The sequence below is a fragment of the Vigna umbellata genome, chromosome 11 (assembly GCF_029865625.1).
Source record: "Vigna umbellata cultivar VRB3 chromosome 11, Vumbellata_1.0, whole genome shotgun sequence".
NCBI classification, from domain to species: domain Eukaryota; kingdom Viridiplantae; phylum Streptophyta; class Magnoliopsida; order Fabales; family Fabaceae; genus Vigna; species Vigna umbellata.
This window is the reverse complement of record NC_142175.1, coordinates 22,822,553-22,966,731: the sequence shown is the minus strand read 5'-3', so window position 1 is coordinate 22,966,731 and position 144,179 is coordinate 22,822,553. Positions and strand designations below refer to the sequence as shown.

The following is a 144,179-nucleotide window of genomic DNA, read 5'->3' as shown; positions in this document are numbered from 1 at the left end:
CGCCGTAAGGATCCTCCGTGAAGCTCTCCACATAGCATCGCAAAACCCTCACCACAAGTCTCATACTCACCTATGGTTTGTACTTTACATTTTATTTAAGGATTTATTGTTTCTGATTTATCTCTACGACTTAACAACTTATCCACCTTTTTTAACACATAGATAAAGATGTTTTTATGCTCTACTTTGGTGGATTTGCCTTTGTTAATCCCATCATGATATGCAACATGTTATTTTTTTGGATGATTTTTAACGACGATTCAAGAACAATCGTCATCGTTTAAGACTTTTAACGACAATCATTATTTTAACCGTCATCGTTTTTTTTTCAGACTTTTAACGATGTTGACATCTACGACGGTTTGAAAATTATTGTTGGAGGGCTATTTTAACCATCATGGAAATCTCATTTTGTAGTAGTGTTTGCTTCCAAGAAGGTGTGCACGTGTTGTGGAAGAAGTGACCACACCATCGAGATATGCTATAAAAAGCATGGTTGCCTTCTCAGTCACAAACTACACAACAAGTCCTCTCAAGTTAACCAGGCTTTAACACAAGATGATGAAATTGATCAAACACATCACATTGATACTCATAAAGACATTCGGCTAACACCTTAACAATTCTAAATTTTATTTGCTTTTGTTCAATAACTTTACTTCAACAAATGTAAACCAAATATGATCCTCTTCTCAACTAATTCTTCATAAGGTAATATCAATTCATTCCTTAGTTTTGCCAATACATGAAAAGGTATTTAAAGAGAAAAATACAAAAACAAAATATAAACATAGATCAAACCAAACTCATGATAAAAAAAACAAAAGAAAACTTCATGCGAAAAAACTAAACAACCCTAAACATAGGAAGTTGATATCTAAAATGAAAATAAAATAATTTAGGAAGTTGATATCTAAAATGAAAATAAAAATAAAGTCGTTATAGAATCTTACCATAAATGTTATTGGATTTAATTTATTTTCCGTTCATATCTGTGCATTTATGTTCTTATATTTATATTCCATTTTTATATTGTTTTAAACAGTTATATATATCAATTATACTCTCTCCTTATATCATGGAATAATATACACAATTTTCATCCTTTCTTTTTTCGTAACAAATGTCAAATCTTATGTTCTAGACCATAAATTTCAACTTATCCACACAATGATTCTTGTCTATAAACATGAGAGTGTTCAAACCATACATATCTCTTTACAAAATTCTAAACACTTTCTCCATCTTCCTTTGAGAGACTAAGAAACAACTTATATAATAAGAAAATGCTCGACATAGAAGCACTAAATCACTCTCTAACCAAAGATACATATAACCAACCATCGGTGAGGGTTCAATATCCAAGAAAGAACCCATCAATTTTTTATTAATAGAATTATATTGTAAAGCCAACTATGACACCCGTTCTTGCCCTTCTTATTTACTTAAAGTTTCTTTGATTTCTCCTTTTTCTTATGCTTTTGTCATTAATATTGGTGGGACAATTAAGAAAAACGATTCTCTTAACTTGTTTAATGACATACTAAAATTTATTAATTTCTTTGGTAATCAAAACCTTAATAGCTAATTTTAGGAACTAATTTAGAGTTTAATTCACAAACCAATTACAACTTTTTATTCATAACAGTGACTATTTTAGATACGAATAATTTTTTAGTAGTTTATAAATTGATATCTAAATTATTCATTATAGCATTTAATTATTTTTTATTTCTAAAATTGATTGTTATTTAATAATTTTTTTTATAGTGATTGTTCTAACTCCCTAGATTTTGTAATGATCTTATTGTTCGTTTAGAAAATTGATTTGAAATTGAGCATTTTAAGTAAAGGAAGTTAGGTTAATTTTGATAGTACTTAGGTCAGTTATTTGGTTATAGAAGTGGTATGGCCAGTAAATATGTATTTTATGAAAGTTTGATGGGCTGAGTGAAATTAATATGTTTTGGCTTGTTTTGCTTTGTTAAGTATTGTAAATAGTTTAAATTTTGTTCTTTTAAGTCAAGTTCAACATGATGTTGTTTAAACTATATATGTGGATTTTGACATTAGAAATGAAGAAAAAAAGACTTAATATAAGTCAATTTTATAATCAAATATGTCCTTTTAATTTTTAAATTATATAAATTATATGGATTCATTGGACAACTCATTTACTTACTGAGCTAAACTATTATTATTTTTTTTTAAATCAAGAGAACTTAGATTTCGTTACTTGTTAGACGAACTAAAAGTTGAATGGATGAGGCTTTAAACTTGATTTATATAAGTTTAAGTTGTATTTGTATTAATATAAGTTTTGTACAAGTCATATAATGACTTGATACTGCAGTTGATAATTTTATTCTTTTTAGGTGTTATATCTGCAATCCCAAAAAACCAGAGAAACCTCTCACATATTCTTATTTTCTTTGAACACATATCACCTCATCTGCATTAACTTTGATTCGGCCTACCTCCATAAAAATCTAAAATAGGGACTTACAAGAAAAACATTTATGCTGATTATATATAAATTTAATTACTTACGTCAATTTTAATGGTACCATATTACCAAAATATTACCAGTTTTGATATATATGCAGCATTCAATTTTGAGTTTATTTTTCAAAATATGCATGAACTTGTGTTGTTTACGTCTAACCCTAGTTACATACGTGAAGAAAATGAAGTATTTTTCTCAAACCACTCACTATCCTATAACTATTTCACGACCAACATGTCAACTGCAATGATGTAAATGATTTAAGTGATCTGATGATTATGACACTCATCATGGTGAATGCGAATTTCAAAAAAAAAATTATTCATACATAATTTTATTAAAACTAATTCATGATTAATTTGATTATAAGAATCACAGTTTTTAAATTTAATGCTATTTTAAGATAAGATAAGATAAAGTAGTGTTTTTATTGTTCACGTATTATATTTTATTGATTAGAATCACACGGTGATTCTGAAACGTTTTTTTTATCACTGTCATGTAATATTGTAGAATATTTTATTCATCCACGAACTTAAATAATGATTTGATAGGTTTAGAGTGAGAGAATAGTAAAATTATTCGTTAATCTCTTTTCATTAACAAATATTAACTATTAAAAAAATCCTATAAAAAAACGATAGTTAATAGTTTTTATGTAAATTTTATTCCATTCTCAAGCTTATAAATTGGTAAATAATTACCCTCTTTTGACCCATTGTTAGGAATAACAATATAATCAAATTATTATGCTTCTTCAAATAATATAATATCTTAGGTATAATAATTAACTATGACAATATTATGATAACATAACGGATTTGAGACTAGCTAGAATAAATTTTAAATAGCTTTATACTTTACAAACGAATGCTTTTTTTTTAATCCATTGTATTTTTACTCTTTCAAAATAAGAACAAATTAAAAAATGTTAATGCAACTTTTGAAAAAAAAAACACTAAAAAATAACGTTTTATTATATGGAGTAAATTTGAAAAGATGTAAAAATTAAAATACATTATGGATATACGTGCGTGTTCCAACCCACAGCAAGTCATCTTCTTAACGAATGCAATCGTATAAATACAATTATTCTACACTGTATCTCCGTATATTATGTTCATTTGTCGTAGTTCAAATTCCGATCACATCTAACATAAAAGAAAAAAAAAAACACAAACAAACAAAAAACTAAACTTCGAATCCACAGCTAAGTCATCTTCTTCACGTATGCAATCATATAAATACAATCATTCTACATTGTATCTGCCGTATAATATTATAATTTCATTTGCCTTAGTTCAAATTCAAATCACATGTAACTTAAAACAAAATATAAAATGAAAATAAAACAAAACTTCCACCATCAATATGCCTTCAGCCCTCAAATTGCTCACCACAAAAAAAGAAATAATTAAAAAAAGGTTTAATAGGTTCGGAGGTCCCTATATTTGCGGGTTCGTTTCAGTTGGGTTCTCCAATTTTTAAAGTGATCAATTGGGTCCCTAATTTGGTAAATGTGATTCAATAATAGGATCTCCGTTAAATGTAGTTAACGTACGTTAACTTTGTTATGAAGTGGAAGCTGAGGCATCCAGGTGGCATCCTTCGTGGATTTTTATCATTTTTATTTTCCCTTCCATTGACACAGTTAACATCAAAGTAATGACCCTGCTGCTTCAAAATGTAGCTCTCAGAACGCCACTCCCACACCAGCAGCTGCCCCAATTTGGCGCAGCCAAATGTCAGCCAGTTCCCAAGCTCGTTAAACACAGCGGTGGTAATTTTCTCCTTTGAAATAGATAGCAAATGAATGCACACAAAATCTGGCATCTGATACAACCCAAACACACCATTAGAAAATCCAACAAACACCACATCTGATACAACCCCTATGATAATCACATGCTGTCACTTTTGCCCATCCCTGCATAAACCCATCCTTCCTCAATAACTCCCACTTTCCCTTACTCAGGTAACCCTCATCACCATCCTCAACATCAATTTTCTTCCTCTTCTTCACACCATCATTCTCAACAACCTCCAAATTCCTTTCCGCGTCCCTCTCCGGCGTCCCTGGCGAGGGCGGCTCCAAACCCTCAGCCTCACCACCACTATCAGAAGTAAAACCCCAGCTAAATAAGTAACAATCCCTAGTAATCGTATAAGCCTTACAAACTCTACTAGTTTTCGAATTGACACCGAAGAACAAACCTACAACCGAATCCCTGTGCCCTAGGAGCAAAAAGGGTTTTTTCTTTCCACCACTATTCAATTTCTTCAAGCACAAGATTCTCGCGGTTAAATCCTTGGACCCGACGATGAGGTACTTGGAGTCCGGGCTCCAATCGAGGGTGGTTACTTTCGCGTCGAACTCGGCGAAGGTGCGTACCAGCTCGAAGGGGAAGTACTCGCGGCGGAAGGCCGGAGAGCGCCAGATCTGGACAAGCTTTCCGGTGGCGACGGCGATGTTAACTTCATGGTTCTTGGTTGCTTCTCTTGAACATTATCTGTCACCAAAACCAGGAAATTCTTGAACACCGTAGGGTTCTTGGTTGCTTCTCTTGCCTTGGTGGTGATTCCCAGTTTCAGAACATTAATGAGAAACATTGTTAATAATTTCTAAAAATGATAAAAATCCACGAAGGATGCCACCTGGATGCCTCAGCTTCTACTTCATAACAAAGTTAACGTACGTTAACTACATTTAACGGAGATCCTATTATTGAATCACATTTACCAAATTAGGGACCCAATTGATCACTTTAAAAATTGGAGGACCCAACTGAAACGAACCCGCAAATATAGGGACCTCCGAACCTATTAAACCTTAAAAAAATTATCATTTTTCTAAAAAATCATAATACGCATAATTGTGGGTTCTTCAAAATATCATTGCAAAAAGAAAAAAGAAAAAAAAGAGAGGGGAAGAAATCAAATGATCCTGTTAAAGGTGCTTAATTTTAGAAGTATTTTCAGATTTTGTTAAATTAATTTAAAAAATGAAATTATTTTCTTTTGATTGTCCATACTTTTTCACATATTTTTAATTATTATATTTTCAATTAAATTTTTTAAACAAATCTTAAAGAGTAAAATTGTGAAAAAATATGGAGAACCAAAAAGAGAAAACCTCTTATATAATAATATAGATATTTATATTTATCAAAACATCGTACCAAATTTTTATGGTAGTTTTTTACTGTAAAATTAAGTACTTTAATTATGAATGCGAGACAAAATTATAATTATAAGTTTAACAACAATTATAAAATAAATTATAGCATTTTTTATTTGATATATTTTATTGTCAAATATTTAATAATTTATCTATACAAATATTTTATATTCTTTGGTAAGAAAGTGCTTAAGAATTTTATTATAATAAAAATTGGGAAACTAATATGAATCACAAAATATTAGTTTTATTTGAAATTTATATTATTTGGAAGCTAATAAAATAAACCAAAGTGTATTTTACTTTTATATTTTCTTCAGCTTCCCATCTTTAAAACAAATAAACTGAGTTTTATATATCTTAATATATTATTACTATTATCTTACTAACATGGAATTGTTTTTTTTTTAATTATTAGAAGAACGATTAAACTATATAACATACAAATTTACGGTATACTTGGTTTTAAGTAGAGAAATAAAAAATTAAAATATAGAAGAAATAAGTTGAAAAAAGAGGATAGAAAATAAAATTGATGTCAAATTATTTAACAAAATAAAAATAAAAAAAATAATTTTTTTTTAAATAATAAAACTTGAAAAAGAAAAAAAATAAATTATATAAATAATATATTATTATTATATTCTTAACTTTATACTTAACATCCAAATATAGAGGAAGCATTACATAGTTAATAAGATAGATCAGTTAACTCGTTGGAAAAAAAGAATAAAGTCATTTTTACAGTCATCTAAAGAAAACTATAAATCTAACTTTATATACAACATGTAATAGTATCAAAACTATGAATAACACTGATGTATCAAAAGTCCACCAAGAAACTATAAATACTATAAAAAAAATAGTCAAAAAACATTGCGCATCAGAAGCCCCTCCGCCTAATGCTTGCTCGACAGACACATCATCTTGCTCTGCTCACACCCACCAAATGATCATCGCCAAAGAAAAAAACACATAGAACAAATAACCAAGAAACATGCAAGAAGGGTAAGCTAGTTGAAAAATAATCATTCATATTAAAGTAAATACAATATACAAGTTCAAACACACCAAAAATTTCACATTTGTTACTCCTCACACATATTGTCTCAGGCTTGGCCAAACCCTTTACTATTTATTATAACTGTCGAGTCATGAATAGTTCTGCACTTGTGTGGTGAAACAGCTGACCCAGTCAAAGCTGTCACACAAGGTTAATGCTTAAAACGCCATTTGCTACCATGAATAAAGGCCCACAGGCTAGGACCTCCTGCTTCTATCACGACATAACTCATCACTCTCTAATTAAGCACATATGATCATTAGAGATTCAGAATAACCATCATATCGGCTTCTTACAATTTATACTAGTCTCCCATAAAATCACCAATAAGAGATTCCTCCTTGGAACTATTTCCACAACTTTGAAACCATATACTTTGCATATTTCATTATAATCGAAACATATTACATGGTATATAATAACATAAAACTTTTAAAACAATTCAAAGGGTCAAACATACCCAAGATCATCAAAGTCTTGTACTAAAAACTAAAATACAACCCAACCCTAAACTAGTCGCTCAATGACCATACTCGTTGGGCGACCAAAGAGTCTTCTCGCTCAACGACCCAACTCGTTGTGCGTATACACTAATAGTGGACCAGTGATGACATATCCCTAAAAAATAACTCTTGTGTTGGAATGGATAATCTTTCAAACTTATACATCTAACACAAGACAAATACAAACTTCAAAGATGCTCCTACTCTCCAAGACCTTGATCATTCATTTGATTTAAGGTGTATCATTGTTGGGAGCTATAAAATGGGTATTTGACCTTGGTGGAGAAGCACACAAAACTCCAAAGAAGATAAGGAAGTTTGCCTTGTTTCATGTTGAAGATTTGAGGGCAAATCCTTTTCAAGAGGGAGGAAATGATGGCATACCCCTTGCCATGACCTAGCACATTCATGAAGAGTTGGAGGCATCTATGGAAAATGGGCCTAGACTCTAATCTTGGGCCATCTTAAGTCATCATGAAGATTTAGTAGAGTAAGAATAATTTTGGGCCTTGTATTTTGGGCCAAGTAGTCTAGATTTTATCTGGGCTTTGTATTATGGGCCTAGTAGTGTAGGATTTCAATTGGGCCTTGTATTTTGGACCAAGTAGAATAAGATTTTGACCAAACAAGTCAACAAAGGGTCAAGGCCCAAAGTTGACTATGCTTGGACATCCAAAATGGGTGTGTTGACAAAGGAGTCAACATTTTGGCTAAGCTTGGAGGACAAAGGAGCAAGATTTCGTCCAAGGCATGTGGAGGCTTCCCATTAGAGAGTTTTCCTACTAGTTAGTGGCCATGTGGCACTCTAGGAATGGAGAGGTTTTCCATAGGTAGTGGTCACATGTCTCTCTCTCATTTGAGATGATTTTTGCCACTCCTTCTATTGGAGAGGATTTCTCCTTGCTCTCCAAGACAACCAAGGTGACTCTTTTAGGTTAAAGTTTCAGCCCATTTTGAGATACCTTAGCCTATAAATAGAGGTGCTCTCCATCATGTAATCACTTTTGATTTAGAGTAAAGTTATGTTGTCATTTTTGTGTCATACTACTCTTTTAAGGTCACCCTAGGTTAGAGCAACCTAAGTGGCCTCCTCTAGCCACCTTCTTCCAAGAGTTGGCCCAACCTCTCTTAGAGAACCCTTAAACATATCTTCCTTCACCATACAACTCACTAAAACCATGAGCTATCAACACCTTTCACCACCACAAAATTCCAAAATCTTCATCCATGAACTTATGGCTTGATTTGCTTCTATATTTGGCTTGTCCTACCTAGAGCATTGCCATCAACCAGACTCCTCAACCTCTCGCTCAACGACATGCTCGTTGTGTGAATAAACTAACATTAAACCTAGACCTCAACCTCTCACTCAACGACCCTACTCGTTGTGCGATTAAACAAACAGTGGTCCAGACCTCCCAACCTCTCGTTCAACGACCCATCTCGTCGTGCAAATCCAAAGACAATGGTTCAAATCCCTCAACCACTCGCTTAGCGACCCAACTCGCTAAGCAAATAAGAAAACAATGGTCCAGACCCCTCAACCACTCGCTCAACGACCCAACTCACAAGGCAAATAAAATGACAGTGATCCAGACCCTTAGCCTCTCGTTGAATGACTCCACTCGCTCAACGAGTCTGCATAATTCTGCACCACCAAAACTGCAGAATTTGCACCACTAACCATTCTTGACCAATTTGATATATTTTTCTCAACTTCTAACTCTCCTAGATCGTGTTATACCATCAATTTGACTTAAACAACTTCCTACAAACCATCCTCAAATCATTTTTAAGTGATTATTTACAAGATTCCACTATAACATTTCACAAATCTCAACCTATAGACCCAAAATGAATTATACCATTTTTAGCTCATACTTGTGCAACTTAGGGATCAGAACAAGTCACAATTGACTTTATTACTAACCCCAACCACTCAAATTTCTCTCAGAACATTCCCATCAAAATTTCACTACTGAAGACCCAAATTTGCATTTAAAACCATCCAAATCATCACCAAACTACTAATACCATCTTTCTAAACAAATTTCAACTAATTGACAACCCTAGCAAGTCACAATTCACATATAGACAAACTTTAAAACTGACTTTACCCTAACAATCTTAACTCAAAAACTCACCCACAAACCCCCCCCCCCCTTTTAACGTTAAAATACTAATAATTCATCATATATTTTGATTTCTCTCTGCTGTAAACATTTTATACTATCATCCTTCACCGTACCAATCACACATTCAAGCCAATAATCACCTTTAACTAGATTCATACAATCATTTTCATTCAATCACTCATGCATATCAAAACAACACACAAATCAAACATCCAAAGTTAACATACATTAAATTTCCATACTATTACATACCCACACATACTTTGCAATTGAAATGAAAAGAAAAACACTAGTTTCCCTTACCTCTAAATCGACCGCCCAATTTTTCAAACGCTCCATCGATTACTTATTACACAAGAAACTTCTAAAAACACTTACAAATCACTGATTGGTGATTGAAGACCAACTTTAGAACCTCAATTGAACTAATAATCAATGAAGAGAGATTCTAGACCCATGCAAAATCAGAATCACCTTGCATGATCATGAACCCTAAAATACCAAAGGGTAGGGATTATCAACTTACTTGCTCTAAACAGCGAATTAATTGGTTAGAGTTGTAGACCTTGACGCAATGATCGTCTAGGTTCCTCTTGATCGTCAAACAGATGATCAAAGAGTTAGAATGCTTAGAAAGATGGTAAAGAGGTTAAGAGAATAGTGTTTTAGAGAGATAGAATGTGTTTTAGATAATGAGACGAGTTTAGAAAATTCTATTTATATTATGATATTATTTTATAATAAAATACTCGGTCTCATTATTTTAACACACCTATCAACTCTAATACTCTATTTTCTAAGTTCTTACATTCTCCTTAACAACAAAAATTTTCGACCTCGAAAATTAGACTTACCAGATAACAGGTGAGGATACGACTTTCTCATGACCCCCTCTAACTATAAAGTAGAGTCACTTGTCCTACTAACCTAGACAACTCTGACTAGACCGATGGTCTTTCCTCTAAGTTGCGTGGTCTGACTCTCCACAATCTCTACAGGCTGAACATCCACTAAGAGATCATCTCTAACATGTACATCTTCTACTTCTAACATATGTGAGGGATCATGCACGTACTTCCAAAGCTGTGAGACATGAAACACATGATGTAGATTTGACAATTGAGGATGCATGGTTATCTCGTAGGCCATTGGCCCTACATGTCTCAGAATCTGATACGGGTTAATAAACCTCAGAGATAACTTTCTAGAACGAATGGTTCTGCCTACACCAGTAGTAGAAGTCACTCTAAGGAAAATGTGGTCCCCAACTGCAAACTCTAACGGTCTCCGTCTCTGATCAGCATAGAATTTCTGCCTATTCTGAGAAGCCTTCATCCTTTCCTGTATAAGCTTCACTTTCTCAGTAGTCTGCTGAATCAGCTCAGGTCCAACTAATACCGATTCTCCCTCCTGAAATCAACAAAGAGGCGTTTGACAACGTCTAACATACAATGATTCAAACAGTGTCATACCAATGTTGGTCTGACTATTGTTGTTGTTGATGAACTCCACCAATGACAACACTTCATCCCAGACTCCAAAATGATCCAATACACACGTCCTCAACAAATCCTCTAGTGATTGGATCGTCCTTTTTAACAGACCATTTGTTTGGGGATGATAAGCTGAACTCATCTGCAATCAGCTGCCCAACTTACTCTGTAAAGTCTGCCAAAACTTGGATGTAAATCGCGGATCTCTATCAGACACTATGCTCGATGGTACTCCATGCAGCCTTACTATTTCTCTGATATACAATTGAGCAAGCTTCGCCATATATATCCTCAAATTCACTGTCAAGAAATGAGCACTCTTAGTTAACCTGTCAACTATAACCCAAATAGTATCGTGACCTCTAACCGTCCGTGGTAAATGGGTAACAAAATCCATGGATATGCTATCCCACTTCCACTCAGAAATCTCCAACTGATGCAACAAACCTCTAGGTCGTTGATGCTCCACCTTTGCTCTCTGACAGGTCAAAGAAGCAGAAACAAACTGTGTTACATCTCTTTTCATCCCTGACCACCAAAAAGATTCTTTAAGATCCTGGTACATCTTATAGTCATGCCAAGATGCATGCTAAAATGACTTTGGTGTCCCTCCTCAAGAATCAATCTCTTTAGTTCAACGTCATTAGGAACACAAACTCTGCCTTTGATTCTCAAAATACAATCAGCTCCCAAAACAAACTCCTTACCCTGATCTATATCCAACAAACTCACTGATTTCTGTAGCTCGACGTCAGATAATTGTATCTCTTTGATACGACTCAGAAGACCACTCAAAACTACTATATTACTGCACTTGATAACATTTGACTCAAATTTCACTTATAGTCTCAGATCTCTGAATTTCTCCACTAACTACAACTCTCTGACCATCAATGTAGACATATGAATTGTCTTTCTACTTAATGCATCCGCTACAACATTAGTTGTCCCCGGATGATAAAGAAGATCAAATTCATATTCTTTTAAAAACTCCATCCATCTTCTCTGCCTCATATTAAGTTCCTTTTGATCAAAAAGATACTTTAGACTTTTATGATCACTGAACACCTAAAATTGTGCACCTTATAGATAGTGCCTCCAAATCTTCAAGGCAAAAATAATAGCCGCCAGTTCTAAGTCATGAGTAGGATAATTCTTCTCATGAATCTTAAGTTGTCTCGAAGCATAAGCAACTACCTTCTTTTCTTGCAACAACACACATCCTAGGCCTTAGTAGGAAGCATCACAGTAAACCTCAAAAGGTTTACCTGTGTCAGGGATCACCAACATCGGGGCACTCGTCAACCTTTGCTTTAACTTTTGAAAGTTAGACTCACACCTGTCCATCCAAGAAAAAGGTTGATATTTCCTTGTCAACGGTGACACTATCTTAGAAAATCCTTCTATGAACCTACGATAGTAGCCCATCAACCCAACAAAGCTCTTAATCTCCGTAGCAGACTTGGGTCTCTCCCAAAGCAACACTGCTTGTACCTTTGCAGGATCCACTAATATACCATCAACTGAAATCACATGTCCTAGAAACTGAGCTTCTTCCATCCAAAACTCGCACTTGGACAACTTGGCATACAACTTTTTCTCCCTCAACACCCCAAGCACCGTCCTAAGATGATCAACATGCTCCTTACGAGTCTTGGAGTAGATAATAATGTCGTTCATGAAGACGACAACAAACTTTACTAGGAACAACCGAAAGATTTTGTTCATATAGTCCATGAATATGGCTGGAGCGTTAGTCACACTAAAAGGCATTACCACATACTCGTAATGACCATATCTAGACCTAAAAGCAGTCTTCTGCACATCACCTACCTTAACCAGAATATGATGGTAACCCGACCTCAGAACATCGTAGCTCCATGCAGCTGATCCATTAAGTCATCAATTCTGGGCAAAGAATACTTGTTTTTGATAGTCAATTTATTCAACTGTCGGTAGTCCACACACAACCTGGAGCTACCATCCTTCTTTTTGACTAACAATACCGGTGCACCCCAAGGTGAGACATTCGGTGGGATAAACTCTGCAGGAGCCATCCTATAAGGGGAAATTGATACTGGCCCTACACTAGGCACTAGATTAATAGAGAAATCAACCTCTCTTTGAGGAGGTAATCCAGATACTTCCTCCGGGAATACATCTAAGAAATCACTCAGTGACCTAAGCTCTGTCCAGACTGATCAACCTCCACATGTGTTAAAATTAAGAAACAGCACGAACCTCCAATTACCTCATGTCGCACCTATCCTGCAGACAACAACTCAGACTCTATTGTATCAGAAAACAACAACTTCTTCTCACCACAGTCTATAAGAATGTGATTTGCAGATACCCAATCCATCCCTAAGACCACATCCAAACCCAACAGAGGCAAACATATAAGATTGACTATAAACGGTCGCCCCTCAACACTCAAAGGACATCTAGAACACATAGAAGATGTCTTAACCAACTCAGATGTTGGAGTAGACACTACAAGGTCATACTGTAACTCTCTAACTGGTAGCCCCAACTCTTGCACACAAGCCTCTGACACAAAGGAGTGTGTCGCTCTAGAATCAAACAATACATAGCAAACTGTACCAAGCAACACACTACTACTGACAATAAGATTACCTGATCTTACTACCTCTGCCCCAGACATGGCGTAAACTCTGCCTGTAGCTTGAGGTCTGCCACCTCCCCTCTGCTATGACTATATGGGTCTAGGTCTTGATCTCCCAATTGCTGGACAATCTCTCTCAAAATGTCCATCCCTGCCACACATATTGCATCTCCTAAAACCGACCAACTAAGGACAAACCCTCTTCACATGTGGCCTACCACATTGATAACATTGCACTCCATCCGCCTGCCCTAACTAACTGCTCTCATAGACCCATGAGATGGAGGCCTAGAATAAGGTTTTTAAGTGATTATTTACAAACCATCCTCAAATCATGTTTAAGTGATTATTTACAAGATTCCACTCTAACATTTCACAAATCTCAACTTATAGACTCAAAATGAATTATACCATTTTGAGCTCATACTTGTGCAACTTAGGTATCAGAACAAGTCACAATTGACTTCATTATAGACCCAACCACTCAAATTTGTCTCAGAACATTCCCATCAAAATTTCACTACTCAAAACCCCAAATTTGCACCTAACACCATCTAAATCATCACCAAACTACTAATACCATCTTTCTAAACAGATTTCAACTAATTAACAACCCTAGCAAGTCACAATTCACATCTAGACAAGCTTTAAAACTGACTTTACCCTAACAAACTCTTAACTCACCCACCAAACCCCCTTTTTAACGTTAAAATACTAATAGTTCATCGTATATTTTGATTCCTCTCTACTGTAAACATTTTATATTATCATCCTTCACCACACCAATCACACATACAAGCCAATAATCACCTTTAACCAAATTCATACAACCATTTTCATTCAATCACTCATGCATATCTAAACAACACACAAATCAAACATCAAAAGTTAACATACATTAAATTTTCTTACTATTACATACCAACACATACTTTGCAACTCAAATTAAAAGAAAAACACTAGCTTCCCTTACCTTTAACCCGATCGCCCAATTTCTCAAAACGCTCCACCGATTTCCTGCAACGCAAGGAACTTATAAAAACACCTACAAATCACCAATTGGTGATTAGAGACCAACTTTAGAACCTCAATTGAACCAAGAATCAAGGAAGAAAGATTCTGGAGCCATGCAAAATCAAAATCACCTTGCATGATCATGAGCCCTAAAATACAAAGGGAAGGGATTATCAGCTTACTTGCTCTAAATAACGAATTGATTGGTTGAAGTTGTAAACTTTGACGCAATGATCGTCTAGGTACCTCCTGATAGTCAGACAGATGATCAAGGAGTTAGAATGCTTAGAGAGATGGTAGAGAGGTTAAGAGAATAATGTTTTAGAGAGATAGAAGGTGTTTTAGATAATGAGATGAGTTTAGAAAATTCTATTTATATTATGATATTATTTTATAATAAAATACTCGGTCTTATTATTTTAATACACCTATCAACTCTAATATTTTATTTTCGAGGTTCTTACATTATACCAAACAATAAAATATATAACTCAGATCGTTAGATTCTCATTTAAGAGTTAGGGGAGTTTTTATCCTTATTAACAATGTCAATATTTAGATCTCAAAATTTGTTGAGTATTATTTGGTCAAATCCTCACATAAATTAAAATTTCATAATAATTTTGCCTTAAGGTGCTTCGGAAGGTCAAAAGAAAAATACGTAAAATTATTTAGTGTACTAAAACAAATTTTATATATTTTAAATTGATTTTTGGATATGATTTTTGTTTTATTAAAAAGATTATATTTTTTAATTGAGTATTTATATTTTATTCCATCCTTAATTAATGTTATATGACTTTTAAATTACATTGCTTTTTCTTATGTATCCATACATTAAAAAGAAGTGACATAATTATGTTTTAAGTATCTTATTAATAATATTTATATCTTTCAATTAAGTGTTTATTTTGTTTTTATCTAAAGTTGAATTAAATGACTATTTTATTTGGTAGTCTCAAATACAATCCCAGAAACTTCAATAGTAATAAAAGTCAATGAGATGAAATATCTCTTATTTATCTTTATGAAAAGTACATACCTTTTTTTTACACAAATTCGTACCAAGTCTGTAAAGACACAAAACAGTATCGATCGATAAAGATGAACTATCATATATTCTAATTGTAATTTGATTGAATTTGGATTTTCCGATAGTTGTTATTATCATTTTTTTTCTTGTCTTTAAAATACACTAATATATATTTAATATTTTAAAATTTATTAAAAAGTTTTCTAGTATAACAACATGAGTATAATTTAAAGACTAAGTAGAGGAATCTAGATACTTCTGATTAGTGAATCAAACTCAATTAATAATATATTTTAATTAAAATATATAAAATTTTACATACTTAATAAAATAATTTTTTAGTATAAACCAATTAAAAATACTAAAATTTATAAAATATTTAAAAATTCGAGCCCTTAGGTTGCTTCCATTCACGAAAAAAATTGGATGTAGAAATTAATTATAAAATATAAAATATCATCTTAAAAAAGTATTTTTCTAATAAAAACTTCATTAAAAATAAAGAATAATTCATTTAAGATTTTTATGCATCTATCAAACAAACAACTTTAATTCGTTCATGTATGTCCATTCATGGTCCCTACCATACATAAGATCTGAGATTGGTAACGATTTAAAAATGGTGCAAGCGAGTGACTTCAGCTGACAAACGAGTAATCCTTTGTACTGGATAAGAACCGTCCACCTCGTATTCAGATCATCCCAACTCGCACTTCGTGCTTCTTAAGATTTGCAGCCATCTGAGTTCAACTGATTACTCTGATCATTCCATGTCGTTTCCGTACGAGATCTCGTTTTCACGACACTTAGGACTCCCCGAACACGTGTTGTAAAAGTCTCGACCCTAAAGAATCCCCAAAAGAGACACCCAAGATCTCAATCTTGGCCTCTCAATTCTCTTCAAAATCTCATGAATTTGACTCCAATTTCTGCTCTCTTCACTTTTCCCTCGCTAGCCCTTTCTCAGAAGATCGACAAGTTCAGGTTCAAACTCAAGTTCTGAGGCCGATTCAGATTCTGGGTGTGTGCAATTGATAAATTCAGGTTCAAGATCAGGTTTTGAGTTCAATTCATTTTCTGGGTGTGTGAAATCGGAGAGAAAAAAAAAAGAGACATTTTGAAATTTGGGGTGCAAAAACACAGTGGTTTAATTTGGTTAGGTTTGTGTTAACATGGGTGGTAGTTTTTCCTCTTGTGTCTGTGATGGAGATGCTACCCCCTTGAGGCCAAGGCTTGGGGATTTACCCGAGAGCTGTGTGGCACTGATGTTGATGTATTTGGACCCACCAGATATTTGCAAGCTTGCACGACTGAACAGGGCGTTTCGTGATGCTTCGTTAGCTGATTTCATTTGGGAATCGAAGTTACCTTTGAATTATAAGTTCATCGTGGAGAAAGCTTTGAAGGATGCTTGCGTAGAAGAACTGGGGAAGAGGGATACTTATGCCAGACTATGCAGGCCTAATTTGGTAGACAACGGGACCAAGGTAAGTTTTTATATATTTTCTGTTTTAGATCAGACTCAGAGTTGAACTTTAATGCAAACCTTTTTTTCATGTGAATTATTTTTGGTAAAACTCCGATTGTAATGGGATTATGTGTACCCAAAATACTCATACAACTGCATATTATCTTTGTCCTTGTTTATACTCATCCTTTGTATTTACTCTTCAAGTTCTTGTTGTTTTCTTGTCAAAAAATGTGATGATGGTATAGGAAATTTGGCTAGACAAGAGGACGGGTGGATTGTGTTTGGCGATTTCTTCCAAAGCGTTGAGGATTACAGGGATAGATGATCGGAGATACTGGAGTCGCATTTCGACAGAAGAGTCAAGGTGAGATAATTGTAAGTAAAAATATGTTTATGTTACTCGGACTTTGTTTTGTTGTGTTTACATCTTAATGAGTTGAAAACAAAACATTGCTCTTGCTGGATTTTGTTTGTGTTCCCTTTTGAGGATTGCTGTCAAAGATTAATCACCTTCTGGCTTTGTTATTTAACTTGTTGACAAACTCGAAGATTGGATTTTTCTACTTCTCCAAAATCATTTTACAAGTATTCAAGGTTATCTAATACCAAATCTCTAATGTAAGGGTCTGAATGAGTTTAGTTGCCAGGTAATTAATCGAACCTGGTATGTTAAACGTTCGTCTGAGTTTGTTTTTTTAACTAAATGAATGGCTATAAATGAACTAAACTAAAAATTTGTACGTTTTACATTAATACTTTGCCAATAACTGCTTTATGTATGTATGCTTTGGACAATTGTAATTTCGTTTATTATATTTATTTAACATTGCAAACCTGTTTATTATCTTTTAACGTATACACAACTTACTAAATGTCAACTTTCAAGAGTCTTACTTTAAATAAATGGCAACTTTTTGTAACATTCATTTTTATCTTCTAAGGTTTCATCTCTAATCTGAAGTCATTTCAGGAATACAAAACTATACTTTATTACGATATCTCCTCTGCTTTCTAGCATGAAATCGATAATAGTTTAGTCATGGTTCTGTGAATGTTCTTAGAGCAGCTTTTCCTGTGGCTGCTCAATTTTGTAGATTTAGCTACCTTCTGCTGGAACACATGAAATTAATCATTTTAAAATTGCATGACCCCCTCTTACTTTTAAGTTATGACATATTTTCTATGCTCTAGATGATGAAACTTGATGTATTATACTATTTATTTCCATAACAGATTCCACACAGTTGCTTATCTTCAACAAATTTGGTGGCTTGAAGTGGAAGGAGAAGTTGATTTTCAATTTCCACCTGGGACTTACAGTGTGTTCTTCAGACTCCAGCTCGGCCGATCTTCGAAGAGGTTAGGTCGTCGAGTTTGTAAGACTGATCACGTTCATGGCTGGGATATAAAACCTGTAAAATTTCAGCTAACAACTTCTGATGGTCAACATGCTGTATCCAAAACTCATTTGGATAACCATGGAAATTGGGTTCTCTACCATGCAGGAAACTTTGTTTCTAAGAATCCTAATGATCTGATGAAGGTCAAATTTTCATTGGCTCAGATCGATTGTACGCATACCAAAGGTGGTTTGTGTGTAGATTCTGTTTTTATATGCAATAGTGATGTAAAACTAGAGGTGTAGGTTGTTTTTGTAGGAAGGGAATCTGTGTATATAGTGGAAATGAGTCAATTTTTGTCATTTGAGTTGCAGGGAAGTAAGTAGAAATCATTCTATCAAATATTGTTGGAAGTCTCACATCGACTGGAGATAAGATCAATTTATAGTTTATAAGCTGGTTTTGTGAGATTGAGTTAGGTTTAAAGTCTATTTCTAATAAATATGTCACACCGACACTTCCCTTTAGAGTTGTTTCTTTCATATTTATAGTTCCTTTAGATGTTTTGTTTTTTCAGCAGGAGAAGGTTTGCTTGCACAGATGCTTTACCCCCTTTTTGGCATAATATATGTGTGATTTGTGCATGTTTCCCCTTATGTAAACAATACCAAAAAATTAGTAGGGAATTTGGACTCTCTTTCCATACATACATGAATTATAAGCATTATTGTTTGTAATAAAGAGATGTACGTATTGTGTTGAATATTTTGGTGAATTTTTTCCTAAATTAAAGGCTTCTTATCTAAAACATTTAAAAGATCATTTTTGAACATTTGTAAATGTTGAATTTTTTTTTCATGAATTTGGCTCACTAACAGTTAACTTGCTAAGAAGATAAGAATGCTCTAATACAATACTGTTTATATCAATGATCGAACAAGTGCAGGGTAAGACCTGTTCAACCTTGAATATTACATGTTAATTAATTGTGTCTAAGTCTTTGATTTTTGAAATATTGATTCAAAAGTATGATGTGGTATGATTATCATTTAAAAGTATTTACTATATTTAAAAACAATCAATCGAAGTCAAATACAAGGTTAAGAATTCAAAGGGAATTCTTTTGATCAAAGTCTTTAGTCACAGCTGGGCCTAGAAAGAAGGAAATGACATAAATACTTTGTCAATTTAAGCCGAATCAAACAGTTGGCTTTTGAAAAAAAAAATTCAAATTAATTAATTTTATTTTTCGATTTTAATATGTTATTGATTTTTTATTGGGTTTCAGTTATTTTTTGGGTTTATTCGTTTCTGAATACCTCTAACTTGTGTGATCTTTAGTAATTAAGCCAGATACTACTTAATATGATTATTCACACTTCAAACAAAGAAAATTTGTGATAATTCACAATCAATCCATATTATTCAGGACTAATTTCAGTTTAGTGAAAAAAACGTGAAACAGAAGAATATATATATATATATATATATATATATATATATATATATACTCTTTTTAGGAATTTAAATAAATTTTGAAAGCCTTACATTCACCGAAAATAAGAAAGTTGAATGATATAAAAAAACTATAAATATTTAGATTTTGAGTTATAAATAATGTTATTTATGTAGTTTGGTCTTCATTAATTGCTAATGAATCACCTCAATATATCTATTATTAGAAAAATCCAACATTTTTCAAATCTAATAATGGGAAAAATAGTTCAAAATTTACTATAACTTAGTTTGATCTAGTGTATCATATTGATATTTTTATCACTTGCACATCAATCACACATGAAAAAAAAATGTATAAACTTTCCCCCTACGAATGAATGACCCTTATGAATGACTAGGGCTGAGGAAGAATGAGAGGGTCGATGGAAGGAATTCAGTCCAGAAACTTTGCAAATATTTTTATTTAAATGTCTCGGACTTACTAAAGATATTTTTAAATTTGAAAATACTTTTTTATAATTTAGATTAAGTGTTTCGAAACATATTTTTAAATCTGAAAATACTTTTCAGAATGCATAATCCAGAAAATTATATTTTGGATTGGGTATAGTTCAAGAGATATTTTCAAATCTAAAAATATCTCTCAAAATATTTAATCTGAAATATATAAAAAATAATATAACGCCCAGAGTATTCTATAGCATATTTCTAAATTTGGAAATACTTTTTAAAATGTCCAGTCCACAAAATATTAAAAAAAAAAGTTTAAGAATTTTTATTATAATTTTAGTGAGGAGTAATCGAGAGATTACATGTTTTATGGGGTGAAGGAAAAAAAGAGGAAGGTGCAGAAAGAAAAGCCCTTGTCAACCAGATACCATTGTTATTATAATTAGGAATTCTACTTATTTTCATCTTATACTCATATCATTAAGATCACACACAAATTTGATGATACAATCATCTTTCCATTCTTTCTTTAGTTTTGAAATAAGCCCATAAACTTAAATTGTCAAACATGTAACAAGAAAAATGCATGTATACATTTCTAACTATTTTCACAGGAAGAAGATGAAGATGGCTTCTGATGATGTTAAACAAATGGTGGTGCAACGTTGAACAGTGGTGGTGCAGTGGTCGAAGATGGCATTGTGGTGGTTGACAATAGATTCTGGTTCTGTTTGATGGTGAGAGGAGATATAAATTGAAGAGAAAAATCACATTTTTATATTCATTTAATACGATACAATGGTTATAAAAATATAATCTTTTGTATTTTTTTTAAAAAAAAAAGAATAATATTAAATGAACGTAAAATATTTAATATTTTTTAAATAAAGGTGGTAAGTTGAAAATATTTGATTGGTTTGGTTGCGTTAGGATCACGTTACAACGTGTGTGATTGGACATATATGTTTAAAATAAAGATTGACACATGATGTTAAATTAATTTTAAGTGTAGGTGGAGTGAAAATAAACAAATAGAAGATGTAATAGTAAAAGTTAATTATATAATCTATACTAAAAGTGTATATGTAAAATTTAAGAGTGTATTTAGCTAAGTTAATTATATAATCTATGCTAAAAATGTATATGTAAAAGTTAAGAGTGTATTTAGTTTCTTCTATATTTTTCTTTTAGAATATGTTAATTTTTGTTTTATTTTATAACTTGAAATAATTTATTTTCACATTTTTAATTATTAAATTTTACTTATCTAAAAATAATTTATGTAACTAAAAATAATTTTTTAAAATATTTTATTTTACAAACTTAATAAATCCAGTTATCAAAATTTTTATTTAAATTAATATTTTAAACACAAAAATTAAATTAAAAATTTAAAATTAACCTTCTGAACATAAATATATGCATTCATCACTAAACTTATCACTATCAAAACTGTTAAATGGAGAGATTATAGAACAATATCTCTCTTCTGACTTTTGCTGATTTTATAATTCTTTTACTAATTTATAGTTGTATATAACACCTTTCGTCATGGCATGCCATTGGTCTTTATAAATAAAATACAGTCTCATCTCATGCAAATAGACTTCAAAAAGATATGCATAAAGAATAATCTAAAAGCTAATGTTTAACTGAGTGCAACATGATTTATTATACACCAAAAGTCATTTCACACCTACATCACACTTAGTATATTTTAGTATTATTCCAATAAATATCAGAAAATATATAACAACCAAAATAAACAAAGATTATAAAAGTCAAATTCAACGCATTTGGAGGGTGCTACGAGACTGTAATTTAACATCAACACAGGTTGTATTTCGTATACATTAAAAGCATATTTCCTTTCAGTGAGTTCTCACAACTTCATTTTCATTGTGATCTCAATGTTTTTGAAGTGATTGAAGGAAGCTGGGATTCTTTATCTGTGTTGTTCATCAGAATTTCTGGCATGTTGTCTTCATTGTTGTCAGGTAAACTCTATAATGACTATCTCCTTCTTATTTGAAGTTTTGGTTTGTTTCATCCATGGAATAATGCATGTTTACTCTATCTATAATCTAAATCCTTAGTATTTTAAACTCCGTTCCTTTAACTTTCCTGCTACTAAAATTTTCACAGTTCAATTAATCAAATATTGAAAGTTCACAAAAAAAAAGTAAATTTACCCTACTGAAATCACTAGTCAAAACCTGTTAATTTTCTTTTTCAAATCACACGCAAAAAAGTTAGTTTCAAGATATCATTTTCTTGTCAGTATATGTCATTTTTCTCTATAAAAAACTTGACTAACTTAAGATCATGAGAGATAAGAAAATTGTTAACAATTAAAAAGCAACATAGAATCAACTTTTGATTTTAGCTGCCCATTTAAAATTAATAGGTAAATTTCCTGAGTTACTTGAGTATTCATAGAAATATTTCATTAGATGATGTATAATGAATTATTGGAAATTGCAGGGTTTGGAAATTTTACCTTTACTAGTTGTTTGATCTAAATTATGTTAAGTTATAGAGTAATACGTCATTAGCTTTTTTAGTCCGAAAAGTAGTCGAATGAGCTAATTTTTGGCTGGGTAGCGGTGGTCATACGTGCCAGCTTGTGGCCAGATAAAAGTAGTTAGATAGGCCGACTTGTGACCGAGTAGGAGCATTTAGAAAGGCTAGCTTGTGACCTTGTAGAAGTAGTCAGACAGGCTGGCTTGTGACCAAGTGGAAGCAGTCAAACAGGTCAACTTATGGTTGAGTAGTTTGCCATTAGCCTTGGTAGGTGGCACATAGCCTCGGTAGGCAACGCATAACTCTCAGTAGTCGACACATAGAACTAGTAGTCGACACTTGGTTCTTGTAGTTGACACTTGATAGGCAACACCTAACTCTCGGTAGACGACACTTGGTTCTGATAATCGACACTTGGTTTGGTAGTTGACAACTTTGGTAAACAGTACTTGACTCTAGTAATCGGCACTTGGTAGGCAGTACCTAGCTTTGGTAAGTAGTACTTGACTCTGGTAGTCGGCACGTAAGGTTTGTTATGACCTAATTTATCCAAGGATGAGATTAATGTTGATAAGGCCAAAGGGTAACCAACCTTGTACCAGACCCTCAATCTTCTCATGACTTGAAGGCATGTGAAAAAATTTAGTAAAATAGTTATAGATGGCCTTCAGTTGATTTATGAAACATGATATCAGCAGTAGGTACATGGAATCATGTTGTAGAGTTTTACAAATGCAAAGAAAAATTGTATCTTTAGCAATAACATTACAGGTATAGTAGCCCTAGCCTCGATGAGCATAGTGACAAAGATGTTTGAATGATTGGATGTAAAGTTTGACAAGATGTGAGTGATGAATAGTTGTCAGGCTGCACAAGAAATGAAGTGAGGAGGCAAAAATTTTTCTTTGTTTGGTAGTCATCTCTTCCCATGTCTTTTATAACTTGTATATTTGGGCCAATGTATAAATAGTCAAGCATAACCCTTTTTTTGTAAAATTCCTTCAATGACTACTGGAAAGAATTCTAAGTTACTTTTACTCATCCAAGGGTCGATAAGGTAAACAAAATACAAATATGAGAGTTGTTCAACCGAGATCGACAAGGAAGGTTGAGAGTTGTTAACTCGAGGTCAGCAAGGTAGGTGACACATGAGGGTTATTCAACCAAGGTCTGCAAGGGAGCTGATACATGCATCTCAAAGTTGGTTAAAGCAAGACTAGCAAGGTAGCCAACATGGAATTACTTGAAAGGTTCAACTAAGACCACCTAAGTAGGCCAAATAGAACTACATGAAGGTTGAACAAGGATTGCCTAAGTATGCAACGAGAACTTGGTTTAATTCCTTAAAACAAGTTCTAAAGATATATGTTAAATTATTAATTCCTTAAGTAACCTACATATCCTTTGCATTAAAGTTTGATGTTTATAAGTGACCAGAAGAATTGAAACTATTCCTAGCATCGTTCCTTTTAGTTGCTTTTCTTACGTTCATATTCAAAGTTACTTCCCAGTACACATGAATATTTAAATTATATCATACTTCCTTATAATGACAAGTAAATCAAGAAAAACATGAGTACAAAGATATATTGAATAGGAAAATTACATCAATGAAAAGTCATTACATCAATTCCAACAAAAGAAAAGTTTAACTACTCCTAGTCATCTAGAACGTACACATTTGAGCAATTCCTTGCATAAATTAGTGTCTTGATGCCTTGAAGTAGTCTTCTAAAGTCCTGCAATATTATTTGTTCTTTGCTCTATCAAAAGTTACCATCTTTCTGTCTATCTCAAACTTTGAAAGCCAATTCAATTTAAGTAATTCGCTCAACGCACAATATGAAAACATGTATTTTTCATACTTATCAACTTCCCCAAACTTGAATTATTTCATGTTCTCATGACATCACAATACAAACAATACCATAGACATATGACATTTTGACTAAATGACTTTGCACATAAGAAAAGTCACATGCATTCCCAAAGATTTCAAACAAGTATGACATGGTGCATTCATCACCCAAAAGTTCACCTGTGCAGAGAATATGAACGACCAGATCAAAATTCAACATTACTCACCAATTTAGTGTTTGTCCTCACATGTTTATCAATAGATTTGTCACATAACTTCACCAACTTTTGCACATCTTCTAATTCACACACTTCACACACCATTAGTTAAGTCAAAAGGTCTTTTCAAGTTAAAGCTTGACTTGGTTAGAAAAATAATCATGGTTTTTCCTAGATTGAAAGTCACCTCTTAAGAAGAGAACACCAGTACATGCTTTTATTCTCAATTTAGTCATCAAAAACCAATATATATCCCTCATTCCATACCATATTCTTTAAAAATTCAACCTTTTTTTTTTCAGTTTAAACACCTTTTTGAACAATTTTTTTTATTGAACATCTTTTTTTTCCCCAAAGCATAGTACATGTTCTGTTATAAGGTGTAAGGTAAGATATCATCTAATAGGATCAAGGTGGAAGAAAAAATTTTCAAGGCTCAAAAGGGTTCACAATGTATCATGATGTATCAAGGTTGACTATTTGGCCAAGTAGCTGTACAATCAATAACAACATTGTATTTCTCATCCTTAACCAAAAAATGTGTGTAGGTATGTAGAATCACAATCATGCAAAAGTCAATTCCATATCTAGACAACTCATCATATCTCTAAATGTCATCACATGCTCTCAACACTTAACAGATCTGGTCATTATTCATACTTACACACAAGATCAATTATGAATCATATCGCAACCACAATCACACATATCATCATCTTCTAGAATCACATAAACTTAATCAAATATGCATCACATTAAATTAAAAAAGTTAGATGTTTATGCAACCACACAACTTAAAAACATAATTCAAGTAAACATAGTTCATAAACAATTGCAAAAAAATAACTAAAATAAATCATACAAACACTAAAATGTCTCCATCTACATCATCAATCACCAAGACCTATCTGGTCTAGATCTCCACTAACTGTACTGTTGCTGACTCGGTTGAGTCCATCTTGGATCTGGTTCCTCCTCTTCTTCATCACCATCTTCTACCTGAAGATCATTAGCCTCCGCATAGGAACTCCCCCACCTAGACTCAGGCCTGCCCTCAAGCCATGGTAGGTGCGCTGCAAACTCGCTACCTGACATCACATTGTCATCAGGAAAATCTGGCATGCCAAGAGATAATCGGTGTGTGCTGTCTATAATCGGTACCTAACATTGCCTCATAGTAGCACATCAATCCCGAATGTCCTCCTAAGAGGCAAAATTTTAGTGCATGTAAGTAGGAGGCACACTGGAGGAGCACGAGGTACTCTGGTGCTTCGGTATGGTGGAGGGACAGGTGGAAGAGCATTCATTGTCGAGACTTGGACTGTTACTTCTCATCGTCGAGAGTGTTCAATGGTTTCTACTTAACAAGGTAACCTTTCTTTTTCTCTTCCTCAACTTTCCGATTGTCCTTGTATCTGATTGGGATTTTCCATTTCCATTGTTTGAATAGCATGTTTGGATAATTTTTTTTATTTAAAAATAAGGAAGACAAACAAACAAATAATGAGCAATTAAGATGTGTGTGCATGTGAACAAACAATTAAGATGCAACAAATAAAACAAAAAATCAAACCATAACAAAAAAATAAAACATAAGGGTGTGGGGTTAACAACTATGGGATATGAACTGAAATTAAAAAGAAAATCCAAAAATTAAGAGGTGAAAACAGAAAAAATCAGGGGTACACGAAGTGTTTGGTCCAACCAATGAAATCCGGGATGCAGAGTCTGAAATTGGGAGGTGCACGAAGAATTGGCTTCAACACTTCCATTGATCCGACCTTCTCTAAATGTTTCACTCATAACTTTCTTTTACAAAATCCGAATATGATAAAACCTTTTTTTGTTAGAAACTTTCAGATCTTTGATTTGAATACTCACATTTATTTTGTTTTACCTCTGAACTAGATTAGTTTAATGTTGAAAATTGCTATTTTAGCATCTCTCATCTTTATTGACTTTTTGCTCATAACTTTTGTAAAAAACTCTAAATACAATGAAGCTTTCTTTGTTAGAAACTAGACTCGAAGGACTTTGGTTTGACTACTCACATATTTTTTGGACCTTTAAGCTAGATGGAGATTAAACTCGAAAATGAAGTTCCAAAATTTCTAGCATGCCACTGACCTTTGATCAATATTTTACTCCTAATTTTCTACACAAAACTTTTTTTCAGAAACTAGACTCAAATGAATTCCATTTGATTGATCACATATATATATTTTGTATCTCTCAGCTAAGTGCAGTTTAATTTTGAAGAAACAAATCGTGACAGGATGTGAGTGTTTGGTTGATGGGAATCAATTATGTGGATGAAACATGGTGGTGATGTTTGCTGAATGGTGTAAAGAATATGGTGATGATGAAAAGGGTTGCATGGAAGCAAGATTGCTTTTTCTTTTTCGTAAAACTTCTCCCTGGTAGATCTGCTGCCCCGTTGTTGTATAGAAGGAATGAACCCCCCTCTCCCTCTTCACTCTTTCCTTCTTTTTAATGTATGCCACAAATGGGTCATCCATTTGGTAGAAGTCCATTTAATAATCACAAGCAAAATTGTCTGTACTTCGTCTTATCTTAATCTTAAACTTTAGTTAATTAATTTATTTAATGATTTATGATTTTGAAATACTTTTATTTAATTCCATTTTTACATTTGAATTTCAATAACCATCTCAAATATCGGTTACCTATGCTTTAAAACAAAAAAATGGCACCTTTATTTGAAATAAATTTCTATAGAATTGAAGTTTTTCATCACTATGAAATTATTTAAGAAAGGAAGTTTATCTTTAAATAAAATTAAACTAAAAATTTTACTAATAATCCTTATCTTTCCTTAAATTTTAATTTTTAAGGTCTCTCATTTATTGTTTTAGTTTTTATTGATTGTACTTACGAAAAGAAATAAGATTCACCTATTTTTTATGTACAAAATAAATCCTAAATAATTTAATGAATTAATATTTCTCATTAATAATGTACTAAAGGTAATAGTTAATTTTTTTTGAAAAAAAACAATTAATATGAAAGTATTTTAGATTAATTATTGAAAAAAGAAAAAACTAACAATTAAAGGAGGATGAAGTGTTAATTTTTTAATAAATATATTAAAAAACTCACTTAATTGTCCCCTATATTCCAGGGAAAATTAAGTGGATTATTAATTAAAAACAACACCAAACATTTATTTATTTTAGTTATTAGTCTTGTCATCCAATTTTTGGTACAAAGATGAGGATGTGAATATTATTGTTGCAAAATCATCATTTTTAGAGTAATCTCAATGCTTTGAAGCATACCCTTCTATCACTTTCACAGTGTTCTCTTCAAAGCTTTTTCCTTTCTTTTGCAGTCTTCACAGCTTCTGGTTGTTTTGGTTGCCTTCATAGTGATCAGGTAAGCACTGATGGCAACCTCATATTTGTTAATTGAAGCTATTATGATACTATTATGTTCTTCCTAGTTGAAGAAATTATCACTGTACCACTTTTCTTTTACCAAAATTCATCATTTTACCTTCACTTGCCTTAACAGAAATGAAGTGGCTGCGAAATTCACAACTTGGACTGTTACTTCTCATCGTTGAGAGTGTTTAATGGTTTCTGCTTAACCAGGTATTGGGATCAAATTTTTAGAACTGATCTCATTACCAAAACCTTTATTGGGATCAAATTGGGCGAAAGTAATAGGTAGCAACTGACAAATATATTTTGATAGGCATTGACATATTCTCAGAAGCAGACAGATTACATATACTGCCAACTGGTTTAAAATACAAAAGAGTTCAAACCTTTTATAGAAACCTTTACACTGTTCTCTCTCTCATAATCCCCTCTAGAGATAGAACAGGTCAAGAAGAAGCTACTCTCATTATGTGCTGATAATCACGGAGGATTTTCTCATCCCAAACCCTTATGGAAATATTCAGACTTCTTTATCAAACTCCCATTCAAACTGAATGAAGATGTTAATCCTACAAAAGCAACTCATCCTGGAATGACACCATCTGATCTACAACTGACCAGAAAAGAATGTCAAGAACTTTTAAAGCAGGGCTTGATAGAACCAACACATTCAAATTGGGCATGTCAGGCCTTTTATGTGGCAAAAAGATCAAAAAGAGTAAGAGGGAAAAAGAGGTTAGTAATTGACTATAAACCCCTAAATAATTTTCTTCCAGATGAAAAATTTCTTATTCCAAAAGCCTCTTCTCTTCCTATCCTATTAAAAGAATCCAATATCTTTTCAAAGTTCGACCTAAAATCTGGATTCTGGCAATTAGGTATCGATCCATCTGAAAGACATACAACAACTTTTTGTATACCTAATGCCCAATACCAATGGACAATACTCTCTTTTGGCCTCAAAGTAGCATCCTCTCTTTTCCAAAAGGCCATGACCAAGATTTTTGAACCAATCCTAGAAAATGTTATCATCTACATTGATGATATTCTTCTTTTTTCCAAAGATATGATGACCCATAAGAAATTACTGGACCAATTCTTCACAATAGTTGATCAATATGCGATAATGCTTGCTAAAAAGAAAATCCACCTGACACAATCTGAGATTGATTTTTTAGGAATGCACTTCTCTAAGGGTTTCTATCAGTCACAAAAGCATATAGCAGAAGAACTCCTTAAATTCCCATATCACTCATTGACCATAATACAGATCCAACAATTTTTAGGTATTCTCAACTACATCCGAGACTTCATTCCAAAAGTTGTCAGGTATACCAGTCCTCTTTCTAGATTTCTAAAGAAAAATCCCCCATGATGGGGGTTTGACCAAACTGAAGCTGTCCAACAGATAAAAAGGATAGCCCAAAATCCTCATGCTCTTAAGATCCCAGGAAAAGGGAACAAAATTCTCCAAACCGATGCAAGTGATAGGTACTAGGGAGCAGTTCTAATAGAAGAAATTCATGGAAAGAAATTTTACTGTGGACATGCAAGTGGGCAATTTAAAGAAGCTGAGGTCCATTATCACACCACATACAAGGAAGCTCTCGCAGTAAAAAATGGAATTAAAAAGTTTGATTTCCATCTCAGAGGTTTCCAGCTTGAAGTGCAAATGGATAACTCCTCGTTTCCAAAAATTCTTGAATTTAAAAACAAGATGCCTCCAGATCCTCAGATATTGAGATTGAAAGATTGGTTCTCCTGATATGACAACGACATATGTACAAATGTAGCTCAAATTCCATTCTTGGAAAATTCTCAACATATACCAAATGATTTTGCTCAATTTAACAAAAATCATGGTATATTGTTCATTTTTGAGGAATCCCCAATAGCACCAAAATAACAGACTTTTTCTTGCTGGTGGTCTTAAGATGGAAGAGCGTCTACTCCATTATCTTCTTGTTTGGCTTTTGTGTCCAAGAGGATCCAACCGTGCTCAATGTTCATAAATTGATCTCATGATCCTGTATGGCATACTTCAAAGTATCCCTATTGATTGGCCACATCTCATACAGAACATGGCAAAGCGGCTGGATTCTGCTCCACTTCCTTATCCACTTTTAGTATCTCGCATCTACGAATACAAAGGTGTAGATGTCTCCGGTGAACGCGTTGAGCATGTCCTCCCAAATCACAAAATTCGAGATAACTCACTAAGACAAACGGGCTTCATCAAACAAGGAAATATACATATACAGAGAGACTTATATGACTTAAGACATTATTTATGTTATACATGTATTAAATTTTATATATACAGAGAGACTTATTATATGCAGTGAAATTCACATAAAGTTGTCATTTTGATAAGTTTTATTTCATATTAGTTTTCTATTTATTGGTTAAAGATTTTTCTGAGAAAATGGTTTTTGAGCTTTCTGTCATTGTTCTTCTTACACATGAAGGATTTCCCGAATTCAAATACCATGTTATTTTTGTATTTAATTTTAAGAAACTTTATCAATATATACCAGTAATTTTTTCTTTTAGACTTGTGTCAAAATTTTAATTAAATTAATTATTTCTTGAACTTCATAATTTTATTCTTGATATGCTAATAGTAAAAAGCATTTTAAAGAATTTTTAGCAGGCAATGATGTGTCTATTTATGGACATATTTACAAATTTACAGGCTCTTGATCCAACCAAGTAGTAGCCTCCAATCCTTACAAGCCACTCGAGAACTCTCGATTGAAGATTTTGAAGCTGGTAAATTGTGAACTTGGATCGCATGCCATTCCAACTGATGTTTTTCCCAGTATGAAGAACTTGGAAGAATTGGAATTTAGCAACACAAATGTAGAGGCAATATTTGATATAATGAAGGATGAGATGAAGGGATATATTTTGTCATTGAAGAAGATGACTTTAGATAAACTGGCAAAATTGACACAAGTATGGGAGGATAAGAATCCTCAAGCAATTTTTAACTTTAAAAATTTGCGAGAAGTGATGGTTAATAATTGTGAAACACTCTTTCCTGTAGAGCTGGCTAAAAGAGTTAAGAAGCTTGAAAAACTTGAAATAAGCTACTGTAAAAAATTTTCAAGAATTGTTGAAGAGGAGAATGCAATCACAGAAGCAACAACGGAATTTTCATTCCCTCGTTTAACCTCACTGAATTTGTGTATGTTACCACAACTCAGTTGCTTTTATCCTGAAAGGTTTAATCTGGAGTGCCCCCATTTGAAGCATTTAGAGGTGTTATTTTGTGGTGACTTTGAGACATTTCAAATTCATCAAGATGCACAAAGTTCTACTTCAGTTAATAGACAACCTCTTTTCTATGAAGAAAAGGTTTGTGATTGAATCTGCTTCTTCTTTTTTTGTGCCCTTCTTTTTCTATTTTTCTTAATTTGCTTGCCCTTTGTTCTTCCCTAGGCTAATTTCATTTTGGAGTCCGTGAAGCTGGATTGGAAAAACACTATGATGCTACTTAATGGAAAATTTCCAGTTGAGATGCTTCATCAATCAGTCCAATTTGAAATACATTTTTCTGATGCTAATGAGGTACAGAATTTCCCTGTGGAGTTACTTGAAAAGATTCCTAATGGAAAAAGTTTAGAAATAAGTATTCTGGTTTTGAGGACTTATCCTCATCTCATCCTGAACAAGGTGAAATCAAAACCCTTGCACACTGAAAAAACTCTTTTCCTTAATTATGTGTTCTTTGTATCCTGAATTGATGTTGAAATGCATTTTAGCATTATTCTTTTGGGTCTATTTAGATTAATTCCTCCTTTTGTGCTATTGTACATAAAATAATATTTCTGGATACACAAGATTTATTGTATTAGAATTTAGAATGTATTTATTTTATGCATAAGCTGAATTTATAGACAATTTCTCTCATTTTTTCTCTCTATTATATAAAGTAGGGTTTTTGTAGGCATCTATATGAAGAAAAATTTAAATAAATCTCTTCAAAAGTAAAAATTAACTTCCACATAAATTAAAAATAAATTTTAGAAAATTTATTATGTGTTTTTACAAACTAATCTGTATATAGATTTGTTTTAGCAGGTGAAAAGTTAGTTTTTATTTTATTTTATTTTCCTCTTGTAGAAATGTTTATATTGTATTAATTTATTCAAAACCTTATTTATTTTACACATAAATTAATTTTAATTTATAAAGAACATTTTTCACTTATTATCTTTACTTTCTATATAAGTAGAGAAATTCATTCAAACAAATAATTTTTCAAGACTCAAGCATATCCAAATTGCATATATTTATGCATGTAGTTCATATTTTGTTTCATTTTTATGTAGGAAGGAGAAATCAAAATCCGGGAAGACCACGTGAGAATAAGAAGAAGAAGATAGAAAAATAGAAAATATTATCTTCATGTAAACGCGAACCACTTTTGGCGCACCAATAAAATAGCGGATGACGCTCAATTTTTATATTTTGTCTCCTTTCGAACTTAATTAGGAGCCTCTTAATTTATTTATGTATTGATATTCAATTAAAGTCCTTTTTATTTATATTTTATAGTGACTTTCAAACCCTAATTTTAGATTTTCTAAATACGGGGGGAAGGGGAGACTTTTGTCACACTTTGAAGACTGATCGTGGGAGTTATGCCAGAGTTCTCTCTTCTCTGGTTTGCTATATTTTCATTGTGTCCATGTCCTATCAGGAATTAGACATTTTTTTTTTCTACTTGGGTTGATTGAATTAGATACTGTGATTGCAAATGTCAAAAAGTTGTTACAAACCACTGGGTGAGATAAGACATAATCATGGTTGGATAAAGATACGACAATTTGCCTTTTACATTATACTTTGTATTATGATAATTAACCATGAATCTACAATGTTGGATGCAGATTGGACAATTTTGCTTTTCAAATATACATTTTAAGTTTTACAATACAAAATAAGAGCTGTCTGATCACCTTATAGGTCCAATTTACTGACTGTGAATTAAATTCTAGCTGTGGGAATCTTAAAACTTTATACTCATCTGGAAGAACTTCATGTGGAAAACTGTGTAGAGTTGGGGACAATTGTTGCAAAGGTTGAAGCAGAAATTGATGAAGCTAATAAACAGATAGCTATATTCTCCACCATAACCTTGTTGAGGCTATCGAATTTGCCAAACCTAAGGTGCATATATCCCGAAATGCACATGTTAAAATGGGATATGTTAAAAGAGTTGCATGTTGAACATTGTCAAAAGCTGAAGTTTTTTGCAGCAGAATATCAAAACCCTACAGATTTAAATCAAGATGATCAAGATAGATTTCAACAGATCAACGAGCAATTGTCTGTCTTGAAAAGGTGAGGCTGTTTATGAAGACCATGCCTAAAACACACTGCATTTTGTGCTTACACATACATTTATTATTGGGACTTGATTTTAAGGTTACCAATGGGACATCCAACATATACTCTGTGCGTTACAATTTTGTGATTAACCTTATATTCTCTGTAGAATTATCTATCTACTGATGGAGAAATTTGTAGTTAGTGATAGGCTAAGCTCTGAAAATAAAAATTAGACAAGTGCAAAGCTCTGTTTTTTGTTTTAAATCAAGGTTTGAGGAATCAGAAGAATCTAAAATGCAATAATATGATAAGGGCATAGAATCGTGACAACAACTATCAACAAACGGAGGTCTTTTCTTTACGTTTCTTTTGAAGAGTGGTGGTGCTCGGTGTTGGTATCTATAAAAATATTTCTTTATTTGAAACATGGAAATACAAGGATACAAACACAACACTTTCTCTCTAAAAAACTCACACTACCCAATTTGCTCACTGCACACTTCTTTACCGAACAAACACTCTTATTATTCTCTCCTCACGAATCTTTAATTTCTTCTACTTAGTACACAACACAGACCCCTTTCTTTCTTCTCGGTGGTGCTTTTTTTTTCTACACATCTTGCTATCCTTTTTTTATAACCAAAGAAGAGCTAAAATCCAAGAAACATTGATGCACTAGTATGACCAAAGTTTCGGTACTTCAGCAGACAAAGGGGAGACATTTTCTCCAAAAGGTACAAGAGTAGGTATGCAATTATGAAAAAACAAAGTGTGGTCCCAATGACTTTGGTGACCTACGTGACACTCGGGAATAAAGGTCAGCTATATAATATGTATTGCTCTGAAGTTACACAAGGTTGTTTATGTTTTGTACATAAAAAAGCCGTGTATTTATACAGTAGCAGAGGTGTGTATGTTTTCTAAAATGATCTGTTTTAAAAGGGAACAGTGAGGGTCATTTGTGAAAAAACTTGTACACAATGGGGCTCCTCTCACCAAAACCCACAGGACCCAAGATGACACTTGGAGAGCTGCCCTCTCCGAATTCTTCTCCACACTCATCTTCGTCTTTGCCGCCTCCGGCTCTGCCATTGTTGTCAAAAACCTCACCATCGACGCGCCCACTGCTTCCCTCGCCGTCGCCATTGCCAACGCCTTCGCCCTCTCCGCTGCCGTCTTCTTCGGCACAAACATTTCCAGCGGCCACGTCAACCCCGCAGTCACCTTCGCCGGCTTTGTCGGCGGCAAACTTACCTGGCTCCGCTGCATCATCTTCTGGTTTGCACAGATCGTCGGCTCCGTCATCGCCTGCTTGCTCCTAAAGTTCATCTCCGGCGGACAGGTACATTTCTATTTTTATATTATGTATGATTTGAAGTTATTTCTACTTAGGTTATTCCATAAGATAAAAGAGATTGAGTTTCGCTATGGTGCATGACAGAGAATACCGGTTTTTGAACTTTCGAGTGGTATGAAAGTGAAAAACGCTGTGGCGTTGGATACAGGGAGGACGTTTGGTTTCGTGTGCGGGGTGTATCGCCTTTACTACAGTAGCAGAAGAAACCTTTCGAAAGGGATGACACTTCTTTTGGGCTTAGGTGTTGGAGTGAATTATTTGTGGATTGGGCTTTTTTTTCATGGGGTCTGCATGAACCCGGTTGCATCGTTTGGGCCTGCTCTGGTGGGCTGGAGCTGGGAAAACTATTGGGTTTACTGGGTTGGGCCTCTCGTAGGCGGTGGGTTTGCTGCTTGTTTGTATGAAGAAAGATGCTTCCTCCACCACCACTGTCTTCTTCCAGCACCTCCTCAATTTATTTTTTTTTTCCAAAACTATCCTTAAGTTAATTTTTCTTTTTACTTTTGAATTAACTTTTTATATTTTTAATTAAAAATCCTAATTCTATACCCTCTCTCTTCCAGCACACACCACCTCCCCCCTCTCTCTTCTTTTTCTCTTTTCCATTTCCGTCACCCACCACCCCTCCTTACCCTCTTCTCCTTCTCTTTTCCATTTTCATCACCCACCCTCACACCCATGCCCCCCTCCCTCTTCTCCTTTTCTTTTCCATTTTCTTCACTCACCTTCACACCCACCACCTATATATATATATATATATATATATATATATATATATATAAAATGTGTGTGCTGGTATATGAAAAAAATGAAAATATTCATTAACTACTAAAATCTTATTAAGAAAGGACAATTGTGAAATAGGGTGGTACATGAAGAGATTTGTGTTGGTGTAGGGAGGAACACCCTTGTATGAATTGATTTAGGTAGGTACAAATAGTTATTGTTTTGACTAATGATGATTCCCTTGCGTAAGAAGGATCTTGGTTTATCCATGCACCTAGTATGGTTTCCTCTTTCCTTTGTTGTGTTACATTACATGGTCTAGCTCTTTGCAGGAACATTACACTGGATGTAAGTTTTCACACTTTTTGGTGATGTGTTCAACAGTTTAGGATTTGTTGACTATATCGCATTTTGTATTGCTGTTTAAATTTAGAGGAATAATTGTTTATTTTTCAAAAGCTCTCTCGAGGTGCTGACAAAATAAATTATTATTTCTTCATAATCAAGTACCAAATTAAAACGCATGAATCATAGCCACAAAAGTTTGAACCATGCTAATTTCACATTCTTAAAACGCTTTTGAAAACCATAAAGCCGTAACTTTCTTGGATGTGACTGAATTGATGAATCTGGTGTGGCCACTTTGCCAGTTCCCAATTATCCAACAGACTCATTGGCAACGACTATATTCACTCTCTTATTATTTTCTCCTCATAAAAACAAATTGACTTTCAAATGTATTAAAAACAGTATATGATCCATGTACGGATAGTGTAAGAATTTTTGCATTAACATTCAATCAAAAGTCACATATATATGATAAGTTAATGATTTTTATAATACCTATAAATAGATACTGACAGTGCATAGAAACTAAAACAGAAGATAAAATAATAAATATAAACATTCACGTGCAAAAGCCTTCAGTAAGTAGACTCTAATAACGTAACCGATGCTAATATTTTTTATGTAATGTAATGAATTAGATCAATGTAAACATAAAGCATGTATAGACTATACCTTCATAAGTTTTATACTCATAAAGAACTTCTTAATATCCATTTCAACCTACTAAAATCGTCGCAGATATGTATTGAATTCTGTCTCCTGATAACAGATCTTTCAACGACTTTAACATACTCATTCTTATAGCACAACAATTCACACACAACGGCAAATTTAGTCATTTACAACGTCTTGGCACATTAGCATATAAAATTTGTTAAAAAGCTACAGAAGCACTTTTGAAATTATTAATTTACAATAAACCATCTCAAAAGTAACTCAGTGATTCAAGAATACGTCCAAATGTTACAGAAAAAAACAATATACGATGTGTAGAAAAGATTGCTCATTGTCAATCATCTCTAGATTAGGTAAGAATTTTAACACTAACAAACCTAATATAAAATTTTAAAATCCTTGAATTAAGTCTTGTCAACCAAAGTCACCGTAATAACGGAGTCGCTAAATCTTGCGAATATATCCATAGTTGCTCCCATTGGAAAGTTGATAGAGTATGTTAGAGTTGGAGAGACTCAATGACAAAGGAAGAAAGAAAAGAAAATCAATTATCTTTAAATCTGAAATTTCCAAAGACAAAGAGTATAAGTAAGCAACATAATGTAGGGGCAATATTCGGTATAACGAAAGATGTGATAAAAAGAAAAAAAATGATTTTAGATAACCTTTTAAGAAGTTGACTTTATAATATGAGAAAATTGACACAAGTACGATGGTATAAGCATCTTGGCTTTCAAAATTTGTGAGAAGGGTTGGTTAATAATAGTGAAATTCTTTGAAATTTATCTTTCATACATAGTTTGTCAAAAAAAAGTTAAGAAACTTGAGAAACTTGAAATAAGTTATTGCAAAAGTATCTCATAATTATTGAATAGAATAATGTAATAACAAAAGTAATAGAGGAATTTTTTGTTAGTTCTTTTGTCCAAATTGAGTAATATAAATAAGGAAAAAAAATGGTTATAATAAAAATGAAGAGTTGATTTGAGAGGGATTATCACAATCTTTTGTGTGTACGGGGAACTTGGGTAATTGAGTTTTAATGAAAGCTTTGCAAAAAAAATTTTCAGAAGGGGATTTCAGAATAGTTTCCAATTTTGGCCACAAAAAGTTATACTTTTTCAATCATCTAGAATGTTGGAAACTGACATTCTACATTTTTTTTCCTGTACCTTGACCGTAGAATTCTTCATGTAAGCTCAAGCTATGATGTAGTTGCTCCAAACCTTTCTAGGACATTTAAAAGGTTTAGTTGATTGATTTCCCTCCCATACTTTATGTTCATAAATTAAAAAAGACACCGTTCTAATAAATTAGGTTTTTTTAGTGACACCATCAACTGAAAATATTTTGGTTGAAATAACTACCATGAGTGTAATTCAATGCGAATTTGTAACATCCCAAAATATAGCATAAAACTATATAAAGAAGTTAATATATAATAATATAGTAAAACAGTTACTAAAAATAAACCTTACAGTTATCACAAAATAACTATAAAAGTTCAAACTTTACAATAATTCTATACTATTACAAAACTAGGTATATAATCGAGCGGTCATTTCAAAACTAGATCTATAACTGAACAGTTAATACAGAATCATGCTCACCTCTAGTACCGAACGATCCTAATCTACACAACAGGATCCTCGTCATCCAACGCCTGCTCCAACGAACACCTGTCTCCCTCTGCTCACACCCACAAGGTGATCATTGCAAAGAAGAATTTCCGAACGGAAAGAAATAACAAAAGAAGGGTAAGCTAGTGTAATTTAATTAATCATACAAATAAAGCAAATACATAATTTTATAACCATTAAACACTCAAAGTTATGGAATCACCAACCACACAACATGCAATGACAGAACACTTGACTTTGACCATCCGGATTGTATAAAACATCGAGTTCTAAGGATTCGTTCACTGGTGTGATGAAGTAACTGGAAACTCCATCAGCCATCACACTAGGTTAGTCCTACAAACGCCCTCTTGCCGTACAGGCACTTTGGACTCAAACCTCCTGCTATTCTCACCACATGACTCATCCCACTCTACTTGAGCATGAATGATCATTTAGAATGTCAGGATAAATCCCAGCAAAACTCCAACCATTTATACAGTAAACCACAACAGCAAACACCACCATGTACCCTCTCCTTGAGGATAATGGTAATACCTCTATCAATCATACTTTCACTTTAACACCCTCAGGATCATACATAAATAATTCATCAAAGTCATTGGACAATTAATTATCCTACACATTTGAATAAATATAAACCGAACAGAAATAAATGAACACATATAAATAATACTGAACACGCTATGTATGTTGAAGATCGAACGATTTCTCACTTCCTAAAGGACAACACTGAACATTATTAAAACCTTCCACTAGAAGAGAGACCGAATACTACCTCCAGACCAAGTATTAAGATTAGCCCGAATACTAAAAACTTAAACCTAACACTTAGTGTAAGACCGAGCGGTCTTTCACTATCCACAGAACAGGACCAAACGGTCCATACTAGGTAAGGCTGAGGAAATGGCCGAACATTATTAAGGCCAACCACCAGGGAAAGACCCACCACTAATACATGTACAAGAACTACCAAGACAAATACCCACCTAAAGTCGAACATTCTTAGCTTAGAGCAAACACCTAATGCTTGGTCATTTTTGAGAATTTATAACAAATGCTAATCATCAAACTTATCACTACTAAGAGACCGAACGAAACAACAATATGATTGATTCGGTCATTAACCAGTAAGAACCATATGAAATCAAACGCAGTTAAAACCAAACACTCAAGTGAAACCGCATGGTCAACTAATGACTCTCAGCGATCGACATAATTCTACAAAATACTGTAGAGTTATGTTCAACACCTATCCTTAACCAAAACACAACATTCTTACCAACTTCTATTTTTCCCAAACTTGTATTATAGTCCCTTCCCTGACCAAGTTTACTGACCCAAACTAGAAAAATCTACACAAACCGATCATTATACAGAAGGTTTCAACCGTTCCCAGGTTCCAGACTGTTGAATATAGTGAAAAACTATATTTGAATTAATCTCCCTTGTGTAAAATACACACATAGGGTTCTCTATTTATAATAGAAGAAATATGGGCTAAGCCCAAAATACAAATGAGAAATAATAACAAACTAACTAAAAGATAAAAGATATAATATATCTAACACAGACATATACAGAGTTTCAAATGCAATTCAATCAAACTTCCACTTATTCATACATGCAAACGTCCAAACAGAAATTCCAAACACAAAAAAACATAATTAAATTACTAGCTTCCCTTACCTCAAATAATTCAAACAATTCTACACTTCCACAGTCTTGCCTAATCCGCAAGTAACTTCTAAGGCAGCCTACAATTGCTGATCGGTGAAAAGGAACCAACTAGAGAATCAAAGACAGAAAAACAGGTTCAGAGGAGTAGTTGATGAATACATGCAAGCTGAATAGTGCTTGCATGTAACAGAAAATGCAGAAACCTCAAAGGACGAAGGAATTGAACTTACCAACTCCAAAACAACAACTTGATCTGTGAAAAGAAAAGCTCTTGACACCAAGAAAGCTCAGGCACGGTCTGATTGATGATCAGATGCAGAAAAAATGAGAATTTCTAGAGAGAATTTGTAGAGAGAAGGAGGAGAAAAGGAAAACTCAGAAATTTGGAGAGAAGAAGTGCATGCAGAGAATGACACGAAATTTTGAAAAGTTCATTTATATTCTACCATCAAAAACCGATCGATTCACTCAGATGCATACACTTGTCTTCCCCACTTTCTCTGAAGTTCATTGTTCTTACAAAATTAATGGTGACCATTGTATCACAGCGAACATATAGAACATATAATTTTAAAAAACAAATTGAAGGAAATGGAACTTGTGGCTTTATAAAAATCCTTTAACCTTCTAGAGCTCCAATAGGTGAGAATTTAAATTTCCTTGTGGTATGTGCATGCGTCAATATGAGAATATTAGAATGGTATATGCAGTTGTTAAAATGACGCATATTCAAGGCAAAGGCAATGCAATTCATGATGAAAAAGATACGGATTATTGATGAAGAAGAAGAAAGAAAAGAGAGATTCAGAGACTTACACGCAGAAGAAGAAGAAGAACAGTGTATTGATGCAGGGAAAGAAACCCCTTTTGTGTTTGACGTGAATTACAGAGAGAAAGCGAAAAACTATTGAATGTGTATTATGTTTACAGAGAAAGAAAACTAAAGATAATAAAAGGCTAAAGGAAGTGGGCCGAGCTTCCAGAACAGGCCCAATAATATAACTTTCATCCCCTCTCAAGTTGGGAATAGATATCAGTCATACCCAGCTTGGATTTGAGATATTTGAAGGTAGATGGAGCGAGAGGCTTGGTGAAGAGGTCAACAGCTTGCTCATTTGTTGAGATGGGAAGGAACTTTAAGAGACCATTGATGATCTTTTCCCTTACAATGTGACAGTCGATCTCTATATGTTTGGCGCATTCATGGAACACCTGATTAGTGGCAATCTGAATAGCTGAACGATTGTCACAATGGACAATAGCAGGTTGAACAATGGATATGCGAAGGTCTTGAAGGATGTAAGTCAACCATTGTAGCTCACAAGTGACATTAGCTAGTGCCCGGTACTCAGCTTCAGAAGAACTTCTAGAGACAGTTTGTTGCTTTTTGGATTTCCAAGAGATTATAAAATTACCGTAGTAGACGAAATAACCAGTGATGGATTTTCTAGATTCGAGACAAGTAGCCCAGTCGGAATCACTATAAGCTTTGAGCTAATTGGTGTTATTGTTTTGGAGGAAGATGCCATTACCAGGACTACCTTTTAGATAACGAAGGATGTAGTTGGCAGCTTGTTGGTGTAGGGTGGTAGGGGTGGAGACAAAATGGCTGAGATTGTTGATAGAAAAAGTGATGTCGGGTCTGGTGTTGGTGAGATATATAAGGCGTCCAATGGGTCTATGGTAGGAGGAGGCGTCTTCATCATTGAGGAGGTCTCCTTAACTAGTTAACCGAGAGGAGTGTGCCATAGGAGTGGGCATAGCGGCACAATTAAGCATTCCAGCTTCCTATAAGGAGATCAAAGGTGTATTTTCGTTGACTGAGGTGAATGCCAGAACTATTCCGAGCGACTTCCAAACTGATAAAGTAAGTAAGATCACCCAAATTTTTGATATGGAAGAGATTGTCAAGAGAAGTGGTGATGTGTTGTATCTCGGTGGCGTTGTTGCCCGAAAGAACAATGTCATCCACGTAGATTAAGATGGCGGTAGTATGACAAGTATCATGTTTCAGAAAAAAGAGAGTGATCAACATTGGAACGTATGTAATTATTTGACAAAAGAAAAGTAGAAAGTTTGTCATACCATTGTCGGCCAACTTGTTTCAACCCGTATAGAGATCTTTGAAGTTTGCACATTTAATTTGGCTTGTGAATAGGGAGGCCAGGAGGAGGTTGCATGTAGACTTCTTCATGTAAATCACCATGCAAAAAGGAATTGTTGACATCAGGTTGCTTTAAGATCCATTGGTTAGAGGCAGCAATGGCAAGGAGAAGGCGTAAGTAGTTAATTTGGCAACAGAGGCAAAGGTTTCAAGGTAGTCAAGGCCTTTAAGTTGAGTGTAGCCCTTAGCAACAAGACAGGCTTTGAATCTGTCAATTGACCCATCAGACTTATGTTTTATTTTGTATATCCAACGACACCAATAACAGTTTTTCCTAGGGGAAGATCAACAATGATCCAAGTTTTATTGACTTCTAAGGCTTTGAGTTCATCATGCATAGTTTGGGTCCACTGAGGTATTTTAGACGCTTCCTTGTAAGTGCGAGGTTCAGTTGTGGAGGAAATAGATAGAATGGTGTGCCTGAAATCAGAAGAAATCTTGTTGTAAGAAATAAAATCAGTAATAGGATATCTAGTGATGTTGTGAGTTTGGAAATCTGTGAGGTATGTTGGAGGACGTTTGGACCGGGTTGAACGTTTGAGAGTATCATTGTGTTCATGAACAATGGTGACAGGATCAGAATCAACAGTATGTTGATCATCATCACTAGAGGCAGTAGGTTGATCAGAATCAGCAGTATTTTGGACGTCCATGTTGTCCTTATTAGTGGTGATGATAGGATCAGTGGAAGTTGGCACAAGAATACGATTATTAGGGAAATTAATATTGTCATAATCATGTTGATAATTGTGAGGAATAGGTAGAGAAAGAGAGTTAGAGTCATGAATATTATTGTGAGAAGAAGTATATGGAAATCAATCTTCATGAAACAACACATTACGAGAAATATCTATGTTATGATTTTGTAAATTAAGAAACTGATAACCTTTTGTATGTTGTTTGAAGCCAAGAAAAACACCAAGAATAGCCCTTGCATCAAGTTTTTTCCTGTTGGCAGCTAAGGTGGAGACATAACAAAGACAACCAAACACACATAAAGCAGATATATCATAAAGTTTACCATTTAATTTTTCATAAGGTGTAGCATTGTTAAGTAAAGGAGTAGGCATGCAATTTATTAGTAATGTAGCGTATTCAGCAGCAAAACACTAGAAAATAGTAGGTAAATTAGCTTGAAAAAGGAGGGAACGAGTGACATTCAACAAATGTTGGTGTTTTTGCTCAACAATACTATTTTGTTGTGGGGTTTCATTACAAGTGGTTTGATGGTTAATGCCTTTAAGAGAAAAGAAATTATACATGGCAAATTCAATTCCATTATCAGTACGGATAATTTTTGTGGTGGTTGAAAACTGGTTTTCTATATTTGTAATAAAATCAATAATGGTTTTTCTAACAACAGATTTATTAGGCATGGATATCAACTAAGTATATCGGGAGAAATCATCCACAATAGTCAGAAAATACTTAAAACCGCGCATGGAAAGAATATTACAAGGGCCCCATATATCAACATGAATAAGATAAAAAATGTTCATTGTATTAGAGTTGTTATCAGGAAAGGGTAACTTTTTTTGTTTAGCACGATGAAAAGTATCACATGTATGTAGGATGATGAACAATGAAAGGCTATTTAAGTTTGAGACTATGTAATCTGTTATCAGAAGGATGTCCTAATCTTAGATGTCATAGGCCAGTATCATTTATAGTAATGTTAGCAGAACAGATAGTAGGCATATTTGAGGAAAAATATGAAACATATAGTCCACCAGTGAGTTTAACTATAGAAATCTTTTCTTTGGTCTAAATGTCTTGTATAGTACAACCATGTAAAGAAAATGTCAATTCGTAATTATTAGAATGGATTAGTTTAGATATTGAGATAAGGTTAAAAGAGAATTGTGGGACATAAAGAACATCAAAGAGTTGGATCTTATGGTTGAGGTTAACAGTTCCAGACTCTGAATAGACAATAGTACCATTGGGTAAAGCAATTTGAATAGGTTTAATTATTTTATAAGAAGAAAAGCTTTTTAAAGAAACACTTATATGGTATGTAGCTCCAGAATCAAGAATCCATTTATTTTTAAAGGATTTAGAGGTAAAAGTAGGACTGATATTACCTAAAACGGATTGGTTTGCTGAAAAAGAACCGATGTGGTGAACTTGGGCCGAAGTAGAGGAGTCATTCAAATTGTGGCTTTTGAAGATATTAGCCAGTATTTGAAACTGTTGTGATGTAAGACGAATGGGTTCAGTATTGTTAGAATTGTTGTTTTTGGTATTTCCATTGTCTTCTTGAATAGAGGTATGGTGAATTTGAGCACTCTTGTTGTAGAGTTTATGTCTTGGAGGGTACCCATGCTTTTCATAGAAGACTTCCATAGTATGGCCACTTTTATTGCAATGAGTGTAGTGTCTTCTACTATTCTGAATGTTTCTGGAACTTTTGTCTTGATTAGGGAAACCATTTCTTCGGTAACAAACTGCTTCATTGTGCCTATATTTGCCACAATAATTGCAAGCAGTGAAAGAGGTTGAAGCGGTGAAAGCGGTGGCATTATTGTTATCTTGAATCTTGGCCACGACAACCAGATTTCTAGAAGATAATTGTGTTTCTTACTGAGACACTAAGGAGAAGACCTTGGTGATGTCCGAAATAGGATCCAAAAGAAGCACATGAGAAGTAACATTGGTGAACTGATCATTAAGCCCACGTAAGAACTTCATAACTTGATCTTCCTGCTTTCTCTGTTCCAAAATTTTCAAGACTTGACAATTACAATCAGGTTTACAGGTACAAACAGGTTCTGGCCGAAAATTTTCAATCTCATCCCAAAAAATGCGAAGTTTGGTAAAATATTCGGAAGTGGTGAGGTCACCTTGATGAAGGATGGCGATATCATGTTGAAGACTTGAAATGCAAGATAAGCTTCCTTAAGAGAACCTGTTCTTTAGATCAATCCAGATTTCTGAAGCCTTGTTCATCCATATGATACTCTGACGAATGTTAGTGGAAACAGAATGGACAAGCCACGACACAACCATGTTATTCCCTCGAATCCAGGCAGCGTGTTCGGGTTTATCTACTTCAGGTGAACGAAGATTTCCAAGAACAAACTCAATCTTGTTTTTGGCACTAAGAGTAGTCAGCATTGAGCGACTCCAACAATGATAGTTGGTATCGTCAAGAACAGGCGAGACAAGAGCAGTGGCATGATTTTCACTAGGGTGAATGTAGAAGTAACTGTTGTCTTCTGTCATGGCAAAGAGAATAAGAGCAAGAAAAGGAGAAAGAAAGAAAAAGAAGAAGAAAAGGAAGAGAGCAAAGAACGCGCAGCAGAGCCCTTCAAAGGAAGAGCTCTGATACCATATTAGAATGGTATATGCAGTTGTTAAAATGACACATATTCAAGGCAAATGCAATGCAATTCATGATGAAAAAGATACGGATTACTGATGAAGAAAAAGAAAGAAAAGAGAGATTCATAGACTTACACGCAGAAGAAGAACAATGAATTGATGTAGGGAAAGAAACCCCTTTTGTATTTGCCGTGAATTACACAGAGAAAGCGAAAAAGTATTGAATGTGTATTATGTGAACAAAGAAAGAAAACTAAAGATAATAAAAGGCTAAAGGAAGTGGGTCGAGCTTCCAGAACAAGCCCAATAAGATAACTTTCAGAGAATTTTCATGTTTTCTCAACATGCTAATTTGATAAAAATTTTACAATAAATATTAGTTTGAAATGGAAAGGACGTGAAAAAGTCATTGGAAAGATTAATTGAATATTACGACACCATACGTGCACAAGATTTGGGCACGTATGACATTTTCATGATTATTGGATAGATTCATATAATTATTTATTTGTTAAATATTTTTCTATGAAAATTGATAAGTATTCATCTTATATTTTAAGAATGCAATGTGTTTGTGTGTTATGTTGGAAGAACTTTGAAGAATTAGAAGTAAGGAACATCAATGCAGGGGAAATATTTGATACAACGAAGGATACACTATGTCAAAAAAGGTTTTTATACCTGTTAAAAAATGTTTTTTTATACCTATTTTTGAGTAGCTATAAATGCAAGGAGTATAGAAAGTTTTCGTCCTTTTACACCGGTTCTAGAACCAGTATAAAAGTTTAATTTTTTACACCGGTTATTTCTTTAACAGATATAAAAGTTTGATATTTACACCTGATATTATGGGATCAGGTATAAAAAAGTCGTCTCTCTTATTTAAAAAAAAACTCACTTTTATACTTGCTGATAACATAACAGGTATAAAAGAAACTCACTTTTATACCTGATAATGTTATAACTGGTGAGAAAAAACAAGACTTTTATACCTAATGTGGCTTTAACCGGTGTAAAAAGTGAAGTTTTTTTTAAAATATTTGATTTGTATGTGTTATTATCAATATCCAGACCTACAAAAAATTCAATCCCAGATTTACCTAACAATATTATTTCTATTAACGCATCAAAATGTAATATTTACTTAACAATGTTTCTAAATATATTTACCTAACATACTTAACACAATTACACATAAAATAGTTCCTAAACTCAAAATGTAACATTGAAACATCTAATCATTTACAAATAGTTAAAAAAATGCAATTCACTGCTCCCGAACATCCTTTATGACATGTTGCTCCATTGGAGACGTGTCATCAAATATCTACACAATGAATAGTTTGAGTCAAGTTATAATATTAATGGTTTAAGATCTTAGTTATAAAATGTTCACGTTATCAAATTCCATGACTCAACGACATTTGCGGATATAATTTTCTGCATGTGCCTCATGACATGATATCCGCACTCAAAGCTTCCCGGTTGACGTGAGCACTACAAGTTAAATTTATAAAGTATCATAAAATTTGTAATTGTATTTATAGTTTGAAAGATTAACTACTTACAATTGGTGCAATAAACTGCAACTTCTTTCTAGAGACGATATGTGTTCCCTACAACTTTGAATATGCCTCAACCACTCTATAAAGTTAAATGTACATTAAAATAAGTCCTAAGGAACTTAGTAAAATCAGTTATGTGTACACAACAAATAAATTATTAAAAATCTTACGATATTAATTGCCAAAGTGCGAGGTTTTTTGTACAATGAACACAAGAGAACTACAAGAAACTATTGAGGAAGAATTAGTAACAATTGTCAATGACCCCTGCAGATTCAAACAATAATAGTGTTAAATAACATTTACATAAATAGAATTTTATTAATAAAAATTATATACTTACTATTGCAAATAAGGTGCTAAGTACACTTGTTTTTTTCCGTTTACAAATGCCTCCAAGAGGTACTTTTGGACCTCTTCACCTTTATTCCCAACTCCTTGAATGGCAACAGGGTCAATAAAACCATAAATGTTATCATTCTTCCTTTCAATGCTCAACCGATGTAAATACCTTAAACATTGAAAATGAATAATGTTAGAATAAAATATTGAATATATTTAAACTTCATAATTGCGTGTTGACAATGTGTTACATTCAGGAAGCATGTCACTCAACAACTCAATCAACTCTGTGAAGCTTTTATCAGTCCACCCATTTCTTGCCTTCACATTGAACAATTTTAACACAGCTGACAATCGAGTATACTTAGTGCATTTTTGATATAAAGGTTTTTCTACGTCAGTGCACAAGTTGTCATACACATGAGCACGTTGGAAGGAATCAGGTCCGACATCATGTATCATGTCCTCTAACCGATCACTCATCTCTAAATCAACTTGTTCTGCTTCTACCTGAGAGTCACTTACACTTGGCATGTGTCGCAATCGGGATCGCGACGGGACGACAACCCAAAAAAAGAGAACGCGACGCGGGTTTAGAAAAAAAGAGATTTGGAGTCGCCACCATAGTTTATTCTGGAAAACTACGGAAAAACCATAAAATGATAAGGCATGGTCTGCGAAAATGAGATTCTAAATTCGGGAGTCGGTTACGTGTAGGGAAGGTATTAACACCCTACAACGCCTGCCCTAAGGTAGTACCTTTAACTAAATACGCGAATATGATGTGGTTTTCAAAATGTTTAACTATCCCCTAAAACAAAACTCTAAAGAGACAAAATATATTTTTAGTTTTTTGGACCCGACAAGGATTGACCTCGCTCCTACGTATTCTCATTCAGAATGAGAAATCAGGGTTACGTAGTTCTTTCAGAAACTGTTTGAAAATTTGTTTGAAAATTGTTTAGAAAATTTGTTTGGAAAATTGATTATGGATAAATTTGGATTTTTGGGAAGTGAACCTGACAAGGACTAGCCTTGCTCCTACGTATCTCCACTTTTGATGGAGAATCAAGGATCATGTAGTTCTGGCTAGCAAGACTATTTGTTGTTTGAAAGTGTTGATTTTTTTAGTTTTTGAAGATTTTATATATTTTTTTTATTTTTATAAAATAAACAGAAAAGGTTTTTTAGCACAAGGACGATGCGAGCGATCACACGTGTGCTTAACCTTTATTTTAATTTTTTGCAATTTTTTTTTGCAATTTAAGAAACCCTTTCGCGAAGAGAGACTACGTGGAAGAGCAGGAGTATTCCCCCAATCTGAAACCCTAATTGGGAGGGAAGAGTGTTGACACGTGGCAGCGCATTATCGTCAATTTAAGTCCACCTATTAAACTCTTTATGTGACACGTGTTTTCAAATGCCACATCACCTAGTCACCAGGCAACAATTTTGATGTCGTTCAAAGAATTTAATGGCACGGACTTTATTGCTTCAATTTTTCATAATTAGGGACCAAATTGAACTACTTCAAAATACAGGGACCTACTTCACGTAAAACTGCACAAATAGGGACCTCCGAATCAATTAAACCTTTATTAAACATTTTTTTCAGAAAATTTATAAGTATTCATTTTATATTTTTAAGATGGTGTGTTATGTTGAAATTCTTTTGAAAAATTAAAAGTTGGTAGAAGTAATATTTAATATAATGAAGATAAGATAAAGAGTTATAGTTTCCAAAACAATCACTTTAAATAAATAATTAAAAAGTAAACTTTATAATTGAGAAAATTGATATATATATATATATATATATATATATATATATATATATATATATATATATATATATATATATATATATATATATATATATATATATTAGAGAGAGAATATTTTGTTCTTTATCTTATGGGTCATAAGTAGTTATCCTTGTCTTAATATCAGCCATCAAGTTAACACCAAAACATTAAGGTTATAGCTAGTGCTTGGTGATAGAAAAAAGACTTAAAACTCTCTATTATTTCACCACACCGTTGTTATTCCTTCAATCATCACATTCATTGTAGAAAAAAGAAAAAGAGGGGAAGTTTAGAAGATATTATAAGTGTTCTAAAAAGTTTTTTCCCGAAATCCTATTAGAATACCATTTTCCAGAATTTATTTCATGCGTCTTGGCATACAATTACAACAACGTTCCAAAAACCTGATTTTGAAAATTCTATCTAGAAAAAATCTTTTTGAAAATCTTATTTCAAAATTTTCAAAAAGTCTGCTCTGAAAAGTTTCTGGAAATGTCGCTTTTTCAAAAGATAAAATAATCATTTTTAAAATTTATGAGGTGCACGAAGAAATTGTGAGGATGTAAGAAGTAAAAGCATAAGGTTATTTAAGAAAGTAGAAGTTTTCCTTAAGGAAGGAAAAAACAAAAATGACAGAATAAAATTGAAAAAAAAAATGTAATGGACCTGCTTAAAATATAAATATTATATATTTATCAAATACATTATCGTTCCTGAGGGTAGTCCAGAGGCTTTTGCTTCCTGCAGTCACACTAATAGAATAAAATTAAACTATATTTTATCGTTACAATAGATCATCGTTTTTGTCACTATGATCACAGCTACTGCAAAGGAAGAAGAACTAGGGAGGACACTGGAAAGGAAGAGAGAGAATGTGAAAAAGCTTGTTTCTAAAAGCTTTTTTCAGAATGCATTTCATGTGTTCTGAAAAACTATTCTTTTTTCGAAATGGGAGTGTTTTGGAAAACTTATTAAGACATTACATACATTTCAAAAAATTTGTTCTAGAAATCTTATTCCGAAAAGTTCGTTCCGAAATACAATTCATGCATTTCAAAAATATAGTTTACTATGTTAACATTTTTTTTATTTGGATGAAATTAAATGTTATATATGGATCCTTTTTGAGTGATTATAGTTTCTTCAAGAGTCAAGTTGTAGGCGTGGAAAGACAATTTAGGGGATGTCGCTACTCATATTTATAACATTCTTATAGAAACGAATGATTACATGCAACTTTATTTGATGGTTTATAAAAAAAAATATGATAATTTGAGACAAAGTTGTGTTCATGTATATATCACTTTACGTTTTTTTCTTTCTTACTGTAATTTATATTTGATTCCGAAGCTTGAAAGAATCGTTGCATTGCATGCAATGGTGCCTCTAGAAAGAGAGAAAAAAAATCATCTTAGGTTTTGAGACTTTTCACTTGTTGACCAGAGTTCTAATGCTACCAAAATTAGAAGTTTTTAGAAATATAACAAATGATGATATACAGAAAGATAACAGATTATATCAGCTAAACATTGATTACACAGATTACCAAACTTCTCATTCCACAGTTTACACTCTAAGCTACTTGTTTCATATAGACAATGAAACAACATTGACAAGAACAAAAGTAACAAAGGAAAAGCTTCATGATACAAATCGCCATTTGAAACTTTCAATGGTTCCTCTACTTTCTGCTGAACAAGCTTCTCAATTTCCCTCTTTCCAACCTCTCAAGAAGCTTTTTAGCTCCTGGAATGTCCATCTCTGTAAGCTTCTTCAGATACCCGATTGCTCCATACGAAATCATCAGTTTCTTACACTTCTTACATGGAGAAAGTGATCCAAGGCATGAAACTGCGTACTTTTTGGCAGTGTTCTGAGAGCTTGGATCAAGCAACTGGACAAGATTTGGAACACTTTTATCATCTTTCTTAACCTCTCTCCGATTCTGAGACAGAACCATGAGGCTTGAAATTGCTTGAGCAGCAATCTCTCTAGCAGTATTTGTTTTAGCCTCAAGCATCTTTATAAGAAGAGGGATGCACCCAGCTTCACCCACCATTTTCTTCATCTCCATTGAGCTGCAAACTCGGCAAATGACAGAAGCTGCAGCTTGTTGAGCACCCAAAGATCCAGACTTCAGAACGTGAACCAAACAAGGAAGCAAACCAAGAGAAACCAAAGTTTCCTCAGAAACTGATCCAACCAGATTCCTCAATGCTCCAACTGCGGATTCTTGAGGAAGTGGACCATCTAGATAGGTCAGAAGACTTCTAACACCACCTTCTGATATAACACACTTTCTCAAATGCTCGTTGCTTGAAGTGAGATTCTGCAAGCACTCAGCTGCATACTCTTTGGAACCTAACAAAATTCCACAACTAAGAAGATTGATCATAACACTTACAATACCTTCTTCAGCCAAAGCCTGTCTCACCTCAGGAACAGCTGATATGTTTGTCAAAGTGCAGGCAGCAGCAGCCTGTGACACAGAATCTCCACTCTCACAAAGCTCGATCAATGGCCGAACACCACCGTGTCCAACAATTGCACGAGTTGTTTCTGCTGACATTGACAGTCTCTGAAGAGATACTATAGCCTTCTCTTTACTGACAGCACTACCAGATTCAACAAGTCTAATAAGAGGTGGAAGAACTCCTTCAGAAACTAGCCACTTTTCGCAGCTCCCAGATTCCACCAGAGAGCATATAACAGTAACCGTCTTCTCCCTTATCCTTGGAGATGTTGCTGTGAGCAATTGAACCAAAGCAGCAACATTCCTCCTGCCAAGAACAGCCAAAACATTCTTTTCATCCTCTTTCATAACATCATAGAGTCTGTCTAAGGCTTTGTGCTTTGCTTCCAAGTGACCAATCTGAAGGCGCGCTAGTAGTTCTCTTATATAGTTGTGTGTTGCAATATCTGATTCTGCCATAGAACCTAACACGGTTAATGGCAAAGTAGCTTCACCGAGCACACCGGTCTTGATCAAGAGACCACAATCCTTTAAATTCAAATCCAGTTTCCCAGTTAATGCATCAAGATCACTCTGCATCCTAAGCTTACCCTCGTACTTCTCCATCACACACAACTCAGCCAATTCTTTGGTTTCTTTAAGCGTCTTTGACACAGCCTGCAATTGCTCCTTGCATAGAGCATTCTTGGAGAAACAAGGGTGGCTAGACAAATCCGATAAACAGGAGGGAATCTGCTCCAATTTTGAAATGATCATCTTCCACCTACCAGGGAACACCTTAACCTCTTTCGCCTTAGCAAGAGCCACAGGAACAAGTTCCTGTGCATGCAACAACAAGTTTTCTCTTGAACAGGCATCATCAACTGCTACTGCAGCTTTACTATCTTCCACCATGATTTTAAATTTGGAGAGAGTGGTGGTAAAGTAAAATTGAATTGATGTCAACAAAGCTGCAGAATGGAAGAAAACCAAGCTCAGAGATATGATGGAGATGCCGATTTGTAGAAAGGCAATGATACTATCAGCATAGATAATTAAAAAGTTGTGGAGCAGTTGCAATCATAAAATCCGTAAATTATAAATGAAGACTCCAATAGAAAATTCTCAGACAGTAAAAAGAAATAAAAAGGACAAGACCAACATCAATAACGTCGAGCATCTTATGATCACACACAAATCTTGTTTGAAAGCATGGCTAAACCATCATCAAAACTGAAGTACCTAAAGATGCCCCACGAGGCTTTCTTTCCCTTACTTTAGAGCAAGTAATCATTTAATGCCCTTTGGAAATTCCAAACCATTTTGATGATGAAGGGTGTTGATGAAAGTGAGGGAATTGGCGTGTAACGGCTAACTATTAAGTCCAATTAAGAAGCCGTCGGTGGATAATATTATACAAATCAAACACATTAGACCAAAAAGACCCACCCCACACATGGCATAAAATGTAGTAAAAGACCCTCTCAAGGGGCATTTTGGTCATTGACACAACCTCCTCCTTTCCAACCATGAAAATGAAGGTTGGTTGGAGAGAGTCTTAAAGGTGAAAATTTAGGAAGTTTTGTTTGTCATGTTGATTCCAACCCAAATGAAGGATTCCTGTTTCTAAAAGAGAGGCTCCTCAAAAGTGGAATTCTTCGCAGGGTTTCTCCTTTCTCCTCATAAAGGCTACCGGTTTGAGAAAGGGAAAGGCTTTACTTTGAAGGAAAGACACAAAACAAAAGTCTCTATCTTCAAGTTGTATTACACAACCCAATTATATCCAACGAATACCCATTACTATTTTTATTTATCTTTGTCATTTCTACTATTAACATTGATGAAAAATCAAAATCATAAATTCAAATAGTAATATACCTCAAACCAACTTGATTTTCTAAATCTTCAATGAATTGATCCAGTCATAAGCTATCACTGCTGTTCTCGACTGTTTCTGCAACCCCAAAGGCACGAGAGAAAACATTAAGTTCCAAACCAAAACGGGAAGAAAAAGAACGGAATTCTTGTTATCTGTAGAAATAGAACAAAGCAAAGAAGCAACAAACACACACGCACACGCAGATGAAGGACCAACCTTTAAGAATGAGTAACAAAGGAAACAAGCTAAGACTTTGTATAGCTTAATCTTCAAACTTGACACTCTCTATCACACTGTAGTGTGCTTCAAAAATTGCTACAGAGAGCACCAACCACCCACCAACACTGAAAATTTTAAATGCAATGCTTCCAAACTCATCAATCAAAACACAGCTGGATTCACTCCAAAACCATACCCTTCATTTTCTGAGAATCAAAAATATCTCTGTGTCATAATTGAGAAACAGACACGACACACTTTAGATGAAAATGGTGATCAAGTTTGAATCAGAAACCTGCTACAAAGTGTATTAATAAAAAACTTAGCTTCACAAAACGACACAACGAGTACAATACAAACAACAACGTTCACACACACATATACCCACTATTCAAAAATCAAATTTTCACCAACGTGGAAGCCAGTGTCCGTGCTGAGGGAGAAGGGTGCTTATGTTTAGTGTAAAGAGGCTTAAAGGTCGTGCAGGTTCGATAATCGGACGGTGGAGAATGCGGGTTGGACAGACAAGGTTACCGTTGGGATTTGTTAAAATTTGAAAATGCTTAGGATTTCTTTTGTACGTTGCAATATGATGACGTGTAAGAATTGCCACGTGTGATGTGGGGACAGATGCTACTTTTCAAAGAGATTAAAATGAGAATCCCACGTGTGAAGTAAACGGATCATGAGGAACTGTTCTCTTCAGTTCAGTGTTCAGTGTTATGGATTTTGAATTTGCACACATTTGACATTGTTTTTGCACCAAATTACGAAACTACCACTGATAAGAAGTTTGGTGAAGCAAGGCATGTGAGGTTGTTGGCTTGGTAAGCTCATAGAAATTGCCACTCGATTGTTAGTTCCAGTTTCTATGCATGGTTCATACATATTTTTTTTTATATAAGTATAATATATATAAAATATTATCAATCAGTATGAAATTTTGAAGAACTAATAAAGAAAATATTTTTATTGACAATCATGAAACAAGAAATGATAAAAAATAAAAATAATTAATAAGTTCTAATTAACTAACAGGCCATATATATGTTTAGAAGATGTGGTAAATAATAAACAAATCATTTTCTAATGTTCAGAATGGAGCTTAATTTTAAATGAATTAAAAATATTACATGAAAAAATCATTTTCTAGGACAATCTAAATTCTTTTCAAAATGATGCAAAGTAATATGAAGTTTCTTTTAAGGTAAAATTTTAAATAAAACGTGTAAATAGAAATGGTATACGATGAAAATTAAATTACTTTATCTGAATAAAGAATTTGAAGCACGAGAAAACTCGAAGTGTTTTTTATTAGAACTAAGTATTTTAAAAAAAAAGTAAATTGATTGAAATATTACGACAAAGGTTTTGTTATTGACTATGTCGGTATTGATATTTAAAAAACAAATCTCTTCGTATAATACAATTGTTTACTTGGTCTCTTAGAAAAACATAAAAAAAACGTTAGTTAAATATTTAGGAAAGAAAAAAAATTGAACATTTTTCTCATAAATTAAAAACATAAATTCTTTAAATATTATTAAAATAATTATAAAATGATATTTAAAAACTTATCTCGTTTCTTCATAATTTGCGGAGAAATAGTAACAACAAACCAATACAGAGACAGAATGATTGAGGAAGACGTTTATGTTTTGAGTTGTAAATTTCATTGTTGACCAAAATTCTTTAATGTCATTTAAATTGATAAGAATCACAAATTGATGTTTGAATAGCTTTATTGTCGTTATTATATGTTTGGTCAGATTAATTTTGTAGAATTGAAGGTGGAAAAAAAACTCAGTTTTTCGTTCAAATGTGTTTTGTTTCCACACACGTATCGTTAAAAACTTTTTCCGACAAAAAATAAAATATAAAACAATGTTAGTTTTGCTTATTTTAGCTTTATGCTTTCTGTTATTGACTAATCATATTATTAGTGGATCCCATGTTGTATGTTTGGTGGATTGTTTGTTTGATCTAACATATGAATAATAATTCATTTTTTCAACCTTAGATAATTAATAATATTTCTCTTCTCTGATTATTTTTCTTTTTCTTTTTCAATTTCTATACATAATTTTCACATTGTATCAATTATTATCTATGTTCCATTCCTTTCAAAATATCTTCAACTTAGTTTTTCTATTTTTATTTTTTATTTTTTTAACTTTTAATGTTTGAATTTCTATGAATCGAATAACTAAAACTTATAATAGTATGTTCAAGAATGATTTGTGACAGAAAATGAAATAGTAGCAAAGTTTAATCTTGAAATTCTTGAATTCTTGAATTGAACAAGATCAATTCTTAGTTACAAGACTCTTTCGCATTAGTTAGTAAGTATATCAATCCTCACTAAGGAAATATTAGAAGACTTGCATTATTGAAAAACCTAGAAAAACATAATGTCTCTAAAAAACGAGTTAAGATTAGAAAATTGAAGTTGTAGGTATGAGTAATTAAGAAAGATAAGTCAATAAATGAATTTCTTTTATCAATGAAGCAAATTGTAGATTCGTTAGTTGCATTGGATTGCCAATTTCTCTAGAGGATCACATGGAGACTATTCTTGATAAGTTCTGATAAGAATTTGATTCGTTTATCATTTTCATCACATCATAGTTGGATCCATAAAAAAATTATTGGGATCTTACTTGCACAAGAAGAAAGATTTGAAAAACAAAAAAGAAATTGATATCAACTTGACACCATAAAAATACAACTACAATTAGAAATCATAATACAATTTATGGCAGAGGCAAACTTGAATCTCAAAACTATAGAGAAGGTTACGATGATCATGGAGGAAGAATAAATAATGGAGGTGGTTTTCAATCTAAAAAACGATAAATAAACTTGTTGGTAGAGACATTTTATCAAAAACATGTGGTTACAAAACTAAACTCAAATTCAAGACCACGAGGTAAATTTTGTGATAAAATATGGTCATGTAATTGGTATTGTTGACAAAGATTTAACCATCAATTCTAAGGAACTCCATAAATTAAAAAAAAAAACTCAATTTGACACTAAAAATAACATTCATAATAATCAATGATTTCTTGTTACTCTTATTACTATCTTGGATCCATTATGATATCCAATCAATGGTGTTTCTCATCACACTATCAATAATGAAGAAATTTCTCCATCAAAACTACATACAATGGTCCAAAGAATGTTAAGATAGGTAATGACATAGGTTTACAAATAAAAATCATTGGTTATTTTGAATTGTTGTTGTTTGATTCCTCTATAAATGTTGCCTTCATTCCTACAATTTATATATCTTGCCAAAAACCATCTTAACAATGAGATTAAAGTTATTCAAACTGATAATGTAAAAAAAATGAAATTCACCACTTATCTTCAAGAGCAAGTCATTTAACATGAGCTTTCCTATTCTCACATCGACCATCAAAAATAGAAATCTTGAGAGGAAACATTAACACACCATTGAAACTAGTTTAACTTTTCTAGCTTTGGCATCATTTGTTCCTAATTTTTAGGGTGAAGCTTTCATCACAGTCACTACTTTGATTAAACTATTACCTACCAGAACTCTAAATTATAAATTCTTACGTGAAATTCTATATCACAGAGAACCTTACTTTTGATTCCACTGTACAGAGAATCTTTAGTTAATACACGTGATTTTATTTTTACATTTGAATCTATCAGCTTTTAGCTATTGAAAAAAAGTTGATGGAGATTAAACTATTATTGGACAAAAGTTATTATAGAAAGGATTATTGTGTGTAGATTTGTTTACTTCTTTCTTTCCTATTTCTCGTTTCTTCCTTTGAGAGCATTGGTTGGTGTGTTTTGGTTCATTGTTTGACTCATGTTTTCAAAAACCTTTGTTATTTATTCTAGCATTAACTTTCGCATACCTCCCGTGTTCCTTCATCTTCATTGTTATGGTGTTGTGCTTATTCATAGTGGTTAATGAGTCAATATCCTTTGATATTGCATCTTTATTGGGTCATATTCAAATAGAAAAGTTGATTATGTCAAGTACACAATCAATTATGTTTATAAAAAAATGACATGATCCTGCATAATCAATTGTGTTTTTTTTCTTCACCATAATTATTTATGCATTGACCATAATTGATTATGCATGTGTTTTTGTTGCTTCTTGTTGTATAACCATGGGTGATTACATTTTTATGTAATCAAGTTTACCTTGTTTTCATAGTATATGTGATCTATATGGATTAATAATGTATATGATGTTTCTGTGCATGAAAGATCTTTCTAGGTTGATTTTGGTTAGGTTAACTGAGTATGGTGATAAATAAGTGATATTAGTATTAATAGGTTATGGGGTGGTTTTTGGAATGCATGGTTGATTATCATTTGTGTTGTTTGTTTGTGGTTTTGTAAATGTTTATTGTATTTAGCGTCTCCTTCCTTATGGGTATTTCATTATGTGTTTGGGTGGATTCATTTGTTAATTAGGGTTATATTTGTTTTGATATAGAGGTTCTTTAACCTTTTAGGTATCATTAGTCAAGTAAATTTCTAAATATTTTTACATTTTATTTCGAGGTAGATCATAGGATTAATTTTTTAATTGTTTGTGTAATTATGATTGTCTAATTTTATTTTCTAAGTACAAATATATTGCTTGAAATTATGGATGAAATAATTAATGGTAACATATTATTTTAAATTAGAAATTATCAAAATATTTACTAATCTAATTTTAATGAAACTGTGCATATATTTTTAACAAGAGAAGTAATAGTTTTTATGCATAGAAAATTTTGTATTTGTGGTAGTAACTTTGACATGGAAAGAAAAAAAATACTATTGATATAGAAGAGGAAGACATCGATAATAATTTTGTAAGTGTGAGTATAAGTTTAATTTGACACTTACAACAATAATTATAAGTATGTATGCAACTGTAACAATCACAATCATTTGCGACATTGTTTATGGATTACATATGTGGTTTATGTTGAGTAGTTTGACAAAAAAAAGTTTAGAAACCTTATTTTTCAAAAAAGAGTTACATAGCATTTATTTTATATAATACCTCATTAACATTGAACAATGTTGCAAAATTATTTGAATGAGACCAGAATAACTCATCAACTTATGTCAATAATTAAGTGCAACTAACCTAATGAAGTATGCATTTTAGTTGACATTTGAAGAAAAAAATTACTAACTTTTTGCATCATTAGGCATAATATAAAGAATCAAAGTATGTTTTTTCTTTCCTTGTTCTAGAGAAATAGCTTGCCAACACTTTTATAATCTATTGAATATGTGATAATTATGTTCGAGAGGGAGAATTTTTAGTACAACTATTGAGGAACAATGTGCAACTTCATATCCTAAAAAACAACATATTTACCCATCCTTTAAGGTAATGTTATCACAAAAATGGTTGTTCACATATATATATCCTATAAAAAAATTATTATAAGATATTAGGATCACTTTGTTACCCTTTAAAATTATTTATAGGTCATAGACGAAAAAGGTTGGCCAACATAGAATGTATAAGCAACTTTTGATTTCGACATGAAATTCACATGTTCTAGGTGAATTGGAGGAAACAACATCTAATTCAAGAATATTAAAATATGTCTTCATTAGAAAGAATTCACTTGTAATACCTTAAGGTCAAATAATATAATTCACGTGTCCTGACATAGTTTTTAAATTCTTATAAATATAATTTGAGTGTATATAGATAAATACTACTTTAGATGTCAAATTCATGTTAAAAGGACATTGAATAACATCATAGTGAGTAATTCATCACTTAGAAATGTAATTAAAAGAAAGTTTAGCATGTTGATAAAGATATTTCTCATAATAGTAAGTGAAAGTAAACAATGTTATTCTTCTAAGACAATAACAAATATAATCTCAACGTGTTGCATTCTTAATATTTTTCTTTGAGGATGCATAATGATCAATCACTGTTTGATGAAGTGTATTGAGAATTGATGGAGCAAATGGATAACTCCTTTTTTTGGAAAGATGATTATACATTATTAACAACAATTATGATATTATAGTTGATGAAAAAAAGGAGAGATTGTGAAAATAATCAAGATTTTGTAATAAATTGTATCATGAATATTTTTTTTATTTGATTGATATTGTTGGAAGTCTCACATCGACTAGAGATAAGGTCAATTCTTAGTTTATAAGTGGGTGCAAACCTCACACTACAAGCCGATTTTGTGGGGTTGAGTTAGGCTTAAAACCCACTTACTAATATGGTATCAGAGCCATGGTTAGAGCTTGTCCTAGCGAGTTCTAAGTGTGCATTATATTCTTTTATTCCACCCGTTATCGGACCACCCAATTTCTACTATCATGCACGAGATGTCTATACCTCGGCGTGAAGGGGGAGTGTTGGAAGTCCCACATCGACTAGAGATAGTGCTGTCAAATTGGGTTGAAACCCGTGAGTCAACCCGGCTCATCATAGGTTTGAGCCGGGTTGGGTTGGAAAAACATGCAAAAATTTTGATGCGAGCCAATTTTGACCATGCTCACTAAGAACCCGGCTCACACGGGTTGAACCCGTGGTGGGTCGGGTTGGCTCACCAACCCACCTATTTTTTTAATTAAATTAAATTAATTATTCAAATCCGATTTTTTATTGAAATCAAATTAATTAAATTAATTATTCAAAATGCACAACCTTTACTTAGTAATAGAGCCTTTCGCGCTGCTGTCTTTCCAAAAGTTCCCTTGTGCCAATAAAACCCTAAGATTATAGATTGGATAATATTATAGATGGAGATAAAGAAGAAGATGCTTCAAGAGAGCATAATACTATGGATTTATCCATTCAGGACTCCAATTTAATAGATGGATAATATTATAAATTGGATAACTCAGGAATATATCATTTGTTTTATCTTGTTTTTAGACCTATCTACAAGCATGACAATTTTATCTTGTACTATATATTTTTGTTAACGACTATATATAGTTTCTTGGTCAAACGGTTGTGTATGTCTCATTAAACTAAATTGGCAAAATTTTATGCTTTATAGCTTAGAATATATATAATAATATATTTCTTTTGTTTCATTTTCTTTCATATCAATTGGTCCAATTATTACTGTTTCAATTTGATCGATCAAAGTAACATGTTATAAGAATCTGAGAAGAAGAGGATGAAAAAAAAGTTAATTAAGTGAGACAATAAGCCAACCTATTTAACCCACCAACCCGTGGTGGATCGAGTCGGGTTCAAATTTTTTCGGCTCGCTAATAAATGAGCCAGGTTGGGTTGGCTCACTAAGTGGCCAACCCGTGGTGGGTCGGGTCAGGTCGGGCCGGGTTACCCGTTTTTACAGCTGTAACTAGAGATAAGGCCAATTCTTAGTTTATAAGTGGGTACAAACCTCACCCTACAAGCCAGTTTTGTGGGGTTGAGTTAGGCTTAAAACCCACTTACTAATATGGTATCAGAGCCATGGTTAGAGCCTATCCTAGCAAGTTCTAAATGAGCATTCTATTCTTCTATTCCACCCATTAATTTCTACTATCACGCACGAGATGTCTATACCTCGACGTGAAGGGACCTCACGTTACAAGCCGGTTTGTGGGGATGAGTTAGGCTTAAAAACTCACATGCCTTAGCTAATTTTTTATATAATGTTATTTTCATGAGTTATCTTTGTAAGTTACAAAATGAATAGAGAAAAAAAAATATAGTATCAAATTCTATCTTACATCTACGAATTCACGAAATGATAAATGACTTGAATTATGTATATTATGTATATTGATTAATATAGTTGATAACACAATGTTAGATAAATGGATTGATGGAAGTTGAACCATCCAAGCATATACTAATATTATTGAATCACTTAGATAATTTAGTTTTGTTATTATTATAAAAAATAATGTAAAAGTAAATAAATAAATTGAAGGAGAGATGACGCAAGATCCGAATTTGTTTAATAAACTAAATGGATTCATATAACATAAATTCACTTAAGAGTTTGAAGCTAAGAAATTTTAAAAATAAATGAAGTGTTTCATTTAAAAAAAAAGTATTTTAAAAATAAAATTATTTAATTGAAATGTTACAATATTATTGATTTTTCTAATAACTAAGTGGGGATTGATATTTCTAATAAAAAGTCTCCTTGCTGTCACATTTGTATAAAACGATTGTTTACTTGGTCTTTGGATAAAAAGAAATCACTGATAAACGACAAGAATTTTAAAATCATGGATTAAATATTTGAGAAAGTTACCATTAGGAAAAATATTTTTCTCATAAATTAAAAACACAAAAAATCTACAAATAATATTAAAATGTAATTTAAAAACTTATCCCATTTCTTTCTTCGCGATTTACGGAGAGATAGTAACAACAAACAAATACAAACAAAATTGATTGAAGAAAACATCTTTTGAATTGTAAATTTGAGGGTTGTCGAGAATTCTCTAACGTAAATTAAATTGATGAAAATAGCAAATTGATGCTTTGAATAGTTTTGTTGTGATCATATGCTTGGTCATATTAATTTTCTAGTTTTGAAGTTGGAAAAAACTCAATTTCGTTCAATAATTAAAAATATTATTGTACACTTTGAACTAATGATAATTTTAGTGTCAAAAGGTTATTGTCGTCATATCACACGTGTGAAAATTTTTGGTCACTGTCGCTGTTTTACTTTTTGTTATTGAAATCATTTCTGCAATGTCTTTATTAATTCAAACTCGCTTACAGTTATACGTCTTAGATGCCTTCTCTCTTAATTCAACTTTTTCTGTTCTAAATTAAGTCATCAAATCCAATTATTAAAGAGTTTTAATTCACTTGTAGGTCCTATACTATTTTACAATACACAATTTTAATTTTTATGAAATTTTAATTGGACATTTATTTTTTAATTTTACATAAAAATATTAATATGGATGTGCACGTGGGATATTAAGATTTAATTTGGAACTTTCCTATTGGTATCATACATGGATAATTACTTTCGTACTATTTATATTCTTATTATTCATTCAATATTTAATTAATTTGAATATATCTTAATCGTAAAGCACAAATAAAAAAGATAAAATAAATTTCATAAATATTTTTCCGAAGTAAAAATAAATATTGTATTTGATGATTTTTCGAAAAATATATTCGCAACTTGATAATATATCAACGATAGATTGAAAGTGTTTAATTCTAAATATTTAAATGACCATGTACGTAATTAAACGCTATAATAATTAAAATTAAACATGCACAACATAAACTAAAAGGATAAAAATATGAATTTAATCTTAAATAATGTTAGCAGCAATATTTCTTATTATTTATAAAATAGCAACGATATTTAAATATAAATAATTACAATAGCTCTTAAACTATTAAAATGTCAACCCAATAAACAAATCAATTTTTGGTGTTATATAAAGCAATCACAATAAACGATACATAATAAAATATAGACTCTTAACACAATATTTACTTATCATGTATTCATCAACATAATGAAACTAAGGAATGAAGAGCAGTCTTACCTTCGGTTTAAAATATGGCAAACGAAAGAACATTTTTCAGCAGAAGAAAAATCCATAATTTGACATGCAACACATTTAATAACATCTAGAATGTCTTTATCAATTTAAGGTTCTAACCAAACATAACAATAAATACATAACTAAGTCTGAGTTTTTGCTGCCAAACTATGGACTAAAATAAAAATAAAATGGTCTAACAACAATTTCACAGTCTACAGCTTTTCCTCAAGAACGTGACCTTTCTCGGGGTGGTGGAGACCGGCTGCATGAACAGTAAAAAAGTCAGAACATAACGAAATAGCACCAAAAACTATTTTAAGAAAACAAAACAAGTAAATTAGATCAAACCTATCATATCTCCCATTTATCGGACTTTCAGCTCGTTCATACTTGGGGCTTCCTTTTGTTTCTGGTCGGGAAGATGGATTTGATCCATGACCATAATCTGGGCTACCCCTACCTCTACGATATGGACTGGGCGATCTACCACGACCATATCTCCCATCAGGCGAGTCATGAGCTCTTCTTTCAGGACTGTATCCGTTCCTTCTATCTCTGTCATCATCATCTCTTATGGCATACTCCACCGTGATAACACGGTCCATAAACTTGCTGCAAATCAAGCAATAAACAATCAAAAAGAGGTCTAAACAAATAATTAAAAAATATATCCCCTTCCCCCATACCTTCTTTATTCATGTTACTGAATTCAGAGTATTTCAACGGGGTAAAAGTTCGGGGAATGAGGAAACACGAAAACTAGTTAACAATTGAGAAGGCAATTACAACCTCAGGTTGGTCGCCTCCAAAGCTCTAGTAGCATCCTCCTGTGATTCATACTGAATAAAAGCAAAATTCCTTCTGATCCTTATATTTAAAATTTTCCCATAAGGGTCAAAATGTCTCTCCAGATCCTTTGTCCTGGCGTGAACTGGATCAAAATTAATAACAAACAATGTTTTGGATGGCCTTGAATTAGATGAAGGTTTTCTGGAATCACCACCTGACCTTCTACTGTCACGTTCTTGCTACAAATCAAAATAAAAATACAGTGAACGTTAAAAACTTAAATTTTGAACAATAAACCAGAATTACAAAATAAGCAGCAAATATAAGCACAAGTTCCTTTGAATAAACAAGCATGTGTCAACTAGCGAGACTAGGCACAGTTAGTATAGATTTGTAGTATGATAAAAAGTATGTACACAAGGTAGTATAATAACTATAATTTGGGTCTCACAGTGCAATTTACTACCTACCACAACCTACCTTAGTCCACTCAACACGAATCCGACGTCCCTTTCTACCAAATTCAGTTCTATCAAGCCTTCTGATTGCATACTCAGCATCTCGTTCATCTTCCATGTAAATGAAAGCAAACCCTGAGAAACAAGAATGTTAAACACAAAACAGCACATAAATACTTAATTTAAACATTTGAAGACTCCTGGCATGAAGACAATTTAGGAATGATGGTGTGCATCAACTTTGCTGATGAGATAAAAATTCAACATAAATCGTGAATAAAAACTGTCAAGAAGTACCACAACACCTGCCACAGTTGCGAAATCATCATGGTTTCTATGTTGAAACATGTTGGAAATTGAACACTGAGCAAAAGTCATGAAGAATGAAAAAGCAATGAATGCTGAGGATATGCAGAATGGCAGGGCAAGGACGGATCAGATTATTTCTTCTGGAAAAATACAAGAAGGAGAAGCTGGGGCACATTCTAGAAAAGAAATGCAGAGAGGCACATCCATCCAAGAAGAGCATGGACATTCCAACTTTCCAAGTAATCCTGCCACAAAGAAATGATTGAGTATGGGGGTTCATATCTTAATGACAGTTCTCTTTCTTAAAAAGGAAAAGAAAATGTACATCCATTCAAAAGAAACTAGTCAAAGAACATCATCTTGACCCTTTCAAGAATCAATTGAGGATAGAAGTCACGGTTGACAGTTTTGGGATGGTAAACCTTGGAAGAATCAATGGACTCCGGGTTCTCAAGCATGCTCCAATTCTCGTTCAAGAGCAAAAAAAAGCAAAAAAAAAAACAAAAAAACAGAAAGTTTTAAGAGACTAACAAAAAAATGCATCTCATCCGTTACACTCATCCGGTGCGTTAGAATAAAAATTTTTGGTTAACACAAACATGAGGAATTACTACTAATACTCCACCAAATGTGCAAAGAAAATAAGTGACAACTTAATTTGCTTAACAGTTTCAGAACAATGAATAATTTTCTTCCTTTTGTTTCCTGGTGTATCCAAACCGACATCAGAAAAGGGTCAATGAGTTCTATGATTCATTTCAATGGTTGCACATAACATTTTCCTGTCCCAAACATATGTGACTCAACCCAAGTGGATAATTTTATCTCAACTTCCACATCCTCAAACACCTCCATTCACTGTGTAACGCCAGCCGACCAGCTTCCTTGCAACAGAACACTCTCATCTGTGAAACATCAAATCTTCCAGCTCATAGAACCCATCCAACTACCACGCGGCAAGTTCAGCACAACAACAACCAAAACGTTTAAAAGTATCACAGCAAAATTTAAACTTTGCCACCCAATATACCAAACCTATTATAAAAAATCACAATCCAGAACATATGAAATCAAAATTCACAATGCAACAAAAAATATATCCTGAGAAAGAGCACTAATAAACTAAACAAAATTAAATTAAAAAAAACGAAAACAAAGAATAATATACCAGATTTCATGTCGACTCTATCGACTTTCCCGTATCTTCTGAAGAGCCTCTCCACATCAGATTGACGCGCGTCGAAATCCAGGTTCCCACAGAAAACAGGCCTCATTTTTCCCTTCAGCAAAGTCAAAGCTTCGGAATCTCTTTGCACGCGACCTGCAACAATGCAAGGAAAAACAAGTCATAATCGAATGTCAAAACCGATGAAATCGAAGAAAAAAATTGGAATTGGACGGATCGCAGGTGGAGGAAGAAGGAAGTGAAGTAGATCTGATGTTGGGTGGAAGAATGGTACCTAGCCGGAAGGGCGGAGGGTTTGCGATAGAAACCCTAGGCCTAAGATTGGGAATATTGCGATACGAGAGAGAGAGAGTAAGAGAAAGTTGAAAAGTGAAGAGTGAGGAAAAGAAGGTAATGTTCACATGAAATCATACGGCCACGTGGCATGAAGTTCCTTATGTACTTAAAAGAACTTTTAAACATTTCTTCTTTTAAAAAATACAATTATGTTAATTATGTCTCTAAGGGTGATGATGTAATTGTTTCATATTTCAAAGTTTGATTCTATATGGTTTTTATTTTCTCTAGCCTAAAGTATAAAAAAACTAATAATATTAAACAAAGCTATATTATTCAAATACTGCATGTGTTTTAATATCTCATATATTATAAAATCTTGAGAACTTTGATGTTCTAAGTCGGCGGACATTCAACAAAGTCATCAATCTCAAATGATGTTATGATTTCCTACTCCACCGTTTTATCTCTATCTCACATATGTAATGACTAATGCAAGTAATTCTCTCCTTTCTACCATATATAACGTAAGTATAGAATCATGGCAACATGTAAACAATTGTTCATAAATAAAGCCTTCACATGATTTTTATAATGATTTTTATAATAATTAATAATTAGTAATCAATAATTAATAATTAATAATTAATAATTAATACTGTAACATCTCATTTTAGTAAAATAAAACTATTAAAATAGAATATTACATAAATGATAACTAGAGACAAAATGAGTTTTTAGCAAACTTTAAAAACCTTTATTTGATAATGAATTATCTTAAGTGCTAATCAATGTAGAGTTTTTTTTAACTTCAAAATGAATTTTAAAGCATACAATGCAAGGAATCAACCACAAATACAACCCTATACATAAATCTACTCATTACAAAAGCTTTAACACAAAACACAAGTTTTCATGATGATCTTCTTGCAACTTGAGGACTTGAGACTTGATTTAGTCATCATCAAAACTTCTAACTTCAAGATTTTGCTAACACATCGTCTCACACAGGGTCGTCTAACATAGGATTTGTTTAACAGTCACTCAACTTGTCTAACTAGTGTAGTCTAAAATCTATAACTTTTAGTCAAGATACATATTTTTCTACTAGAATGTAGTTTCTAAGGATAACAATTCAATAATTACTCATCCTAACTAACTCAATCAGAAGATAATTGATACACCTTATAACAATTATCTCCTCCATAATTTCTCGACTAAGAATTAAACTCTTTCAGTGTCACATGATCCACCTAAACTCTACCTCGAGATAAATGATACAACTTGAAACAATTGCTTCCTTAGTAATTATCCCACTCAGAATTACACTTATGACCATGACCTTATACTAATTGTCGTCAATAAGATAAGCTTTTGACAAAGAGAGCTTTGGTAGAAAAGAACAATTTCTTTATAGGTCAGTGTATACTTCTAACAAGGAGGAAGTTAACTTTTTTACATTGGAAGAAAAACTTGTTTGCAAAAGAGAATATGATGAAGATCATGATATTTTGATGATGATAAAAGCAAGTCCAAGAATTTAAACATGCAAAAGATATCGAAAGACTTATAATTTAGTTTTAAGCTTTTGTAATAAATCTTTTATATTTGTTAGTTTAGAGAATTACACATAAGCTTGGTCAGGAATTTTTAAATATTTCAAAAATATTTTGTGATAATCGATTAACTATAGTGGTAATTGATTATCCAAAATGATTTGAGATTTTTAGAAAAATATCTATGATAATCAATTATTACTCAGGTAATCAATTATCTCATAGAGAAAACAAATTTTATGAAAAGTCTCTATGATAATCAATCATGGCCTTCTAGTAATCGATTATCACATCAAGAAAAAAGTTTTCGAAAAGTTTCTATGATAATCAATTATCACTTTAGATAATCGATTATCAGCGGTAGTTGCGATCAAACTCTTAAGTTTCTTAATCTAATTTTCGAAAATAAGAATCTATATAACCTAAACCTAGTTTCAAAAATAAATTTTCTTTTTAGAGGTTTATTGGTGTGCTACCAAAAGAAACTCTCTGTGTTTTGAAAAGAGATTTTGTAAGACCTAGGGTGGGTAGAGCGAGATCTTTCACTAAGTGTGTCTTAAGTGATCGAGTGCTACTGTTGTTACTAGAAAAAGTTGTTTATCCTTTGTGTTTCAAATGAGATGTTGTTCCTTTTTTGTGTTTTCAAAAGAAGTGTTTTCTAACCTAAACTTTTTTTATCTGTGATTATAAGTTATGGTTGTTTGCTATTGATTGGTTAATCTCTCTTTGGAGAGATTAATAACTAGATGTAAAATCTTTTTTTGTCTAAATCAGTATAAAATTATTTTTACAATTCTCTTTTTTCCTATACTCTTTATTTTTCTTGAAAGAAATTAAATTAATTTCTAAAGTCAGTTTGAAAAAGGGAAATTTTTTAAAAGGCACAGTTTTATTAAAAAAAGTAATTCATTCTTCTTGGTTTTTGTCTAAAAGTAATTATTCTACTGCACAATTCTAACAAAATTATTGGGCTCGTACTTGTATACAACCTTTTATGTTCTCTGCAAGACGTTCAATGATGCAATTAGACTGTCTACTGTAAAATGATGTATGTTTTACTCTAGAATACAAAATAGAATTCTTGGATAAACCAATGGAAGAACTATCACATAGTGTGAGAATATTACTTATAGACATAGAATCTTCTAGTTTGAAAGATGGAGACTAGGTTATGGTAAGATATGATGATCTCAATCAATTTAAAAGAAATCAAGTTTGGGGTTTTGTGCCTAAAACAAATAGCTTGAACACTTTTGGAACAAAATGAGTTGAACTAGAAGTGTGATAAAACGAAATAAAGTTAGATTGTTTGCTAAGATTATAATAAAGAAGAAGACATTAATTTTAAAGAAACATATGCTGTTGGCGCTAGGTTAGAAATTGTAGGATTATTGTTTGTTTTCACTTCTGTAGTTAGTTTTAAACTTTACCAAATGTTAAAAGTGCGTTTTTAATTGCTATTAATGAATAAAACAAGCTCCAGTGTAAAAAACTTAATGACTCTTTATTATCTCATAATTATCAGAAAGTGTCAAAACTGTAAGAAAGAAGATGCAAAAGCAAAATGCATTCTTTTCATTTCCTCATTGAACAATCTTTATAGAGAATGTTGTTATTAATTACGGATTTCAGCTGGTGGATTTCAGATATGTCAAACCCTGCTAGAATTAAATCATCTATATAAGTAAGCACAATGGTGAAACCAGTGGGAGAATGTTTGGTGAATAAGGAATAATCAGATTTGGATTGCACAAAACCAGCTGCAACAAGAGTATGAGAAAGCTTAAAATTCCACCGGTGACTAGCTTGCCGAAGACCATATAATGATTTGGTAAGTTTGCGGACCAAGTTAGGATCCGAAAGAGATAATCCAGGAGGAGGCTTCATAAAAAATTTCTCATCCAAATACCATGCAAAACACGAGACAACCAAAAACCCTTAAATGTAAAATGTTAGGAGGTTTTTTGTATAGGACATTATAAGGTGATTTGTTGTCAAGTATTTGTGATGTAATCTGTTAATTAAGAGTGCTGCTAAAGAAGCTGCATAATTCCATTAACAATGCGATAAACTAGAATGAAAGAGTAAGAACCTAATGATATTTTGTTGTAAAATAAACATTTATTGCAAAAAAAAAACCTTATTTTTAAACGTTAGCGAACTGTTTTTATTTTCTTATTAATGTTAATAAGAACATAGTTTTATTTTCTTATTAATGTTCATAAGTGCAATGCAACGATTAATTTATGTTACCAACGGTCAGTTTTTATTACTCATTATCGTGACAATGGTTTTTTGACCAAGTTTATGCTCCATAAATAGAGCATTTCTTGCATCCAAAAAACACACAAAAATCAAGCTTTCTCTTCTCCTCTCAAAAGGAAACTTTATTCCTCAAGTTATCTTTTTAGTTTTCTTCCTTTCTTTTCTTATCCTCTTTATATCCTGGGTTTATTCTTTTACTTTCTTTAGAGTTCCTTACTAGTTCTGAGATAGATCGTCGAATATTTCGAGAAGTTTCTATTGTATCGTGGAGAACTTGCGCAATACATCACGGATAGGTCCTTAAGGACAGTGAATCTATACATCTTAGGAAATATGGTTCGTGATTTTGTTAGCTTTTTCTACAACAATCTTAAGGACTTATGGCTGACATCAACAACACGCTTCTGGACGTGTCAAAAGTCAAAGTCTTCCCTGGCCATAACTTCTAGCACTGGAAAAAATGCATGTTTACCCTTTTAGGCATTACGAAGTCACTTTTGCTCAAGAAAAACATGTTTCAAAAAGGTATGAACACAAACCTGATTACAATTGAAAAAATAATTTTCGAAAATCTCGTCTCGACGGATCTAACCCCACCTTTAAGAAGAAAGAAAATTGCTTCGTATGTGGGAAGTCTGGCCATCATGCACCACAGTGTAGGCGCACAACAAGAAACGACAATCCTCCTAGGAGGAGATGACATTATTACTGCAATTGTTTTTCAAGTAAATCTAAGGACCAATGTCAGCAAGTGGGTGGTAGACTCTGGGGCTACCAAGCATATTTGTGCAAAGAGAAGTGTCTTTATCTCTTACATTAGTGTAAGAGATGGAGAAGAACATGTATACCTTTGTGATTCTAGGACAACTCATGTCCTAGAAAAGGGAAAGGTTCTTCTTAAACTCACATATAGGAAGACTCTGGTTTTGAGTGACGTGCTGCATGTACCCTCTATCAGAGTTAATTTAATCTCTATATCAATACTTGAAAAGCAGGGGTTGTAGTGTCATTTGAATATAACAAGATTATTATGACATAAAATAATGTTTTTATGGAAAAGGGATACTGTAATCAAAGACTCTTCATACTAAATGCTTTTGAAATTATTAATGAAGCAAGTTCTTTTGCTTATATTGTTGAGTCATACGATATATGGCATGCTAGATTAGGACATGTGAATTTCTTATATGTTTTGAAATTACAGGGACTATGATTAATTAATATGGATGATAAACAGAGTAGTAAATGTGATAAATGTGTTTACTCTAAATCTGAAAATGGGTGATTGTGTCATTATATGTTTGTATATGGATGACATGTTAATTTTTGGTACATGCAATGAGATTGTCGCTAGAACTAAATTATTTCTAGGATCAAACTTTGAAATGAAAGACATAGGTGAAGTCAATGTAATTTTAGGTGTTAGAATCATAAGGAAGGAAGATATTATATTACTATCCCAAGAACAATACATTGAGAAACCTCTTAAGAAGTTTGAGTTTTATGATTTTAAACCCGTGAGTACTTCTTATGATGCTAAATCTAAATTAATAAAAAATAGAGGAGAATCTATATCTCAACCTCAGTATGCTTAGATTATCGGGAGCTTACTACACTTGATGAGCTTTTCTAGACCAAATATTGCTTATGCAGTAGATAAACTGAGTAGGTACACTCAATGTCCAAATCAAGAACATTGGCATGCATTTTCCAGGCTTATGAGATACTTAAGAGGTTCAATGGATTATGCCATTGAATATAGTTGATTTCTCATTGTACTAGAAGGGTACACTGATGCTAAATATATCTCTTATTCAGATGAGACAAAATCCACTAGTGGTTATGTATTCACACTTGGGGTGGTGCAATTACATGGAGATCATCCAGACAAACAATTATTGCAAGATCAACAATAAAATCTGAGTTTATTGCTCTTGAGATGGCTAGTAATGAGGCTGAGTGGTTGATAAACTTCTTATTAAACATTCCACTAGGAATGAAACCAACCCCATCGGCGTTAATACACTGTGATTCCCAATTGACAATAGTTATAGCTAAAAACAATAATTATAATGGAAAGAATAGACATATACAATTGAGATACAATTTGGTGAAGCAGTCACTAAAGATTGGAACTATTTCCATTGATTATGTGAAGTCATAACAAAATCTAACAGATCCTCTAACAAAACCCCTAAGAAAACAAATGATATTAGAAATATCGAGGGGAATGGGACTTAAGCCGCTTGCAAACAAACAAGCGATGGTAACCCAACTTTTGTGATTGGAGATCCCATGAACAAGGTTCATATGGGTAAAAACAAGTCATTCGTTAGTTCTGATAGCACTAAATTGGTTTTAATCAATTATGTCCGTTCCTATGGTGTGTGTGAAATGGCTAGAGACTACATTATGAGAGGTTAAACTTTGTCATTAAAATTCTATGCGGTGAAAGAATTTTAGCTTAAACAAAGTTTTTAATGATTTTCATATCCCTTATAGGTGATGTATGATTTGCAGCATACACTTGATGAAATCACCTATATGAGTGTCAAGTGGAACCACTTGCATGAGATCTTGCCATGATCTCTAGAGCATTCCTGAATACTGGGCACGCGCATGGTCTAATAAGCGCAACACAACAATAACAGCAAGGATTGTGGAGGTGTATTGTCATAAACCTCTAACACACGTCAAATGTCTTTTGTTCATATAGCTTGTTATACCAACTACATTTCTCAATCTAAGATTGATTCATATAGCTTGCTATACCAACTCTGATGCATTACATCTTATGGGACCTAGGATACAAGTTTTTCTACTTTCTTTTGCAATATGTGAGGAATTGTTGTAAAATAAACATTTATTGCAACATAAACGTTAGTTTTAAATGTTGGCCAACATTTTTTATTTTCTCTTTAACGTTCATAAGTTCATAGTTTCATTTTCTCATTAACGTTCATAAGTGCAATGCAACGTTCAATTTATCTTACCAACGGTCAGTTTTTATTATTCATTCTTGTGGCAACAATTTTTTTTATCAAGTTTTTGCTCTATAAATAGAGCATTTCCTACGTTCCAAACAACAAGCCAAATCAAGTTTTCTTTCCTCCTCTCAAAAGGAAACTTTATTCCTCAAGCTATCTTCTAATTTTTTTCTTCCTTTCTTTTCTTATTCTTTTTATATATTCTTTTAATCTCTTTAGAGTTTCTTGCTAGTTTTGAGATCCTCGAATATTTCGAGAAGTTTCTGTTGTATTCTGAGGGACTTACGTAATATACCACGGATAAGTTCTTAAGGACAATGAATCTACACTTTTCAAAAAATATTGTTTGCGATTTTGTCAGCTTTTCTACAACATATTTAAAATGTGTTAGTGCTTGCGTTGAACTAGGTCATTTTGTTGTGGGATTTCAGACAACTTTTATGATGAATGATTCCTTATTTATTGTAAAAATTAGACAAGTGAAACTCAGGACGTGTGAGTAAATTTAATAGTTTTGTGAAACTGTGTTTGAATAAATGCAACAAAACTTTGAACAAATAAACCAGTTTCAGATTTTAGTTTCATGGGGTAAATCCAAGTAAAACGGCTGGTGTGTTCTACAACTATGAGCAGAGCCAGATGATGGGAGTGGGAGAGAACCATTGATGAATTGAAGCTTGTTCTTGTTTCGAAGAGCGGTAGAAACATCCTGAGACCAAGAATGATAGTTGGATTCATCTAATGATAGAGATGAGAGGGATTCCAGGTTATCACTCTTAGCAATGTAATAGGCATTAAAGTTATCGAGGATCATAGCGGAAGAAGCTGCCATTAGAAAAGCAGTGATGGAGATTCACGAAAGAAGAACACCATAAAAGGTTCCAGGGAATGTTATTATATAGACGGCAGAAGAAGTTACACTCTGTTTTACAAAGTACTAACCAAATAACCACTTGCTAACTTTCTAACTATAAGCCAGAAACTAACTAGTTAGAAATATGGTCTTAACAAAAAGAAAAAAAAAATGGAAACACTCTACTTTAAGATCACTCGTTTCTCTGCTCAAAGTCTCTATTCTAAAACCTTTTATACTTCATTCCCTTATTACAAACATTTTTTGGATTTTTTAGCAAGTTTACCTTCATTAATATGTAAGACACCCAATTACTTTCAATGTTGAGAAGTTAGTTCATTTATTTGACCACACCTCAACCAAGTATTGAAATCAATGGTCATATATAGAGAACGGTTCATCAAGAAACATGTACTGATCGCCTCACCCAATATTATCTATCCAACTAGAATGAAACAATATACTCCTTTTTGTTCATCATTTTAAGAACTCCATTACGCCACTTCTTGATTCTTGATTGTGTGCATAACCAAACATTGACTACTACCTATACATTAGTTCATGGTAAAATTTATTATTTCCGTTCCTCGCATATAGCCTATCAATTTCCGAGGATGGATGATACCATCTTAACCAGCTTGTTCCAATTCAGTTGCGCCACCCTGAATTACATGTCGAGGAGAGAATATTTACAAACTCGACTACAAGGGAATCTGAAATTGCTCACAAGTCACAACATTTTCCCTGTTTTCTCCTACTAAGTAAAAACCTTGCTTTGGTGGAGGTATTCAAGCCCAATAATGACTAGCCAAATAGTGAAAACTGATTAGCAGGATTAATTTTAAGAGAAGAGGCAGAGAATGGATTAGCACAGTCAGAAAATCTAGTCAAAGGAGAGTAAGATTCGCATAAATTCCCGCGCCACCAATAAGGCAATGGCAAGCCACGGAAGGCTGTGTTTGAACAAGTCTTTTAATGACAGGTCGAAGCCAGCGCAGGGCGTTTTTGGTGACAAGTTTACATGTGTTAAGGACAAACTTAAACCTATCTGAAAGCCTTCACGCAAAAAAGCTTTAAAATAAATTTTCAAATGAAGTCAAGTTTTAGGAGCTTTTGTAAGGCTCGCTTCAATTGCTTCCATTTCTTTCACCGAGAAGCATGTTAGAATCGCTTTAAGGCAAGAATTGCCTGAAATTTCCAGCCCTAAATCACACACCAAGACCAGCACAGGTGACAATGCTAAAAGAGCAATTCAAAACATGTAGATCTGTTAACTATCGGCAGTGTACTCTCTCCCGTACAATGCCCCCACAACAAAAAATAGACAAAACTGTGAAAAATCTGATGATTCTGTGCTCATTATTAGTCATCTACACAAGCGTTTTTATAAGTATTAAATGTTTCCCATTGCTCAATTTCATACATTAACCAACAGAGTAGTCACAGCCACATTGCATACATTGAAGTTGCCTAGTGGAGTGTACAAAAGAAACAATGCATTACACTTCTACAATCGGCTTCTTTGCGCAACTGGTTTAAAGCTAGCAAAGCCAGTAACTTCTTTTTCCCAACAAAGTGGTATCAAGAGCCATAAGATCTTCATAGAAATGGCAAATACTGGAGTTCCCTTTCAAGTCCCAATGCTCACTAAGAGCAACTATGACAATTGGAGCTTAAGGATGATAGCTCTCCTTGGTGCACATGATGTTTGGGAGGTGGTCGAGAAGGGCCACATTGAGCCAGAGAATCTAGAGAGTCTTTCTCAAGTTCAAAAGGATAACTTGAGAGACTCAAGGAAGAGAGACAAGAAAGCTATCTGTCTAATTTATCAAGGATTAGATGAAGATACTTTTGAGAAGATTTCTGGAGTCAAGTCAGCTAAGGAAGCATGAGAGAAGCTTAAGATCTCTTACAAGGGAGCATATCAAGTCAAAAAGGTACGTCTTCAAACTTTGAGAGGAGAGTTTGAAGCTTTGCATATGAAGGAAGGTGAACTAGTCTCTAATTACTTTTCAAGAGTTTTAACGGTTACTAATAACCTAAAAAGAAATGGTGAGAAGCTAGATGATGTAAGAATTATGGAGAAAATTCTTAGATCATTAGATCCAAAGTTCGAACATATTGTCACCATTACCGAAGAAACAAAAGACTTGGAGGCCATGTCAATAGAGCAACTTCTTGGTTCGTTGCAAGCTTATGAAGAAAAGAAAAAGAAGAAGGAAGAGATCACGGAGCAAGTCCTCAAGGCACACGTTGATTCAAGAAAAGAAGAAAATACACACAACCAATCAAGGCGAAGTTATAGTCAAGAACAAGGACGAGGGCGTGCATATGGACGTGGACAAGGACCAAGGCCTAACAACAATAACCAAAGAGGAGAAAGCTCTAACAGAGGTCGTGGGAGAGGAAATCTGAATTCAAGGTATGACAAGACACGAATCAAGTGTTACAATTGTGATAAGTTTGGACATTATACTTCTGAATGTAGAGCCCCTAACAAAAATAAAGTCGAAGAGAAAGTCAATTATGCTGAAGAAAGGTGTCAAGAAGATGGTACCTTGCTATTGGCTTACAAGGGCCACGCGAGGATAATCAGTGGTACCTTGACAGTGGAGCAAGTAACCATATGTGTGGGAAAAGAAGCATGTTCGTGGAGCTTGATGAATCAGTAAAAGGAAACGTGGCTTTTGGAGATGAATCAAAGGTGGCGGTGAAAGGAAAAGGTAATGTCCTCATCCGACTAAAGAATGGAGAACATCAATTTATTTCCAACGTATATTATGTGCCAAGCATGAAGAGCAACATCTTGAGCTTAGGACAACTCTTAGAGAAAGGTTATGATATTCAACTTAAGAATAATAACCTTTCGATAAGAGATAATACAAGTAGATTCATTGCAAAGGTGCCAATGACAAGAAATAGAATGTTTGTGCTCAACATTCAAAGTGATGGCCCACAATGTCTCAAGATGTGCTACAAAGACCAATCATGGCTTTGGCATCTTCGATTTGGCCATCTTAATTTTAAAGGATTAGAGTTGCTCTTCAAGAAAGCAATGGTGAGAGGACTGCCTCACATTACTCACCCCAACCAAGTTTGTGAAGGATGTCTACTTGGAAAACAATTTCGGTTGAGTTTCCCAAATGAGTCAGACTCAAGAGCTCAAAAGCCATTAGAACTCATACACACAGATGTGTGCGGACCAATCAAGCCAAGATCACTCGGTAAGAGCAATTATTTCCTTCTCTTCATTGATGATTTTTCAAGAAAAACATGGGTATATTTCTGAAAAGAAAAATCAGAAGTGTTTGAGAACTTCAAGAAGTTTAAAGCCCATGTTGAGAAGGAAAGTGGCCTTCTAATCAAAGCTTTGAGATCTGATCGTGGAGGAGAGTTCACATCAAAAGAGTTTCAGAAGTATTGTGAAGACAATGGAATCAGACGACAGTTGACAGTGCCAAGATCCCCTCAACAAAATGGAGTGGCTGAAAGGAAGAATAGAACTATCCTGGAGATGGCAAGGAGCATGCTTAAAAGCAAGAAACTTCTAAAGGAGTTTTGGGCTGAAGCTGTTGCATGTGCAGTCTATCTGACCAACCGCTCTCCAACAAGAAGCGTTAGTGGAAAAACACCACAAGAAGCATGGAGCGGAAGAAAGCCAGATATTTCTCATCTTAGAGTCTTTGGAAGCTTAGCTCATGTGCATGTGCCAGATGAGAAACGAAGTAAGCTTGATGACAAAAGTGAAAAATACATCTTCATTGGTTATGACGCCAACTCCAAAGGGTACAAACTCTACAATCCTGATTCAAGGAAAACAATCATCAGCCGGAATGTAGTGTTTGACGAAGAAGGAGAATGGGATTGGTCGACAAACTGTGAAGATCATACCTTCTTCCCGTGCATTGAAGAAGAGGATGTGGAACAACAACAACAACCGCAAGAGGCACCTGCTACTCCACCCACTTCACCAAATACAACCATTCGAGATGATGAAAGCTCAAGTGAAAGAATGCCACGTTTCCGAAGTCTCCAAGAAATTTATGAGGTAACTGAAAATATAGACAATGTTACCTTATTATGTCTATTTGCAGACTGTGAGCCCATGAACTTCCTAGAAGCAATTGAAAAGAAGAGTTGGAGAAATGCAATGGATGAAGAGATCGAGGCAATAAAGAAGAATGATACTTGGGAGCTAGCCTCGCTTCCAAAAGGCACAAAGCAATTGGTGTCAAGTGGGTCTACAAAGCAAAGAAAGACTCCAAAGGAGAAGTTCAGAGATACAAAGCAAGATTGGTGGCGAAGGGCTACAGTCAAAGGGCTGGCATCGACTATGACGAGGTATTTGCTCTAGTTGCTCGACTAGAAACTGTAAGACTTATTATATCATTAGCAGCTCAAAATAATTGGAAGATACATCAAATGGAAATTCGCCTTCTTAAATGGAGTTCTTGAAGAAGAAGTCTACATTGAGCAGCCACAAGGATATGAAGTCAAAGGTGAAGAAGATAAAGTCTTGAAATTAAAGAAGGCTCTTTATGGGTTGAAACAAGCCCCGAGAGCTTGGAATGTTCGGATTGACAAGTACTTCAAAGCAGCGAATTTCATCAAGTGTCCATATGAGCATACACTCTATATCAAAGCTCAAGGTAAAGATATTTTGATTGTATGCTTGTATGTCGATGACTTGATTTTTACAGGGAACAATCCAAGCATGCTTGAGGAATTCAAGAAGGATATGACAATGGAATTTGAAATGACCGACATGGGACTTATGGCATATTATCTCGGAATTGAAGTAAAACAAGGAAACAAAGGAATTTTTATTACTCAAGAAAGTTATGCCAAAGACCTCCTCAAGAAGTTCAAGATGGATGATGCTAATCCAATTGGTACTCCTATGGAATGCGGCATAAAGTTGAGTAAGGATGAAGAGAGAGAAAAAGTTGATCCAACCCTCTATAAAAGTCTTGTTGGAAGTTTGCGCTATTTAACTTGTACAAGACCAGACATTCTCTATGCCGTTGGAGTCGTGAGTCGGTACATGGAAGCTCCAACAACTACTCACTTCAAGTCTACGAAGAGGATTCTTCGATATATCCAAGGTACGACAAGCTATGGCCTATACTACTCCATTTCTAACGATTACAAGCTTGTTGGATATAGTGATAGCGATTGGAGTGGAGATATGGATGACCGAAAGAGCACAAGTGGATTTGTGTTCTACATGGGAGACACAACCTTTACTTGGATGTCCAAGAAGCAGCCTATTGTCACTTTGTCTACATGTGAAGCAGAGTATGTAGCTGCAACTTCATGTGTTTGCCATGCTGTTTGGCTACGCAACCTATTGAAGGAGTTAAGCTTGCCACAAGTGGAGCCGACAAAGATTTTCGTAGACAACAAGTCGGCAATAGCATTAGCAAAAAACCCAGTCTTCCATGATCGAAGTAAGCACATCCACACCCGTTACCATTACATCAGAGAATGCATCAGCAACAAGGATGTACAAATGGAATATGTGAAGACACATTATCAGGTAGCAGATATCTTCACCAAACCGCTGAAGAAAGAAGTCTTTATGAAGTTGAGAAGTTTGCTTGGAGTACAAAATCAAGTTTAAGAGGGGGTGTTGGAATATAAATTGATTTTGTATGATTGGGCCTAAAAGATAAAAGCCCAATATTAGCAAAGGCCCAAATAGCATTCTAGAAAATCCTATCTAGAAGGATTCTAGAATGTTCCAAAAAAATATCTAGAGATGCTTATCCATAAGATGTCTCTAGATAAGTTTAGAATTATAGGAATGTTTTAGAAAGTTCTAGAGAATAAATTATAGGGTTAAATATGTTTTTAGTCCCTAAACTATTGGCCGTTTCTGGTTTTCGTCCCTCTTTCAAAGTAAGGTACAATTTGATCCTCATTCTTTTCGAAACGTTCGTTTTAGTCCTCGAAAACTAAACACTGTTTAAAAATTTGGTCCTCATTTAGCAACAAATGAGGACTAAAACCAAAATTCCGAGGACTAAAACGAACGTTTCGAAAAGAATGAGGACCAAATTGTACCTTACTTTGAAAGAGGGACGAAAACCAGAAACGGCCAATAGTTTAGGGACTAAAAACATATTTAACCCTAAATTATAACCCTTAGATGAATGTTGTAGTGGCAAGATCCTAACCATTGGTTAAGGAGGTGCCATTAGTATAAATAGGGAATGATTGTATCATTTGTGAATAAGCCAAAAAAGTTCAGAAGCACTCAATACAAGCCTTTCCTCTTCTCTCAAAATCTTCCAACCTCTTCCAATCTTAAACACTTCCTTCTAGCCTTTAAAGTTTTTTCCCAACAATTCTCGGCCCAGAGCAGCTGTTTCTCTTGCTCTCAAAGTGATCCATGACTGAAAGGTCATGGCAAAATTCATTAGCATACATCTATCTTAAAAAGAATTACAAGTAGTATTACTTGATTTTGGTTTTAGGAAAGAAAGCAGGGGGTCACAATTGCGACATAAGTTAGAAACTACCTTTCCCAAGCTAGCATGACCTGGAGTCATTTTACCACTCTCATACAATTTGCACAGACGCCAACCAACAAGAATCATAGCTTGAATATTTCCAAGCATTTGGACAAGTTTCTGTTGGCTGATTTGGAAAGATGCTAATGGAGCTCCAAATTGTTTTCTCTCTGTTAGATACCTATTGATCAATCCAAAGTCAGAATATTTTCCGTGAAAGAGTAAGTATCACTACATTGTAATTAAGCAATACCTGTGACACATATCATAGATGCCCATCGATATACCAATGGGTTGCCAAGCTTACCCTTCTATTTGTGTTTGTGTTGTATGTTTGCTTGGTTTTCTCTTTACTATGATCATTCTGTTGATATGAGCAGATGAAGATGAGGTATCCATAGAGCAGACTCTTGAGGGAGGTGATATTGCGGAGTAGTTATCTTCGTAGTTGTATTTTGTAAATAGTTTTGTATAGGATGTTTGTATATAAATTTTAAATTTTTTAGTCTGTTTTGGGATGGTAAAACTTTATTTTATATGATAGTTAATAACTATTTATCATATATCATTATGATGACTCTTTTATATAGTATTATATTATATTTTTAGAATGTTATACAGCGTTAATGTTTGTTTCGTTTAAAATAAACTCACAAAAACTATCATTTTTCGACGGTTTAATATAACAAACAAAAATCATTTATTTGTAGTGCATGCAGTCTTTCAAGCATTCAACCTTCACAAAAATAAGGTCTAAGCGACACCTACCATTGATTGTGAGAGCTTTTACTTATCACAAAGAAAATGCATAATTACCACAAAACAAATATCATCAAATAAAATAAAATAATTAGCTACATTTGATTCAAAACAATTTCTAGATAATTGTAATATGGAAATAACTTATATTTAAAATGAGAAAGGATATAACTTTTTAAAGAAAAAAAATAAAACTATTTATTCATATTAATTAATCAATTATATAAATAATTTAATCAATTTATATAAAGATAAAAATAATGTTTCAATTTTTATTGGATTAGTCGATTATATCTAAGATTAATCGTAGAGAGAAAAAATCATAATTTCAATTGTACATTAGCATTAATCTGTTATGTAATTAATATAATTGACTTAAAATATTGTTTTTGCAATATAATTAAAATTAAAATATGTTTTAAAAAATTGTAAAAAAGACAGTCGTACTGATAAATACGTGTTTATAAAAACATTATCTTTATGAATTTAGTGATTAAATCTTTTCTCTAGTTGATTTGATAGTTATTAAAACATTATATTTAGTGATTAGGCATCTTCAAGGCTAATTTAATATGTAATGTATTAGCCGCTTCGATGGCTAAAAATTATATTTAGCACCAAAAGTTTTCGGTCGTTAATACAAATGATTGTTATTGGAAGCTAAATATTATATTTAGTGATCAACAATTTTTTGTCACTAATTATCATATTAAACATATTTTAGTGACTAATAAGTTTTAGTGACTGATACAATGATAAATTTGCTCAGCACGTTTCCATTAGCTGGCTGTAAGCATGTTTAATGACACTTTCTTCAAACCCTAAAATTTCATAATTACATTCCACATGCTTGCTATTAGTTTATCCTTTTTATACATGTATAAGCTCATAATCTCATGTCTTTTCTTTTATCTTTATATAGTGTTAGCATTGGTTAAGGTATAATTAATGATTTTTAGTTTTACTATATTTATTTTGAAATATGAAATAAGTTTAAGATATAATTAAAGATCCCTCATTCTACTATTAAAATAAGAATAATTAACTGCATTATGATGTTTGAAGACTGTCTCATAGTGAAAGCTTGAAATGTGAAGGCATAAAAAGTGAAGGCTTGAACGTTTGAAAGGTAGAGTTTTTAATATTTGAAAAAGTAAAAATCTCTTTGATATTTTTAGTCTTTTCTAAATTCTTATGTGAGGAAATGATAGTACTTTTTTATAGAAAAAATTATCCTCTTTTCATATTGATTTATGTCACTTCTTTAAATTAATTTTACTTGTTTATTTTGAATATGTATGAATGATAAATAGGAAGTTTATTTTTTTCCATTTCTGATATTGCTTTTGATTTTGCATAATTGGATTGAAAAAAACAAATCACATAATTACAATTTTCATATTTAATTTTTTTTTAATTTTTTTTTATCAAATAAATTATTATTTATAACTGTATAACATTAAGAGCATTTTTATCTAAATAAAGTGTAATTTATTAATAATTATTGAAGTCCGAATTTATTTAATGTCACAGTTAATATTTCTTAATTATTTTTAATCAGTGCCCGTATAATGGTTAGAAGGACCTACTATTTAAACTGAAAAAGGGGTGAAATTAAAAAAAAAAGAATTTATACAGATTTTGGACAGTAGTTTTCCACAATAAAATAAAATAATTTTCGAAGTATATATATAATCCATCATCTTCCTAATTATATGCATAAATAACAACATAATACGTTAAAATCATAATTAATTATATTTGTAAATATTTTATTATTTTTATTGATTATAAACACAGTGTTTTTTTAACAAATATATATTTAATATACTTTGTATTTGAATAAAATAATTATTAAAATGATAAAAATAGAAGTTAATATTATATATATATATATATATATATATATATATATTATAGAAATGAATAATTAGAATAAAATATATTCAAAGAAATGAATAAAATAAATTAATTCAGTATTCTATTACTACTTATATTTTAGATTTCAATAAGATAAATAATTAAAATAAAATATTAAAACAATAAATTAATTAATTAATTTGGACATTAGTTTATTTTAACATATTTTTATTTGACATATACTTTTGTTTACTAAAATTTTCTAATAGTTTTATTTTAACTTTAACTTATATTTTTGAAGTTATTTTTATTCAAATTATTTTTAAAATTTTATTTACACACTAATTTTTTAAATATATTAATATAAAAAATGATTGTATTACATCAATTAAATCCATTATAAACTTTCCATTTTTTTGTTCTTTATTTTTTTTTCTCAGATCAACTCAATTGTTTTACCTTTTTTCTTTCTTTTATATCTCCCCTTTCCACTCCATTTCCAAAGTAGATTAGTTATAACAGTGTGCCTTACTCATATACATACATAGCTGAGGTAGTTTATAACTTGAGTGTTTGGTCTCAATCCAGTTTCCACCTTGTTGAAACTTCCCTAAACAACCATAGGAAGCCAAAAATGAAAAACAAAAAACATGGAATTTTCACAGTGCATTTTCATTGTATGTTTCATTGACTCAAAAGTAATTGCCACTATGTTTTTGATTCAAGGATGTTTATATATTACATACACATATATGAGCACATGTTTCTTTGCCCTTTCATAAACCCAAATCAACCTCTGTTACATCCCAAACAGTGCAAATTTGAAACCAACTTGAAAAGGAGTTATAACTTTGCAGCCAAACTTTCATATCAGTAAAATTTCGTATCCATATAACATAATCTTTTTTTCTCCACTGCCATGTTCTCTTTTGTATATATACATGTGATGAAAACTTTCCTTCACCAAACATGTAGTTATTCTCTTAACCTTCTAAATAAGCCAAGCCAGCACCAGCTCCACGATTGTTCTATATATGTGTATGAGCATATGTGCTATATCGTGCTTTCAATTTCATTCACTTCTTGTTGTAATATGGAGAAACACAACCATTACAAGGGGAGGCACAACCGTTATAGGGGGAAGCATAACCGTTATAGGGAGAAGAATAACCGTTATAAGGGGAGGCATAACCGCTATAAGGGGATCCACAGTCATAAGGAGAAGCAGTGAAAGTTGGAGGTACAAGCACTGAAGAAGATACCTTGAACCTCTTACTCCTTGAACACTCACTTTGATCAGTAACATCAGGGCTTTCAACCCACCCCATCAACTGCTCCAAGAACCCTTGATCACCAACACTGAACTCTCCAATATCCGACCCGTCTGACTGATCCAACCCGAGTTTGCCGAATCCGACCCACTCAGAGCTGCAATCAGAGACAGTGGAAGCACTTTCCCAGTTAGCAGCTGAAGCATAATCAACAGCACCTTCCACAGGTGGTACTATAATGCTAGGCTGCACCACTTTCTCAATGTTCCTCATGTCCCCTTCAGGGATTTGGTAGCTCCTGCGGTGGAAGATGTTGGCAAAGGTGAAGTGGTCACTCACCCGACTCTTGGAGGACTTGTTGTGATCACTTGCCCTAGCCATGATGTTCTGAAGATTCTTGCTCAACTTGGCTTTCAAGGAAGCAAAGCTCAAACCATGCTTCCCATCACCAGTTAAAAGGTTAGACCCTGATTGCCCTGTGGCTTGGTTCATTGGAGCAAAGTTGGTTCTGGCATTTTCACCTCTCAGGGCTCTTGCAGCTTCATCATAGGCCCTTGCAGCCTCTTCTGGGGTGTCATAGGTTCCAAGCCACAACCTCACGTGCTGAGAAGAGTCTTTGATCTCAGCCACCCACCTTCCTGAGGGTCTTTGCCTCACCCCAATGAATCTTCTGATCATGGTTGCTGGCTTGCTCGATCTGGTGGCCATGTTGGTGGTAGCAGTGGTTGTAGGACTTGTAGTAGAACCATATTTTGTAGCTTCAGCTCCTGCCATAACAAGAATAATAATAAAAAGGGAAACAAAGAAGAGAATGAGATTTTGGCGTTTTAATTAGGTAGAGTAGCTTGTTTTGGTTTGGGTTGAGTTTGGAGTATTTTTTAGCATATGCTGTGTATGATTGGATAGAGAAAACACGTTGGTGGCTTATGTGATGATACTGATCTATATGAGCTGTATATATATATGTGAGTAAAATTTTGGAAGAGCGTGCGTATGAATGTAGGCATATTCCCATCCCCATTTGTAGTTTGTACGTTTCTTCATGCTTCTAATTTTTAATACTTATAATGTGTGCCTCTTGTACTTGCAAGTTGCTCTCCCGGCACATTGGATGGGTTTGATGAGCTTCTGAAAATGCCAACAGTTCATACTATGCTAAATATATCACTCTTACGTAGGTTCATGTGCACAATTTGTGATTTAGAATAGAGTAATGATGGTTTATCATCATTATTTTAAACATTCAACTAACACTTTTCATCTCTCTTTTAATCACATTCTATCTAAATTTTTATACACCCACTTTTCTTTAAACTGATGTAATGTAACAGATGTGTCATTTAGTAATTTTGGGGTGAAAGTTTTACATTTTATGTTTAGAACAAGTCCATAATTTTTATTTATAGATAAATTATACGTTTAATCATTAAAGTACGTTTTATTTTGAGCATTTGAGATAATTTTAGGGGTCATTGATGATTGTAAAGGTGAAGAATAATAAATGAGTTATAATTATTTCCTCTTTAGGATATAGCATGGTCAATATCTGCTAAATTCCAAATTGAACCGTGTTAATCACTACTAGCCACAAAATCATCCAAGCTCAATTATTTACAATGCATGCCTGCAATATGTGCGTGCAGAAACAGATATATCAGCCAACTTAACTCGAGTAATGCTACCTTTGTAATTTTTGTATTTGTAATTTTGCATGACTACACACTTAACTCCATGGTTGACCATTCATACTTTAACATTTTACTCTTTAGCTTCTGCAAAGCCTATCCTAGCAACATATATATATATGGTTGAATTTCAGATACAAATAATATTTTTCTTCCTAGTGGAGCTCTAACTATATATATATATGAAGAAAAGTGAGTTAATTTAAGTGCATTCAAGGGACTATGAATCAACAAGTTGAACACAATGTGCTGAACTTAAGATCAATTTGTTCTAACATTAACCTAGTTCATCAGACTTTGTACTTTTCTTTCAGACAAGTCAGACCAGTGAAAGATGAAACCTTGGATATGTTCATTGAATAAAAAAAGGGACCATACGCAAAGGTATTTCTTGACTCTTGTGGATGTGAGGAGCTACTAGGCATCAAGGTCACGACAGAAAAAGTAAATCTTTTGACAGTCTGTTTTTGCGTGTATGTTGCAAAGTAAATTAAGGATAGGGAAGATTATTGTTTGTTGCAAAAGGTTGCCATTTTATGTTGTCGAAACACCACATTACACTTGCACTGCTATCACCTTCATATCTAATCTTTGCTCAACGTAAAAGTAATATATTTTAAAATTACTTCTACTTTTACTTTTCTATCTGGCCTTAATATCAGTTTCAGAACAAATTTAAGGAATATAATTGTGTCATTCGTATACAAATATATCATCCAAAACAATTGTTACGGTAAGGTAAGGTGTTGTTGATTTTAATATAGTAACTATAGATATCTTAAAAAGTATAAATATTATTATTTTCTTACTGGTTGACCAAGTAAATCATTTACACTAATAATATTTAAAAAATATTTGTCCGTATTATATATATCTTTGCAAACTTTTTGCCATATTAAGCTAATTATATTAAGTTTTATCACTCATGTTCGAATAAATATCTTAATTTTTTTTATATAGTACAAAATATTTTCAGGAAAATAATCACCCATTTGTTTAAAGTTGTGAAATTGAAAATATACATGATTATTTTTAAAAAAAAATTGAATTAACCAAACGTTTATTCAGTGTGTAAAACTTGTTGCATTAATAATACGTACAAATCAAAGGTGATAATAGTATATAAATACAGTTAGAATGAAACAAAAGAAGGGCCGTCAAAGTTTGTCGTGATGCAAAGAAAGAACGGGTTGGCAACGTTAAATGAAGAACAAAAGAGAAAATTAAGAAAGCAATGATAAAAAGTTTGTTTATAGCTTCTAGTGACGTATTGGAATTTAGCCGTTGTTGATAGAATGATTCATGGGGCTCACCCCTTTGTTTCCCTGTCCCTTCTGCTGTTTCCATGCACCCTTATAATGCTTTCATTACATTTTAATATGGAACAATTAGGGAATATTAATTTGTTGCAATTTGAGTTTAGTGGGTGCAATTAAGATGGCTATTTTGTCCCCATGTTCATGACGTGGTCCATTTGAATTAGGACTAATCACCTAAATGCAGCCAAAGATGCCACTGCTTGTGTTTGTTGTTAACTTGGAGGAATGAGATTTGTCCACTAATATGGTGGAATTTGGGATAATTGTGATTAAAGAATGACACATGGCATGTTTGAGTTTGTGAGTGTATTTGCCACTAACCAAAATGATAACGATGAGGGTATGAGATTGGTTATGTGTACTCTATATGGAGGATCATGAATGGAGGGAATCCTATGAGTTCAAAAGTTTTACTTATTTTATGGCTACTACAGCATGTTCCCCAAAAGGTTAACTTGTTCAAAACTTCCCAAAGTTTTGTCCAATTTTCAGTGTAAGGTAGCTAAACTCATGTTCTTCTGGGTCGATGAAATCAACAAATTAATGTGTCTGCACCTAGTGATGAAAAGAAGTTGACTTTGTCTAAGGAGTTTTTGATTGGTTAAAAACTCGAGTTCATAATTTAGATCTTTTAAGTGTTTTGATGTAAGTTATATAGTAATTGGCTGGTTCACTTTCGAGATAAAAGTAAATTATTTTTTTACTAAGAACAGCTGAACTTGCTCACACTAAGGATAATTAAACCTTTTTCAAGTAATGTAAATTTATAAATTAACCATAAATGATTAAGTTTTATATGGAATGAATAACCCAAGTTCATGAACTTCTTTTACCATGTTGGATAAAAATATATTGGATCAAACATTTACTACTAAACCAAAAGTAAGTTATTATGGATAGTTAAAGATATAACAGTGTACCTTAATCAATCTTTATAAACAATCGATAACAATTGAGGCAACCTATTATTAAGATAAATTCGTTTATATGTTTAAATACTCTCATGTTTTGAAATTTAACTAAATAAAATTAAACGAAATAAGAATTTGAAAATACCATAGGATGACATAAGACTTAAGCTAAAAACTTCCCAACATAGAAAAAAATTAGAAAAACTCTTAGGACTATAGAAAACATAAAAACACCTAAATCAAAACACCCAGACGTAATGCTAAATGACTGATAAGTCAAAGCGTCTAAGAGAGTTATGTTAAACGCGTAAGCTTACTATACCCAAGGGGTATTTGGTTGAACTCTTGGGAAAATGAAGAAGTGTCAAGATAGTGTCTTCGACAAAAACACTTTAAAAGCTTAAACCTAAAACGCAAAAGAAAACATAACATGTTAAACACTATTCTCTAAAAAAACAAAATTATCAAAAGCGTTTACATCAGTCTAGACGATACCATGAGCTAAAATTGTTACTTTGTCTAACGATGAAGTTCTTACTTAACGCTTCGTATCTTTAGAAGAAAAGCTTAATTGTTAAACACTACCTCAACAGTAGAAAATGAGAAACACATTTTTTATATGCACAATCTACTCTATTATTTGTAGATAACTTACTTTACACGCATCCACATATTCATTTAAAAATCAGAAGTGAACGTTAGAGACAAAAGATATATTCACGGAATGTTCTTCACTTGAAAAGCAATGTCTAAAAGGAAGTACAACCTACTTCAAGCAAAGTACTGAAAAAACAAATCTGCTCTAACAAGTTGACTTTAACAAACGACTGATGTACACGAAGAAAGAGAAGACACAAGAATCAATGTTAAGAGCTTAGTCTGATAGGAATTTCTCCAAGAGCCTTTAAATAAAAGATTATTCCGATGAAGAATCAAAAGGATAGAATACAACAAAAATATCCATCCTAAGAAAAGCGTTCAAAAGAAAAGCATAAAAAAGCTCAAGAAAAGAAAACATTTGAGCAGAAGAAAAGAAAAGAAGTCAAGCAATACTCTCGAGCTTCATTGTAATCTTTGCTTATTGTTGTAAGAAAAAGAGAAAGAGAAAAGAGAGAAACACCTATGAGTGTTTAAACTATATTATATTGTACTCACATCCTCTCTACGAGAGTAATAGTCTAAACGACTTATAAGAAATTGTTAATTTCAATTCTGAAGAAAATTAAAACACTTGTTGAACTCTGTGGAGTTAAGGATATCTAGCAAGGTCGTCTAGTATCAAGAGTGGTGCTAATACTCATCCAGTCTAGGGCAATTAGAGGTTATTCGCTGACTGAGAAGACCAAGAGTGATGCAAATACTCATCTAGTCTAGGATAATAGGAGGTTATTCACTAACTGAGAAGACTGGGATTAATACGAATACTCAATTGTAATCTTGTTGATGATTATAATGGAACCCTCTGCGGAGGAGACTGGACGTAGCTTAGTTGGAGGGAACTAATATAAAAATATCTGTGCAATTATTGTTTACCTTTTGTCTAAACACTTTTTTTGTAAAACCTACAACTGCATTTTTATTTCTGCATATAAGAAACTTCTGCACTAAACGATTCTTATTCAATGGAGGAAGTTCTTACAAATGTTGTAGTGTACGATCTAAATAGCACGTTAAAAGAAACTATCATTCATAATCATTTACAAGGTCAAGCATTTAAGTATTCATTTGATAAAACCAAAACTTAACAAACGTGTTATATTAGAAGGGTTGCGAAAATAATTTTTTCATTAACATTATTCAACCCCCTCCTCCTCTTTCTAGTGTTTTTCAGGTACTTCACCAACAACACACCAAAGTTGTTTTGAGGTGAAAATGACATGTTATATTAGACTATTTGATCCATGTGATTTCTCAAGGTTGTTAGTCTTATTCTATCTCTGAGGCAAAATCTTGATTTCTACCTCCTTGTCTACTATCACTAGTAAGTGTTCTCCCATTTTCTTCCGTCACTCCTTAACTTCAAACTTCTCATTCAACTCTTTCAAGCTTAAAGTCACCTAAACCTATTCAAGAGAGAATTTTTCTTCTATACAACAAGGTTTTCTTAAAATGATCATACATATCAACCAACACACAAACACATTAACATTAGCTCATCGTCATGAACTTGATGCTTCCCATATCCAAAATCAACTTATTGAATTCACTAAATCATTCATTGATTGCTTTTTCACTACTTATCTAGTATGAGTACAATTCTCAAGCTTCATTCATAATCTCATTGTAGTATTCTCCTTGTAAGAATTGCCTAAACATCTCATTATCGAATCTAAAAACAATCTCACTAATAGCCTTATATAACAATGTTTTTTTTGTCCTTCTTCATCGTAGCTATATCAAGTATAAATTTACCTCTTAGTATTTCAATGAGATGAGACCTTATTAAACTAAAATAATACACATATTTAACCGTTGCAATTTAAAATTATTCAAGCCAAAAAAAATTTCAACTTTTATAGAATTCATGATAATTGAAATCTTCATTTATTACCCTAGTTTATTGTGAAATAATCATCACTAGAAATTGTGTACCACATAAACTAAATAATGATAATAGAAAAAAATAATCCCTAAGCTATGTTTTGTTTTCATGTATTTACTATTCTTGAAGATGGGAGTGTGAAGAACGTTTACTTTAACTGATTTATACTAAATTGGAAACATAAATTTGAGCTAATACAGGATAAGGGGACACTAGAGTGAAAAAGAGCAATTAAATACATGTCATATGAATTGAAATGACCAATTTTCTCCACTATTTACACTCTTTTCATCTTGTTTATTGTGCATTCATGCAAAGAGAGGTTGCTAATGCATTTTAAAGTGTTGGTTCTAGAGCGAAAATGTGCTAACTTTGGCGGAATTATGTGGTTGTTATGGTGAATTTGTGAAGGTTGATGACCTAGGAATGAAGCAAAAATGTGGTGAAAATAAACATTTTAGGCACATACATGAGGGAATCAATTATGGATCGAAGTGAATCAATTTTTCTCTCTTGTTTTTTTACAATCGATTGTTATGTGGATTTGTGGGAGTATCGATTCTAACGCTTAAGTCAATAAGAGAATTTGGATCTTTTGAGTAAGAAAGAATGAGTGTAAAGTATTTCTAGGTCCTATGATTCATTCGATACAATTGATAATAATAAAGGAATATAAAGTAATATCGCCAAATATAATGACTTATTGTATATATGATAATTAAAAAAATAATAGCGATAATGTGACATTTTACCTAATATACCAAATATTTATAAATATATGGTTTTAAGGAATATTTGATGTAATCAAACTATCGAGATTTGACCACATATACTATTAATATATAAATATTTGTACCAACAAATATATCTCATAATATCATCTAACTACTTTAGGTTAGTGAAGCTTAATGGGCTTTGTTGAGCCAAATGACTTAGCATATTGTTGGGTTAGGTATGTAGATAAGCCCCTAAGTCTTGGGAGTTTGATTATTGTGCAAGAGGTGCTTGTTGCGATTATGACTACCGCTCTGGTCGAGCTGTGACAGGCTTTTAAGGCTTTGCAGGTGGGTTGGTGATAACGGTTGATTTTACTGTTATCTGTGATTCAATTTTGATACTAAATTAACCCTTTTTGACTTAGAAACTTGCTTAATCTCTCATTTTGAGTTTAATTGTGTGAATAAGAGAGTTGATGTTATACTTGATTATTTTTATTACTAATTCTCTTGATTTTGTAGGTTATTAGAATGATTTGGAAGAGGAGTTAAAGTATCAAGGAGTTGGAACCCAGAAAGGACACAGAAGAGAAGGCTACATAAGGTCGCAATATTCTTGGTTGCCCTTTTCTGAGGCCCTGCTGGGCGCAAATTCTCATGCAACCACACCTAGTTGCCTTTTTTTTGGAGCCCTCACCCCCATCAATCACACACCAGCGCCTGCTTGCCCCCTGAGGGGCATTGAGCGCCAGACTCCATGTACAGCGAAACGCCTGAGCGCCCTTCTAGGGGCCCTGAGCGCCACTGCTGCAAGCTCGCCTGGTTGCCCTAAGTAGGGGCGCTGAACGCTAGCGTATTGGCCCTTGGACTTTGTTTCTTATCTATTTAAGGACCTTTACGCCCTAAGGTTCACATCTTTGGAAGGTTGAAGCGCAAAAACACATTTTTCGACCCTTAGGAGGCAGAGTTGGATACGGAAGCTCTCCTTTTTGTTTTCTATGGTTTTTATCTCACTTTCATTTCATTGTACATCAAGGTTCTCCATGACTATGGAGAACTAAACTCATTTTTTGTTGGGGAAGATGTAACCTCTAAACTTTCATATATTTGAATATGATATGACGAATTATTTTATGCTTCTTTCATTGATTGTTAGTGATTTCCTCCTTTGCTCAATGCTTGTTATGTTTTGATCACTCATAGCATGATGTTTGGATTTCTTTGTTATTGGAAAATACCTAGAAACCTTGATTTGGAGAGTTTCACCCAAAAGAAATATTGCCTAGGGATAGGGATAGGATGTTTGGTTGTCTTAAGCTTATGTTCGTAATGCAGAATTGATTATTAGGGATGCAAGGGATTGTGGTCTAATAATTAAGGATAGGCTTTTTACGCCGAGGGATCGAGTTCTAAGTATTTTAGAAAGTGAAGTTAACAAATTAATGAAGAAGATGAATTCTTATATACATGAAAGTAAGGAAGGTGAAATCTAAACCCCAACAACATAATTATCTCATATTATCAACACCATTCATTCTTGTGTCAAGCCTCAATTGATCAATTTGCATTCATATTTACTTTTGTTGCATTTGCATTTAAATACCAACAAAATAACTTTTCAGTCTTAATTACTTAAGTAATTACACGATTGTTTAATGTCGTGAGTCTTTTGGGATATGATACTTGGTCTTACCATTTATTATTACTTGATACGATTTGGTACACTTGCCATTGCGTTAACAGTTGGTTGTTGTAAGTGGTTCTCTTTAACCATGTAGGTGAATTGGACATACCTTGTTTCCACCTTACCTTATCCATCTTTGTCATATGAGTACTCTCGACTTAGGCAGAATTTCCTTGGTGTTGCCAACTTAGGTAAACTCTAGTGTCGGTCTACGCAGATCTATGCTTAGTGTTGCCAACTTGAGCGAGCTTTGTTAGGTGTTGTCATCTTAGGCAGGCTTCATCGCATGTTGTCGACTTAGGAAAGCTTTGGTGTCAGCCTGGATAGGCCTATGCTTAGTGTTATCGGCTTGGGAATGCTTTATTAGGTGCTGTTAGCTTAGGCAAGCTTTATTCATCTTGTTGGCTTAGGTAAACTATGATGCTTGTCTTACTGAGTTAATGATAACTTTATTGGCGACGATAGGGCATTATTGCGAGTTTTTTTTAACTTTCACAATGATTGCCCTAAGGTGCGAAACGTCCCTTCACATTAAATGGTTATGATCTAGGTTGATATGGTTGCATCTTAACGGTTAACTCGAAGAATGAAACATCGAGAGTTACAAACAATTGGGGAAATGATGTCTGACTAAAAATCATTTTGTTTTGAATTCCTTGCAATTACCTTGCTTCTTCACGTTTGTTTTTCACGTTTGGCATTTCTTTCCTGCATGTTGTACATCTTCTTCATTTGCTTCTATGAGTTGCCCTTATTTCCTCCTAACCTTCCCTTTTGTTCTTGTGTTTCCTTCCATAGTAGTTATGTCTTTTTATTCCTCCTCCAATATTGATTGTGGTCATCATCACTCCATGTTTGAGATGGAGATTTGATGGGAACTCCTTTATGGACTTCCATCCAAAAAAGTATCAACTTATACTAAGATTAAGAAAGGGAAGTGAATAAGAACTTTAACAAAAAGTTCATTTCTTTCTAAGTCTTAGATAGATTTACTTTGCTAAATATATTTGCTTTGTTTTGTAGGCCTTAAATAAAGGTTGGAAACCATAGTCAATCAACCAAAGAAGCTTGGTGAGCCAAAGGAAGCAAGGGAGGAAAAAGAAGTAATGAAAATGGCATTTTCCGGATTAGAACAGTTACCTTCCAGATTGGGATAACAAAGGAATTTAGCTTCCGGATTGGAAATCGTGCCCAGCCACTACCAGCCTGCGCCTGGCCAAAACGCACCAGAATTCAGCTTTTAGAAACACGTTTTTAATGTGTTTCGTGTGAGACTTGCGAGCCAAGCTTAGATTGCGTCTTCAACACACTTCTTTTGACATTCTTTAGAGCTTGTAGATCAAATATAGAGTCCTCTCTTCACCTATAAAAGGGATGCACTCTCCTTTGTAAAATCAAACTTTGAAGAGATAATGAAATGATGTTGATTTTACTCCAGGCTTATCCTCAGAGTTCAAACCTTCTTGTGCTTATTTTGCACTCCTTCCTCTAGCTTCCTTCCCTCTTGGAAGGCATTCTGAGCTTGAGAAACCTCACACACTCACCAAACCTCCACTGAACCATTTCATAAATACTTGAAGTGCACCTGCGTCTTCCTTCATCAATTCATTTCGCTGCATCCATTCTGAATTGTGGAGATCTCTAGCTTGAAGAATGAAGTTGCCTCTATAAAGATTACTCCTATGAGCGAGGGTTCCTCTCCTAATTCTCCTCACCCTTCTGATAAGAGGGTTTCCTTAGTAGAGCCCCTCTCTGTTGCCCCTTCTATGGTGGCTCCCAAAGGAAGAAGAATGCAACTAAAAGGAAAATGGGCTTACCTTTTGTGACGTAGGTTAAGTTGCATATACTAGGGGCCAAAAGGTGTGATTGTTTCCTCCTATTAGGGCTCTAAGTATACCTGGATTCAGGACGAGGTAACATTTTATGTCTCTAAGTTCATTATAGAGGCAAAGGTCAAGCTTATGACTACTTTAAACTTTTTCCTTGACAAGCTCACTACCATTTCCCATTCTCTTAGTGGTGAGATATTCTCCCGACCTAGTGAGAACGAAGATAATTTTGTTTATGTTTATGAGCATTTAGGGATTTTGACATTTCACTCCTTTGTTTGTTTTTAAGAGTAATCTTTTGTCCATTCATTTTGTGGCCCTTAGTCAGCTTCATCCCAATAGTTGGGATTTTGGGAAGTTTTTCAAGATTGTATGTGATCAACTCGACCTGACACTATCTACATGTCATGTTCTTTTATGAAATGAAACATAAAACTAAGGTCAAGTGAGTATCTGAATGATGTTTAGTGTAGTTCCTTAATCACAACTAAACTCATTCCAAAACAAATTCACAGATAAAATTTTATTTTAAAAATAAACAATGTTTCATTTTAATATAATTTACACTAATTAAATTTTTTGAAAATTACTTTTATCATCAAAAATAAAATAATAATCATCTAATTTTATTAATTAAAAATTATTTTCAATCTATCAAACCCGTAACACTATTCATTAACTTTATCAACTTTTTTTTCTTATTTTCTCATTATTTTTCTTAATCTAAACAACTCAATTTTCATTCATCTTTTCTCTTTAAGTATACTCAAATTCACTATTTCAAATTCATCTTAAAAAAAAAATACAAGCTAAAAATACAAAAATAACTTAACAAACTGAATTGGTTTTGAGAAACTGGTTTGAAAGAGCATTATAAAGCTAACATGATAATATATTAAATTTAAGATTTTTAATAATGAATCAGAGTTCCAATCACTAAAGTAAAAAGTTACTTTATTGTATAAAATATACTTTCATTATAGTTTAAACAAAAAAATTATAAAAAAAAAAGTGATAAAACTCGTATGAAGTAAAAATTAAATTTTTTTCTTAAAAAGTAACATAACATAACGGAAGCTATATAAAATAAAATAAAATATATTGTAGCATAAGTGAAAAAAGTGGAAACCTTTAAAATCACTGACCAAATGATAATCCAGAGGAAATAATAGAATTAGAAAATTACAATTAGAAATTAATGAATCGGAAGTTGCCTCGACTGAACTTTTATTTCCATCCGTTGTTTAAAAAAAAGGGAAAGTTTGGATAAGCTAAAATAAAATATTATGATATCCATTACAAGCCAAAACTTTTGAAGTGAATATTAACATAAAATAATATTAATTACTAATGTAAAACTACAAATTGATTTTGTTATTTTTATTGGAAATTTGAAAATAAATAAGTAAGATCGTGATAATATAATAATCATGTCAATTATTAAAAAAAAAATTAAATAATAAAAATGTAATCGATAAATATTTTTTTAATGCTTAATATATTATATAAATAAAATTAATGACGACTGAAATAAAAAGATATATTTCTTTAGTGACTTCAAACTTAATTAAGACAAGAAAATATATATACACATTAATACAGTTATACAAAATCTCTACAGTTTATTTATACTTTTAAACAAGTAGTTACATAAAAATAAAATTAAATTTTATATAAAATTTTAATATTATTTTATAATATTATATATATATATATATATATATATATATATATATATATATATATATATATATATATATATATATATATATATATATATATCATACTTCTTTATTTAACATATTATTTATGTTCATATCTGACACATAAATTTAAATAATATTATTTATTCAAGTATTAAATTAAATAAAAACCATTTAAATATTTTTAAGATATTAATTATAATTTTAAAACCTTATATAGTTTATAGCATAAAAATAGTTATATCTATATAATTTTGTTAAAATTTACCTTTTAATGATTTCCATAATTTATAAAAGAAAAAGTGAAACAGTTTTAAAAATGTATATAACATTTTAATAAAAGTTTGTCATTTAAACATAGTTCATATTATCATAATATTATCTAATTTTTTTTATTACATTATCATATGATGTTATTATATTATATTCTCTTTCTTTAAGATATATGTTTACTAAAGGAATCCTGAATTCATTGCACAAAACATTTCTATGAAAATTTTGGCTATTACTATAGATTCCTAAGAGGATGACACTTATAATAACTTCTACTGCCTAATATTATGATATATTTAAAATTATTTTGAAGCTATGAAACTGTTGCTTTAATCTTCATTTTTTTTATACAAATTTAAGACCATGTTAAATATTTACTCATTTATTTAATTAATTATTTAATTTCAATTTATTTACTCATTTTAAATTTTAATTTGAATTATTTATATGAGAACATCTCTTTTATATATAAAAGTTATATATTCAGTCAACCTATTATATTTTAAAAATCACTATTTGGTTAGACAAGAGTATGTCAAAGAGTTATACCTATTATATTTTAAAAATCACTATTTGGTTAGACAAGAGTATGTCAAAGAGTTATACGAAGAAAAACTTCTTGAGTGAATTTGTTTTCGTCAAGTGAATTATCCTGAATTTGGTTTCAGTGTTGAATTCGTTAGGTGAGATACCTAGTCACTAAGCAAGTGAACCTCTAAAAACTATTCACTAAGCGAGTGTGTGATCTCATTGGATTAGTCTATAAATTGTAAAGGTGTTGTATTTGAGAAGAAAATTATAAAGAGATTTATATGATTAAGGTAAATGTTTCAAAGAAGTGTTTAATATAAATGAAATGTGATATAGTGTTTTGATGTTGTGATTGGTTGTACATTCATATCATCCCTAAGAAGAAGGTCATGCCAAGTGAATATAGCGTTATGTAACTGAGGACACTTATCTTTAAGTTATTCTTATACTCTATTAGACTTTCAGACCTATATATAAAGGATGAAGTCTAGGTGGTAAAGAGGAAAGAAGACTCCTATAACTAAATTTGGTGTCATGAATCCCTTCTTTTAACCTATAAGTAAACTCATCTTGTCATGAGAGAGGAAGGAACTAGGTTACAATATTGGATTTTAAGACTTAAGGATTTTTTTTTTTTAAATGTAAGGCACGACTTTTAGAGTCTGAAGATAATGAAGGTGGTATGGCTTGAATGATATGTTTGGGGCTTGAATGATATGTTTGGGTTAGGATCAGGCAAATGATTGAATGATATGTTTGTGACTGGAGATAATGAAGGTGGTATGACTTCAGATGTAGGAAGTGTTCCCTCAGTAGAACACCCAAATTTCAAACTTCTTCGCAGCTTAAGCAAATTTCTTTCAACTTCCGGGTTAATTTGATAAAATTCTCTCGGGTTAGCTCTGGTCATGCAATATGGAGTCTACTTGAAGCTATTTCTCTGTTCTTGACTTCTCTTTTTTTTCTTTTGTTCTTGCTTTAGAGAAAGATTTCAAATAAGATATAAGAGAGACTTTGTTCGGGTCCACTCCTAGGAAATAGAGGTGCGTCACAATGGACAACTTAAGTACCAAGTCTTTCCTAGCCAGAGTGTATTCAAACTAGCCTCAAGTATTTCTCAAGAGAAATTCTTAATTAAAACTAGAACAAAGATTTTGCTAAAACAATAATGACTAAAGACTACAAAATAACTCAAATTAAATTAAATGTATATGCATAAAAAAATAAAGATAAAAATAAAAATAAAAAAAATAAAAAAAATAAAAAATAAAAAATAAAAGTAAAAGTAAAAATAAGAATCAAAATATTCAAAATACTAACCGTATTCCTCGGCAACGACGCCAAATTTGATACGTTGTCGTTGAAGCTATCAAATTAATACTACTTTTCAAGGAAACTTCAGTATTGCCAAGTAGTATTCAAGAAAGTAGATAGGGTTAAAGTAACCCTGAGTTGTCTCCCAACGAACACGGAATTTCTTTCGAATATCTGACTCTTATGGATGTTATGCAATGCTTATGAATAAAAATAATGGTTGAAGAATGTTTAAAGAATAAATAAGAAACTTAAAAACAATTATGATGAAATAGGCTAATTCCAATGCTTTCCCAAGATAGATTCATCATCGGTTATTCACAGATAATTGTTCAATTGATTATTATTTAAGTTTCAAATTAATTAAAGTACATTCTTAATTAATTTGAGGGCGATCATGCACTTAACCAAAGTAAATTCTCAATCAAATGCAAAACCTTACTAGATTATTCACAATAAATTCAACCAAAGTACATTCTCAATCAAATTCTATTGTGTTTAATCATTTCTATTCTTAAATCTCCTAACCGAATTAAAAGCTAATCAATCAAAGTAAATTCTCAATTGATTATAGTTGAAATTATTAATAATCAATCAAAGTACATTCTCAATTGATAGTAAAAACCATTCAATCATATGAAAGTTCCTAAATTAAATCAAAGTAGATTCTCAATTTAACCTAGAAACCCTAGAACTCATATAATCAATATGCATGTAGATTCAAACACATTATGATGCAGAAATATTTGCTTTTAATTTGATAGAGAGATGAAAGACATAGAGAGAGAACAACTTAAATCAATAATCAAAATAAACAATTGCATTAACTCAATCTAACCTTAGAATCCATCATGGAATTATAGTAGAATAGCCCTAGGTGCTTAGCTCTCCATGAATGGAGTTGAATACAAGATGAAATAAGAGTGAGAGGAGTATGAGAGAATGAATGAATTAAGTGAAGTCCTTGGGTCTCTTTATATAGGGCTTGATTGGGCTTGGACTCTGAGTATTCAGTTGACAAAATCTTTTATCTTATATCTGCCAAATAACTAAAAGATTTAGATAATTATAACATTATTTGGAAGATATTTTCTGTTGATATTTCCAATTTAAATTAATTCAACAACTTATCTTTTGGCTTTTTCTGACTTTCCAAAATTGCACAATTGTCTCTATCTGCACTTTAACCCCTTCTGAATTTTTGAAATTGCAAGAAAGTCCCTCAGTTGACCATCCTTGACCAGATTCAAACAACATTGAACAGTTTTGACCAGAGAGGCGTGCCCAATGAGGTACTGACACGTGTTAGCCCCTTTCCCACCCAAAATTAGGGTTTAAGATTGGGGAAAGCTCCTATGCCACCGCGAGAACACGGTGTTCTCTACACTTGCGCCTTCGCGGTGGTGATGATGCTTTTGTCTCTGGGTTTTCTGAATGCAGGTGCGTGTTGATGATGGGGAGCGGCGGTTTCGCAGTTTCAGATCCGGTGATGGTGGATGGAGGTTGGCGTTGATGAAGACGCGATTGGGTTCCAAGAATGGAGAAGATGAAGATGGTCGAGATGCGAAACCGTGGTGGTGATGGCGAGAAGCGTGAATCGTGGTGTGTTGAGGAGGATGGAACTCGCAAGATGATGATGCCGCTTGAAGATTCTCGCAGCGGAGGTGAGATGCGGCGGCCATGGAGGTTTCACTGTTGGCGGTTTCACGATATTGGCTTTCACGATTCTGGGTGGCTGATGTGATTCTGGATCTGTGTTTCTTTGCAGGTTCTGATGCGGTGATGGAGGAAAGCGGCGACGTGGTGGCGGAAAGAACTCGCGTCTGAGTGTTTATGGTGGAGACGGTGGCACAGCGGAAAGGATGGAGGAGAAGGCTTCGCGATTTGATGAATGTAGAGAACACGCGTATGGTCTCGCGATGGCGGCAGCTTCACGGCGGTGCGATGGCGTGAAGGACTCGCGATAATGACGGCTTCACGGTGGTGGCCTGACTGGTATCTACGGCGGCTAGGGTTGATGATGGTGGCTACCAGCGGCGCTAGGAAGAAGATGGTGGAAGAAGATTAGGGTTGAAGGAGATGCTTACGTGGTAAGACTGATGTGTCATGGGTGGTGAAGTGGCAAAACCTGATTGACTCACTGATTAGTGCAAGGATGAGTGATGTGGCATCATCTGGACGATTTGATATGTTAGTGGAGAGATTTGGACGCGTGGCAACATCTGATAAAATTTGGCTTAATTAGTGGTAGGAGAGGTATGGGTAGGAAATTTTAGGAGGTGTATTCAAAATAGGGTTACTGTTGGGCTTAGTATTTGGGCCTAGTTAAGAGAAGAGGGGTGTATATAGGGAAATTGGGAAGTGCAAGGGTAAAAGTTGTCTGTTTGGCCCATCTGTACATTATTTTCCAAATAAAATCTGATTTTGGGCTTTGAATTGCCATTTGGACCATTTGTACATTATATTCTCAACTGCACAAATAAACGTAAGAATTTCCAAGAATATTTTATGCGTTAAAACTCACTTTTTACGTCTCTTTAATTCTCAAACCCAACAATTCCAATCATCACAAATCCTCTTTAAATCAATCATTCAAGCACATGAATTTCATCAAAAATTTAATTTTAAAGCATAAATGTGGGTATAAATATGCATTCATCAACAACGTTAGCTAGCTCAGTCAAAATTTAACGTTGTTACATTTTAAGGACTAAACATTACCGTTTCATTAAGGAGAAAGGTGAAAATGAAGCAAAGTTTGGAAGATAGATTAAACCCAAAAGTGCTTGATAATTGAGGGACTAAAAACATATTCAACCCTTAAGAACACTTTGAGATGTAAGGACTTGGGCTACACCCTGCTTATATGTTTATATGTTTATGTTGGGAGTGATGCTTCCTCCACCACCCCATCTTCTCCCTACACCTCCCCAATATTTTTCAAATTCTAAATTTACCATTTTTACTTTTTACTTTTACCAATTTTACTTTTTATCTTTTAAAACCCTAATCTCAATCCCCTCTCAATTTTACTTTTTAAAAACCCTTTCACTTTTCCTTCCAGTTTTAAAGCCCTCACCCCCATGTCACTTTCTCTCTTTCTCTTAATTTCCATTTCCGTTAACACAAAATTTGATAGAAAAAATAAATTATGCATGGTATAAATTTAAAACATTTATAACTTTTGATGAGTTTTGAAGTATCATGATTCCATAATATAATTTGCTAAAATTTTTCCTCACTTCCTTGTCTTTAAATATCCAAACTTGAAAATTTATCCTTAAACTTGAAACTCTGAACCACCAGGAGATAACCCTTGTCGTTGTAAACCAGATTGTTTAGGCCATAGGAGCTTAACTTCTCTTCGACAATCCCTGGGTGTTCGGTGAATCTCGCGGAATTTGAAAGAAAATGAAAAATGTTGTTTTAATGGAAGTTGAAATTAAAAGAAAGAGAGAAAGTGATAGTGGAGGGGAGGGGTGGGGGTTGCTGCTAAGAGTGAAAGAAAAAGTGAAAGCGAGAGATGATTGAGATTAGGGTTTTAAAAAATAAAAAATAAAATTGATAAAAATAAAAAGGGTAAATTTAGAATTAAAAAAATTGAAGAGTTGTAAGGAGAAAACAAGATGGTGAAGGGAGTATGTTCTTCCCTTTCATTCATTAGTCCTTAATTTGTTAGAATGATTGTTGTATATTTTTTTTCTCTTTCAACTAACTTCTTTTTTTCTTATTTTCTTTCGCTCAATGAACTTGTTTATTTATATCTCTTTTAAAAATAAGTTAAAAAAAGATAAAAAAAATATATAAATTAATCAATAATTTAAAGATAACAAATCAAAAAATAATAATCATATAATTTTATTCATAATAAAATAAAATCATATTATATTTAAATAAAAGTATTTTAAATATTGAAAAGAATAATATTTTAATGTGAATTAAATTAAAAAATAATTATTTCAAATACTTAAAATTTAATTATAAGAGTATAAGATATCCTTATGTTATCACTAATATTAAAAGAAAAATGTTACTAGTAAATAAGCAAGAGTGTTTCATCCTACACCTCCAACATCTCATCCTGCACCTCCAAAAATTCCATTTTTAACCTTCTGACATATGCACCTCCAACTTTTCTAAAAATTTTATTTTTTAATAAACATATTTTTATTTTCTTCTCTCTCTTATCAAAGGCACTTTAATAAATACATTTTTATTTTTTTCTCTTTCTTATTAAAGCCTCTCTGCACTATCTTAATAATAATCTAATTTAATTTAAAATTTAAATATTATTTAATATAATTTTATATTTTAATAATTATTAAAATATGATTTATATCATAATAATAGTTATATTAAATATATAAAAATCAAATAACTAAAATAAAAGTAATAATGATAAAAATAAAAAATAAAATAATAATAACAATAATATAAATTTTGCTTTAATATATTCAAATATATTAAATTATATTAAAATATTATAATAAATTAAACAGTTATTAAATTTTAAATAAAAACAAAATTTTTAAAAACTTATTTATTGGATACTGTAAAATATTTTAATAGTTTTTTTTTAAATTTAATATATATTTAATTTAATTAAAAATAATAATATTATTTATTATATTTTTCTAATTTAATAATTATTAAAATATTATTTATATTTTATAATAATTTTATTAAAAAAGTAAAATAAAATAAGTAAAATAAAGTTAATAATAATGAAAATAAAATAGTATTGAAAATCAGATAAAAGATATTTAAATATATTATATTATATTAAAATGTTAATTTAATTAAATAATTATTAAAGTTTAAATAAAAAATAAATTTAAAATTTGTTAATCGGATATAGAAATTCGATAATGTGCGAATCGGACATGGGTATCCGATTAAGAATTTTTCAAAATTTTATTTTTTATTTAATTTTAATAATTATTTAATTTAATTTAATAATTTAATATAATTTAACATATTTAAATATATTAAATGTGATTTTAAATATTACTTTTATTTTTATTATTATTATTATTATTATTTTTAGTAATTTTAATAAAACTGTTATAAAAATATATATTATATTTTAATAATTATTAAAATATAAAAATATAATAAATATATTATAATTTTCAATTAAATTAAATATTTATTAAGTTTTAAATAAAAAACTATTAACATATTTTAGGATATCCAATAAATAAGTTTTTAAAAATTTTGTTTTTATTTAAAATTTAATAACTCTTTAATTTATTGTAATATTTTAATATAATTTAATATATTTGAATATATTAAAGCAAATTTTATATTATTGTTATTATTATTTTATTTTTTATTTTTATTATTATTACTTTTATTTTAGTTATTTGATTTTTATATATTTAATATAACTATTATTATGATATAAATCATATTTTAATAATTATTAAAATATAAAATTATATTAAATAATATTTAAATTTTAAATTAAATTAGATTGTTATTAAGATAGTGCAGATTGACTTTAATAAGAAAGAGAAAAAAATAAAAATATATTTATTAAAAAATAAAACTTTTAGAAAAGTTAGAGGTACATATGTCAGAAGGTTAAAAATGAAATTTTTTGAGGTGTAGAATGAGACGTTGGAAGTGTAATGTTGGAGGTGTAGGATGAAACAAGACAACATTTTAAATCGAAATTTGTAAAGTTTTTACAAAATGGTTCGGCTGACGGGGCTGAAGGCCCGGCCTGCCAGAGGCCCGATGCCGTTGTCGTGTAACAAGTTCTTAATTCTTACCGACTCTCTGCATGCATTTCCATTCCATTCAGTAACTCACCAACACACACTCCAACAATGGCGGATGAACTTCCGCTCTCTCACGCCACCCAACCATTGAAGCAAATCGCCGTCGACTACACTCCCGAGGCCTGTTCTCACTGTTCCATCTCCGACACCATCACCCTCACCTACGACATCCGCGGCGGCGCGCGGTGGCGCACGCTCACGCGCTTCCACTCGGGCACCTTCTCTGCTCTCATCCAGTGCCCCGGTGGCGACACCAACGGTCTCAACTTCAACCTCTACCTCTCCTCCCAGGAGGGCGACAAGTCCCAGGACGAGATCGACTTCGAGTTTCTGGGCCGCGACAGGACCCTCGTACAAACAAACTTCTTCTGTGGGGGCGCGGGGAACAACGAAAGGATCCACCATCTTGGGTTCGACGCCTCCGAGGGGTTCCACGAGTACGCCATTGCGTGGGGGAGCGATGCGATCGAGTGGCGCGTGGATGGAAGGGTGGTTAGGAGGGATGAGAGGAAGGAGGGAAAAACTTTCCCTGAGAAAGCTATGTTTTTGTACGCTTCGATTTGGGACGCTAGTGGGATCGCCGGAGGGAAGTGGTGTGGGAAGTACTCTGGAGCTGACGAGCCTTATGTTTGTGTTTATAAGAACATTCATGTTCCTGTTGGCACTGCTGTTGATGATTAGTGAGTTGTTTTTTTTGTTGTGACAATCTTGTGGGTTTATGTTTTTTTCTTTTCTGCAAGTGATGTTAATGGAGAATGTGAGAATGTGGTAATGTAAGTTCTTTAGGGTATGTTTGGTTAGGCTGGGATTCACTTAAATGTGAAAAATAAGAATTATCTCAGTTTAAATCACTGTTGAAATATGAAAACTAAAATTGTTAAAAGTAATAATCAAGCATGAAACCTAACATGCTAAACGTGATGTTTTTTGATGTGGAAAAGGTATGGATTTGCATATCTGCTTGGACTGTCCAAAACATATTTACATGTTTACCTTGGCTAACTTCAGGTAGTAAGCTAAATCAGTCCAACAATGGTCAATTAGCTATCCAAACCAAAGTGTTCAACTTGTTGGTGAATCAATCCCCTAAAAATGGGACTCTTCTCCAACTTTATGATTTTGATTGGTTACATGGTAATGAATTCTGTGTTTTTCTAGATATTACATTTTGTGAATAATCTTCCATGAGAAACAAAATTAGTATGACATGAGAAAGAGGAAATTATGGTTTGGTGTTAATTTTGCAAGTATTATCTTATTCTATAAACCTAATGTTCTTTGTTTGTCTATGTATATGGTTGAGACAATTTTATAATAGAACCAAGTTTAATACCTTTTATGTATATGATTCAAATCAACACAATATTTTCTAACATAATGTTGATCATGGTGATGCACATGTGTACCCTGTTGCAGAGAGGAAGTTGAAGTTAGCTAGCTAGCTATATATGCATGCAATGTTAAATTTCTATGCATGATGTATCAACATAATGGCACAATTACTAATTTTATTTTATTACACAAATTATTCTTCAAAAATTTCATCACAATTTGATAAAATAATGAGATTCATAATACTACCTTTTGTTCTTTGTAAAAAATAAATATTGACAATTTTTTTTCAAATTATAAAAAAATGTAGAAGCACTTTTGAATGTGTTGACTGACAATATTGTTTTGTTTTACACTCTTAATTCAATGAAGGGGATATCATTCATTAATCGTGAGTAAAGTAACACTTAAAATAAGCAAATATTCTTTAAACACTATAGAAAGGCATACCTGAAAGAGAAAAGGAAATTCACATTATTTTAAAAGTTGCAATGATAATCACTTTATTGTACTTTAATTTATGCTTGACAAAAAAAAGGATGGTTTTTTTAGTTTCAAAGGAAAGGGTGTTCATCGTTAACAAGCACTTTCTAATTTTAAAGTTGGTTTTCCCGAGTTATTCTTCAACTTACTTTATCACTTAATGAAATTATTAAGACTATCAGATTAAGCAAATATGTAAAAATGTGAAGATAAGAATAACTTGACCATCTTCCAAAATATACAAGTTGAACAAATGTTTCCATTTTTTGACTTACAACTTAGAAACAGTGGAAAACTTTCCCATCATTTTATTATTGTTATTATTCGTACTTTGAGGAATGACAGAACTTGAAGAAATTAGCACCACCGCAATTTCTGAACAGTTTATTTATCCTAAAGTTGTGAGACACACAAGCAAATAAAGAAAGAGAGGAGCAGAGCAAGGCAAATAAGAGAGTTGTCAGAATCTGAACCTTAAAAACTATGCTGTCCTTTCTTCCACACCGTTGAGATCTATTGCAGCCAAAAACCATAAGATTCGACATCCACCACCTTCTACGTCTCAACCCTTTGATTTGTCGTTAGATGGTCAAATCATGGCGTGTACCCCACCAAGAATATGATTCCAATAAACAACAGAATGAAAAACGAACGTCCTTCTTCCACATCTCTTCCCTCTCTTCCCCACCATCCGTCTTCCCTTTGGGTCACACCAAAGCCACTTGGATTCCATAAAAATTAAAAAAAAAAAATTCATTTTTTTAGTCTTTTCTCAAGAATTCTCGTTGTTAGAAAAAATTTAGACCCACACAAATAATAATATTTTTTAATTCATTGAGGTTATTTTTTTTATTGAACCTTGATAACTTTTAAAGAGTTGTAAATAAGACATTGAACCAATTACAAATAATAAAAACTGATAATAAAATGTCAATTAACTTAAAATAAAATGTAATTAATCTATCTTTATCTTTTATCAATAAAATAAAATAATATTTTTCTAAATAAAAGAAAAATCAAAACTATTTATATCTATTTTATTTTTATCAAAATCAAATCAAATATTACTAAATCTAAAATTAATAAAATAAAATTTTAATGAATCCCTAAAATTTGGGTGTCAATCGTTTTTTCTGTTTTCTTATTTATCATGCTATTTATCTCTTGAAGCCTGTGGGTTATGTATTTATGTGATACCAGCGTGCACTCTGCTCTGGTGTGGTTTTATATTTGAAGTGGATGTCAGTGATGTTTTGGTGGTTCTGTCCTTTGTTTTAGCTTCTGAGGTTTGTGGCTTGCTTTCGAAGATTGGTTGTGTGGGTGGATATACCTATAATGGGTATTGATACCAATTTGGTGACTACTATCATTGGGTTTGGGTTGAGTGCAACGTTCATTGTCTTCGTTTGCACAAGAATAATTTGTGGAAGACTACACGAACGAGTTGGAGTACGAACAGTATATGAAATCGAACCAAGAACAGACATAGAACGGGTAATTTCTCTCTTCCTCGTTTCAGTTCATTCTTCTGGTTAACCAACATGATTTGTGGTTGGTAATGAATCAAAATATTGAACTCTTATTAGTAAAGTTATGGATTCTAATTGTATATCATGTTTATCGTTCTAATCTTTAACGATGGCAGCAATGTTATGTGAAGTCCTGTGATAAAATTCTGCAGAGGAAACATGTGATGAAAAATTTCAAATAGATAAAGAAATGGATGCTTTGTATTAATTAATGAGCATGTATACTTCCTTTTAATGTATATTTTCATGTCAAGAACTTTTACTTTATGTCTGTGTTCTGTTTATGTTGGGTGCTTCAGATTTTAACTTGTGCAGTGTTTACATGACAGTCAGAGTTTCATGGTAATGAGCCTGAACCTGCTTTTGTTGCTGCAATCCCCACTTTGAGTTTCAACCATGAAGCCTTCGTTTCAACGGGAAGCACACAGTTAAGTCTAGTTTATAGTCTCTAATTCGTAGGTATTATTAGACAATGTTCTTAAGAATCCTTTATTTCGAAAAAAGACGTTTCCTGAATTGGGATAAAAATGTTGATAAATTATTGAATTTGACCGTGCAGGTGTGTGATATGTTTGGCAGAGTACAAAGAAAAAGAAGTATTGCGCATCATACCAAAATGTGGCCACACTTTTCACCTTTCTTGCATTGATATGTGGCTGAGAAAACAATCAACTTGTCCAGTGTGTCGTTTGTCACTGCAAAATGCTTCTGAATCAAAACATGTGAGACATGTAACATTTACCATAAGACATTCGCTGGATGAGTCCAATGATATTTCAGAAAGGAACATAGACAGTGAGAGACAGGTTGAAGCTAATTCTAGGATATCTCTACAATCAACTTTGGGAGAGATAGGATGTTAGAAAACTAGTTTGTGTCTAATATTTGTGTATGTAAAGGAACATTGCTTGCAATTCGCTCTAAATACTAACAACACATCTTTATATACTTTTGTTTGAGTATCGAATAATTTTGGATTACTTTCTATTCATAAAAAAAAAAATCCTATAAAATTTATTTAATAATTAGAAGTGCTCTAAATGTGTTTCTAATCACCTCTCAATGTTTTTGCTCAAATTTTTACTTTTATGTTTTTCTTCTAAAATAAAAAACTCATTTTAAAAATTCAAAATAAGTTAGATGTGTCATATTAGTTAAGAATGAGTAATATGAATAATATATAAGTAGAAAGATTCATTAACCTAATGGTTTAGAGCTTTAGGATCGAAATGATGCTCTAATATTTTATATTGACTTATTTAAGATTGTTGATGTTAAATCTCTGACTGTTTTTCTTCTAAAAAAATCTCATATATAAGTTAAAAATCGGAAAAAATTAATTGAAAATAGAAAAAAAAATGATAAACTAGTTAATAGAATTAGAAGTATTTAGTAAATTAATAACTAAATTTATCCCATAAGTATAAAACGAAGTTTAGTATGAATTAAATTTGGTAGATATTCATACTTTTAAAGAATTATTACTTTATATACATTATCTTTGAGATAGCAAAAATTGGATTTTATTTTCATATTTAAGTATATTTAATAAATAGAATGAGAGTATATACATGAACTTGTGTTTTAACTTATGACTTGATTATTTTTATACTATAATGTTATATTTGAGGAGGAAAGTTTTTAAAAATGGAAGGGTAAACGAAAGATTATAATAAGATAAACAATTGATATAAAGATATAAATTTAGCCATTTTTACATCATTTATTCAATCAATTTTTATATTAATTATATAGTATTGACATTAATTTTTTTTAAAAAATGTTTGAGCATTGGGAAATAAAAGTTGCCTATAGCTCCACCTCAACAACAATACAAATTAGCATTGTATCTAACAGGCTCCTTTACAACATAAACACTGGGTAGGGAGGTTAATTAATGATTACTCCCTCAACTACCTTATTTTGTGTATATACTTACTTAATTCATGCAACCATTGTAAGGATGAACATTCTAAAGAAACTTGGAGAATTTCTTCATATTTGAAGAAAAAAGTAGAACAAGATATCGTTTCATATCAAATTGTATGCTTATTATTATTTTGATTGAGCAAGTTGTCATTTTACAAAATAATCTTCAATATATTAATTTAGTATATTCAATTAAAAGTAATAATTCTAGGTTAAATAATTTAAAGTGTTACTATATTGACTATTCAAATCAAATTTGGCTAGGTATATTATTTTTTAATTCTTTTAACAATTTTGTAATGGACTATAATATCCTTCATCTTTTTTATAAATTTTAAAACTTGTCACAATTTCGAATATGATAAATAATAATATATAATAATAAACATAAAAATAATAAAACTTAACTAAGATATTTTTAATTTTTGTTATCATTTATGTATTTAAAAAATATATATTTAAGATTTTGTCATAATTTTGAGTGTAACAAATAATAATAATAATAATAATAATAATAATTTAAGTTTAAGATTTATCTGGATATGGGTTGATAAATGTGTATAGTCCTTACCTTTAGTTTCTTTTTTAATTCATTCATTCATTTCATTTTCTCATTATTTTTTTAAGAAACAAATAAAAATAAAAAATAAGATAAACTTTAAAGTAAACCATTAAAATTTCTTTATTTATTAACATGGATAAAAAAAAATACAATTCTAAAAACTTAAAATATTTGTGTGTATCAAATAGTCCAAATCTATAAATTTAATTCTTTGCAACCCTAAACGAATATATATATATATATATATATTTCAAAAATATGATATGCAATATTTTTTAAAAACTTAAATAATTTAAAGATTGATAAATATAATCATAATTACGTAGAAATAAAGACTATTTTCAAAATGTATTATTAAACAATAGGGTTAAATGTTTACTTCGTCCCATGTTAATAAGTGAATTTCTATTTAGTACCCGGTTTTAAAAGTCTAGACATTGCATCCTAAAGTTGTTAAAATTGTATGAATGAAGTCCTCTCCAAATTGATTGCAATGGCGTTAACTTCATCTGACATGGAACACTTTTTCCCTTCTCTCCTCTGCTTTTCTGTAACACCCAGCTTTTTCTAAAGAGCGTCCTGGCGCAGACTTTCACGGCTTGTATCCAGCGCCTGATTTTGTTCTCGAGATGGTCCCACTGGAGACGCTGCACGTTGCCGATGCTAACCTTCTCGATACCGAGCTTGCGGAAGCTGGCGTCGACGAAGGATTTCCTGACGCTGCCATACACCTGGATGCACTCGCGCAGGTAGCCGGAGGAGACCATGCGTTCGGCGATGCAACGAAGGTCGTAGACGACGTCGGACGGGATGAGATCTATCTCACGGATGATGTTGGTGGAGCGGTAGCTTCCCGTGACGGAGGAAACAATGCCGTCATTGTTGAAACGGAGGAGAGAAGTTTGGCTGACTTCATCGCTTTCGTCGTTGTCAGGGTGGCAGAATGAGGAGAGAGAGGAGAGAGAAGAGAGAAAAAGTTGGGTGTTACAAAAAAGAAGAGGAGAGAGAGGGGAAAAAGTGCTCCACGTCAAATGGAGTTAACATCGTTGTTGTCAATTTAACGGAGAGGACTTCATTCATACAATTTTAACAACTTTAGGACGCAATGTCTACACTTTTAAAACTGGGTACTAAATAGAAAGTCACCTCTTAACATGGGGACGAGATAAGCATTTAAGCCTTTTATAAATAAAGGGTTAAATATGTTTTTAGTCCCTAAACTATCAAGCGAATAAGTTTTTAGTCCTTATTTCAAACTAAGCTATATTTTAGTCTTTCTCCTTAAGAAAACCTTAATTTTTCGTCCTCCAAAACCAACAGTGTTAAAAATCAGCTGAGGTGGCTAACGGTGGTGTGTCACATAATTTTTTTTTGGTTTAATACCTCTTTTGGTCCCTCGAAAGGGGGCAAATGTTCAATTGGGTCCTACCTTTTTTTAGAAGTTCAATGTGGTCCCAAATTTTGTAAAAAGTGTGCAATCAAGTCCTTTTTGGAAACGTCGTTGATTTTTTAACGGAGCAGCTGACAGGGTGGACTGAAGTTAGCTACGTGGCTGTGTGAGGGTGATACGTGGCTGTGTGAGGGTGATACGTGGCTGTGTGAGGGTGATATGTGGCATTCATCTCGTTCTTGTCACCCAAAATGATCACGGCATTCAGGAATCATGTTATTTAGAAGGAATAGAATCTGCTAGCCGAATTCCATACGCAAACATACAGAGATGAATCTATTGTTAGCAAACATAGTATACTTGAATTTTTTTTTGCTTGAGTTCCCCTCATTCCAAGACCAAAGACCGCCGCTGAAGGAATAAACCAGAAGCTCCGTCCTTCGCCGCCGACGAACCAGGTCGAAGAAGTCGAACCATACCGCGAGGCCAGCCCTCCACCTGCAGAAAACCAGAACCAAAAACAAAAACCAAAACCCAGAGATCCAGCGGCCAACCTCGGCGAAGTTTCGTTGATCTCCGCAAACATGTCGCTCGAGACCCACCGCGCGAACCACCATCGAAACCCCAAGGGTCGCGCCTCTGCCGCTGTGTCGCTCACAAGCTCCGGCGCCGCGGACCACCCCAAAGCTGTCGCGAGTTGTCCCAACATGAGAGAAAGGAAGCTGCCATATGGTTGCAGAGCAGCGCCGAAGGAGAAGAAGAGAAGGGAAAACTATATCTTTCCCTCACATGAGCGTGACGAAGCAGACATAAGAAGAAGAGGGTAGAAAGAAATTGGGATTTCCAATTTAGGGTTCATAATCCTTTCAGATTGGGAGTTTTCCCTCTTAATTCTAATTTTAATTAGGTTCCTAATTTTCAAATTTAGGATTTTTCGAATTAGGAAAACCACGTATTACCCTCTCACAGCCACGTAGCTAACTTCAGTCCACCCTGTCAGCTGCTCCGTTAAAAAATCAACGCCGTTTCCAAAAAGGACTTGATTGCACACTTTTTACAAAATTTGGGACCACATTGAACTTCTAAAAAAAGGTAGGACCCAATTGAACATTTTCCCCCTTTCGAGGGACCAAAAGAGGTATTAAACCTTTTTTTTTCTGACACTCTCCCTCCATTTTCTCACTACTACTCACTTTGAAGAGTCTTCTCCTGACTCAGTCCAATTCGGCATCGCAAGAGAGAAACTGGCCACCCTCAGTGGCACCACGACGCCTTCCACGACGTGCACGAAGATTGGGAGAAATTGTTGCGGAGCTGGTGGAAGTGGGAGAGCACGAAGGGGTTCTCTTGGTGGTCAAATTGGAGGAAGAGGTCGTAGGCATGGTTGCATTAGCCTGGGAAAGCGGCAACCCATCGACGGGGAGGACGGAGAGGAGGAGGGAGAGTGGCGCGTATAGGTCGCGCGCGCGGAGAATGGTGAGGAGGAGGCAGAGACAGAAGTCAGAGGTGGTTTCGCTGTGGTCGAAGTAGGTGGAGACGAGACGCGTGAGTTTGCTGGTAGGTTTGAACATGGTGAGGGCTTCACGAACACTGTTGGAGTCAGGTTGGAGGAGAAGAGATAGGACATAACGGTGGTGTGAGTCTTTGTCGCTGGGATGGTGGACTGACAGAGGGGCTTGGATGATGGAGCAGATCTCGTTGTAGGAGGGGCCTGCACGGCTCAGAGGAATTCAATTTAAAACAAAGGTACCTCTCTTTCAAACTTAGTCTGCAAGTTATGGTAAGCTTTAGCAAGTGCCTTATACAATAAAACAAAAGAAAGTGGCAAAGAAAAAGAAAGGACCACACAATTACCTCTCTTGCTTTTGCTGCAGGAACCATTGCTTCTTTCAGTGCTTTCTCAAGTGCTATCAGTTCAGGCTGCCCAGCCTATAGTGAAAATTAGATTTTAAATTATAAGTGGTCATATCTAACAGTTTGTACATGATGGCCTATACAAAGAAACATACAATAACATGAGAAAAGATGTTAACAGTCTAATTGATTCATAAGATTTCTAAATTACAGTTTGATTCTTAAACAAAGTCGGCTGGTCTTTGTTTACAAGGTATTTAAGTTCATCTAAACAAAAGCTCAATTCTTCCTCTCTCGGCCTTCCTAGGTTGGGAATCCAATCTTGACTATTTTGTCTCTAGTATAAAAATATGGACATGGTCAAACTTTCATCAGTAGTTATGTGGTTCGAAACCTTTAACTTTGGATCTAGTTGTATAAATTTCTCCATACACAATACTTAAAGATAAGTTAAAATAAGTTTATGAATAAGTTAAATTAGGTTTTTGAAAAAGTTAAATTGAAAAAACTTCTGAAAATTAACTTATAAATTAGCTAATTGTAGGAAAGCTCATTTCACATTTTTATCTTCTTCTTATTTGCATCTCTTTGCAAATGTTTACGAAGTTGAACCAAACTAATCTTTTAGAATATGCATTTCAAGAAAGCAATAGGATCTCCTCCAATGACCATGCTCTGCATTTCAATATTCCACAACTTAGACCTATGCTAAAATTATCCAATTTCAAACCAAAACATCGTTGATTAGAACTTTACTGATCCACTTAACTCAAGCTTGGGAGCTGCAATTTCACTTTCAATAAAATTCAATCAGTAAGAAAATAGGGATAATGAAGTAACATTTAGCCTAAATACAAAGCTATTTTTGAGAAATTATTCCAATCGATGCGCGTCAATGTTGTATCTATAACCTCCGTATCTGTTGAAACCAATTAGAACCACGTTCACTTCGAGCGGAACTTGAAATAGAACCTACGCAAACCACAAACTCGTGCATTACGAATCAACTAATTGGACGTTGACGTTGATTTTCATTTGACGGAAAAAGAAAATGACCTCGGCGCGAGAATGGAGCATGCAACGAACCGTGGTGCCACTAAGGGTGGCCGGTTTATCTCTTGAAGGCTTGTGGCGCCGAATTGGACTAAGTCAGGAGAAGACTCAGTAAAGTGAGTAGGAGTGAGAAAATGGAGGGAGAGTGTTAGAAAAAAAAAGATTTGGTACACCACCGTTAGCTACCTCAACTGATTTTTAAAGTAGTTGGTTTTGGAGGACGAAAAATTAAAATTTCCTTGAGAAGAAGGACCAAAATGTAGTTTAGTTTAAAAGAGGGACTAAAAACAAATTCGTTTGACAATTTAGGGACTAAAAACGTATTTAACCCATAAATAAATAAATATCCCAAAATATGATATGCAATATTTTTAAAAAAATTTAATAATTTCAAAGATTGATAAATAAATACGTAAAAATAAACATTATTTCCCACAAAATGTATTATATATAAATATTTTTTTTCTTCTCGACAATAAACCATTCATGTTTTTCTTATTTTACTATTTAAATTATATTTTAGAAATAATATATATATATATATATATATATATATATATATATATAAATATTGTAAAATCTTATTTAATAGTATAAGGTATTAAACAAAATATTATAATTCTGATAATGCACATTAGATACACCGAAAACATGCAAAATACTAATACAATTATCCATAGTAATAATTATGTTAATAACTATACTAACATATCATAGGTACAGAATCTAAGCAAAACAAAACAAGTTTCTCAAAAGATTAGAACTACTATACAAATAACTAATTAAAACAGAAATTATCACTTGATAGCATCCTCGACATATGCTAAAAGCATGTTGACTAGAGCTGTCAAAATGGGTCAAACCCGCAAACCAATTCGACCCACCACGGGTTTGAGCAGGGTTGGGTTAAAAAAAATGGATTCTTTTTATTCGGGTCAAATTTCAACCCGGCTCGTTTAAACCCGACTCATCCTGATTGAACCTGTGGTGGGCCGGGTTGGTCCACCAACCAACCTATCTAATTTTATTTTATTAAAATTTAATTTTAATTTTATAAAAAAATATTTATAATTTTGTTTTTACTTGAAAAAATTATTTAAGTTCCTTAATTTCAAAATTAATTAAACACCCATGTTGGGAGTGAAATTTGTTTATATTTGTATTATAGAAAGTTTGTAATTTTTTTTTATTTAAAAAAAATTGTAATTAAGTGAGACAGTGAGCCAACCCGTTTACCCACCAACCCGTGGTGGGTCGAGCCGGGTTCAAATTTTTCTGGCTCGTTAATAAATGAGTCGGGTTGGGTTAGCTCACTAAGTGACCAACCCGTGGTGGGCCGGGTCGGGTCGGGCCGGGTGGCCTATTTTGACAGCTCTAATGTTGACACCTAACTTATGCTCTGCTCACACCAATAGGTGATGATTGCAAGAGAGGAATAACATAGAAAAGAAAAGAAGGACTAGTATTCAAAAGAAATCTTCATAAAACACTTTAAGCATTTAACATATTAGTTCAACATTTATAACATATTATACCCATATGAACATACATATACACAAAATAGACTCTAGACTCAATTATCCGGATACATGCTTTGACATATAGCTTCAATGTAGATGTGCATCGGTAGTAGTATTTATACTTTGTACAATCATAAACACAAGAGTTATCACCACTAGTACAAAAATATTGTACAACGTCGAATATTTTGGACTTTTAATGGCGAATTCGCGAACGAAGTCTTATCAGGAGACGTTAAATTTATGTCGAATTTAAAAAATTTGACATTAAATTAACGTCGAATTTTGTTAATATACGACGTTAACTTAATGTTGAATTTTGTCAATATTTGATGTTAATCATTTTTTTTAATTAATATTGATATTTTTTTACAACTCTACGAGACCTGAAAAGAGAAAAAACAACAAATTTCAGTTTTTGGTATTTTATAAAGCATGAACTATGAACGTGTAGTGTAGTATCAACAACAAACAATAATAACAAACAACAAACAAGTTCAATCAAACAACAACAACAAACAAGTTGAACTAAACAACAACAACAAATAAGTTCAACAAAAAAAACAACAAACAAGTTCAACAAATAAGTTCTTCAAAACGAAAACCAAAACGAAAACGAAAACTAACCTTCAAAAGGTGGGTTCGTCGGAATAAAGTTTCGTCACAGTGAGAGAGAAAGCAGAATGTGCCTATGAAGGACAAGAACACGAAAATAATCGGTTAAAACAAACAAAAATCATACATAAAGTAATTAATTAACATGCATTTGTATCAAATGAAAGAAAGATTACATGTGATGCTCGTCAAACTTCATTCGAGAAAAGTTTGAGAAGAGAAGAGGGTATCGCACGCTAAGATAAAGTGAATGAATTTTAAAGCTCTCGCTCAAATTTTTATTGAGTTCATTAACCTTTTAACGTCAAATTTAAAAGACATTCAACGTTTTATATCCTTTTACGTCGAATTACAATTCTAAATGACGTTTAATAATTGCATTTATTTCCAAAAATGCCACCGCTCATTTTTAACGTTGGTTATTCAGTGGTTGGATGTTGAACGCGTGACGTTATACGCTATTTTTGTACTAGTGCACCGTACTACTCACGAGGTTAATCTTTGACACCTAAGACTAAAAGTGTAGGGTAAAGACCTCCTGCCATTCTCTCCCCACCCCATTCATCTCTATATGAGTTGAATGATTGGTAGTATATCATGATATCTACTTTCTGAATTCTCATATGTCAAAGGACACACTAAACAAAACCACAACAAATTCCTCCTTGGATCGATTCTAACCATTCTCAGATGAACATTATAAACTAGTCACCACATTAACATTCACAAAACAAACTTTAAGCAACACAAACTAGAAAAAAGCACATGTAAAAGTAGTGTTAGACTTTGATAATCTTTCCCAACAAGACTATTATATTCGCACAACGAATAGTACTTAAAAGTATATTCGCTTAGCGATCAGATAGCTCACATAGCAAGATCATCACTAAATCTCACAGACTTAAAATATTACCAAAGTCGTCCACCGAAACTTGTCTCACCCAACCACTTTCAAGTTAGTGAATTATCTGACTTTGATCACACTCAACAAAACTATTCTCACCCAACGACCACTAAGTCAGTAGCTCTCTAACTTTGAGCTTGTCCAGCAAAGGCCAAGTCAATGAAACCCCTGACTTTGGTTTCTCTTAGTAAGTATATCTCGCCCAACGAAAATCAAGTCAATAACTCTCTAGCTCCAACCTCGTCCAACAAGAATATACTCGCTCAATGAGAATCACCTAGTGAGTTTGCATAATTTTTTCGAATAAGAATTCTGCAAATTTATACCTCACCAACCTCTGCAATCCTAACACTAACCAAAGATACCAAATTAACCCATTATTAGATCACACATTATTCAACAACGCAATTTACTTCGAATAAAGTCTCAATCATTCAACATAGAAAATTTTCAATCACATCATCGCTAAGGGCAACTCAAGCTCCTAAAACTCAACAAGTCATTTTTCATCAGACAACTCAATTACACAAATCAACTACCATACAAGCCTACAATCAACAATTAAAGCTTGCTTATTAGTTAAAATTAACGTAACTAGCTTCCCTTACCTGAAAGATGACCAAAAACTCAAAAGGGTCTTAACACAGCTCCACAAGCACAAAACACTCCATCTACTCCTACGAACAATAAAAACATGATCAGTACACATTGTTAGAACCACTTATCAGTAGAAAATCTTATAGAAGACTTAAACATCACATGCAAGCTAAGGTAGCTCACATGCATGAAAAAAATGCCCAAACTAAGGAAAAAAAAGCAGAAATCAACTTACTCTTTCACAGATTTTGATAGGTTGAAGTAGAATATCTTGCCTTAAGGATCACTCAAGCGATATCTGATATTCAGACAGATGAACAAGGAGTCATAATTCATAGAGAGAAGGGACAAAGTTCTATGAACAAATATCTAGAAAGATGGTATGGTTTTCAGATAAGGAAACTCTTTTATATATAATTTATCTATACTTTAAACTTTTAGCATTAAAATAACATAGTCTTATTATTTAAAACACATTATCATCTCTAACATACTATTTTTTAGGCTCTTACAGATTTCAACATTTTAATATTTTTATATTTTTTAGCTAGTAAAAAAAGATGATTCTAACGCGCCTATTATGCTTTGGTTGAAATGCTCGCTAATGTATATGTCTTGGTTCCTTTTTAACCGATGCCATAGAGGGTATAAGGCCTGATAACTCCTCAATTTTGCATGTTTTTTCTTTTTTGTGTTTAGGAGTCTAGGTTAGCTTGTTTTTCTTCTTAATTGTCAAGAATTAGGCTTGTTTTAGGTTTTTTTCTTAAATTCTTTAGTTTTGTACAATTTTAGTTAAAAATAGGTTTTTAGGAGTATTTTTTAGTTTTTGTTAATAATTAGATATTTTAAATTTTTTTAAGAAAATATTTTATAAAAATGTTTCTTTTTAATTGTTAGATTTTTTTTTCTTTAGATTTGGTGTTGATGTGTACAATTGAGCTGAATGGCTGAATCAATTCAAAAGAGTTGGGCCGCTAGATTGGGCCGCTGCACTTGATTTTTAATTGGGTTGCTTGGGCTGATTGGAAGTAAACCTTGGGTTGATTAGAAGCAAATTGGAACACTGCTGCTAAAATAGGGCCATTGCTTGGGTTGTTGATCTGGCCTGCTGCACTTGACGCACTTCAACACTTCCTTTGGATGGCAGATTTCTTTTTGTACTGTTTTAGGCTTGCTGAATTAGTGGAACTACGTCGTTTTGGGATTAATGAAACGTAGAGTTTCGTTGGCAGCTGCTGCCTTTGGAGGGGGTAATGTTCGAAAGCCTCATTTTCCCATTGTGCAAGCCTCGAGCTAGGGCAAAGCAAAGAGCGAGAGAGAAAGTGCAAAGCTCGGAAGCTTCATGGCTTGTGCCAATTACCCAGAGAGGAGAAAGATGACCAGAGGCACGTGCGGAGGTCGAACTAGCAAGGAAACTGAAGTGATCAAAGGGTGCAGAAGTGAATTTGTGACCAAAGTGAAGATAGTCGTTGGATGAAAAAGAAGGTACGATGAAGGTTCTTTCATTTTTTTTTCTATCTTTCTTTCTTTCTCTGTTATGTCTTTGAATCCTGTATAAAAGGGGCTTTTATCATGTAAATAGCTAGAAACACTTATACACTTTACACACTTTTTCAGATACAGTTTTACGCTATATAGATTAGGGTTTTTTTACGCTTTCTATATAGTAGGTTTCCGTTCTCTTTGCTTTTGGAGCGCACACTCACGGTGGTGACAGCATGTGGTGGCTTCAATTACGAGTTTTGTTCGGTACTTTCCATTGTAAGTTTCATTTCTCGTTAATAAAAGTTGTTTTTAAGTGATGTGTTTCTGTTTAGATTGTTTTATGATTTTTGTGCTTGATTTTTCGTGCAATGTTTCTGAGTTTTTTTTTGATTATGTATGTTTTGATTTGAAAACGAGTTGAACTTGTGACTCTCCATATTTGCAATTCCTTTTTTGAAATTAAACGACCCCGAGGTGGGCATGCATGACTGAGATGTCTTCTCAAGTCAGAGTTGAGTTCAACGAGAAATAAATATTGTTTTAGGTAGCTTCTGTCAATTGTTTTACCTTGAAAAATCTGATTTAGACTTTGTGACTCCATACACTTAAAATTCCTTAAGGAATTACATGACTCCACAGTGAGCATAACTTATCGAGATGTCTTCTAGAGTTTGGAGATGAGTCCAATGAATAAAAAAATATTGTGAATTTTAGATTGATGATTAGGAAAATGAACATTCGTTGGACAAATGATTGGAAAGAGTCAAATTAGGTTATGAAATATGAACCAGAATACCCTGGATTGGGATTCACATAACAGGATGCCTTCTTGAGAACTCTAAGCACTCTTTTATTCACATCAATGTACATTTACCTGTGAATTCAAATATTCTTTGATATGTTGTATAAGCTGACAAAAGTAGAATAAAGATCACGAACAATATACTTCTTGAGGCGTGTAGATCACTATCCTTAAGGACTTATTCGCGGTGTATTGCGCAAGCCCCCAGGATACAATAGGAACTTCTCAGCATTTTTGAGGATCTCAGAACTAGCAAGGATCTCTTAAAAAGAGAATAAATAAACCCAGAATATTTTTAGGAAAAGAGAGAGAATGAAACTAGGAGAAAAGAGAAAGAGAGAAGAATGATTATGATGATTTTAGAGTGAAGGAGATGCTCTATTTATAGAGTTCATGGACCACGCCCATGATCCAAAAATCCAAAATATCTTCTATTAAAAAAGATGATTTTTAATCAAATAAAGAACGTTGAAGCAAAATTATAACGTTGCAGCGTGAAGTTTGGGATATATCTCTAAATCAAAACGTTGGAAGCTAAACTCTCGGTCCAAGCTCCGAAAAATCTTCCGCATTTGATGGCTCAAATCTTCTTTTGCAATATTATATTCAAAAATAATAACAATCCCCCACATATTGCAAAAGACGACAAAGAGAGATTGAAATAAAGAAAAAAAAGAAAAATTCTGGGTTTTATAAGATGTAATGCATCAAAGCTAGTATAGCAAGCTATATGAACCAGTCCTAGATCAAGAAACTTAACACACAGTGGAGTTGGTATAGCAAGCTATATGAACCAAAGACACTTGAGTGTGTTAGAGGTTTATTAATCACATTACACCCCCACAATCCTTGCTGATATCGCTGTGTTGCGCTTACTAGGCCATGCGCTTGCCCGGTATTCATGAGTGCTCTAGAGATCATGCCAAGATCTCATGCAAGCGGCCCCACTTGACACTCATATAGGTGATTTTATCAAGTGTATGCTGCAAGTCATACACCACCCGTAAGGGATATGAAGATCATTAAAAACTTTGTTTAATTACAAAGTTTAACCTCTCAATAATGCAGTCTCTAGCACTTTCACACACACACCATAGGAATGGACATATTTGATTTAAAATCAAATTAGTGCTATCAGAACTAACAAATGACTTATTTTTACCCATATGAACCTTATTCATGGGATCTTCAATCACAAAGGTTGGGTTACCATCACTTGTTTGTTTGCTAGTGGCTTAAGTCCCATTCCCCTCGATGTTTCTAAGATCATATTTCTTCCCAAGGGTTTTGTCAAAGGATCTGCTAGATTCCGTTCTGACTTCACATAGTCAATGGAAATAGTTCCACTCTTTAGCAGCTGCTTCACCAAATTATGTCTCAATTGAATATGTCTATTCTTTCCATTGTAATTCTTGTTTTTAGCTATAGCTATTGCCGATTGGCAATCACAGTGTATTGACACCGATGGGGTTGGTTTCATTCCTAGTGGAATGTTTGCTAAGAAGTTTTTCAACCACTCAGCCTCACTTCTAGTCATCTCAAGAGCGACAAACTCAGATTCCATTGTTGATCTTGCAATAATAGTTTGTCTGGAAGATCTTCATGTAATCGCACCACCCCCAAGTGTGAATACATAACCACTAGTGGATTTTGTCTCATCTGAATCAGAGGTCCAGTTAGCATCACTATACCCTTCTAGTACAGCGGGAAATCCACTATATTCAATGGCATAATCCATTGAACCTCTTAAGTATCTCATAAGCCTGGAAAGTGCATCCCAATGTTCTTGATTTGGACATTGAGTGTACCTACTTAGTCTACCTACTGCATAAGCAATATCGGGTCTAGAAAAGCTCATCAAGTGCAGTAAGCTCCCAATTATCTGGGCATACTGAGGCTGAGATAATGATTCTCCTCTATTTTTCATTAATTTAGAGTTAGCATCATAAGGGGTACTCACGGGTTTGAAATCATAATACCCAAACTTCTTAAGAAGTTTCTCAATGTATTGTTCTTGGGATAATAATATATTATCTCCCTTCCTTATGATTCTAACACCTAAAATTACGTTGGCTTCACCCATGTCTTTCATTTCAAAGTTCGATCCTACAAATAATTTAGTTCTAGTAACAATCTCATTGCATGTACCAAAAATTAACATGTCATCCACATACAAACATATAATGACACAATCACCTTTTTCAAATTTAGAGTACACACATTTATCAGCATCATTAGGTGAAAAACCATCACATAACAATACATTATCTAGTTTTTCATGCCACTGTTTTGGTGCTTGTTTCAATCCATACAAAGATTTTAAAAGTTTACATACCTTATTCTCTTGACTAGGTACAACACACCCTTCAGGTTGAGTCATATAAATTTCCTCTTCTAAATCACCATTTAGAAATGCAGTTTTAACATCCATCTGGTGTATCACTACCTTATGGATTGCTGCTAAGGCTAACAGAACTCGAATAGAGGAAATCCTAGTCACAGGGGCAAAAATATCAAAGTAATCTATGTTGGGTTTTTGAGTAAAACCTTTTGCTACTAATCTTGCCTTATACTTCTCTATAGATCCATCAGGATGATACTTTTTCTTAAAGATCCACTTACAACCAATGGGTTTTGCTCCTTTAGGCAAATCTACTAAGGTCCAAGTATTGTTTTTCTAAATTGATTCAATTTCAGTCTTAATGGCTTTATCCCACTGTTTTGCATCAGGAGCACTAATGGCTTCTACAAAGTTACTTGGATCATTATCAACTAGATAGGTATAGAAATCATTACCAAATGAAGTTTCCTTCCTTTGTCTTTTACTTCTTCTTAATTCCTCACACATGGCATCACTATTATTATTATTTTCTATAGGTTGAGACGTCTCACTAACCTTTAAAGGAAAAACATGTTCAAAAAACTCAGCATTTTTCGTCTCCATTATAGAATTTCTTTCAAGTGTATCACTTTTAAGAACTAGAAACCTATAGGCAGCATTATGTTCAGCATAGCCTAAGAACATACAATCAGAGGTTTTAGAGCCTATTTTCCTTTTCTTAGGATCGGGTAACATCACCTTAGTTAGGCACCCCCACACTCTTAAATATTTAAGGTTAGGTTGATAACCTCTCCACAGCTCATACGGAGTTTTACCAGTTTTCTTATGAGGTATTTTATTTTGTAAAAAACACGCAGTAAGCAAGGCTTCTCCCCAAAGGTTATCAGGTGCACTATAACTAATAAGCATAGCATTCATCATCTCCTTAAGAGTTCTATTCTTTCTCTCAACTACTCCATTAGACTTAGGTGAATATGATGGGGTTACTTCATGGATGATACCTTCTTTAACACAATAGTCATTAAATAATAACACATACTCACCACCTCTATCTGATCTAATCCTCTTAATTTTCTTATTTAATTGATTTTCTACTTCTGCTTTATAGGTAAGAAAGACATCAAAGGCTTCATCTTTATGTTTGGTTAAGTATACTTTGGTGTATCTAGAATAATCATCTATAAAGGTCACAAAATAATTTTTACCTCCTCTAGACATTGTTTGTTTCAAATCAGCTAGATCAGTATGAATTAACCCTAACAATTCAGTTTGGCGTTCTACAACAAAACATGTTTTCTTAGTTATTTTAGATTCTACACATATATCACATTTACTACTCTGTTTATCATGCATATTAATTAATCCTAGTTGTTTTAATTTCATAACATAGGAAGAATTTAGATGTCCTAATCTAGCATGCCATATATCATATGAGTCAATAATATAAGTAGAAGAAGATGATTCATTAATATTTTTAGAAATGTTAAGTACAAAGAGACCCTGATCACAATATCCCTTCCCCACAAAAACATTATTTTTTGTCATTACAATCTTGTCAGACTCGAATGATACTTTAACCCCCACTTTTCCCAATAGTGCTACAGAGATTAAATTAACTCTGATTGATGGCACATGTAGCACATCACTCAAGGCCAGAGTCTTTCCAGATGTGAGTTTGAGAAGAACTTTCCCTTTTCCCATAACAGGAGTGGTCCTGGAATCACCGAGGTAAACGTGTTCTTCTCCATCCCCTACACTAGTGTAAGAGGTAAAAGCACTTCTGTTTGCACAGATAGGCCTAGTAGCACCAGAGTCTACCACCCACTTGCTCACATTGGTCATCAGATTTACTTGAGAAACGACCGCAGCAATAATGTCATCTCCTTCGACTATATTAGCCTTAGGAGGATTGTCGTTTCTTACTCTGCGTCTACACTGCGGTGCATGATGGCTCGGCTTCCCACATACGAAGCAATTTCCTTTCTTCTTAAAGGTGGGGTTAGATGTGTTGGGGCGAAATTTTTGAAAATTATTTTTCTTATTGTGATCAGGTTTGTGTTTGTTCCTTTTTGGAGCAGGTTTGTCTTCTACCATGTTTGCTTTTGCAGACAATGCTTTGGCCCTCACAACAGCACATTCTTTCCTGTTGGTATCTTCAATAATTATGTGAGTAATCAACTCTGAAAGTGACATTTGCTTTAGTTGTTGCTTGTAATCAGTCCAGGAAGGCGACAGTTTCTCGATCAGAAGCTCTGAAACAAACTCATCTAGAAGAAGAACGTTCTCCGCTTTGATATCTTCGAGTAGCTTGTGTTACTCATTAATTTGCGACTTTATGTCCTTATCTTCAACCATTTCCCAACGATAGTAATTCCCAATGATGAATCTTTGTCTGACTATATCTTCAGCAGTGTATTTGAGAATCAACGAATCCCAAATTTCTTTCGCTTCCTTATAGGAACAATATACATCGAACAAATCGTTAGAGAGTGCACTAAGTAAAAGTATGACGACATACCTTGTTTGCATGAACCCAGTCTTCAACTTGTTTTGAATTTGGAGGGAGACTGGAGTCGGGTTTTGAAGATGAAAGAGCAAAAGCGACTCCGTACATGTCTAAGAGGGTTGACACGCGTTCTTGCCAGCGCCGAAAATTCTGACCAGAGAAGACTTCAATTTTTGATACATCCGGGAAAGGTTTCGCGAAGACTGTCTGAGTTCCGGAAACATTATTCTGATTCTCCGGGATTGAGTTGTTGTTGTTGTCAGCCATAAGTCCTTAAGATTGTTGTATAAGCTGACAAAAGTAGAATAAAGATCACGAACAATATACTTCTTGAGGCGTGTAGATCACTGTCCTTAAGGACTTATCCGCGGTGTATTGCGCAAGCCCCCCAGGATACAACAGGAACTTCTCAGCATTTTTTAGGATCTCAGAACTAGCAAGGATCTCTTAAAAAGAGAATAAATAAACCCATAATATTTTTAGGAAAAGAGAGAGAGAATGAAACTAGGAGAAAAGAGAAAGAGAGAAGAATGATTATGATGATTTTAGAGTGAAGGAGGTGCTCTATTTATAGAGTTCATGGACCACGCCCATGATCCAAAAATCCAAAATATCTTCTATTAAAAAAGATGATTTTTAATCAAATAAAGAACGTTGAAGCAAAATTATAACGTTGCAGCGTGAAGTTTGGGATATATCTCTAAATCAAAACGTTGGAAGCTAAACTCTCGGTCCAAGCTCAGAAAAATCTTCCGCATTTGATGGCTCAAATCTTCTTTTGCAATATTATATTCAAAAATAATAACATGATATTACTATCTTGCTTTTGATTAGTTAGAATTTAGGTACTGACTTTGCTTTGTTTCAATTCTAATTTATGTTCTCATTTGCTTTCTGATGATAGTTGGACTAGGTTAGATTTAATTTTTGGTACTGCTTTATTCTGATTGATTTCATTTATGATATTCTTAAGAGTTTAACATAGTTCAATGTATTTCAGATTCATATTGTAGTGTAGCATATGCATATTGTTCCTTTGTAGGTTTAGTTGCATCATTTCAATTTTGCATTTATAGTTTTTAGGTTCTGTTATTAGGCAGTAGCAATGTTTAGTAGTTTTCTTTTGCATTAGTTTCTTAGTCTAGTTTAGGTTTCATATTAGAGTTTAATTTTCTTTAATTCTTTACTGATAATTTCATTATTTTCATTTCTTTTCCCCACCTCTTAGTTAGTAGTTAGTAAATAAATACAAGACTAAACTCTACATTCTGAACTTAATCATAGTTGAGTTCTTGTATTGATACCTAGGTTGTCTGTATAGTTCATTAGTGGGGAAACTTAGTTTGTTCTGATTTTGTGTGATCAAAACCAGTTTAACACGACCTCGGTTGCTTTAGAAATCGAGGCGATATAGTCTGGAAACCTGCCAACAAAAGACTTTTCACCTGACAAAAATACTTGTTCAGGGGTTTTGGCCTTGGTTTTGAGGACAATCGAGGCCAAAAGTCCTCTACTCCACTGACATTCCCACTCTACACCCTGACGTTTGAACTAACAAGCTTTTCTGACTACTACATATGGCTTTAGTTGGTTGTAGAACCGAGGCCATAGACCCCTTCATAATATCTATTCAGATTTCCTGACCTTCTAAAATAATTAAAATATATTTTTTTATCGGTTTTTGGCACCGGTTGGGCACGTAACCGAGGTAAAAGGGTTGTTGAAAATTTCAAAAATGCCATTTAAAATTAATTTTGAAATTTTTTTGTGGACTATAGGCTTCGGTTCCCTGTAGAACCGATGTCGTATCCCCTGCCAAGGCTAAAAGTTTGTGAAAACGCGAACAATTTCCTTCTTCTCCATATTTCTGCAACTTCTTTCCTACGCCTCGCAAGCTCCATAGACAAAACCCTTTCGTGCTTCCTTACGCCACAGTTGTGCCGCCATCGTCACTGTAGAACGACTTTGTTTCTCATTTTTCATAGTCAAGGTGTGTATTCGATCAAATTTTGCTTTGGTCGCCGGAGTTTATTCATTTTTTGTTTGCATTTTTACATTGGTTTGATGCGTTTTTTATTATTTTGGATGATCAAACTTACGTTTTGTTGTATTTTTGTATAGGTACATTTTTTTGCTTTCATATTTGATCCGTTTCAGAACGCAGGTTGTCGCGTCTTCTCTGTTGTTGTCTGGTTTTTCACGCTCCCAGGTTCTTATTATTGTGTTTATTAATTTTATTTTTATAATTTTTAACTTTTTTTATGTTGAATATAAATAAGTATGTATGATTGAATGTTTGAGTTGATCATTTGAATGCTTATAAGTTGTATGATTGTATGATTGAATTGATTGTATGTTGAATATATTATATAATTGTATGATTGTATGCTTGTAATTTTGTAGAATATTTACGTATGGGTTGAAATTGGATTAGTTTACCGCGCATTAATGTTGAGTATGAGAGAGAGGTAGAAGAATTTATACAATTTGTGCAATGTAATGAGGGTAGAAGTGATGATGAAGTGAAGTTTAGATGTCCTTGTGTCAATTGTTTGAATGGAAGAAAGTTGAACGCAACTCAAATTAGGAAACATCTTATCTGTGATGGTTTCCTTTGATGCTATTGTTAAGACCTCGACAAGTGTATCGAATCTAATCAAGTAATAATAAATGGTAAGACCAAGTATTATTTCCCAAGAGACTCATGACACTAAACAATCATGTAATACCTTAACTAATTAAGACTTAAGAACAATTTCATTGGTTTTAAAATGCAAAATGTAGAAAAAGTAAATATTTGCTATAAATTTGATCATTTGGGGCAAAACACAAAAGTGAGTGGATGATATTGATAATATGAGATGAGTATGTTGTTGGGGTTTAGATTTCACCGTCCTTACTCTCATGCATGTAAGAATTCATCTTCTTCATTCAATTGTTAATGTAATATCTAAATTACTTAAAATCCGATCCCTCGATGAAGAAAGCCTATCCTTAATTATTAGAGCACAATCCCTTGCATCCCTAATAAGTAATTCTAGATTACGACCAAAAACTTAAGACAACCAAACGTCCTATCCCCATCCCTGGGCAATATTGCTTTTGGGAGAAATTCTCCAGATCGTGGTTTCTAGGTATTTCCCAATAACAAAGAACACCATAAAATCATGCCATGAATGATCAAAACATAACAAGGATAGAGAAGAGGGGAAAGTCCTTAAGAATTAATGAAAGAAGCATATATTAATTCAGAACAAATTCAAATACATGAGAGTTTAGAGGTTACATCTTTCCCTAAAACAAATAAGGTTTAGTTCTCCATTTTCATGGAGAAACTAGGTGTATAATGGAATGAAAGTGATAGAAAAACCCTAGAAACTGAAGAGGAAAGCTCCTGCATCCAATTCTGCCTCCAGAGAGTCGAAAAGTGTGTTTCTGCGTCTCTGCTGCCAAAAGACACCAACCCTAAGGCGTGCAAGTTCTTAAATAGAGCAAAAATAAAGTCCAAGCCCAATAACACTAGCACTCAGCGCCTCTACATAGGGCAACCGAGCGAGCTTGCGAGAGGAGTGGCGCTCAGGGCCCCTCAGAGGGTGCCCAGGCGATGTGCGACACTTGAAGGCTGGCGCTCAACACCCTTAATGGGGCGCCCAAGCGGTGATGCGTGACATTATGCGCTGAGAGCCCCAGAAAGGGGCAATTAGGCGTCTGGCGACCTTCTATAGCCTTCTTTTCTAGTGCTTTTTCTGTCCTTTCTAGCTTCCAACTCCTTGGTACTTTAACTCCTCTTCCAAATCATTCCAATTTCTTACAAAATCAAGGGAATTTAGTGATAAAACCATCAAGTATAACCTCAACTCTTGTATTCACAAAACTAAGCTAAAAACAAGAGTTTAAGCAAACTTCTAAGTCAAAAATGGTTGATTTAGTATCAAAATTGCATCACAGATAACGGTAAATTCAACCGTTATCACAACCCAAACTTGAAACTTTGCTTGTCCTGAAGCAAAACAAAATCTGGCTTAAACAACATAGCCAAACTACAATGGTCTAGCACACCAAAAAGCATTTTCCTCTAAGACAAGTAAATAACTCATGTATGCTCCTCTTAGAAAGATCAGTCAAGATATAATGATGCTTTAGCCAATCAAGCTTCAACTATGGTGCTCACATAATCAAAACATACACAATAGATGTAGAGCCTTATGAGTGATCAACAACCAAGAAAAATATTATCCTATAGTGCATGAAATCATTCCTCACCAAGGAAAGTGTTTCACTCATCTCAAAGGTGTATAGTGAAGTGTTTATTTCACTCTACCATCATAATGTCACACAAGTCAACTTTACCTTTCATTTAAACACATCAAACACACTCACAAGCAAGTTATCATCATAAGGACTTTTCTAAGGCTTGTAACATGGCTGGGCTAAGAAGAAAACTAGTTTTTTTAGACAACAAAATCCTTGAGTTAAGAGAGTGAAAAATTACTTCATAATTTAGCATTAATCTCTCTTTCTACTTTTCACTTGAGAGATCACTTCTCAACTTAATCCCAACTTTTATGCATTGAGCTCATCCTTCTTTTCTTTTTCTTTTCTCTTGCTTTAATTACTAAACTTGAATCATTCTCCTATACCACACATGCATACTTTACTCAACTCAAAGCAAGGATTTAAAAGGTATTTTTCACATTAGGCTCAAGGTTTAAAGGATAAAACAATTTTTCTTTTTTAATTTTTTCGGTTAAAATTTTGGCATTGGCTTACATGGGATAAGAACAGATGACCTTGATCATTTGTAACAAGCAAGCAAATAGTTCAACAGCAAAAACTCAGGCAAAATCAATTGTGATTCCAAAGCAATAATATTCAACAACAATAAACTCTAGAGCTCAAACTCTCATAGGTGAATTCAAGGTTTCAAAATTTGATAAACATCATGCCAAGCACATCAATCAAAATTCAAGCCATGCATCTGTCTTAACCAACTATGATATGGGCAACCACCATCTGTGCTTAAAAGTTAAACCAATCATTACTCAACATCAATCACAATTTAATAGGGCAAAAACAAGATAATCTTCTCACAATCACACAATTTATCAGTTCACACCAAACCATTGCAGCAAACTATCCATTTAACCAAGTACATAGTTCAAACTAAATTTAACAAAATTCAAACATGCATTAAAATAAAGAAAAGAGGAGATATGTTGTCATCACTCCCCTCAGAGGCATCTGAATTACAGTTTGTTTATATTGATAATTTTATACTGATACAACTTTATTATGTTTATTGCAGATGACATTTGACATTCCAAATGTCGCAACACTGAGAAATAAGTGTTTATCATCTATTGTTGAGAAATTCTGGGATTTTAAGACTAAGTTGACCTCGAGATATGTATTTGGAGCCCAAAAAAATGAGTCTCCATGTGCAAAATATAAGACCATTGATGATGAGACTTAGCGCCTCTTTGTAGAGAGTTGGACATCAGAGGAATGGTAGGTTATTATTCAATTCCCCATTAACAAATTTATATCATATGAACTAATTCAATATATGTGACAGGCAACAAGAACCAAAGCACAAGGAATAAGTGCTCAAAATTAAAAAACCCCACCTATTATCTCGTGGTGGGTATAGGAAGCTTGAGGAGAAAACCCTAAAGCAAAAGGCATTAGGTAGACCCTCATCTGAGGGTGGTAGCCCCCAGCCTCATCAGGGGACTACTCTTCTGAGAGTGCACGACAAATATCAGAAATAAATGTAAGCAATCACTATTCCTAAAACAATAATAATTTCATTATACATACTACATTGAACTTTTTAAAGAGTAATGGTGCTTTTTTATGTTATAGGACTCCTTGGTTGAGCAGAGCTCCCAAGGTCAATTTACTCTAGAGGGTCGCCAGGATATTCTTACCATTGCAATTGGATGACCTGAGCACCTTGGACGAGTGCGCTCTGTTGGTACTAGAGTAGGCATTAGAGATTATTTTGGGAGTTCTTCGCGTCAGACTTCATGTGCATACAATGAAGAACAAGAACAAAGGCTGACACAAGAGATCTCAAAAAAGCTTAGGGTGGAACTTAGGGCGAAGCTTAAGGCAAAACTTATGACAAAATTGTATGATGAAGTCGCTACAGAAGTGACTGACAGAGTTATGCGCCAGTTCCAACAACAATTTGAGAGTTATGGGATGCACCCACAGCCATCTTCGGTACAGGAACCTGTTGTGCCTCCCACAGGTAAAATTAATAAACATTTATGTTCAATAATTGATTATTTTTATAATCTAACATTTACTCTGACAGGGAGAAGCGTGAAAGGAAGTTTTTCAGCACTAACCATCCCAAGGGATGACATGGACGATGCTAGTCCATGTTTGCTATACGTTTTAGAGGGTACCGAGACGATGCTGGTAGCTCGTGGAATAGTGTTTAAGGTAACGACTGTTGTTCATGGTATGAAGCTATTAGAGGATGAGGTGAAGGTCTTAGTAGAAGACATTATCATACCAGATGCCTCAGTTCCTTTGCTCACAGATGAGATTTTCACTATGGCACAAGCATTCCAGTCTTTTATCGCTTGACCTAAACACTTGGTTGGTTCGATTTCTGACCCCCCGGCATGGACTTCTACTTTACACTTGTCAATTTTAAATTTTACATGTTATTGATGTCGAAACTTATTCTATTTTTCCATGTAACAATAGACGCATGGACAGGAGAAGATTCGTTTATTTGAGGACGATCCTCTTGGTGCATTGCAGCAACTTTGTGACATCATTGCAAATGAGCCTAGGAAGGTTGAATACGATGCTAATGTATTTGGGAGAGGCTCTGAGGTCCTTAATATACCTGCATAGCCAAGATGTCAGGGAGCTTGCATCGAGAAGAGAAGATGTCAGGGAGCTTATATCAAAGGTAATTTTTTATTTCAGGTATATGTTTGGTGTCAGTAACAACTTGAGGTACAATGATGTCTATGGGTTCATTGATCCCCAAGTCATTCACGAAGCAAATGATTTTAATGACATCACAACATATCTCACCAACAGATTTGGAAGCGGGAAAGACATATATTTTATTCCTTATATATTTGGGTGAGTGAAGTTTATTAACTTCATAAAGATCCATATGTGATTTTAGTAACAATTAAGTTATTATCAATTTCAGGCACTATTGGAAGCTATTGTTATTTCTACCGAAGAGTTATGCTTTGTGGTTCTGCTCATTGCACAAGTCTCCTCCCAAATATCTCAGACAAGCAGTTGATTGGTAAGAACCTCAATGTTTGGACTTTCTTTGTTATATAAATGAATGCTAGAATCTTTTTCTTATATAGTTCTATTGCAGCACGTATGATGTTGGTTGGAAGATCAACTGCTAACGGTAGAAAACTTGCATGGGTTGCTCTCAAGGTTTGACATATGCTAAAGTCGTACTTTTTTATAGTTGTTTTATTTTAATGATTTTCACTAACTATTTACAATTGTGATGATATATTGTAGTGTAACAGACAGAGTGGGTCATATGAGTGTGAATACTACGTAATGTATTGGATGAACCACATTAGTCGTGCCCATATCACAAGAGGCTGGGGAACGATAATATTTAGACTTAATGAATTTTGTTTCTCTCCATCATTTGGAATTCATATAAACTAATTAATATCAATTGTCTTGTGTAGAGATTCAAGACTTCTACTCCACTTCCTAGAAGCCACTTACATTCCTAAGGAAGACACTTGCAAAACATTTAGTTAGATTATATAATACTTCATAATTATTAGATTTAGAATACATTAGAACATGCTGATAGTTAGTTATAAATTACTTGAGCCGGACGCATTTGAAGCCTGAACACAAGTTGAAACACAGATCGAACGACAGAAGGCCATGAGAGCTCAAATCGAACACTGGAAAGTTGTGAGGAACTGAGTCGAATGGCATGAGGATGTGTCGAATTAAACTGAGTGGTAGAGGGAAAAGAACTGGTGCCGAAGGTCAAAGAGTTAAATATCCTACTGTTCCAAGTCTTACAGATAATCAATTATCACTTACAATACTCGATTATCATTGGCAGTGGTAATGCGTCTTTTCAGTTTCAAACCAGTAGGCTTTATATACCTTTGCCAAACACTTTAGAAGGTAACTTTGTGTAACTGAGAATACAGTGCTATCTGAGGAAGTTCTCAAGTGCCAGTTCATTGCTTTATCAAGTCTTGTGAACAGGAGAAGCTGGCGCTTTGTGTGTCAAAGGTCGGAGCGATTCTCTTCAAGTTGGCAGAGTTGTTTCCTTCCGGTTCGTTCGTCAAAGGAAGGTATTTTTGTTACTGTTATTTTCAATCACTATATTGTAATTGTAAAACTGTTTTTAGTGAAAAGGTTAATCATTATTCATAGTGATTAACGACTGGACGTAGAATCTTTTTATTCAAACCAGGATAAAAATCATTTGTGTGATTTTTCTACTCCCTACACTCTTTATATTTTCTGCTCATCAATTGTTCGATAAAAATCTTTTAAGAAAATTAAAGGAACCATTTTTAAATTGACCGAATAAGCTCTTCGCTTTTAAACAATCCGTATCGTACTTTGTTTTGATATTTTCGCTGCGCAAAATCGGTACCGGTTGTTCCAACAAATATCACAAAAATAAACCTGCTATTAAAAAAAATCCAAGAGAATAGGCCTCAGTTGTGGCAAAAATCGAGGTAGAAAGCATGTCTACCGCATCAGTTCATCCATAACCGGTGCCATAAGGTGCACATGATTTAAAAAAAAATAAAAGGCTTTGGCATCGGTTCTAGCATGAACCGCTGCCATATCCCCAGGTTATTACCTCTGTTGAACTAAGGTAATAAACCCTCCCCCCCCCCTTTTTTTTCTTCCTTACTACTTCGGGTGCAGGAGAACCGAAGCATAAACGTTGGACATATTACCTCGGTTGCAACCGAGGCCAAAAGTCGCCCACCTTTTTACCTTGTCCGTATATACTTCGGTTGCGGAATCGCTACCTATAGACGAAAATAACCGTTGTCGTTTTCCTAGAAGATCTCACCTTAACGATCACTCAAGCTATATCTGATATTTAGACAGATGAATAAGGAGTCATAATTCATAGAGAGAAGGAACAGAGTTATAAGAACAAATATCTAGAAAGATGGTATGGTTTTGAGATAAGGAAACTCTTTTATATATAATTTATCTATACTTTAAACTTTTAGCATTAAAATAACACAGTCTTATTATTCAAAACACGTTATCATCTCTAACATACTATTTTTTAGGCTCTTACAAATTTCAACATTGTTAACATTTTTATATATTTTAGCTAGGACAATAATGTTAACAATTTTGAACTTTTTCAATATCTAACATTTTTTTCTTTTAAGTTTGTGAGATACATAATGAAGTAAAGTAAGGGTATATAAGTTTAAATATGTATAAATGAAAATTTTGCTTAAGATATTATAGTTTTGATTATAATAAATAATATTATGTTTTAGTTGTTAATAAAATTACTAAGGTAAAGAAATTAACTCAATTAAATTATAAGACCAAACTTAAGTGTCACGTAAAAATAAATAACGTGTATTAAAGGAGAAAAATTATTTTAAAACTAATAATTTATTTGGTTGGGTATATTATTTTTAATTTGTTTTCTATAATTTTGTAATGGACCATATATAAGAATATAGAAAATAGAGATTTAGAAGTTGATAAAGTAATTTAAAATAATGGGACCATGTTGTTTTATTATTAAAATAAAACAAAAGGTATAAATAGAAATTATGTTAAAAGGTCTCATTACTTACCTAAAACACCTACCATCTCTCTATAACTCATTAGTCGAGTATTCTCTTCATTCTCTCTTCGAGTTCTAACTCCTGAGTTATCCTTTTGAAGATAAGGAAGTATCTATGTGATCATGACAATAAGGTCTCCCTTTACCTCCGATCAGTTTTCTTAAAAGAGTAAGTTAGTTATTACTCTTTTCTTTAGCTGTATGTTTCTCTTTCATGCATGTGACCTTTCCGGTCGCATGTGTCTTCTCGGTTTTCTAGTATGTTACTTGTTGATCAATGGTTCTAACCACGTACCTTGATTAGGGATGACAAAAAAATCCGCACTCATAGGTATCCATGGATAAAATCCACGATGGATAGTTGGTACATGCATATTTACTAGCCGCGGGTATTTTAATATCCGCTTATAAATAGGTCGGGAGTGGGTATTATATTATCCGTACCCATGGATATCCGCTATCCGCAAAAAATAAAAATAAAAATTTAATTTATATTTTATTATGTTAAATTTAATTAAAAATTAGTTTATATTTTATAAGGTTAAATTGAATTAAAATTAAATTTTAATTTATATTTAATGTAATTTATATTATATTTTATATATTTTTTGTAATTTTATTTAAATTTTATTTTTTAATTTATAAAAATATATATTTTTAAATATTTGCGGGTATCCATGGCTATTCGCGAGTTTTAAAATACTCGCGGGTATTTTTTTAAACGAGTATCTGTGCGGGTAATTGGCGGGTAACAGGTGAATTTCTTTTTTCGGGTCGAGTTGCAGGTAGGCATTATCCATGCCCGACTCGACCCGTTGTCTTCCCTAACCTTGATCATGTTTTTGTGATATGTAGGTGCAAATCAGAGTTTTCTGAGGCAAAGGAGTAGTTTTGGTCTAGTAGAGCAATTAAAATTTCCAACATGTAAGGGAAGCTATATGTTTGTTTATAAAAATGGTACGAATTTCAAATCCAAACTGGTTTGTGTGTATGGTTGAGACGATTAATTGAGTTATGAAAATAGTATATATAAATTTCTGAAGAATTTCGTAATAGGCTAGCTTGATTACCTTAATTGGATGTGAAAACTTGTTATTTGAAATTAGAAAGCCATGGTTGTGGATGACTGATGAATGGTTATGCATTTTAATCACCTAAGTGGCTATTTTTCAGTGCATATTTTATTAGAAGCTGTTATAAAATTTTGAAGAAGAAAAGAGGGAGGTCTTGGGATTGTTTTAGGTCCAAAGTTGGGTTTTAACAAGTAAAATTCTACAAGAACGTGTTTTGGAAGGGAACTTGAGTTTTGGTAACTCTTTGGTGTCAATTAGGACTTGTGTAGCCACTTACTTCATAAAAATCTGGTTTCAAATGCAGGAAATTGGTTTAGTGGTGATTTAGAGTAATTAGTTGGTTGAATGAACTAAACTCTTGAACAAATGATCAAGTTGGTATCCCTTTTTGAGTTAAAAACCTTCTTTCCAATAAATTTTATGTTTAGGATACTATTTTGATCATTTGGGAAGGTATGAAGTTCATTTGGGTTGAATATTGTAAGGTTGTGAAATCTGATATGACGTTCAGTGATAGTCTAGTGGTGCTCAGGCGCCAAAATTGTAAGAGGTTTGGCACTCAACTACACGTAGGTGGCGCTTAGGCACCAAAATTACGAGAAGAATGGTGCTCAACGGTAGCGATGTGATAACGGTTGAAAAACCTTTATTTTTATACTTAATTTTTATATTAAAAACAACCTTTATGACTCAGAAACTAGCTTGAAATCATGCTTTTGCTTAAGTTTTGGAAATAAGAGAGTTGGATGGGTTTTATGCTTGGTTTTCCTTGTTTTGGCAGGAATTAAGATGAATTAGATGAAAGAAGTTGAAGTACTAAGGAGCTGGACTCAAGAAAGGAAGTAAAAGTGCTCCAAAGAAGAGCCGCAGTCACCACTGAGCGGAACTGTTACCGTTGAGCGGCATTCTGAAGCACCACAGTCACCGCTGAGGGCCAAAACTGCAGCTGAGCGCCATTTAGACGAACCACACTTACCATTGAGCGCCAAAAGTGCTGCTGAGCGCCATTTAATTTGGCTTGGGCCTTTTTTCTGTAATTTTTAATAGTCTATATAAGTTTAATCGACCTAGGGTTGGTATCTTTGGACAGAAAGAGGCGAAATTACATTCCTTTCACCCCTTGGAGGCGGATTTTGGATGCGGAAGCTCCTTTCTTCAAATTCTAGGGTTCTATTTTTCGTTTTTTCATTGTTTTCCATCTAGTTTCACCATGTCTATGGTGAACTAAACCTCCATTGTTGTTGGGGAACCGATGTAATCCTTTGAAACTCTTATCTATTGAATTGGTTCTATATTTTATATGCTTTGCTTCATTAATTGTTAGGGTTTTTCCTATTTACGCTATGCACGCTTTTTTTAACTCATTCAATTGTATGATCATTGATGTTATCTATATGGACACATATAGGTAAATCTAGAACTGGGAAATTCTCCCGGAAGCAATATTACTTAGACATAGGAATAGGAGGATCGATTGCCTTTAAGCTTTTGTGCGAATGTAATGCATGAATAATTGATAGGGAGACAAGACATTGTGAACTAGTGATTAGGAATATGCTTTCTTCACCGAGACATCGGGTTTAAGGTAAATTAGAAAGTGGCATTAACATTAACGAAGAAAGATGAATTCATGAATACATGAGAGTGGATAGGATAAATCGGAAACCCCAACAACATCATCATTCCATATTTTACATCAATCTCGTTTGATTCTTTCAATCCAACTGATCAAAACTTGTATTCATGTTTATTTTCCACAATTCAAGCACAATGATTTTGTTTACAAGTCTAATTTAATCAAGAAATCACATTATTGTCTAGGCCGCGAGTCCTTTGGGAAACGATACTTGGTCTTACCATTTTATTATTACTTGATACGATTCAGTACACTTGCTGATATGGCCAATTTCAAAGCTGCAGGAATAATTCCAGAAGATCTCAATTGGCAATAAAGAAAGAAATTTGCCAAGCAATTTATCTGGGATGATCCTTATTTGTTCAAAATTGGAGCAGATAATCTTCTGTGGCGATGTGTGACAAATGAAGAAGCAGAAGGAATTCTCTGGCACTGTCATGACTCACCTTGTGGAGGACATTTCAATGGAGAAAGAACAGCAACAAAAGTTCTCCAGTAAGGATTTTATTGGCCTACCTTGTTTAAAGATGCTCATAACCATGCCAAAAATTGTGATAAGTGTCAAAGAACTAGGATATTACAAGACGTCATGAGATGCCATTATAGGGCATTTTAGAGGTTGAAGTCTTTGATTGCTGGGGTATTGATTTTGTAGGACCCTTTCCACCATCTTTCAACAATGAATACATATTGGTGGCTGTGGACTATGTGAGTAAATGGGTGGAAGCATTGGCGTGTCTGAAAAATGATGCCAGCATTCTGATGAAATTTCTAAAGAGGTAGATCTTCTCACTTTTTGGAACTCCAAGAGTACTTATTAGTGATGAAGGATCTCATTTTTGTAATTCTCAATTGGCAAAAGTACTCAAACATTATGGTGTGAGACATAAGGTAGCTGCACCTTATCATCCACAGACCAATGGGCAAGCTGAGGTGTCTAACAGAGAGATAAAGAGGATCTTGCAGAAAACAGTTGCTTCATCAAGAAAGGACTGGTCACAGAAACTGGATGATGCTCTCTGGGCATATAGGACGACAATGAAGACATCTATGGGTTTATCACCTTTTCAGTTAGTCTATGGGAAAGCATGTCATTTGCCAGTGGAGATGGAGCATAAAGCTTTGTGGGCTCTTAAATTTTTGAATTTTGATCCCTATGAAACTCAGAATAAACGCAGAAGGCAGATGCTGGAGCTTGAAGAGATGTGGTTGCATGCATATGATTCATGTAGGAATTACAAAGAAAAGGTAAAATTTTATCATGACAGGAAGTTGATAAAAAAAGTCTTTAATCCAGGGCAATAGGTGTTATTGCTCAATTCACGATTGAAGTTGTTTCCTGGAATGTTGAAGTAAAAATGGTCAGGACCGTTCATAGTGAAAGGTGTGCATCCACATGGAGCTATTGAATTGGTTGATCCAGCTGCTAGTGATCCACGGAGAAGCTGGGTAGTGAATGATCAACGTCTTAAGCATTATCTAGGAGGCGAAGTGGAACACTTGTCCACAGTGGTGAAGTTGGTTTATCCTTGAGCTTATTGGGTCAGGCTCGTGACGTTGAACAAGCGCTTACTGGGAGGCATCCCAGTGTTCTAAACTCATTTTTCTTATTTGCTTCTGTTCTTAGAATGAGTTGTGATGTACTCAGTGTGAAACTTTACCTGGTATGATGGTTTGCTTGTGATTTATGCATGATGAGTATTGCTTGATGATGCTTGGATATTGATTTATGTTGAGATTGTGCACTATATGCTGATATACAGGTGGTTGTTCACAAGCTATGTGAATAGATGCATGATGTTGTGATTGTGATTTTGATGCTAAGCAGGATGTGTATGTGGAATGTTGAATGAGCCTATATGTGAGGTTTTGGACTCCAGAGTTTTTGTGATTGAGTGATATTACATTGAAAGCATGAATGACTTTGCCCAGGTTTCTATGATTGAATCACTTGCTTGTATGTGTCATATGATTAAGGTCATTTGTTGGTAACCCTTTATTAGCCAAATGCATGATTTTAGCCTAATAAAAGAGAGCCCAATGTGTTCTATCCTTTGAACCTTTAGCCTTGAATATGATATGAAAACACTTTTTGAAAATCTTTACCTTGAGTTGAGTTGAGAATATCTTGTGGTATTGATAAAGGTTCAAGTTTGGGGTTGTTGGGAAGTCTAACAAGCGAATATAATAAGCATTGAGCTAAGCACGTGAAAAGCAAAATAAAAAGGAAAGAAAAGAAAGAAAAAGAAAAGCTCAATGCAAAGGAAAGTTGGAAATAAGAAAGAATGGTTGTGTTTAAATGATAATTCTCCTAACTCAAGGATTTTGTGATCTAGAAAAACCAATTTTCTTCTTAGCCCAGCCACATTATAAGCCATAGAAAAGTCCTTATGATGATGCTCGTTTGTGAGTGTGTTTAATTGTGGTTAAATGAAAGGCAAAGTTGATTCATGTGACATTGTGATAGTAGAGTGAATGAGTGACCTTTATATACACTTGTGTTATTGAGTGAGACACTTTATCTAGTGAGGAATAATTCCATGAGCACATGATTACATCTATTCTTAGTTAATTGATCATTCATGAGAATAACATTTGTTGGATACTATGTGACTATGTGAACACCACAATGAGCTTTATTGAATCAAAGCATGTGTGCATCTTGACTGAATTCTTTTTTATGAGCTGATTTGAGTAATTACTTGTTTTGAAAGAAAGAGTTTTTGAATGTGGTGAACCATTATGGATTGGTGGAAGACTGAGTTACATCTTGTTTGCTTGAGGACAAGCAAAGTTCTAAGTTTGGGGTTGTGATAGCGGTTGAAAAACTGTTATTTTTATACTTAATTTTGATATTAAAAACAACCTTTATGACTTAGAAACTAGCTTGAAATCATGCTTTTGCTTAAGTTTTGGAAATAAGAGAGTTGGATGGGTTTTATGCTTGGTTTTCCTTGTTTTGGCAAGAATTAAGATGAATTAGATGAAAGAAGTTGAAGTACTAAGGAGCTAGACTCAGGAAAGGAAGTAAAAGTGCACAAAATAAGAGCCCCAATGACCGCGTTGAGCAGAACTTTAACCGCTGAGCGACATTCTAAAGCACTCTAGTCATCGCTGAGGGCAAAAACTGCAGCTGAGCGCCATTTAGAAAAACCGTACTTACCACTGACCGCCAAAAGTGTCGCTGAGCGCCATTTAATTGGGCTTGGTCTTTTTTCTGTAATTTTTAATAATCAATATAAGGGTTTAATCGACCTAGGGTTGGTATCTTTGGACAGAAAGAGGCGAAATTACATTCCTTTCACCACTTGGAGGCGGATTTTGGATGCGGAAGCTCCTTTCTTCAAGTTCTAGGGTTCTATCTTTCATTCTTTCATTGTTTTCCATCTAGTTTCACCATGTTTTTGGTGAACTAAACCTCCATTGTTGTTGGGGAACCGATGTAATCCTTTGAAACTCTCATCTATTGAATTGGTTCTATATTTTCTATGCTTTGCTTCATTAATTGTTAGGCTTTTTCCAATTTACGCTATGCATGCTTTGCTTAACTCATTCAATTGTATGATCATTGATGTTATCTATATAGACACATATAGGTAAATCTAGAACTAGGGAAATTCTCCTGCAAGCAATATTAGCTAGACATAGGAATAGGAGGATCAATTGCCTTTAAGCTTCTGTGCGAATGTAATGCATGAATAATTTCTAGGGAGACAAGACATTGTGAACTAGTGATTAGGAGTAAGCTTTCTTCACCGAGACATCGGGTTTAAGGTAAATTATAAAGTGACATTAACATTAACGAAGAAAGATGAATTCATGAATACATTAGAGTGGAAAGGATAAATCGGAAACCCCAACAACATCATCATTCCATATTTTACATCAATCTCATTTGCTTCTTTCAATCCAATTGATCAAAACTTGCATTCATGTTTATTTTCCACAATTCAAACACAGTGATTTTGTTTACATGTCTAATTTAATCAAGAAATCACATAACTGTCTAGGTCGTGAGTCCTTTGGAAAATGATACTTGGTCTTACCATTTTATTATTACTTGATACGATTCAGTACACCTGCTGATATGGCCAATTTCAAAGGATTTTGTTGGGTTTCCCTTTTATGTATATGTCTTACTATTATAGTTATGTTAAGACAGAATTGTCTATGCGCCTAAATGCTCTCATGTTTTGAAGTTTAACCAAATAACATTATAACGAGATATCAATTCGAAAACAACTGTTGTAATTTGAGATAATATCTTTAGAATATTCCTAATTAGAGAAAATAAATACATAATCTTTTATTTTATTTTATTTTTCCTAGTTTTTCTAGTTTCCCTATTTCCCTTTTTAGGAGAACTAGATTATTACAAATAGAGGGTAGGAGAATCTTTTTTTTAAGACTTAATTACCTACTTAGTCCCCATGTTCGGAGGTAATTTGCTGTTTAGTACCCGGTTTTAAAAATGTAGGCATTTGATACCTATGTTTTGAAATTTGTATCAATTGAATCCTACCCACTTAACGCCGTTATAAATCTAACGTTTTTCTGACATCAACTTTGAATTGTGGACGAGCGGTTGTGGACGATCGTCCAAACAGAGGAGGACGCTCGTCCAACAGTGGAGGACGCTCGTCCAAAAGTGGAGGACGCTCGTCCAAACAGAGGAGGACGCTCGTCCAACAGTGGAGGACGCTCGTCCAACAGTGAGGGACGCTCGTCCAAACAGAGGAGGACGCTCGTCCAACAGTGGAGGACGCTCGTCCAACAGTGAGGGACGCTCGTCCAAACAGAGGAGGACGCTCGTCCAACAGTGGAGGACGCTCGTCCAACAGTGGAGGACGCTCGTCCAAAAAGAGGAGGACGCTCGTCCAACAGTGGAGGACGCTCGTCCAACAGAAGAGGACGCTCGTCCAACGATGCTCGGACGCTCGTCCACTACCGCTCGTCCACAATTCAAAGTTGATGTCAGAAAAACGTTAGATTTATAACGGCGTTAAGTGGGTAGGATTCAATTGATACAAATTTCAAAACATAGGTATCAAATGCCTACATTTTTAAAACCGGGTACTAAACAGCAAATTACCTCCGAAAATGGGGACTAAGTAGGTAATTAAGCCTTTTTTTAATGATTGAGAATAATAAAATAAGTCTTATTTTCTACTTGGTATCTAGAGCTTCCGATCTTGGAGCTCTGTTCTGCTGCACAGTCGTGCTCCTGCCGCTATCTGACCACCGTTGTTGCTGCTATTGTCGGTTGGGGTCGTTGATAGGGCAGAAAGGTGCGCCCAACTCCGACAACCACAACGCTGGAAGTCGCTCTGTGAGAGGATCTCCACGCGCCGCCACGCGCGTCCACCGTCGCCGGCGCGTGTAGCCCACGCGCCCACCTCCGGCGAGACCCACTCGCCGCCGACGACACAAAAAGGGTCGCTTGAGACTTCTAATTCTGTTCCTAGGTTCGGTGACGACTCGTTTGGCCTACATTTGGTAGATCTGATTTTAAGTTCTGCTTGTTTTTTCTTAGTATGACCTAGTTACCGCCGCCGCCACAAACAGAGTCGTCGAAGCCTCCTGACTCTTTTCCTAGGGTTTGTGACGACCCGTTTGACCTTTTCTTGAGTAGATCTAGGCTTTAAGTTCTGCTCCTTTTTTTCTCGATGTGACTCATACGTCGTCATCGTCTTGGAGACTCCTGGTTGCGTTCTACAGGATGTCTGAAGTAAAACTTATTCCTTTGAAAGCAATGGATAATGAGTAAGCCTTTTGGATCATGTACTCTATCCATAAAAGGTAAGATTTGCCTCAATATTGTTGATCATGTGTCTCAAGGTATTTGGATCCCTGATTCGGGTGCAGCTGATCATATGACACCTTTCAGTGTGTCCTTCGACTCATATGGTAAAAGAAATAAAGAACAACTTATTATAGTTGCGAATGGTTAGGGTATACCTATATCCGGCTCTGGGAATATAATTTTGGACCCATCTATTGTATTGAAGGATGTTTTACATGTTCCTCAATTAGTTAATAGTCTTATCT

The 144,179-nt window shown here is 33.5% G+C and overlaps 11 protein-coding genes across 21 annotated transcripts; 6 read left to right on the top strand and 5 right to left on the bottom strand.

Moving 5' to 3' along the window:
* Positions 1–10,312: 10,312 nt before the first annotated feature.
* Positions 10,313–13,543, bottom strand: LOC124834726 (uncharacterized). Its single transcript, XM_047309496.2, has 6 exons — positions 13,201–13,543; positions 12,860–13,075; positions 12,218–12,764; positions 11,536–11,686; positions 11,126–11,356; positions 10,313–10,795 (listed from the first exon to the last, which is right to left on the bottom strand). Exons 1-6 carry the CDS (start codon positions 13,541–13,543, stop codon positions 10,313–10,315), a joined length of 1,971 nt encoding a protein of 656 aa, XP_047165452.2.
* A 2,637-nt stretch (positions 13,544–16,180) lies between these two features.
* On the top strand, positions 16,181–18,889 carry LOC124834725 (F-box protein PP2-A13-like). Its single transcript, XM_047309495.2, has 3 exons — positions 16,181–17,038; positions 17,268–17,386; positions 18,256–18,889. Exons 1-3 carry the CDS (start codon positions 16,724–16,726, stop codon positions 18,665–18,667), a joined length of 846 nt encoding a protein of 281 aa, XP_047165451.1. The 5' UTR covers positions 16,181–16,723; the 3' UTR covers positions 18,668–18,889.
* A 9,247-nt stretch (positions 18,890–28,136) lies between these two features.
* LOC148191217 (disease resistance protein RPS2-like) lies at positions 28,137–32,894 on the top strand. Its single transcript, XM_088102515.1, has 4 exons — positions 28,137–28,265; positions 28,404–31,633; positions 31,718–31,846; positions 32,611–32,894. Exons 2-4 carry the CDS (start codon positions 31,097–31,099, stop codon positions 32,662–32,664), a joined length of 720 nt encoding a protein of 239 aa, XP_087958641.1. The 5' UTR covers positions 28,137–28,265; positions 28,404–31,096; the 3' UTR covers positions 32,665–32,894.
* A 253-nt stretch (positions 32,895–33,147) lies between these two features.
* On the top strand, positions 33,148–36,098 carry LOC148191216 (aquaporin TIP1-1-like). The gene is made up of 5 exons (XM_088101336.1): positions 33,148–33,160; positions 33,280–33,625; positions 34,321–34,469; positions 34,567–34,955; positions 35,055–36,098. The coding sequence occupies exons 1-5, from the start codon at positions 33,148–33,150 to the stop codon at positions 35,451–35,453; spliced, it is 1,296 nt and encodes a 431-aa protein (XP_087957462.1). The 3' UTR covers positions 35,454–36,098.
* Positions 36,099–45,101: 9,003 nt separating this feature from the next.
* On the bottom strand, positions 45,102–45,428 carry LOC148191215 (uncharacterized). The gene has a single exon (XM_088101335.1). The coding sequence runs from the start codon at positions 45,426–45,428 to the stop codon at positions 45,102–45,104; it is 327 nt and encodes a 108-aa protein (XP_087957461.1).
* A 5,307-nt stretch (positions 45,429–50,735) lies between these two features.
* On the bottom strand, positions 50,736–54,190 carry LOC124834728 (uncharacterized). 3 transcript variants are annotated; one of them, XM_047309497.2, is made up of 3 exons: positions 53,787–54,190; positions 53,570–53,645; positions 50,736–52,662 (listed from the first exon to the last, which is right to left on the bottom strand). In XM_047309497.2, exon 3 carries the CDS (start codon positions 52,604–52,606, stop codon positions 50,921–50,923), a length of 1,686 nt encoding a protein of 561 aa, XP_047165453.1. In that variant the 5' UTR covers positions 52,607–52,662; positions 53,570–53,645; positions 53,787–54,190; the 3' UTR covers positions 50,736–50,920. The 3 variants fall into 3 exon arrangements, with proteins under 3 accessions (XP_047165453.1, XP_087957606.1, XP_087957607.1); XM_088101480.1 differs by lacking the exons at positions 53,570–53,645; positions 53,787–54,190 and adding an exon at positions 52,934–53,443; XM_088101481.1 differs by lacking the exons at positions 53,570–53,645; positions 53,787–54,190 and adding an exon at positions 52,854–52,968.
* A 9,191-nt stretch (positions 54,191–63,381) lies between these two features.
* LOC124834724 (serine/arginine-rich splicing factor RS41-like) lies at positions 63,382–66,467 on the bottom strand. 3 transcript variants are annotated; one of them, XM_047309491.2, is made up of 6 exons: positions 66,340–66,467; positions 66,048–66,200; positions 64,593–64,705; positions 64,113–64,351; positions 63,672–63,935; positions 63,382–63,585 (listed from the first exon to the last, which is right to left on the bottom strand). In XM_047309491.2, the coding sequence occupies exons 2-6, from the start codon at positions 66,151–66,153 to the stop codon at positions 63,549–63,551; spliced, it is 759 nt and encodes a 252-aa protein (XP_047165447.2). In that variant the 5' UTR covers positions 66,154–66,200; positions 66,340–66,467; the 3' UTR covers positions 63,382–63,548. The 3 variants fall into 3 exon arrangements, with proteins under 3 accessions (XP_047165447.2, XP_047165449.2, XP_047165450.2); XM_047309493.2 differs by lacking the exon at positions 66,340–66,467 and adding an exon at positions 64,876–65,124 and having other exon boundaries at positions 66,048–66,188; XM_047309494.2 differs by lacking the exons at positions 66,048–66,200; positions 66,340–66,467 and adding an exon at positions 64,868–64,889.
* Positions 66,468–83,845: 17,378 nt separating this feature from the next.
* Positions 83,846–85,314, bottom strand: LOC148191214 (uncharacterized). The gene has a single exon (XM_088101416.1). The coding sequence runs from the start codon at positions 85,179–85,181 to the stop codon at positions 84,213–84,215; it is 969 nt and encodes a 322-aa protein (XP_087957542.1). The 5' UTR covers positions 85,182–85,314; the 3' UTR covers positions 83,846–84,212.
* A 19,434-nt stretch (positions 85,315–104,748) lies between these two features.
* On the top strand, positions 104,749–105,381 carry LOC124821744 (xyloglucan endotransglucosylase/hydrolase protein 31-like). The gene has a single exon (XM_047293678.1). The coding sequence runs from the start codon at positions 104,749–104,751 to the stop codon at positions 105,379–105,381; it is 633 nt and encodes a 210-aa protein (XP_047149634.1).
* Positions 105,382–107,690: 2,309 nt separating this feature from the next.
* Positions 107,691–108,992, top strand: LOC124821745 (RING-H2 finger protein ATL79-like). The gene is made up of 3 exons (XM_047293679.2): positions 107,691–108,009; positions 108,374–108,471; positions 108,604–108,992. The coding sequence occupies exons 1-3, from the start codon at positions 107,851–107,853 to the stop codon at positions 108,905–108,907; spliced, it is 561 nt and encodes a 186-aa protein (XP_047149635.2). The 5' UTR covers positions 107,691–107,850; the 3' UTR covers positions 108,908–108,992.
* Positions 108,993–119,598: 10,606 nt separating this feature from the next.
* On the top strand, positions 119,599–134,589 carry LOC148191213 (uncharacterized). 7 transcript variants are annotated; one of them, XM_088101644.1, is made up of 11 exons: positions 119,599–119,953; positions 120,139–120,229; positions 127,724–127,811; positions 130,908–131,110; positions 131,178–131,375; positions 131,468–131,858; positions 131,925–132,214; positions 132,326–132,536; positions 132,671–132,715; positions 132,789–132,890; positions 132,969–134,589. In XM_088101644.1, the coding sequence occupies exons 8-11, from the start codon at positions 132,484–132,486 to the stop codon at positions 133,000–133,002; spliced, it is 234 nt and encodes a 77-aa protein (XP_087957770.1). In that variant the 5' UTR covers positions 119,599–119,953; positions 120,139–120,229; positions 127,724–127,811; positions 130,908–131,110; positions 131,178–131,375; positions 131,468–131,858; positions 131,925–132,214; positions 132,326–132,483; the 3' UTR covers positions 133,003–134,589. The 7 variants fall into 7 exon arrangements, 1 of the variants encoding a protein (XP_087957770.1); XR_015782879.1 differs by having other exon boundaries at positions 119,600–119,953; positions 132,969–134,584; XR_015782882.1 differs by having other exon boundaries at positions 119,600–119,953; positions 120,136–120,229; positions 132,969–134,584.
* The last annotated feature ends 9,590 nt before the right edge of the window (positions 134,590–144,179 follow it).

Coding starts and splice junctions, on each gene's coding strand:
- LOC124834728 (XM_088101480.1), bottom strand. CDS start 52,985: ATGATTACTTGCTCTAAAGTAAGGGAAAGAAAGCCTCGTGGGGCATCT. Junction 52,663..52,933: donor GCCTCGTGGGGCATCTTTAG/GTACTTCAGTTT, acceptor TCCATTCTGCAG/CTTTGTTGACATCAATTCAA.
- LOC148191213 (XM_088101644.1), top strand. CDS start 132,484: ATGTCAGGGAGCTTGCATCGAGAAGAGAAGATGTCAGGGAGCTTATAT. Junction 132,716..132,788: donor TTTATTCCTTATATATTTGG/GTGAGTGAAGTT, acceptor TATCAATTTCAG/GCACTATTGGAAGCTATTGT. Junction 132,891..132,968: donor CTCAGACAAGCAGTTGATTG/GTAAGAACCTCA, acceptor GTTCTATTGCAG/CACGTATGATGTTGGTTGGA.
- LOC148191214 (XM_088101416.1), bottom strand. CDS start 85,181: ATGGCAGGAGCTGAAGCTACAAAATATGGTTCTACTACAAGTCCTACA.
- LOC148191215 (XM_088101335.1), bottom strand. CDS start 45,428: ATGACAGAAGACAACAGTTACTTCTACATTCACCCTAGTGAAAATCAT.
- LOC148191216 (XM_088101336.1), top strand. Junction 33,626..34,320: donor CAATTGTCTGTCTTGAAAAG/GTGAGGCTGTTT, acceptor GTACTTCAGCAG/ACAAAGGGGAGACATTTTCT. Junction 34,956..35,054: donor AGTTCATCTCCGGCGGACAG/GTACATTTCTAT, acceptor GGTGCATGACAG/AGAATACCGGTTTTTGAACT.
- LOC124834724 (XM_047309491.2), bottom strand. CDS start 66,153: ATGAGGCCTGTTTTCTGTGGGAACCTGGATTTCGACGCGCGTCAATCT. Junction 64,352..64,592: donor TTCGTGTTGAGTGGACTAAG/GTAGGTTGTGGT, acceptor TTTGATTTGTAG/CAAGAACGTGACAGTAGAAG. Junction 63,586..63,671: donor ATAAATGGGAGATATGATAG/GTTTGATCTAAT, acceptor CTGTTCATGCAG/CCGGTCTCCACCACCCCGAG.
- LOC124821745 (XM_047293679.2), top strand. CDS start 107,851: ATGGGTATTGATACCAATTTGGTGACTACTATCATTGGGTTTGGGTTG. Junction 108,010..108,373: donor CAAGAACAGACATAGAACGG/GTAATTTCTCTC, acceptor TTTACATGACAG/TCAGAGTTTCATGGTAATGA. Junction 108,472..108,603: donor GTTTCAACGGGAAGCACACA/GTTAAGTCTAGT, acceptor TTGACCGTGCAG/GTGTGTGATATGTTTGGCAG.
- LOC124834725 (XM_047309495.2), top strand. CDS start 16,724: ATGGGTGGTAGTTTTTCCTCTTGTGTCTGTGATGGAGATGCTACCCCC. Junction 17,039..17,267: donor TGGTAGACAACGGGACCAAG/GTAAGTTTTTAT, acceptor ATGATGGTATAG/GAAATTTGGCTAGACAAGAG. Junction 17,387..18,255: donor ATTTCGACAGAAGAGTCAAG/GTGAGATAATTG, acceptor TTTCCATAACAG/ATTCCACACAGTTGCTTATC.
- LOC148191217 (XM_088102515.1), top strand. CDS start 31,097: ATGAAGAACTTGGAAGAATTGGAATTTAGCAACACAAATGTAGAGGCA. Junction 31,634..31,717: donor CTCTTTTCTATGAAGAAAAG/GTTTGTGATTGA, acceptor GTTCTTCCCTAG/GCTAATTTCATTTTGGAGTC. Junction 31,847..32,610: donor ATTTTTCTGATGCTAATGAG/GTACAGAATTTC, acceptor ATTTTTATGTAG/GAAGGAGAAATCAAAATCCG.
- LOC124834726 (XM_047309496.2), bottom strand. CDS start 13,543: ATGTCTGGGGCAGAGGTAGTAAGATCAGGTAATCTTATTGTCAGTAGT. Junction 12,765..12,859: donor GTTAGTCAAAAAGAAGGATG/GTAGCTCCAGGT, acceptor TTAATGGATCAG/CTGCATGGAGCTACGATGTT. Junction 11,357..11,535: donor TTTTGAGAATCAAAGGCAGA/GTTTGTGTTCCT, acceptor TTGACCTGTCAG/AGAGCAAAGGTGGAGCATCA.
- LOC124821744 (XM_047293678.1), top strand. CDS start 104,749: ATGGCGGATGAACTTCCGCTCTCTCACGCCACCCAACCATTGAAGCAA.